The sequence below is a fragment of the Mustela putorius genome, unplaced genomic scaffold (genome assembly GCF_011764305.1).
Source record: "Mustela putorius furo isolate JIRA1106 unplaced genomic scaffold, ASM1176430v1.1 tig00000281_pilon_pilon_pilon, whole genome shotgun sequence".
Lineage (NCBI taxonomy): Eukaryota > Metazoa > Chordata > Mammalia > Carnivora > Mustelidae > Mustela > Mustela putorius.
Genome location: NW_025421343.1, coordinates 15116065 through 15243404, shown reverse-complemented (window position 1 = coordinate 15243404; position 127340 = coordinate 15116065). Strand labels below are relative to the sequence as shown.

Here is a 127340-nt window from a genome sequence, read left to right as displayed (position 1 = left end):
TTTAACATTTCTTTGGTAGCAGGGTGACTTGATAAGTAGTCCTGTGTACTTTTATCAGGTGGTATATTATATCTGGATGTTTATCTATTGTGATGTCATTGCCTTGGCTCTAGGCTCTATACCCATTAATTGATCACAGGTACAAAATGTTGCAGTTTGAATTCTACCATTACTTCCTCATTAGCAGACTACTTCTATAAAGAGAAGCCTCCCTCATCATGTTTGTACTGAAATGGTATAGTTTACTGAAATGCTTGACTCACTCTCTCACTTTTTGCAGTTTTAAAGTAAGGTTCTCTAAAATCCTCCAACAGTGACACATTTTTGGAATATCTTTCGCAATTATGGGTTTAAATACGTTTGATTATTTTATTTTATTTTATTTTAAAGATTTTACTTATTTATTTGACAGGGAGAGATCACAAGTAGGCAGAGAGGCAGGCAGAGAGAGAGGAGGAAGCAGGCTTCCTGCTGAGCAGAGAGCCCGATGTGGGACTCGATCCCAGGACCCTGAGATGACCTGAGCGGAAGGCAGTGGCTTAACCCACTGAGCCACCCAGGCTCCCACGTTTGATGACTTTAATCCTGTTGATGTTCTTCTTGTACCATCTTTTCCCAGCGGTAACCTCTGTGGCCTCGACCGGTCTTTGAGAGCTATCTTATTTTCTTATAAAACAAATTATTTTAAAATCATCTTGCACATATCTTACCCAAATCTGGAATGAGTTGTTTCTTCAAGAATGCCTGATTCCTTTAAGTGAAAATTGATATTTAAAGATGTAGGTGCCAGGAAACCAAAATATTATTTTTCTTTGAAAAAAGTTTTTAATTTATTTGACATAGTGAGACAAGGCAAGAGACAGATCACAAGCAGAGGAGTGGGAGAGGGAGAAGGGCTCCCACTGAGCAGGGAGCCTGATGCAGGGCTCGATCCCAGGGCTCTGGGATCTTGACCTGAGCAGAAGGAAGACTCTTAATGACTGAGCCACCCAGGCATCCTATCAAAATATTCTTAAATTTAAAATAAAGATGCAGGGGCACCTGGGTGACTTAATCCATTAAGCGTCTGATTCTTGGGTCATGATCTCGGAGGGTCCTGGATAAAGCCCCACATCCAGCTCCATGCTTTGTGGGGAGTCTGCTTGAAGATTCTCTCCCTGCCCCTTTACCTCCCCCCCCCAACTTGCTCTCTCTCCCTTTCTCTAGAAAATGAATAAATAAATCTTTTTTTAAAAATTGCAGGGGTGCCTGAATGGCTCAGTTGGTTAAGTGTCTGCCTTCAGCTCAGGTCATGATCCCAAGGTCCTAAGATCAAGCCCTGCAGCAGGCTCCCTAAACAGCAAGAAGTCGGCTTCTCCCTCTCCCTCCACTCCCGCCCATGCTCACTCTCTCTAAAATAAATAAAATCTTTTTTTTTAAGGTGCAAAATAAAGAGACCATGGTATTTTTTAAAAGCAGGGAAAATAATAAACACTTGCATTAGCTGACTTTTCATAACCAAGTTCAGAAGAATTCATAAGGAACTAATAAAAGTGGTACCTTTGAGGCATTAAAGGAGGGGGTAATGGGCAATTTTTTAAAAATCACACTTGAAACCCTTTAAATACCCCAAAGAAGAGAATACAGATGTATAAACTCTAATAAGTCAGACATAGTCAACACTGGAATAGGTTAATTTTTCCTCTGGAAAACACCAGCTGAAATTATAGGCTTGAATTGGGGGAGGCCATTTTGAGTGACAAATACATGTCTTTAAATACTAAATCACACTCAACACACCATGAAGTCCCAGCTAAGAGCAGTAATTAGAAATCAAGACCAACCCCAGAGATTCTCAATGCTAGCTGCACAGTAAAATCACTTGAGGAAGTAGTAAAATGATCTCTGTTTGCAGATGATATGATCTTATAAGGAGAAAACCTTTAAGATTATACACACACATACACACACAAATCTGTTAGAACTACATAAATTAAAGTAGCAAAATATAAGGTCAACACACAAAAATCTGTCACATTTCTATAGACTCACAATAAACAATCTGAAAAGAAAATTCAAAAAAAAGTTCCATTTATGGGGCACCTGGGTGGCTCAGTTGGTTGAGCACCTAACTTTGGCTCAGGTCATGATTCCTGGGTCCTGAGACATACAGCCCAATGTCCGGCTTCCTACTCAGCAGGGAGTCTGCCTATCCCTCTCCTTCTGCCTGCCACTCCCCTGCTTGTGCTCTCTCCCTTTCTCCCAAATAAGTTAAAAAAAAAAAAAAGTTCCACTTACAATAGCATAAAAAGAATACAATATTTAGGAATTGAGTAAAAACTTGTATAAAAAACTATAAAACATTACAGAAAGAAAGAAGACAGAAACACACCTGTGTTCATGGGTTGAAAGACTTAAAATTAAGAAGACATCAATACTACCGAAAGTGACCCACAAATTCAATGTAATCTCTAACAAAATTCCAGTGACATTTTGTGCAGGAAAAAAAACCATCCTCAAATTCATATGGAATCTCAAGCAACAATGAAGAGTCAGAAGGGTCTTGAGAAAGAAGTCCAAAGCTGGATTACTCACTCTTCTTGATTTCAAAATTTACTACAAAGCTACAGTAATCAAAAACAATGTGGTACTAGAATAAAGACAGACATATAGACCAATGGAATAGAAAAGGCAACCCAGAAATAAACTCTCACATATATGGTTAAATGGTTTCTGGCAAGGGTGCCAGGACCATTCAGCAGGGAAAGGACAATCTTTTCAGCAAATGGTGCTGGGAAAACTGGATATCTGCATGCAAAAGAATGAAGTTGGACCCTTACCTAACACCACCTACAACATTTAACTCACAATGGATCAAAGACCTAGACATAAGACCTAAAACAATAGAACTCTTAAGAGAAAGCATAAGGCAGACGCTTCATGATGTTCAACTTAGCAATGATTTCTTAAATAGGACCTCAAAGGTGCAGGCAACAAAAGAAAAGATAGACAAATTGGACTTCATGAAAAAAATTTTAAATTTATGCATCAAAACATACCAACAACAGAATAAAAAGATAACCAACAGGGTGGGAGAAACTATGGGTAAATCCCGTATCTGATAAAGGGTTAATATCCAGAATATATTGAGATGTTCTAAGACTCAAGGGCCAAAAAATAAACAACCTGATTCAAAATGAATAAAGGACTTGAATAGATATTTTTCCTAAAACAATACATTAATGCCCAATAAGCACATCAAAAGATGCTTGACATGACTATCATTAGAAATGCAAACCAAAACTGTAACAGGATATTACCTCATGCCCATTAGTATGGCTACTACCAAAAACCCAGAAAATGACACGTGTCAATAAGGATGGAGAGAAATTAGAACCCTTATGCACTGTTAGTGGAAAAATACATTGGTGCAGTCATTATGGAAAGCAGTTTGGAATTCCTCCAAAAATTAAAATAGAATTACCATATGATCCAGCAATTCCACTTCTGGCTATCTTCATGGAAGAACTGAAATCAGGATCTCAAAGAGATATTTGTGTACCCATGTTCATAGAAGTGTTATTCACAATGGCTAAAATATGAAAGCAACCCAAGTGTCCAATGACAGATGAATGGATAAGCAAAATATGTTATATATATACAATGGAGCATTATTCAGACTTAAGAAGAAAGAGGATTCTGACACATGCTAATGACATGGATGAACCATGAGGATATTATGGTAATTGAAATAATCCAGACCAAAAAGTCAAGTACTGCATGATTCTACTTATATGATGTAGTTGGAAAAAAAAATAATAGAGACAGAAAGTAAGATAATGGCTTCCTGGGGCTGGGGTGAGAGGTGGGAGTTGTTATTTCATGGGTATAGAGTTTGGGTTTTATAGATGAAAAGAGTTCTGGAGATGGATGGTTGTCATGGTTGTACAGCATTATGAATATATTTACTATCACTGAACTTAAAATGGTTAAGATGATAAATTTTATGTCATATGTATTTTACCGCAATTTTTTAAGTTGGGAAAAAAATCACTGTGGAGCTCTTAAGCCTGAAGCTGTGAAGCTCTGAAGCCCAGGCTGTGCCTCTGACTAATTAATTACATCAGGCATCTATATATGTTTTTTTAAGCTCCCCTGGTAATCCAAGGGGTCGAGCTAAATCCCTGCTCACTAAACGTAAAATAGATGTCACTTCTCCCTTCTCAAGCTCCTCAGGAACAACACTATGTGAAATGTTCTGTAGGACCACCTATACATTAAAAAAATTAAAAACCTGTATTATTGGGACACTTGGGTGGTTCAGTGGGTTAAGTGTCCAACTCTTGATTTTTGGCTCAGGTCATGATCTCTAGGGTCCTGGGATCAGGCCTCATGTTGGGCTCTGTGCTTAGTGGGGAATCAGCTTTAGTATTTCTCTCCCTCTCCCTCTACTCCCCCCACTCCCCTGCACTCACTCTCTCTCAAATAAATAAATAAATCTTTTTTAAAAACCTGTATTATTTAAATGATTATTTCTCTTGTATCTTTTTCTTCCCACCCTCCCCCATTTTGTACTTTCCCTCTTCCTCCCTTCCTTTCTGCCAAGTATACCTGATTGAATCTATGCAAGTTCAGTATTTGTTTGATGCTCCGCTTGTCCTCCATAAGTTTGTCTTCCAAAGCAGAGATTCACGCCTTCCTGGCCTTTCCAGCTCCAAATCTGTATCCTGTCTCAAGATCTAGTTCCAGGGGCATCTGGCTGGCTCAGTCCTCAAGCCAGGTTTGCCTTTGGCTCAGGTCATGATCCTGGAATCCCAGGATTGAGCCCCACATAGAGCCTGCTTTTCCTTCTTCCTCTCCCATTGCTTGTGTTCCCTCTCTTGCTGTGTCTCTGTCAAATACATAAAATCTTTAAAAAAAAAAATCAAGATCTAGTCCTAGTCCATAACTCACCATCCCCTTTCCTTTCTTTACCTTTCATTCCATTAGGTATGAACATAAGAATGGATATAGCGCTCACCTAAATCACATGCCTGAGTTGCTGCCTTTAACTTCTAGCATTCCTGAGATAGTGTGCCCATCAAGTCTGTCTGGAATCCTCATTTTCTCCTATTCATTGCACATTGTTGGGTACTCAGGGCTTAGTAAGACATGTTAGCCAATTGAAGAGGAGAAGTCTTTGGGCTCTTTGAGATTAGGTGTGGGGTTGTTGATTGAGTTGGGTGTGAAAAGCAGGACACTTAGGGGAGGTAGAAATATGAAAGCTTTTGTGCACCGGTCTCCATGCAAAACCCCAGAGATCCAGTTATGAAAGGCACAGCATCTGCCCTGAGGAAATCACTGTCTAAAGGGGACCTAGGTGATTAAACAGGTGATTAAAATACCTTATAGTAAATGCTGCACTAGAGGTGAGTATAGGCTCCATGGAAACTAAAGGAACCAAAACTACCATGGGAAGGTGAAGGAGGAGTCAAGGAAGGATTCTTGTAGGAGACCTTAAGTTCTAACTTATCTTTAACTTAAAAAATACACAGGTAGGGGCCTCTGGGTGGCCCAGTTGGTTAAGTGTCCGATTCTTGATTTCGACTCAGGTCATGATCTCAGGGTTATGAGATCAAGCCCCAAGTTGGGCCCTGTGCTGGGAGTGGAGTCTATGTGAGATTCTCCCTCTCTCTCCCTTTCCCTCTGCCCCCCACCCAACCTCTCTCTCTCTAGAAAAACAAAAAACAAAAACAAACATACAACAACAGCAACAAAAACCCATAGGTAACATAGATTCACTATAGCAAATTAGAGTGAAGTAAGAAAGAACATTGAAGATGAACATAAACACCTTTTTGAAAACTCTCTGACTTGTGCCAAGTTGGAGGGAGTTAAGAGACCAAATGTATGACCACTCGTTGCACATGGTGCTATCCATGCTTGGTGACAAGTACCTGAAAATGCTGACAGAGTGCTATCTGAAATCAATGCTCTGTGAGAGGTAGGTCCCTGGAGATGCAAGAGAGGGTAAACATGGAACCCAGAGAGCTTCCGTCCATTCTCTGATTGCTGGAACAAAAGTTATCCAACCACTCTTTTCATTAAAACATTGAAGGGTCCTTCCATTTGGGGTATTCCTTGCACTCTATTTTATTTTTTCATTGCATGGATCCCATAAGCACCAAATGTGTGTCCCCAACTACTGAGGGCTGCAAAATGCAAAAGGGGATACATATAGTTGGAGTTCCTCCAACTCCATAGGGATACCAATTTTCCTAGGAACATATAAAATGAACACTGTATGCTTCTGAGGACAAGATTATTTTCTGAGTATGCAGTCTCAGTGCTTATGGGGCTGGTGACAGCCTAAGAATTTAAATTACGTGGGGTGCCTGGGTGGCTCAGTGGGTTAAAGCCTCTGCCTTCGGCTCAGGTCGTGATCCCAGGGTCCTGGGATCGAGCTCTGCTTAGTTTGACACCCAGACTCCCTGGTCTTTTATGACTGTAAATGGTGGCAAACATATCCCAGTGTGCACAGGACTTCCTGTTTTAAAACAAAAGTTCCAGAAAATCTCCCAGTCTCAGAACTATTAAATCATCCTAATAGATTGATAGCCTTTATTTCTTTTTTTCTCCCCAGGAAATGGTAAGTTTTATTTTATCTTTTCTAGACAGAAGTTTGATTTGCTCTTGAATGTTCCAGGGTGGTGAGAGACTAGGAGGAAGCACAGGATGTAGAGACCTATTCCATGTAACCTTCTCACTCATTTCTATCTCCACTATCAACTGAGAGAGCGGCATGCCTGCTTGCAGACCTGGACTTGGAACTGACCTTGGAGGCCATATTTTCTTCAGATTCTTCGTCTCAGGTTCAGATTGGAGGACTTGACCTCTTTTGCCATATTTCCTATGTGACTCTTTCCAGTGGTCCTTCTTCCCTCATATCCTGAACCACAGCTGGAGTTCCCACTTTGACCTTTTGTATATTCATCCCACATACTTAATTTTCATTTTTCCATGCTGGTCCTTTCTCAGATGGTTGAGCAGGAACTACCTCACCCTTGCAGGGGGTTGCTGCTCTGTGTCTGAGCTCTGAGATCCAACGGATGACTATAACTTCACTGTACCCAAGTATTCTACTTTGGTGGAGGGGCTGGCATTACCTTTAGAGGCTGTTTGGGTTTGGGAGATTTAAAAGTTGGAGAGTGACAGTCTTCTTCTTAATTGAGTGTTTGCTTTTTAGAGACATCTCACACTGTCTCCTTGGTGCACTTCTGCCAGCTGGGGCTGAGGTCCCAGCCTCTGATGATTCACTTCCTGTCCTCAACCATTCCCTTACTTGAGTTTCTTTACCTTGCCAGCTTGGAATCTCTCCTGAGGCTGACATTCTAGCTTTGCTTCATCCAGCTGACACCCCCCTGTCCCTTCTGTAGCTACTCTTCTACTTCTCCTTCTCTAGCACCTGTGTCAAATAGCTTTGCCTCTCCATAGACAGGCTACTTGAATGGGTTGTGAGGTGCTAGCAGAAGAACCATCCTCCTTGGAAGTACTCCAAGGCTTTAGACTCAGTTTGTTGGGGGCACCTTTATCATCATGCCTATAATCATCTTGAGAATATCATCTCTAGAGTTCCATGACCTATCATTTCTTCTGTCATATCTGTTTTCATCTGTTTTACTCTATAGACATTATCCTTACGGTACCTGCTACCAAATGCTCTCTGTCACTGCATATCCTGGAATCATAGCCTCTGTGGTAGTCTCCACTGCTTCAGTCATCACAGTGATCCCAGCTCCCATACCAATCCATATTCTGGTGTGGGCCATCATGGTACCACATCTCAGTGCCCATCAGGATATTGGCCAGAATCACAATCTTGAACATGTCTCCAAAGCTATCATTGCCTCTTCTAGGAAGGCAGTCATCAAAGCTGTCTGTAGCAGGATGGGCCCTCCAGTGTGTATCTGTTTTGTCAGAATCCTGATTTCTATCTCCACCAGAAGAATGATCATTCCTGCTTTCAGCCTCTGTCTGAGGAGCAAGATCCACTCAGATTCTCCTGTTACCTAGAGACTCTTCATTTGAGGCTCAGGGCACTTAGCAAGGAAATCCAACTCAGGTCCTCAAACTTAGCATAACCCAAATCTTTCAGCCTCTCTGGGTTGCTGGGTTCACATGGCAAATGTATTGCACTGATATATAACCTTCCAAAGAATTCCTTAACAGAGTCTTCTGTCACAGCACAAGGCACATTTCCTAGAAAAGCAGTGAGGGTGGATATTTGGGAAGATAGGTGTGCTTGACAATGGGTTCCTGAGCAGCCCATGGAACAGTGGGCAGGATAGAATGGTCAATTGGAAGAATCCTACACCCATGGTCATTGGTACTGTGCCAAGTGGCTGAAATATCTCCGTCCAGGTTATATGTTTCATCAACCCAGTCTACTGGTTTAGAGACCTAGGTTCTTCCTCCACCAGTTCCGCATTCTCAACCAGAAAGTCTGTTAGGTAGACAGTCTTCCCATTCTTATTCTTGTTTTTCACTGGGGCTGCCATGTTGGGAGAGAGAGAGTGCACTTTGATCTATGTATGATTATAAAATGTCCCCCTGTATTTCTAGAAATCTTTCTTACCTTAAAGTTGACTTTACCACAGACTGGGAGAAAATAGTTGCAAAAGACATATCTGATAAAGGACTGTTATCCAAAATATACAAAGAAGTTTTAAAACTCAACAATTAAAATAAAGAACAACTTAATAAAAAAATAAAAAACAGGCAAAAGACCTGAACAAACACCCATTTGCTATATATAGAAAGCAAACAAGCAAAGAAAAACATGCTCAAATTATGTGTCCTTAGGCAAATTATGTCCTAATGCAAATTAAAATGAGATACCATTACACATCTATTACAGCAGCTAAAGTCCAAAGCACTGACAATACCAAAGTCTGGTAAGGATGTGGAACAGCAGAAACTCTGGGTCATTGCTGGTGGGAATGCAAAATGATACAGCCTCTTAGGAAGACAGTTTGCTGGTTTCTTGCAAAACTAAATAAACTCTTACCTTTTCCCCAATGGAGTTCAAAACCTGTGTCTACTCAAGAACTTGCACATGGGTATTAATAGCAGCTGTATTCATGATTGCCAAAACCAGGAAGCAACCAAGATGTCCTGCAGTGGTTGAATGGCTAAACAAACTGGGGTCCATCCAGACATTTGGAATATTAGCCAGTGCTAAAAAAGAAATGAACTATTTACAACCACAAAATTACATGGAAGAAGCCAAGCACTTAGGATATTAATTATTTTATAGCCTGTGTCTGATATCATCAATATCTCAGTTTCCTGTGGATCTGATCTATTTCTGTGTTTTTCTTCTGAATATCTGTCACTTGGTTCTATTTACTGACATAACTTGTAGATTTTTGTTCAAATGCTAAACACTGTGTACGACTAATTGTAGCAGCTCTATATAATGTTTTCTTTCTCCAGAGATAATTACACTTTCTTCTGGCAGAAGAGTAGGGGCAGATCACCCTCATCCAATTAGGGAATACAGTATTTGAAGGCTGGTTTTTTTAAGGCAAATTTATTTCTACTTTGTCCTCATTTCCCTTCATAGTGTGTCTAGAGACTCACCTGGAAATGTTTTTCAGAGCTCCAACTCCCTGCTGGGTCTTGACTTCTACTTTTTGACTCTCCAGCCCAATGAGATTGTTTCATTTATCAGCCTGTTATCTGCTTTTTTCTGCTTGGACTCCTGATCTCTTCCCTGCATGGTGCACGGCTAAGGAATCAGCAAATTCCTTGGTGGGGAAAGGAGTTGGAACATCAGCTCACTTTTCAATATTTCTCTTTTCTCCGGGATGGGAACATTTCCAATCCTGGCTCTCTTGCTAGCCTTGAACTCCACATTTTGTTCTGGTAGCCCAGAGACTCCTCAAAGCTCCCTGAGAAGCACCTCTCTGCTTGGGTTTTAGGCCCTGCACTTTTTGCTTATAATTCAGCAAATGTCTCAGGCAGGGAATGATAGAGAATGTTATCCCGATCTCATTACATTTTCTTTCTTTCCTATTCTTAGCCCTTTGGATCCTAAATGCCTTGGTTGCTTTCCGATACCTTCAAAGTTGTTTTTTTTTTTTAATCGAATTTACCATCATTCTCAGTGAGATATTTGGTCTAAAAGCAGCTCTTACATCAGAGCTGGAAGCAGTTACTCAAATATTGTCAGCTAAGATACAGTTTTCAGTCTGGTTGCCTCATAAAATTATGTGTAGTGTGAGGATCTGACTCTCCCACCACTTTTCTTTATTTGAGCCATGTAGAACACTTGTTCTCAGAGGAACCATGGCTTTTGTTTTTTGATATGAATGAATCTTTCATATATAAAATGCAGCTTATTTTTTTTTCTGTTGCTTATGAGAATTAAAATTCATGCTAATTCAATAAACACAGATGCAAACTTGGGCCTGAAATGTCAAAGAGGTTTAGCCAGATGAGGCAATAATTATATTTAATTTTTATTTAAAAAATTATCATCCAGGGGCACGTGGGTGACACGGTCGGTTAAACATCCAGCTCTTGGTTTCAGCTCAGGTTATGATCTCCCGGTCTTGAGATTGCCTGTCTCCATCTGTCCTTCCCCACACCCCAAAATAAATAAAATAAATCTTTAAAAAAAATTATCACTCAAATAGAAACACAAAATTTAAAATATTTTATTCTGTACTTGCTGACCATTAAGAATATATTGATGGGCCCATGAGAGAAATAATTTTAGCTATGACTAGGGATATAAAGAGATACTTGCATTTGTCTTTACTTATTGTTACCCGGTTGTTTAGATATTTTTAAAGATTTCTTTATTTGAGAGAGAGAGAGAGAGAATAAGCAGGGGGAGCAGGAGAGGAAGAAGACACCCCACTTAGCAAGGAGCCCAATGTGGGGCTAGGTCCCAGGATCCCGGGATCATGACCTGAGCCGAAGGCAGATATTTAACGACTGAGCCACTCGGGCGTCCCTATATATATATATTTTCCATGTAATGTTATATAAATATTCTCTATAGAAAAAAGAGGCATAACATCATAGGAAAATGAAACCAAGTGACCAAAGAGAGTCCCTGGTATAAGGGACCAAAGAAAGCCCCTGGGGCAATTAACAGAAGAGCGTCTGGGACAAATGACCGCAGAAGACACTGAGATTCGGGAAGAAGCAGATTGTCCCAGAGAACACAGCAAGTTACTTGGCATTCCAAAATTAGTGCTGATTAATGTCTCTATTTTGTCTTAAATTGAAAGAATTACATACAACTGGGAGACTAAAACTACCTTCTTCCTTTCCTTCAGATAGAAAATAAAGGCAATGAAGCCCTTGAGTAAGAATGTTCCAGTGCAGCGGTCTTCATGCATTTAAGGAAATGCTGGCTGCTTTCCTGTTCTTGCAGACCCACCGGGATTTGATCATGAAAAGGTAAGACTGAAGAAAAGGCACTGATATTACTCAGCATAATGTAAAATCTTAATATCATCATGAAATAGGATTCTTTGCAATTTATGGAACAGTTAGGAAAAAATCCATTTTCTACTTAAGAGTTTAGCCTCTGAAAATCTCTGAGATTCAGCTTCTTTTGAAGGAAAGCCACATATAACTGGACATGTACACACACACACGTAGCACATGTGTGGGTATATATGTAGGGATTTGTTCCTACATTTATGCATACACGCCTGTAGATCCCACTTTTAGAGAGATCTCCAGGGGCACCAGAAAGGATTATCTATATCCATCCAAGACTAGACCCAACTGTGTAAATTCACCATCCTGGTGAAGCCTTAAGGCACTTCTGTAGACTCAGTCACCCAGAAAAGGGAACAAGTAACGCATCATAGGTGTGGTCGACTGAAGTCTGGTCTTCTCTCTCCTGTGGTAGTAATACCCATGCCCACTATAGCCGTGGTCTCTTACTGTGATGGCTCTGCTTCCTGCCCTTCCACTTTGGACGTGGTTGTGTGGCATACTTTGGCTACAGGGATATTATCAGACATATGAAAGCAGGGGTTTGAAATATGCATGTGTGATGCTCTTCTTTATTGCTAAGTAGTGTTCCATCACAAGGCTGTCCATCCATTTGCTTCTCCATTCACTAGTTGACATCAGTGTTTCCAGTCTGGGCAATTACGGGGAAAGCTGTTATACACATTCTCATATAGGTCTTTGTGGGAACATATGCTTTCCTTTCTCTTGGGTAAAAACCTAGGAATGGGGCTGTGAGGTCATATGGTAAGTGTATGTCTAATTGTGTAAAAAGCAGCCAAAGTGTTTCCAAAACAATTTTATCATTTTACATCCAGGCCAGCAATGTATGAGAGTTCCAACTGCTCTATGTCCTCACCAGCCCTTGCTCCTTTCTTCTCCAAGAGCTGTTCTAAAAGCCATGGAGTGATCCCATTGTATATACTGCTTTGAAGTGAATTATTCATGCTAGGCTCAGGCACAGATATAATTGATTACTCTCATAGCACTTGGGCTAGATTGAAATTTTGCTCTCTGAAATCCTATACCCATGACCTTTGTCATGTGATTTTGCACTTTCTCTCACTAGTGGCAAGACATATTTTCCTGCTTCGTTGATATTGGGCCTGGTCATATGCTCACCTTGGAATCTGAGCCCATGGAATCTGAGCAGAAGTGGCAATACTGCAGTTCGGACTCCAGTTTTCAGAGGCCCTATAAACTTCCAATCATCTTTCTTGTGTTTCTGCCATTGCCATATGAAAGATGTGTTCTGTGGGTCTGGGTAGCTCAGGTGGTTAAGTGTCCAATTCTTGGTTTTGGCTCAGGTCATCTCAGGGTCATGGGATTGAGCCCCCAGTCAGGCTCTGCTCTGAGTGTAGAGCCTGCTTGAGACTCTCTCTCCCTCTTTTCCTGGCCCCTCCTCTGCTTGCTCTCTAAATAATAATGAAATAAAATCTTAAAAAAAAATTCTTTCTCTCTCCCTTTGCCCGCCGCCCATGCTCTCTCTCTCTCTCTCTTAAAAAAAAAGACGTGTTCTGGCTAGACCGACCCCCACCCCCCAGGTGAAGGGTATGAGTTCCATATAAGTATAAATGTTACACAAGCACATCAAAGGAAGGTCAAAATCATTAGTCATCACGGAAATACAAACCAAAACCACAGTGAAATACCTCCACATACTTACTAGAAAAGCAAAAATTAAAAGACTAACAATATTAAATTTGCGTTGAGGATATGAAACAACTTGAACTTTCAGACACCACTGGCAGGGGTATGAAATGAAATCACTTTAGAACACAGTTTGCCTTATTGGAGAGTTACATCTCTTTTTTAGGTATGATTGCAATTCAAAGCTTTTACAAAGGAAAGAATTTATATGGGTAGGCACCCAACAGTTTGGCACACAGTGAAACATACCACTGTATGACAATTGACTATTGTCTTAATAATGCTGTGTAAGAAAGCATCCCCAGGGCGCTTGGGTGGCTCAGTGGGTTAAGCCTCTGCCTTCGGCTCAGGTCATGTCTCATGGTCCTGGGATCGAGCCCTGGGCTCTCTGCTTAGCAGGGAGCCTGCTCCTCGCCCCACCCCCAGGCCCACCTGCCTCTCTGCCTACTTGTGAACTCTCTCTCTCTGTCAAATAAGTAAATAAAATCTTTTTAAAAAAAGAAAGAAAGAAAGAAAGAAAGAAAGAAAGAAAGAAAGAAAGAAAGAAAGAAAGAAAGAAACCATCCCCAAATGCAAGGCTTAAAACAACAGAAATTTATACTCTCACACTCTTCATGTGGGGATTGATTGATCTAGGCAGAGCACAAATACTGCTTGACGGATTCAGATAAAGTTAACATACATCAACCAAATGAGCCAATAATTCCACTTTACTCAAAAGAAATAAAAACCTATACCTACATAGAGACTTGAATATGCAGGTTCATAGAAGCTTTACCCTCGACAGTCCCAAATTGGAAATATCCCAATGTATACCAACCGGCAATGGAATACAATTCAGCAATAAAAATGAAGAAAGTGTTGATACATATAAGAACATGAACGATTTTTAAAACATTATATGAAGTGAAAGAAACCAGACACAGTGTCTAACTGTACAATTACATTAAAAATTCTAGAAAATCTATTATGACAAAAGACAGATCAGTGACTACCCAGGGCCTGGAGTGGAAGAAGGACCTGTGAGGAGATACAAGGAAGCTCTCAAGCATGGTGGGAATGTTCCGTTACCTTGTCTGATATGTACCTCTGCTGAAACTTATTCAGGCAGGCACTTTCTACAAGTACATGTATTAAACTGCAATAGTGTGGATTACAAATTCTTTCCCTCATCCTCACCAGCAGAGCCCTAGTTTTGTTCAGAGTGGCAGTATGCCTCCTTTTTAGCTCCAGATGACTATTTGACATGGTCTTGGCCTGTGAAAGTTAAGCAGAAGTCCCTTACTGGGGCTTTGAGGAAAACTCTTGACAGAGAGCAAATTCAGACAGCACCAGGTATAGACTTTCTCTGCTAATAGACTGTCTTGTGATTTGAAATCACTGACCTCTTTTGCTTACTTCCGGACCATGCTCAGTTTTAGAATCTCAATTCTAACCATGGCAACACTGGCTCAGATACCTAAGCACCAATTTCTTTTCCCGGCTCAGGCTCATTGATCAGCTATCTTACCTGGTTCCAACTACTCCTAAATTTCCCTGAGGAACTCACACTCATAGTCCATGGCTCCCATGCAGCCACCATGACTCTCCGTGTTGTCCCCAAACTGGCAGGTTCTCTCTTCCCCCCTTCAAGTTATTTTTCCTAGTCAGCTGACCATGACTCATGATTATGACTCTTCTTTTTCCAAAATGGAAATATTCGCATGTTTTTTTCAGAGTATAAACCTTGATTGTCCTTACTGGCATTTTCCACCACCGAACTCTTCTGCCTGTGCCTTTTCCTCATGGCATTTATTTTGTTTTCAAAATATAAATATATATGTAATTATTAAAACAGTGTCAGTCTCCTTAACTAGAGAAAATGTTAAGCTCCAGAAAGGCAGGGACCATGCCTCTTTTGTTAACATCCTTATTCATATGGTACTTGCTAAGTGGTAATGAATAAATAAATGAACACAACTTTGACATCGATTGCAGGTGACAAGCAGACTCCTAACTCATTAGCTCAGATTACTGTTCATGCCATGATCATTTTTTTAAAAAAGTTAAAAAAACATGAAGACTACGTTCACTAACATATATACACTAGCTAATTTCAAATGGATCATTACAAATAGTCAATAATCGTTTTTCAGCTCCTGTTAATTTTTTTGACACCTTTCTTATATTATCCATTAAATATCACTTTGGCAGGAAATCTTGTTTTCTGTTTTATTGAGTAAATCATGATCAGCTAGTTTGAACTCTCTCACCTATATTTTCTTTCAAAGTAAGTTGTTCTTGGGACGCCTGGGTGGCTCAGTTGGCTGGGCATTTGCCTTCGGGTCCTGGAGTCCCCCATCTGGCTCGTCGCTCAGCGGGGAGCCTGCTTCTCCCTCTGCTTGCCTCTCCCTCTGCCTGTTGCTCCCCTCTACTTGTGCTCTTTCTCTCCCTGACAAATAAGTAAATAAAATCTTTAAAAAAAAAAAAAGGTAAGCTATTCTGTAGGGGTACTTCTTCAACTTTCAACATGAAAGACATGCCTCTGTTTCCCCTGATACTCTGGAATCTTGCTTCCTTAGTCATCTCCTTCGATCTACAGCAACTGCAATCTTCCCTTCCATTTGTCTCTTTCCCCTCTGTCCTGTTGAATGAACTAAGAAGTGACATGTAGGACATGTTTCAGTTTTAAAAAGGGTAGTCAGGGGGCACCTGGGTGGCTCAGTGGGTTAAAGCCTTTGTCTTCGGCTCAGGTCATGATCTCAGGGTCCTGGGATCAAGCCCCACATCCCGCTCTCTGCTCAGCAGAGAGCTTCCCCTTCTCTCTCTGCCTGCCTCTCTACCTACTTGTGATCTCTGTCAAATAAGTAAAATCTTAAAAAAAAAAAAAGGTAGTCAGGAGAGGCTTCACTGGGAATGTAACAGAACCTTGACAGAAGTGAAGATATCTGGTTGTTAGAGGCGGAACTGAGTACCCTCCCCCATTTCCAAATTCCTATGAAGTCCTTAACCGCCCCCCCCCCAGTACCTCTGGATGTAACTGTATTTGTAGATAACCTTTAAGGTAATTCAGTTAAAATGATGCCTAAGGAAGGTTATGACCTGGCCCATGGGGCAGGAAAACCAGGGAAATATATTTTCGCAGGGAAGACTGAGTTACTGGGGTAAATATAGCTGAAAAGATGACAACAGAATTGTCTTTTCAGCAATGGTGGCCTCAGTGAGAGCAGTTTTGGTGGAATTGTGAACTTGAAAGCCCGACTGTAGTGTGCTCGAGAGGGAGAGATGAGGAATCGACGACAGTGACACTAGAACACCGGAGAGTTTTGCTGTTCTGACGAGAAGGGAGATGTGGTAGGATGTGCAGGAGGAAGTGGGGCTTTTGTTTGTTTTGCTTTCGGAGGAGGAGATCAGAGCCTGTTTGTACGTCAGTGACTTCTAAAAAAAAATCTCCAGTTTTGATGAGGCAATGCTCTCCCAGCTAGCTTCCTCATCTTTGGTGTTATTCTTCTGAACGCATTGCCGAAGGACGCATTTTGCTGTTTCATTCATCTCAAAAATTTTCAGGGTCTCTAACTGCTGTATGAAGAGTCCCAATGCCTTAGTTGAACATTCAAATTTTCTGCAGTTTGGCCTTTTGCAGTTTGATCTCGCCTTCGTCAGAGCCCTATGGTGAGGCGCAAAGCCAGACCAGGGTCGGAAGGCTTGGATCAAGTCGGGGAGCCAGGAGCACGAGGCGTGTGACTTCGGACAAGGGAGGGCAAGGCACTGGGCCCGGGCTCCTTCCCCTTGGTAACGAGGAAGGGGGCGTGTCAGGTACAGGCATCCTCCGTGGGTCCCCGACATCTCCAGCAGGCTGCAATTTCAGCCCCAGCGTGGCCACACGCACGATACTCTCCTGGGCCCGCCCTGTCTCTTCCACTTCTGGGGACCACACCTCCCGGACCGTCACTTATGTTTCCTGCTTCGCTTTTGCCTTTCCAAACAGAGCTGGCTTTAGAAGAACCACAGTGGCAGCTCCTTTAAGGTCGGCCGCCTCCCGGCCACCAGGGACTCGCCTCCTACTCCCGCTTTCATCTGGGATCATCCACTTCCACAGTCAGATTCGGCCACGTATTAAGTGCCGCTTCCAACCAATCAAGAAGAAGTTACCTCAGACCTTTGGAGGGGCATCCACTTCTACCAATGATCTTCGAGTCTTCTCTAGCGCCTCATTTTTTAGGGGCGAGGCCAACCGCAGCGATGACCAGTCTGCTCCAGGGAAATGTAATTCGGGCAGCGGAGCCTACCAATCAGGAGAGGGGATTGAGGGGAGGGGCGATTCTCATTGGTAAGCGCGTCCGGAAGAGGGCCGAGCCTCGGGAGACGGCAATACGATTTGATTGGCAGGCGTGATGTTGACATCCGGGGAAAGCCCACCTTCTCCAAGAGGACTAGCCTAGGAATCCAGAGTGACGGTGGCCGCGGCCAATCACGGGGGAGACGCGCGGAAAGTTTGTTCAATGGGAGATGACTGAGGGAGGCTGTCACTCAGGTGGCGGTGGCGGAGGCCGGGCTAAGACGTGGCCGGTGGAGCTCCGCTAAGCTGTCCAGGCCGTCGGGGCGGCGGCAGGGTGCCCAGCGCGTCCTCGTCCTGGTCAGGCGCTTCCAGCAGCGAGAGGGGCAGGCGCGGGCGGCTGCACCTCCATGCTCACACGCGGGGCGGGACGCTGATGGAGCGCGCCACCCGCCCGGGGACGCTCGCGCGGGCGCTGTTGCTGTGCTGCTGCTGCTGCTGGGACTGGCTGCGGGCGCCGTGGCCGCGGGGCGCGCCTCCGACCTACCCGCGACGAAGGCAGAGACGGCGTTCGGCCTGGGGGCAGCGGCCGCTCCCACTTCTGCAGCGCGGGTGCCGGCGGCCGGGGCCGTGACTACGGCCGAAGTGACGGTGGAGGACGCGGAAGCTGTGCCGGCGGCCGCGGTGGAGCAGGAGCCGCGGGACCCCGAACCCGACGACGAGGCCGAGCTACGACCGCGCGGCAGGTGAGCCACTTGTTTACGGCACGTGTGCCGCGGAGGACCTGGGGTTCGGGGTCCTCCCCCTCTGCTGTGGTCTCTCTCAGAGGATGGACAGCTGGTGACCCGGGAGCAAGCGCGGGGCCGCGTTCCCATCCCCCGGGCCAGCGATGGGCCTTTTCTCCGGTCCTTGCTCGCAGGCAAAAGCAGCATATTCAAATGTGTCCGGAGGGTGGATGCTCAGAGAATGGAGCGCAAAGGCGGGAAAGAAACGTCACTTTCCCTCTTTTTTTGGTTTTCGAACTTTATTCGTGTTGCAAGGACTCCCTCCCGTTTTCCTTCTTCCATGAGTCATTCGTATCTCTGCTGGGTTGACATCAGTTTGGGAAAGGGACTTTACTGTGACATTTCTACATTTCCATTTCAACCTTTCAACCCTGTAGTGGCCCCTGGACCGGGGGTGAGGTCAGTATTTCTCGAACGGAGATCTGCAGAACATCTCCATCAGAATCGCCTTGGGGTGCTGGTTAACTGTACAGTGTTTTAGGCCCCACCCCAGTGGTACTGAATTAGACTTTCTTGGGGCAAGAACCTGAAATCTGCAAGTTTAACAAGCACCCCAGGCAGTTCTTGAACGCACTGAAGTTTAAGAGCTGCTAGTAGGTCTTGAATTTTGGCAGTTCTTTGATATTTAGAGGGCTTAAGGTACCTAGACATTTAAAATAGGGTTGTCTTGGTTAGTTTGCTTAGCCTCCTTAAAATGTTACTGCAAGGTACGTGTTTTTAAACACTTTTCAAAATCTGGACACAAATGTAAGGTATTTTTAATGCTAAAGTATTTTGCAGGCAGTTAATCTCAGCACAACTGGAGAGAAAGTGATGTCCCATCTAACAAATGGGGGGATAGAAGGAGCATTCGGTAAATTAAACCAGAGTGGGCTAGAATCTGGATTAGAACGTATTGTAAATTTATAATGTAGCAATTGCTAGATCCCAACAAGTTAGATTTGATTTTCAGTTAAATATCAGAACCTTGATCTATATACCTGGTGACTACTAAAATTGGACAAGTACCAAAATTTTCTAGGCACTGTATGAATGCTTATGTGTAGATTTTTTTTTCGCTTTAAGTAGCACATATTTGACAATATTTTCATAGATTTTGCTAAGGGATTAACATTCCTGGAAGAGTGTTTTTGTTTATCTTAAGTGTCTGAAGCCCCTGCTGGAAGTATGTTACATGAAGTAAAGTGAGATGTTTCATTTTTCTTGGAGTACAGACCCACCCGCCACAGGAACTTACTGGCACAGACAACCCACAAGATGCCCCAGGGTTAACAAAGGTTAGGCAGACGTCCCTGCCTTCCAGGAGGAGGGTGTTCCCTAGCAGTGAGGATTGACTGAAGAGACCCATAAGGACAGGACAGAGCAGAAGTAATGCAAATGAAGTGCCCTGACTGTCCCAAGGTTTTTGTGGTGTTCCATGGGTGGGGTCTGCGGTAAAGTAGGTAAAAAAGGGAAGAGAAGGCTGTGGCAGAGCGAGTTGGTTTGTGAAATGTGAGTAGGATCATAATGAGCAGACACTGGATTTGAAGAAACAGCAAGAGAGGCACAGAAGCTAGAAAGTATGTTTAGGGAACATTTTTGTTTGTATTCCTCTGTGTGAGTGTGCATGTGTGTGCATGTGTGTGCTCTGTGTATGTGAGGGAGATACAGACATGCACATGTGTGTTGGGCAGGGAGTTGTGGAAGATGAAACTAGAACAATAGGTTAGGACCAGATCGTATGTGTCGAGTCTTCACACCAGTAGCATCGTCATCACCTGGGACGTGTTAGAAATCAGAAGCCAGCGAGCCCCAGACCCACTGAAGGAGTATATGCATTTTGACAGGATTACCAGATGATTCCCAGGCACGTGACAGTTTGAGAGTTATTGTTTGAGAAGTGTTGTGTAGGGTATTTTGAATGCAAGGTGCAAGGTCTGATTACAGTTTGTTGTTAAGTGGGTCTAGAACAGACAGGAGAGATTTGAAAGATTTGAGGCAGAATCTTGGTTCTTAGCAAATGAACTGATTCCTCCTCAGTGACGCCCCCATCCACAGATTGAGCTGGGATGGTCAGAAGATGGGAGCACACATGGGAAAGCGGGGAGATTGAGGAGAGCAGGAAAGAAAAGGTCATGGGCTCCTTGTTGGACACGTGACTTGAAGGTACAGGCAGGCCATCCAGAGGGAGAAATTTGGGAGGCAGGTAGAAGAGACCGACTGTAGTTGGAGGGGGGTCAGGGTAAGGAGGTGAACGTGTGAGAAAGAGAAGGCTCATGATGAGACCTTAATGAATGCCTTAAATTTTAGAGAAGATGAGCCAGCAGAGGAGACAGAAATCCAGCTGGCGGGATTGGAGGTGTTGGGTGAGGGCTGAGAAGAACGAGGAGGGATTTGGAGGTGAGCATACGTAAGAATTCAAGTCAAGCAGCAGAGAGCCCTCAGATTGTAAGATGGTAAGGATTCTTCCTTCTAAAGCCCCACTTCCTCCTTCGGCCCTATTCAGCCTGACAGCAGACAGGTGTATACATTCAGAGGAAGGAGCCTGCATAGACACGTTGAAAAAGAAAGGAATGGAGGAGGGAGTGGAGGTAGTTGAAGAGGATCTCCTTGGCAAGCAAGAGGACTACTTCCTCTTCAGAAATGAGAGTGAAAATAGAAGAGTTGGGCCTGGCAGAGCGTAAATGATCTTCTGCTAACAGAATTCTCTAAGAAGAGATAGGCCCGTGTTTAGGGGTGTGCCTGGTAGCTTGAGATAGTGTGGAAAGTTTGAGAAGCCTTGGATAAGTAAATTGATAGTATCAACAAAAGATCAATATGCAAAGTTTATAAAACTTCTTCCTAAGTGCTCTTTAAAAAAGTGAAAAACCAGAAACTGTCAGTGTTCCATAATAACAGACCAGTATCCTGTTTGTTTAAAGGAAGAGGATTAGGGGAACAGACATGAATTAACCAAGCATTTCTCACAAACAGCTGTGAAGAACTATGGTACTTGCAAAACTGTTTTAAAAAGAGGGAGGTGGGGAATTAAGGTCGCTCTTTTTGCATGTTGTCTTTTGATGCCCAGGAAGCAATATAGACTTTCTGATTCATTTTTCTTCCCTTGATGGAGTTTTCATTGGTTTTATCCTAACTTCTTTTCTCTACATATCAAGAGCATGGGAATGAGTGAATAAACATTTTTTTCTTTAAAAAGTAGCTAAAATAAACTTGTTTTTTCTGATAGCGGCCTTGTCAGTGCTTCTGTTGAACTTTACATTTAGTTGAAATTTAAATGGGATGCTCCCTAAGGAAAGCTGGGAAGAAAGTTGCAATCTCGCCTCACTGCTAGATTTGTGCACATTGGCATAGTTAAGAATTCCCTGTTTCCTGACTCCAACGCAGACTGGCAAATTGCTAAGTGTTACTTGGGGTTATGGGGTGGGCATCTTCATAGTGACTGCCTCTGATGACCTCAGGAGTAGTAAAGAACTAATTTTATCTTAACTGTCACACTAATTTGTAACCTATTTCTACCTCCCCCTGCCCTCCTTCTAATTTCCCTCTAACAACAGTGTTACTAAATTTAATGTTAATCTGTGCTGTTTCTTTAATTTGTCATCTGTGAACTGAATTCTTTGTATTTAATGAGATAACATGAAAATGTTTTGCAAATGTAAGATGATTTCATTTATTTCTCTCTCCTGTCTATCCTTTCACAAACTGATTGGCTGTGAGTCGTGGTATGGAATCTGGTCACCCTCAGATTCTCAGATTCGTAATTAGGCTTTTTTTGTTTGTTTGTTTAAGCTAATATACCCATTGAATAATAGAATTTCAGCATACAGTGTTGAAAGAGAACTCAGTCATCTGGTCCCAGTACTGCTCACTTTTCTGACCCCGACTTTTAAAGTTAACTAGAAATCACATTTAAAGAAGAATCAGGGGGCTCCTGGGTGACTCGGTGGGTTAAGCTTCTGCCTTTGGCTCAGGTCATGATCAGGGTCCTGGGATCAAGCCCCACATCAGCATCATTGGGCTCTCTGCTCAGCAGGGAGCTTGCTTCCCCCACCCACCCCCACCCCACCTGCCTCTCTGCCTACTTGTGATCTCTGTCAAATAAATAAGTAAAATCTTTCAAAAAATTAATTTAAAAAAAAGAAGAACTTATGGATAACTTTCAAGGCAATTTGTAAGCCAAAATAAACCTTGAGGCAAGTAATGAATTATCCTTCCTGTCTACAGTTGTCTTTTTAGCTTTATTGACACCTGGGCTCTAGATATGATATGTGAGAGGACTGAGGAGACTCCTTTCTTTATTCCAACTCTGAAGCCTTTACACACCTAGGCATTTTGCAGAAAGGGACTTGGTCTTCATCAGCTGCTGTGAGCTGTAGCTCCAACACACCTCTTCACTTCTTAAATACTGCCTGAGAACTTTCATCTGATTTTTTCCTCTTTTTGTGAGAGAAAAGCTACTGAACATTTTTGCAACAAATTATTTTAAAATACAGGGAGGAGAACTTGTAAGTTACAGAACTAAATGTGTGTGTGGGGGGTTAACTTTGTTTTTTATTTTTTCACACTGTTCTGTTTGCAAATGACCATTTTGATTAAAAATCTTTCCTAGAACAAAGTTGAAAATGTGTGTCCAAAATTGTTTTAATCTGATAGAGAAAGAATATATGTTGCTCAGGTTGTCTATAACATTGAAAACTTAAATGGTATTTCTTTAAGGTATAGCTGATATGTCAAAGTTACACAGTCTATTTGGTAGTATTTGACATGTTTGTTTTGATTTGGGGCAGGGCTAGTCTTGTGATATGTTTAAATAAAGGAAGTTTGATTTGAAGATTTACTTAGTAGGTGAGGACTGAGAAGTACAGTCCAATTAGTACTAGTTGGTTTTTGAACAAGAACATATGCTTTCTTGACTAACAGCATGTGTTTAGATGGAGGATTCTTGGCTACATCAATCAAAAAGCGGGTTTAACTAAATCACATTTTTAATTTTCTAGAGCTTTTTTCCCTCTCCACCTCTCTCCAAAGAACGAAAATGAGAAATTTAAAAATAAGCAGTTATTAATGTAGAAACTATTCACTCACTGTAATGTTCTCCTGTCACCTGCTTCTCTTTCACATGGGAAATTTTTACAAGTAGTAAGCCTCCTTTAGAATTATTGTATCAAAGAATTCAGCATCTACTTCTCAGACTCTTGATAAACTTAATTGTAAATAAGCAGGTATTCTGGGTGACTTAAGTCAGAGTGAACAATTTTTTAAAAATAGGATCTTCATTGGCATAAGGTCATTTCTGTTCGGTTGAGGGTAAATCAGAGCAGTAACAGGATAAATGGCTTCTTGATGAGAATGAACAAAAGCTGCACATTATAGTAATATAGTAGTCACTACTTAACTTACTGTTAACAGAATGATAGAGGTTTAAAAACCTAAATTCATGCTTCTGTCTAAAACCTCTTATTTGGTGCATGACTTGAGCAAGTCACATCTTTTCACATCTTTCTCAGCTTCTGTTTTGTTTTTGTTTTATATGTATCATAGTGTCTGCCCTACTAAGATGTTTCATTTTCATTCAACAAACATTTATTGCACTTCGTTTAGGGACTAGGCACTGTTTGGTGCCTTAAGTAGATAAATGGGCCGCTGAGCTAGCCCTTGAGCCCTAAGTCTGACAGGGAGATCATTGTGTTAAAGAATTAACTACACGAGAATGGGTAGTGAGTGACATAGGAGTAGTTTGAGAGTAAAGACAATGGAAGTATCAAGTGAGTGAGTCCTTAAATGTCAAGTGTCAAGGCCAGTCTAGGCAGCAGAGCCCAGAGCAGTGATTTCTAAGCCAGGGCTCCTGGACATCTGTGGATCTGCAAAGGTACAATTGGGGATCCATGAGATTGTTAGTATTTTTAAATAACTGAACGAATTGGATATCCAGTGAGGAGAAGGCTAATAAAACAGTCAAGTTTCTTGGCTTTGAACTAGAATTATATCGAACTTAATATAGTAATCTTAGCTATGTCTTCTCAGAAATCTTCAGTATTTTGATTGGTACATAAATATTTTCTCTAGAAATGGGGGAGTTCATTAGAAATAATGTTTATTGGTCAAAATGAAATTGTTTAAGATGTGAGATAAAGGATAAATTAAAAAGGAACTTTGTTGAAAATTTAAGAAATGTGTGTGTGTGTGTGTGTGTGTGTGTGTGTGTATGTATGGCAGTAGGGTAGGGGATTTTGCCTGATTATGAAAGGCTCTATGTGGTATACCAAGCAGTGTGGCCTTTATTCTGTGAGCACAGGAAGCTTCAGAAGTTTATAGAATTTCTGTTATAGAAACAAAACTGTTGGACTTGCAGAGGGGACAGAGACCTGAGGCAGGAAAAGATGCCAGAAAGGCTTTTGAAGGTATTCTGATGAGAAGTGAGAATCAATTCTAGGGCAAAGGCAGTAGTAATGAAGAAGGACAAGATTCAAAAGCCTCAGAAATAGAATCAATAGTAGCTGACTGTTGTTTAAATGTAGAGTGTGAGGGAGAAGGTAGACTTGTTGTCTGATGTAAATGTTAAGTGACAGAGTACATGGAGAACTATGTAGGAGAGGAGATTTATCTGAACACATTGTCGGGTAACAAGCATGCCCTGCTGAAAATGCAGAACTAGAGCGGGGAGAGAGTCAGTGGACTGTAAACACCATATAGGTTTGGGAGCTGCCATGTTACAGGTGAAGCTGTGGGCAATGGCTAAAGCCAGAATTCCATGGCCTGCTTCCTGGAGTTTGAGAGCGCTAGGAATGATGGGATGAAGGGAAATGGCCTTGTAGAAGCTGGAGTAAGGAGAAGGTCTAGAATAAGGAGCCCAGCACTTTTTCAGCTGCTGCTGCAGACAGATTTGATGAGGAGAATGGATCTGGCAGGAGGAGTTTGTTGAAAACCTTGAGAATAGCTTTGAAGAATTGGGTCATGCGTAAGAGAACAGTGCTTACTGTTGAATCATCCAAACAAATGCCTTTGTAAAGTAGAGCAAGGTGTAAGGAAGAGATAGAAGTTTCTAAAGAGTTTATTGGCAGAGTTGGCCAATAGGCCTTCTTCATCCAGGTAATAGATTATTCTTTTACTCAAGGAAACAGTCCTTTGAGGTAAGTCAGTATCGGCCAGCCTGGTCTTATTGCAAGACAGCTTGGATACTTGTCAAGCTCTGGCTCCCAAGCCCCATCTGGGGATGGGACCCAGGAATGTTTACTGGCTTTTAACAAGCACCCCAGATAATTTTTATGATCAGGCCAGTTTGAGTTCTACTGACCCAGGGAAGTAGTCAGATCTTACCTGTGAGAAAGCAGGTGGAATGAAGCGGTGAGCAGAACAAGTGCATAGTCATGGGGATGTGAGCGCTGGTAGGATTTCAGAGCTATAGTTCTCTCCACAGGAAATGCTGCCTCTGCAGTCCCGCCAATTCTTGAATATGTTAAGGGTTTTTATCTTGTTCATAGAAACCTGAAAATGGAGCAAATGGATTGTGGGGATATAAAATGGCCTTATAGTCTCCCTATTTGGGGAGGGGGGTTCATTTTTCTTCTCTGATTGATGTTTGTTTTGAACATCCACTGCTATCCTCTGTTTATCCCTGCATTCAGCATTGTCTGTCTACTTGATGCTTTTCTCAGTTGGTAGTATGTCCGTGAGCATCTCTCTCTTAGAATGTGATTAGATGTAATAGTCTAAATCGTAGCATCTTTTACGCCCTGTCATGCTGCTCAATTTCAGCCACAGCAGAAGGGGTACTTCCTTCCAGAGACATGCTTGGGAAGGTGCCCACAGTGAATATTATGGCTAGCTTGTAGCAGACGAGAAAGTGAAGGGGTTTTTGTTTGTTTGTTTGTTTGTTTTAATGCCTGATGGAGTTGTAGGGTATTTACTCTTATTCCCATTAAGAGAGTTAAAAGAATTAAGGGTACCCCATTCAAATCTAAGAACCAGATTACATTAAGTATCAAAAGCAGTTAAGAGAATAATATACTTAATTGTTCCTGCCCCTATGTTTGTATTTCGTTTGTTACTCAAATTTACACTTATTCTCTAGATATAGTACAAAATCTAAAACTATCTTGTTTAAAAAAACAGAACTCTTGACTCAAATGCAGTAAGTTGTCCGTGAAAGAATCGTTAGATGTTAAACTCCAAGTGACTTATTAAAATGTAGTTTTTATATACACAGACACATATGCGTATTTTATTGTTGGATTTTTCTTTCTTTTGAAGATGAGACCTAGAATTTTACCATTCTCTGCTCAGAAAAATTACATACTCAGAAAAATTACAGGGTTTTGTTTTTCTTGTTGTTGTTGTTATAAGTAGAATGGCTAGGGTGATAAACAATGTTCATTCTGAATTTAAAACAAAAAATAGTATCTGAAGTGTTGCAGTGATCTAAATTTTTCATGGGTTAACACTGCTTATACTAAGTTTTATTTCAATTAAAGTGGTTTTCATTAAGCCATTTATTTGTGGTTAATGGTTACTGAACAGAATAATTAGACATTTCTACAGTGGTACTAGGAAAGAGTTAACTTGGCTCGGAATCTTGGATCATTAACTTAATTAGATTCTGTTGCATTTATTTGTAAATTGGCACATCTAAGGTATGAATTTTTTATGCTCTTCATTATAAAATAATTTTCTTCCTCATAGTATCCATCTTCCCGCCTAGTTCCTGCTCTCTCTCTTTAGAAAGCAGGGTAATGTGTGGGGAGGGTAGTTGAGTTGTTCCTTTTATTTTGGTTAGTTATCTAAAATTACTAGAATTTGTAATGTGTCAAAAATCTTTATTTTCACAAATTAGACTTAGAGTTACCATTTGAAAAATTCAGAATGAGAATTAGTCTATAGTTGGGGAAGTAAATTAACAATTTTATTTATTTACTTGATAAATTTATTCATTTAATAAACAAGTTCTTTGAAAGGTTTCAAATGAGTTTATTGAACTGTTTTGTCTTGGTCAACTTATAGCTTCACTTTGAATTTGTTTACATTGTATTTCAAGTGAAATAGAAAAGATGAAAGTTGTATTTTTAATCTTAAAGTGAAACATAAATGTGTGTATTTGGAATTTGCACAGCCTTTGAAGCAGACAAATATACCTAACAAATGCCTAGAACAACTGTATAATACATTCTTTCATTCAACAGATATTTTGGGTGGGCCTGTTATATATCTAGGAGAATATGTTCCAGACAGAAGGAATTGTACCTGCAAAGGCCTTGAGGGAAAATCACAATGTGTTTGAGGAATTAGAGAAGTCATTCTGGAGAAGCCATTCTACCCTATAAGTCTGGTAGGCAGTTAGGTATGTAAGTCCAGAGTTAGGGAGAGATACAAATTTGAGAGTTGCCAGCATATAGATGGTATTTTAAGCTATGAGACTGGATGAGGCCATCAAAAAAAGTACATGTGGGTAGAGAACACTTTGAGAGACAGAAGCAGTGAGGAAGAACCAGAAAATAAAACTGACAAAGAGTAGCCTACAACTAAGAAACAAAAATCAGGATAGTACAGTGTCCTGGAAGCCACACAAAGAGTATGTCACATGAAAGGCAGGAGATGTTGCTGGTCAGGTGCTGCTAAAACAGGTTAAGTGAACTGAGACCTTACCTTGGGATTTTTCAAGATGAAGGTCATCTCAATGACCCCAACAAGAACCTTTCAAGTGAAGTGGCAGAAGCAAAATCTTGATTAGAAATAGTTCAAGACAGAAGAAGGGGAGAGGATTTGGAGACAGAAAGTCTATGAACTCTTTTAAGGAGTTTTGTTCCAGAGGCGAAATGGAGTGGTTTGGAAGCTTAGAGGGGGTTTTTAGGTTGGGGAAAATAATAGCAGGTGTGAACATTGAGAGGAATGCTCTGGTAGAGGGGAAATAATTGATATAAGAGCACGAGGAGAGATGTGAAGACTGGCAAATAGGGATCTGCTGTCTGGGCAGAAAAGTGTGGGTAGTACATGGGACCATGAACAAGTCACCCGCAGTAATTGGAGGAAAGGTAGAATGCATGGGTCCAGGTAGTATAAAGAAAGACTTGGAAGTGACGTTCTTTTGATTATTGCTGAGATGAATGAGCTTGGAAGAGCTAGTGTTGGAAATTCAGGAGAAAGGAGAAATAACATAGTTTAACCTAGGCCTTTGGTTGAGTAGATAGACCAAGGTAGTATGCTGTGATGGTGGGGCAGCATTAATAGCCCTTTTCACATTGGTGGCCATGATTAAAGTGAGTCCAGTCAGCATGTTTGTGTTTTCCTTTGGCCACATTCAACTGCACGGAAGCAAGAGTGAGAAAATGCAGATCATTGAATTTAACCAGGGTTGGAGTTCTGCTAAGTGTGATGAGTGAGGGGCCAGGAAGTGGTCAAAATGAAGGACTGTGGGATTTAAACTCAGTAAAAAAAAGAAGTGAGGGCCTAATGATGGTGCATCTTAGGGTGAAAGTGTCAGATTGATGGCTTGTATGCTCTGGGGCGGTCAGAGATTAGTGGGAAGCAGAGGAAATGAGCTGGAAAGGCATTGGTGGCAGGGGCTGGAATGCTTGAAATTTCAGTGGGGCAGGGGAGTTGTGGCAATTGGTAATGCCAAGGGCTAGGACCTTGCCATGGCAGTGGATGAGGCAGGGTTAACAGATAATGAAAACTCAAAGGCTGTGTTAATAGTTACAGTTAAAACTGGGAGTTGAAATCCTCAAGGAGTGAGGCTAGTGACCCAAGGATCAGTAGACAGTTACTGGGAGGGGTAGTGGCTGGAGCAATCTGATCCTGAGGATTTGTAGAGAGGAGAGAAAGAAGGTGGTCTGAAAAGTGGTCTCTTTGCTTTGGAAGTGACGTTCTCAGGAAGATCCAGGTTTCTACTCAAGCAAGAAGGCAAGTGAATGGTTTCTGGTTTCAGGGATTGGGGAAAGGAAGAAGAGGACAGCACTGGGAATATTGAATTCCATGTGGGAATTACAGTATGAGAACGGGTGGTGACGCAGGAGTCTGGGGCTTTTTATAAGTGACATAAACAGATAAAGTCCGTATTACAGTGGTCTTGGTGGGCTTTAGACCAACAGCGATAGCAAGACTGCAAGTGTTGTGAGGAGGTGGCGCTTCTCCTCCAGCAGCCAGAGGTCTGAGGACGGCCTGGTTTTCTTTCCAGTGTATACTGTAAGTGCTTGATACCATTAATACCTTTTAAACTTTGTCTTATTGATTTTTAAATTTATAGATCATTAGTGATTATCAGCACTTTAGATGGGCGAATTGCTGCCTTGGATCCTGAGAATCATGGTAAAAAACAGTGGGATTTGGACGTGGGATCCGGTTCCTTGGTTTCATCCAGCCTCAGCAAACCAGAGGTAAGAATTTTCTATTAAACTTTGGTTCAAAAACCTACAATGAGCAGTTGCTCATACTCGTAGTATGTATTTGCTGGTACAGCTGGGGCTCAGGGCCTGATGGCCTAAGTGTGAGGCCAGTCTGCCTTTTATGAACTTGATCACCTTCTGGCAACTACTTAACTTTTCTGTTCCTCAGTTCCCTTCTTTAAAATGAGCGGCTGATATCATCTACTTCTTAGGATGGTTTTGAATATTAAATGAGTTAATCATATACATGAGTGACTGAGAATGCTACCTGTTATATCAATCAGTTTGGCTCATTATCTGAGCTGTAATTTGATCATCATTTCTTCCCCCTTATTATCACAAGGTGCCTAGGAATAACAAAACAAATATAAGTAAATATAAGTAACTTATTAACTGCATCTTAATAGTTAGAAATACATACTGCAAAATCTCATAAATTATTCCCTGCTTTTTGCCTTAAGCATACATCCTAATTGTAAGCATGAAATTTTCTAAGAATGTTATTTTAGATGAATTTGATTATTTGCAAAAACAAAAGGAGAGCTGGTGCATCTAAAAACTCAACTGACACATGACTTCAAGACTTGGGCAGCAACTTAGCTCCTCAGAACTTTAGTGTCCTCATCAGTAAGTAAGGACACTGCCTACTCTGTTGAGGTTCAGGGTGGGTTAAATGAGTGTTTATTTTTCTCACCTTTTATCTGGACTCTGATAGATGAAGTTTCTATCCTCTTCTAGAGCCTTATTCTCTAGTTTAAATCATTAAACTAAGTAAGTCCCTCTTTTGGGTTATAACTGCTAACATAGAAGCTGTCACCTCTGTTTTCCAGAATACCCTCAGCCTTCTATCTAACCAGTCTGTTCCTCTGGGACACTCTCTCTGGGTGTTGTTGTTGTTGTTGTTTTTCTCTCATCATCAGTTGTTCCCTTTCAGAAAGCTTTCTAGGGGCCCCTGGGTGGCTTAGTCAGAGAAGCATCCAACTCTTTATCTCAGCTCAGGTCTTGATCTCAGGGTCATGAGTTCAAGCCCTGCATTGGGCTCCATGCTGGGTATGGAGCCTACTTACTTAAAAACAAAACAAAACTAAAAGCTTTCCAGCTGGTATCAACTTTGAAAAAGACAAAACCTAACATGAGGGACTTAAGAATGACCTGATTAGTGGTGATGGAATTTTCTGATGGGAATACTGCTACCAGTACCCCATCTGCTCTTCTGTAAACTCAGCCGGGATGCTTTCCTTGAGCACCCAAGCAGGTTCTTAGGGAAACAGCACTGCCCACCTCTGTGTATGCTAAGCCCTGACAAGGCTTTCAGAGTACTTACTATTTATCAAACCATACAGTTTGCTGAAAATATCTGTGAAGAATACTGAACTTCTGTTGTATTGTGAATTATTAATATAAATTAATATAAATAGCAATTTTATTATAAATTACATTATTAAATTTGAATCAGGTATAATATTCAGATGAATTGCCATTTAAGCTAAACATTCATTGATTTGTGTTCTGCTGGGATTATGCTTGGGTATGCATGTTTTGCTTTATTTTTTAAACTAGATAAAGATGATCAACAAAATCAGAAGATTATAAGCTGTTTACATCTGAGGTAATATTATGGTGTGTCTTAGTGGTACAAAGCATGTGTGTGTTTGCAAAGTAAAATAGACACATGGACAAAAGATAAATTGCATGGTTTGACAAAGTAGATGCAAATAGTTGTAATATCTTGAGTGCTATTGAGTGTGTTTAAAATATGTTAGCCATTTTATTAAGTACAGTTCAACTTTCTCATTGTTCCTAGTCCATACCATTTTCTGTGGTTTATTAGGGCTCTCTTGTTTTAAGTGCCCTCCTTTCCACCCACTGCAAACCCCAGAGCCTTTGGCTAGAACACTTGTGAAATGTTGAATCTCAAGCATATTTGTGAAGTTTCATTGTGTCACTCTTACACAATAAATGAAAAGCTCACTGGCCGCCTTCCATGCAGGAGAAGAATCCTGAGGCCTCTTTGCATTATCCAGATTTTCATTTTCTATTTTATGGGAAAAAAACAGAAAATCTAAAGATACTGACCCTCTGGGGTAACTTGACAGGTTTACTAGACTTTATTGCTACGCCAGGTTCTTAAGACCATTTCTTGAAACAACACTGTTTTCGGAGTTGTAATATATACCTTATGTACTTTACACACAGTATAATCCTCATAAAGATCCTCCTGAGGTTGATGTGTTAGTATCATTTTGTAGAAGAGGAAACGGAAGCTCAGAGAAGTTATCTGCTTGAAATTGCAGACTGGCTGGATGATAAAGCTGCAGTTGAACCCGGGCTTGCCTGACTGTGCTCCATTCTGCCTGCTCTGGGGCCATCTCCCCGTTGTGGGTACACCTCCGCATCACAAACTCAGACTGCTCATCTAGTAGAGCAGGGCTCCGACTGTTATGTCCCAGGACCCTTAACATTCTTAAAAATTGTGGAGAGTTCCAAAGAGCTTTTTCCATAGGTTATGTCTATCTAGACTTAAATCATGTTGGAGATTAAAAAAGAAATTTTAAAGACTTGTTATTAAATCATTTAAAAAAATGAACCCATTGATGATAGCATAAAAACATATTTTTATGAAGAATTGTTTCTTGTTTAAAAATATTTTAGTGAGAAGAGTGGTGGCATTGTTTTATACTTTTATAAAGCTCTTTAGTTTCTAGTTTAATAGAAGAAAACGGTTTTCATATCTGCTTCAGCACATTCAATGCATTGTGTTGTTGTTTTGGTTGAACTATATGAAGAAGAAAATCCAGGCACATGCATATATGTAGTTAGAGAAGGAAGATGTATTTTAGAAGCCTTTTTAGAATAATTGGATCATTCTTTTTTGATACTATACCAAAACAAGTGGAAATTTCTTAAAGGTTAGTTGCACTGTTGGATCTGAAACCATATCAATGAACATTCTGTACTGGGTTACATCAACATCCATATGTCTGTCTTGCCTTTTACTCATGCATGATGTTCTAACATCTTTGATAAATGTTGATTCAACAAGTTATACAGATCTTCCAGATGTTGACCTATTTCTTGGTAGATAGAATATTTTAAAAATCAAATTTGTTATTATTACCACTAATCTCATCAGAAAAGTCTCTAAGTCCTGGAAAACTGTTGAGCTCATGCTGGTAGGGAGAGGTTTTCCCAAATTCTAATTTTCACTTGAAAACTTGAATTTTATCACAAATATAATCTGTTATTTTCCTTCAAGTGAGAGGGTGACTTTGTATATTTTTGAAAAAAATACCGGACAGATACCCAAGTCTCATGAACATCTTTTTCCCCTCAGTTTTTTAAGTAGAAACAGAGCTCTGTGAACAGACAGTTCACAACTCGACCACACAAGATGTGTTTCATTCGGTATGTGGCAGGGTGCTCTTGCGTACTTCCTCTGGGGGCATGCCAGAAGAGTAAAAAGATGTGTGCTCAGGTCCTGAAAGAATGAAATTAATACTTTCTATTGCTTCATCAGAACATTCTTAAGGGAAACTTTTCTCTTTCCCTTTTTTTTTTTTTTTTTTTTTCTTCTTGCTCTGAGTATATACCAGTGAAAAGTACAATGACTGCTAGTTTGGTGCTTGATTCTCTTGATTTTCGTGCTAGGGCACCAGCAGTTTTAGTCACCATTGCTTTTTCTTTTTCTTTCCTCTTCTTTTTTTTTTTTTTTTAAGGACGGCATGGAGCCCAGCATTGGGGCTTTAACTCATGACCCTGAGATCAAGACCTGAGCTGAGATCAGGAGTCAGACACTTAACCGCCTGAGCCACCCAGGCGCCCCTAGTCACCATTGCTTTTATATCCTCAGTGCAAATATCACTGCAGTAAGGAAGCAAATAACACCTGAGTAGCAAAGCTTCTTAACTCTGTGCACCTCTAAAAGCATATGCAGACCACAGTTTGAGAATTGCTGATCTAGTATGGGATAGAAATATTATAAGAATATTTGTGTAAGATGAATAGGAAAGTATTGTGAGCTTGAGTCATCTGTTCCTCAGCAAGGTATGCGTTGCTCAGCATCTACAAGTTGTGTTCAGAAGTTGGACAAAATACCGCAAAAAGGACGCGTGGGTGGCTCAGTCGGTTATGTGTCTGCCTTCAGCTCAGGTCACGATCCCAGGGTCCCGGGATGGAGCACCAAGTTGGGCTCCCTGCTCAGCAGGGAGTTTGTTTCTCCCTTTCCCTCTGCCCCTCCTCCCCACTCATTCTCTCACTCACTTTCTCTCACTCTCTCAAATAAATAAATAAAATCTTAAAATACCACAGAAAGAAGATAAAAAATTGCTATTTGAAATGCCTTGAATATGATGCATAGAGCTATGTTACCTTTTTAAATGCACCTGATCCGGTATTTTATGAAGGGCCCTAAATTTTTGTGAGAAATAGTTAATTTTAATTTTCTCTGTCTGAAGCCCAGTGTTTGGTACAGAGATAAAGGCAAAACCATCCAGATGACAGGAGGTAGATCCATGGCTCCACGTGGGGACCTCTGTATTAGAATGTTGTTCTTTCCATGCTTTCATCAAGAATGCTATGAAGAGGAAACAGATAAAACCTAGAAGATCAGGGAAGATATATTCCCTGTGGAGCAATTAGTAAAGCCACTTATTAATCTAATGAAAAGGATTTGATAGACTGTGTAATAATTTTTTAAACTTTTATTTATTGAGCAATCTCCACCACCCCCATGGGGTTTGAATCACAACCCCAAGATCAAGAGTTGCATGCTCTTCCAACTGATCCAGCCAGGTGCCCCAACTGTATAAAAATTTTTAAGTTACTGGGGCACTTGGGTTGCTCAGTTAATTGGGCATCTGCCTTTGGCTTAGGTCATGATCCCAGGGTCCTGGGGTCCAGTCCTGGTTTAGGCTCCCTGCTCAGTGGGGAGCCTGCTTTTCCCTCTCCCTTTCCCCTGCCCCTGCTCATGCTTTCTCTTGCTATCTTTCTTTTTCTCTCAAATAAATAAATAAATTTTAAAAAAATTTAAGTTATTAATGATAGAGCAATTGCTGATGAATCACATGTACTTTTGCTGAAATAATAAAATAAAGCCACACAGGAACTTCTTACACTGTGTAGGATTATGGAGGAGGAGCTTGGATTCAGGATCTTGAGTTCTGGAATGTCAGGGTTCTTCAATTAACTGACTAGATGGCCCAGCTAAATCCTTCAGTTCAACAGAGCTTTAATTTCCTTCTCTGTAAAATTATGGGATTGTACTAACTCTTAAAGATTGCTGCAGCTTCAGGGATCAAGTACCATCAGAGACATGATACATGTAAGTAAATTATCTAGAGGGAATTTTCAACTCCCCGCCCCTTTTTTTTAAAAAAATATTTTATTTATTTATTTGACAGACAGAGATCACAAGTAGTCAGAGAGGCAGGCAGAGAGAGAGGAGGAAGCAGGCTCTCTGCCTAGCAGAGAGCCCAATGTGGGGTTCTGTCCCAGGACCCTGGGATCATGACCTGAGCCGAAGCAGAGGCATTAACCCGCCCCTTCCTTTTTTTTTAAACTACATTTAAGGATTCTTTTAAAAAATAAATCACTTGGGGCGCCTGAGTGGCTCAGTGGATTAAAGCCTCTGCCTGGGAGCAAGCCCCACATCAGGCTCTCTGCTCGGCAGGGAGCCTGCTTCCCCCCTCTCTGACTGCCTCTCTGCCTACTTGTGATCTCTCCCTATGTGTCAAGTAAATAAGTAAAATCTTTAAAATAAATAAATAAATAAAGCACTCAATTCATTCATTAGAAATTACCATTAGGTGCATATGTTATTGCCTCCTGGCCTGTTCTGATATGATCTTTAACCTTCTCTGATCCAAAAGGCATATAAAATAGTGTATTATGTTGCTTTAGTGGGGTTTTGATTATGTCAGTGAAAAAATAAATTCCTAGAGGATAAGAGAGATTGATGGTTTCATTAAACAAGCATTTTACATTATATTTAGAACAGTCTGATGTTGGAAGGTTGAGGTGTCTTGGGACACAGATCTGATTTGCCACTCTTTCCTCTTGATTAGGTATTTACAAACTTCCTCAAAAGAATAATGATAATAAACCAAGCTAAAACTGTGTGTGTGTGTGTGTGTGTGTGTGTGTGTATATAAGTTTACTCCATTAGCTATAACAGATGTGCCCTAGGTTTTAAGCCTAATACTTACATAATAGTAGCTGAGTATTTTGTTTTTAATTTTTGAGAAGACCACCTGAGGTGAAATCTGATTTGCTTTCCTCTGGTAATTTATATGCAAATTAAACCTAGAAAAAGCAACGAGGAGGTTTGGCTGTGGTTCTTAATTGGTTGTCTTATTTTCTTTTTTTTAAAGGTTTTGTTTATTTATTTGAGAGAGAGGGAGAGAGAGATTTTACTTATTTATTTGCTGGAAAGAGAGAGAGCGAGTCTGTGTGTGTGTTTGTACCAGCAGGGGGAGGGGCAGAGGGAGAAGCAGACTCCCCTTTGAGCAGGAAGCCTGGTGTGGGGCTTGAGGCCAGGACCCCAGAATTGCAACCTGAGACAAAGGCAGACACTTAACCAACTGAGCTACCCTGGTGCCTCTCCTTGGTTGTCTTAAAATTTTGTTCTGTAAATTATTGGCATAGTTTTTCTTTGGGGTCTGTGGGTGACACTTGGATCACACTTCAAATCTAAGTAGATATAATATTCTTGAACTATCCACTTTCTGTGTTTGGAGCACATTCATAAAAACACTGAGACCTTCCTTATCTTTATTTAGAATGCATGTTATAATTATATACATGTGAATAGTTTGTCCTTAGATAATACCTATACCTTTAGAGATACCATATTTGTTCTTTTGTTTCAGTTTTCTGTTAAAATGCCTTTTTCTTCCCCCTCTTAAAAAGAACAAACAACTCTATTATAAGTCTATAGTTAGAATTTGGGGTTTTGTTTTATTTTCGGCATGTTTCTCCCCTAGGGACACCGCCTTTCTGTTTCAGACAGGTGCAGAAACAGACAACTATGATGCTAGAGCTTTCCAGCTTCTTCCTCACCCCTCATCAGACTGCATTCATTGAAAAGGGCCTTCATAGGTGGGGGTGAGGAGAGCCTTTGAAAAGGGTATACTCTTAATGGTTAACTTGATTTGCTCACAAAGAATTCATTAGTTGACGGTGAGGATAGTGCTTTTATTAAGAGAAGATCCGTAATCTGTTTTAAAGATTCTCCAATTTACACTGAAAGGTGTCTGGTCATTTTAGTTTTTTCATTTGTGCATAAACCAGCACATTTTGGGCTTGGATCTATCCTTGAAGATTGCAATATATTTGGAAAAGTCACTTTCAATTCAGTCATGTAGCAATGCAATATGTAAATAATTGCTTAGGTTAATTGCTTTTCTTTTAATTATAGAAATGAAACAGTGCTTTGATTTAATTTTGTTTTATTAATCCCTTAGCATGGGTGAAAGCATTGCTGTGAACTAAACCAGTTTACTCTAGCATGCATGTTGCTAAATGAGAAATTGATTTGACCTTATTTTTTAGGAAATTGACTTCGCATGCATATTACCTACTTCATGAATGTATAATGATCTAAATGAAGGGAGAGGAAGTTACTAAAATCGGTGTTTTTCATCGTGAATGTGAAAAGTATGTCTAAAACTAACTTTTACCTCAGTACTTTTTGAGGTATTTTGTTCTATAGGTTGAATGTAGTTTGAGGAAAGAAAGAATGAAATAGGGGCACCTGGGTGGCTCAGGGGTGCCTGGGTGGCTCAGTCGTTAATCATCTGCCCATGGGCTCAGGTCATGATCCCAGGGTCCTGGGATCGGGCTCCCTACTCTGCAGGAAGCCTGCTTCTGTCTCTCCCACTCCCCCTGCTCGCTCTCTCTCTCTCTCAAATAAATAAATAAATAAGATCTTTGATTAAAAAAAAAAAAAAAAAGAATGAATGAAATAGTCATTATCTCCTTGGCATCTCACTGCTCTGGGTGTTAATTCACAATCTTTGATGACAAGAAATAACCAAAAGGCTTCAGGATTTGTTTTTTCTTCAGCATTTCCTTTTTAAGAAAAAAAAAGTCTACATTTCCTCTTAAGCACATCACGTGGGATGCCTTCTCTAATACCCAGATCTACCTAAGGACCTCATAATCCCTCACGTTAGATCATCTAGTAGTTGATAACCGTGCCCTCTTCCTTAGTTTGTGAAGTATGATTCCCAGGAACACTTTACTTTCAGCAGAAAAGCTTTCTTTATTCTCCCTATCATGATAATTTCAAGGTTTTCTGGGAAATAAAAAAAGTATTTCCTTAGTACAGTGCTAGAACATTTTTTTTTCTTTGAAAGTCACAGAAGTCGGGTGCCTGGGTGGCTCAGTGGGTTAAGCCGCTGCCTTCGGCTCAGGTCATGATCCCGGGGTCCTGGGATCGAGTCCCGCATCGGGCTCTCTGCTCAGCAGGGAGCCTGCTTCCCTCTCTCTCTCTCTGCCTGCCTCTCTGTCTACGTGTAATCTCTGTCTGTCAAATAAACAAATAAAATCTTTAAAAAAAAAAAGAAAGTCACAGAAGTCAATTCTGGCATCTAGTCATCTAGTTACTTACTGGTTTTTGTTTATTAAAAGTTAACCATTTTATGTTGAATACACAGTGTATCATTTTTAAGGAAACAACATATACAAAAATATGCCTGTTAACTTTAATATTGTTCATCTTTGTGATAAATAAAGTAGTTTACAATCCTTTAGAACTTCTACGTGATAAAGGAGCATTTTAGGATTGATAGAGATTTCTGGTAAATCAAGACTGGTACAGTTTGGTGTATTTAATCCTTACATTGAATTCCTCTTTATTTACCTTTGAGGCTTTGTTTTTTTTTAAAAGGGGTGTTGTAAATCCAGGGTTGGGAAAGAAATAATTGATATGGCATAGTTAAGCTTTCTGCTTTCTCCTTGAGTTTACTTTTGGAGAAGCTATTTAAATGCTAAAAGCTTTTTTGCAATTTTTGAAATTTGGTGATCATGAACCATAGTTACTTTCTGAAGTTACCTTGTAGAGAATAAAGGAAGGTTCATGATGAATTCATAACTACTCAAATGAAGAGTTTATATTTTGTTTCAAACATTTTTTTCTTTAATAAGTATACATATATATGCATATACACATGAATTATGTTAGAGATTCAGAGTAACATTACATATACATAACAACTTTTTTTATTATTATTTTATAGTGTATAAAGTGATACCAAAGCCATTCTTATTTAATCTTTACATAACCTTGTAAAATATTCTTTTTAAATGTTATTTTAGAGAGAGCGTGCATGTGAAGGGGGGTTGCGGATCCTAAGCAAGCTTCACGCCCTGCGTGGAGCCCAACTCAGTGCTTAATCTCAAGACTCAGATCATGACCTGAGTTGAAATCAAAAGTCAGTCACTTAATCTACTGAGCCACCCAGGTGCCCCATAAAATAAATATTCTTATTAGCTCCTGTTTTTCAGATGATAAAATTAGAGCTCAAAATGGGTCAGAGATCTGTCCAATATGATAAAGCCAAGACTCAAACCTAGATCTTTGGACAAGTCCCTGTCCTCTTTCTGATGCTTCATGCTTTTTTTTTTTTGCATAGTCTTAAAAAATCTCCCATCATTCAAATATTTATTCTTTACAAGGGAAAAAAAGGAATTGTACAGTGGGGAAACCCAGCAGATACCAGACATCTCCTTAACGAAGTGATGAAGGTTAACATCAACGAAAAGAAGACTTACCATCCTTAGGAGCCTCCTAATGCAGTGAGAAGGAGCCTCCTAATGCAGTGAGAAGGGTACAACATCACTCCTATAGTTTTCTTGCCAAAAATGCATAACTTCAATCTAATCACGAAAAACCATTGGGCAAAATCACATTTAGAGACATTCTACAAAACACCTGACTGGTGCTCTTCAAAAGCCTTAAGGTCTAAGGCTTTGAACAACAGCAGGACTAAGGAACTGTTACAGATTGTAGGAAACAGAAAAATATGAAAATACAGTATGTAACCCTAGACTGGATCCTGGACCAGAAAAAGGACATTAGTGAAAATACTCGTGAAATTTAAATACAGTCTATAATTTATTAATGACATTCTTCCAATTTCTAAGTTTCAAGATGGTAACATTAGGGGAAGCTAGATGAAAGGTTTATAGAAACTCTTTGTACTAATTTGCAACTTTTCTCTCAATCTAAAATTATTTCAAATTACAATTAAAAAGAAATCCATACATTGGGGGGAAATTCCCAGGAGTTCCTTTTCTGGCAGTCTTTCCTAAAGAAGAACCTGGAATATAAAAGATGTTCATCATAGAGTATTCATAATTTTAAAATTTAGAAACAACTTGTATGTTCCTTAAAATGTTGTTGGTTGTAGGTTGTTTCTAAATTTTAAAATCATGAATAACACTATTTTATGAACATTTTTTGTATTTCAAAAGGATACTGGTTAATAAATTATGATCTCTGGGCTCTTGGAATTAAACAGAACCTGTGTGCTGTTGATACCCCAGATACATCTCTGCTGATAGAGCTGATGGCTGACTTTACATCTCTATGTAGAGGAAGGTTTAAAAGTCACATCAAATCAGTATTTGCAACCTCAACCTCAGTCTTCCCTGTGGCTTAGGTGAAACCTACAAGTCATCCTTGAGTTCCTTTCATTTCATTGTCTTCCAGACTTGCTCCATTAACAAGTCCCTTTGCTCTCCCTCCAAAACATTCCATTGACCCATTTACTCTCTTCAGCACCATGGCTCCTCATGATGCAAGCCCCCACCACCTCCCTTGGACCACTGCACAGGCCTCCCAATTGCTCCCCTGTTTCCTCTGTTGTCTGCTCTCAGCAGTCTCCATGCTGCCATCTGAATGCCGTTAAAAGACTACATCAACCTGTTTCTCCTCTGCCTGAAGCCTCCCTATTACATTTAAAATAAGGTTCAACTTGCTTACCATTCCCTGCTGGGTCCTTCTGGAGCTGGCCAGACTTTGAGCTTTGGGCCTGTCCCTTGTCCTCTATTCTCCTCTCTTATGTGTTCTGCCCAGAGTGGCTTCATTCAGTATCTTGAACAACAGTGCTTCATGCTTTTTGAAATACTTCAGTACTTACGTATTTGCATTTTCTATAATAATAGTTATAATTCTTAATGTGCTTTACCCAGATTTGCTGAAAGACATCATGTATATAGCAGACTTCGCATGCTGCTTAGCATATCATGAGCACTTAATGCCTCTTAGACATCCCTAGTGGGATGTCCCAAACGGAACCCCTTTTTAGTGGGGTGGGAGTCTGGCAGGACTGTGCACTGTACAGCAGCGCCCAGGACACATGGCGATCCTTGCCCTCGTGGAACTTATGAAGCATCATGTGGAGCCAGCTGGAATAATTACAGTGTGAATAATGTAGTTGTGGAAACGGCCACATGCGTGGGTGGATTGAAGAGACTTAGCAAGGAGGCCTGGCCTATGTAGATAGGAGGCCAGAGAAGCCTTCTCAGAAGAGACAGTGTTTACAACCAAGATCCCATGAGGAGAAGGAGCTGCCCAGGCAAGAGGTGGGCAGAGCAGCAGGGAAAGACTGCTCCAGGAGAGGAAATGGCCTGCGTGGAAGCCTTGGCGGTGAGAATTACCGGAGGATGGCAACAAGCGTGCAGGCTGGGGGGTTGTAGGAGAGATGAGCCTGTTGAGGGAGGCCAGGGCCAGCTAATAACAGGGCCTAGGAAGCTGTGTTGAGTATTTGGGATTTTATCCTGAGCCATTGGAAACCAATGAAAGATTTTAAGTGGGAAAGATTCCTCCACATTCAAAATGGAAAGGGTTTCTTGACATTCTTTACTGCTTTGAGACTTTCCATGAGACTGTGATGAAGCAGATGGTTTCCTTGTGAGGCATTTGTATTACAAGCCAGTTATCTCTAACTATGGAAGTATTTATATTTATAAATCTTTGCAAAGTATTCACACCAACTAGCAGTTGGGGCAACCTGGAAGAAAATAGGAAAGTTCCTAAAATTCTGCTAAAACCGATCACTTGAAGCACTTTTTTCTCTGACTCATTGTTCTGCCAGAATTTTTAAATTTTAGAATTCTAGAAGTTTGGGTATAGGTCACCTTCTCACCCTATTCTCTTTCAAGGAGATTGTGTCTCTGTTCCTATGACAGCAGCAATTCTTATTTTTCTCTCCAGCCCAGACCTTTCCTCTTAGCTGCAGACCTGTGCAGGCAAATGCCTCCTTAACGTCTCTGCCTGGAGAGCTCTCTCAGGCACTCAGAACTCACCTTATGTAAACATACTCCTGTTCTTCCTTTCTGTACCTGTTCTTAAGTCACTCCTAAATCCTCCTTTGGTCTTAATTTAATTCCAGAGAATGTCAAAATCCCTTTCTGTTCTGACCTTGGAGGAATTGGGACAACAGGGATAGGAGTGGAGAAAAGCAGGAGGCCTGTGGATCCCCAGAGAGGAAGAAACATCAGCTGTCTGGGGACCAAAAGACACACCTTTGAAAATAGCCATGGAGGGGCAGCTGGATGGCTTAGTCCCCTAAGTGTCTGACTTTGGGTCAGGTCCTGATCTCAAGGTCCTGGGATTGAGCCCCGTGTCAGGCTCCATGCTTAGCAGGGAGTCGGCTTCTCCCTCTCCCTCTGCCCCTTCCCTCCCCTTGTGCTCGCTCGCTCTCTCTGTTTCAAATAAATAAATAAAATCTTTAAAAAAATAGCCACGGAGACTGAATTTGAGGATCAAGTACAGTAAGTTAATGTGGGGAGGTTTTTTATTTTTAAGATTTTATTTATTTACTTGACAGAGATCACAAGTAGGCAGAGATACAGGCAGAGAGAGAGAATGGAGGAAGCAAGCTTCCTGCTGAGCAGAGAGCCTGATGCGGGGCTCAATCCCAGGGTCCTGGGATCACGACCTGAGCCGAAGGCAGAGGCTTTAACCCACTGAGCCACCCAGGCGCCCCAGTGTGGGGAGTTTTATAAAATAGTGTAGTGTTGGTTTTGTCCAAGGTCACACAGCAAGTGACATGTAGAGTCAGGGACCCAGAAATGAAGCTGGGTGAGGTGCACTCATTACCGTGTGCACACAGCTCCATTTCATTTGTTGGATGCCTGCTGTAGCCCCATGTTAGCAAAACAGCTAGCATGGCCAGCAAAGTAATTGTTCAGAGAAAAGGGGATTTCCATCTAATAAAAGTCAACAATTTAACACTTCCAGTGGAATGCTTTTCTTGTACTTGACATCTTCCCAGTCTTCGTGAATTTTATCTTTTTATTCCTTGAGATCATCATTGGAAGCATCAACTCTTGTGTTATTCTAGAGATGCTTAGAGTTCTTGAGGTGGGACAAGTTCTTGAGATGTGCCCCTTTAGTGAATATTCCAGAATAGCTTTTTCCTGTCCTTTCTCATAGCCTTTGTTCCTTCTTCCTTATCTGTACTCTTGACAGGTCTGAGTCTTACCATATGCTGTTTATGACCCCTTTTGTTCACCTTCTCTTCCCTTTTAACTTTATTGCTTTTTAGCTTGTACTTGGGACTTGGCTTTTGTATCTCTCAGGACCAGCGTACTCTTTTTCCCTCTCTCCTGGTCAGGGAACACTGGATGCAACTCTTTAGATTTGAAAGGATTTAACGTCTGAATCACCCCTTGAGAAAATAATAGTGTATGTAAATCTAGCTTCCAAGGCTACAGGAGAGAAACTTCTTATATATAGAAAAACTCTCATTAATAAATGCAGGAAGATACAGGATTAGATGTCATGATTTTGTTCCTTTACTGAAATAGTAGGTCATCAATTGATAGTCAGATGGCGAAAAGGTGATGGAACACTTTAAAATGGAGAGATCAGGCTGACTTCCCCAAATCTACTGATTAATAGTAACAAATATGACATAGCACAGGGGTTGGCAAATTTTTTCTATAAAGGGCTAGACAGTGAGTATCTTGGGCTTTGTGGGCCTGATGGTCTATGTAGTTGTGGGGGAAAGCAGTCAGATAATACATAAATAAATGGGTATGACCGTGACCCTATAAGGCTTTACTTACAAAAACGGGCAGTGGGTCAGGTTTGGAGTCTAAGCTGTAGCTTGCTGGCCTTTGATGTAACAGAAGGTGTATAGTGCTACCTATGAAGTAGTCTTTTTTTGGGGGGGGGGTGGTCAGAGAGAGAGCACAAGCAGGGGGAATGGCAGGCAGAGCAGGCAGAGGGAGAAGCAGCCTCCTGGCTGAGCAAGGAGCTTGATGTGGGACTCAATCCCAGTACCCTGGGATCATGACCTGAGCTGAAGGCAGACGCTCAACTGACTGAACCACCCAGGTGTCCCACCTATGCAGTAATCTTATAAGAAAACCAAACCTGCATCAGACCAAAGTTCCAGGTTTAAAAACACACTTTCAAGAAAATACAGAGGATAAAGGAACAAGTTAAATGACATGCAAAAGCCAAACTCTGGGACAGTCTGCAGATAAATAATATTCTGGTTTCTCAAGCAAATCAGTGCGTAAAAGAGGGAGTTAGAGGGGCTCCTACAAGGGCAGAAAAGAATCAAATTTAATACATAGAGTTTGAATTCCTTGTTGGAGAAAACCAATTGTATATGTTTGAGACAATCAGGGAAATATAAATATTAGATGATTTTAAGGAATTACTCTCGGTTCTTTTAGATGTGATATTGACATGGTAGTTACTTCTCAGCAATGAATCCCTGAAGTATTTATAGGTGAAACGGCATGATGTCTGGGATTTACTTTAAAACATTCTAGTAAACAAATATATGTCCTGGGTGGATGGAGAACAGATGAAACAATTGGCAAAATTTGCTACTTGTTGAAACTGAGTGATAGATGCGTGAGGGATTGTCTCTTTATACTTTGTATGTTTGAGAATGTCCAGAATAAGTTAAAATAAAGTTGGATATACCCCCAAAAGTATATGTGCCCATGATGAGGGGTGAGGGTACATAGAAAAAGAAGGAAGAACCAAATTTTAAAAATGTATTTTATACAGTTACAAGAATTTGTGTATTTATTGCTGATTATATTCATTTTAGTAGTAGCACATCCTACATTTTTCTCAGTTGAAGTTCCTTCTGTCACTTAGCAATAGGATTTTTATTTTCACACTCTAATTTCAAATAGTGCTCCCTGATTACATGTGCCACTGGTATTCATTATGCTATTTAGGTTTTGTTCAGAAATAGAAATTGAATTATTTTACCAGACTGCTTTGCGATTGCAGAGATAAAGATCTTGATTGGCTCTTTGGCATGAGTTTGCCAACGAATGCGATAACCTTTTATTTTAAAATTATGAACAGGAAAAAACAAATGGAAGAGGGGGAAAAAAAAGCCCATAAAATAACAAGAATTTATATTTTTAAAAAATGACTGCTAGAGGAAGCAAGTCATGCAATTAGCCTGAGAGGCAGAGCAGTGAATCTGAGCAAACAGCTGCTCACGGAGACGAATCAGTGGAATGTGAAAATGCATCACTTCACCGTAACCTACATTTTTTTCTACCAAGAGATTTGCAGCTGACTCTGAGTGACTCATTCCTGTGCTGGGAGGGTGAGGTAATGCTCTGGTGAGGGCTGATGTCATCTCACTACCTGAACGGAGTGCATATAGCATTTCTTGAGGCTGTCAAGGAAAAGCGCCATCTGCTTTCACATATGCAGCCTGAAAGACTTCACCAGGATTGGTGCAAAGGTTAGCAGCCCTGGGGATGACTCATCAGCAGCCAGTTAGCAAAGAGCAGCAATTTCAAAGTGAGCTTTTAAAATCATCCTCCAGAAATATGACATGATAATTAAGTATTAAATCAGAAGGCTTTTTTATTGCTTTGGGTTTTGCACTTTTCTCACCGAGTTGATGCTGCTGAAGGTTTCACTTTTATAAACAAGGCAGCTTTTCTCAGTATGGTCCATCATGTCAAATCTTCTTGCTTGTTTAAACCACGTATCTGTATGTATGTATGTACGTATGTGTCTAATTTTTTTTTTTAGTATATGTGTGGCCAAAGTGAGCACTAAACCCTACTTTTAACTGTGCAAAAGTTTGTTTTCTTTTACATTTGGAGGCATGTAAATCCATCTTATAGCAGAGATGAATTGTAGTCCATATTAGTTTGACAGCTTTTTGTTTGTTTTTTAGTTTTGGGGGTTTTTGCAGCACTTAATTATGTTTCTTAAGGATCTGTTTGTTACTGCTTTAGGAGAAAAGAGGTGGTTAATGGAAGAGGAAACAAGTAAAAATAAATGTTATCTGTTTCCTACAGACCCTCTGACTCCTCTTCCTCTTTCTTTTAGTGATGCACACCTGCTTTTCTTGTTTGTACTTAACTAGAACTATTGTTGATATGACCAGATGACTGAAATACCTATTTTTTAACTTTATCATAATTTGAATTTACTGTTCTAGTGAATAAAATAAAGAATACCTAACATAAGATGAAGGGTAGGAAGCAGTAAATACTTGATTTTCTCACTGATAGGTAACTCAAAATGGGAGATCATATTAGCTACATACTGTTTTCATAGGGTATGTATACTAATGACCTAACTCGGTTCTTAATGACAGCTTCAAGATGGACGTTCTACAAAAGATTAAAAGAAAAGTTTTAATTTTTAAAAAACAAAATAAGAAAGCAAAGAATAAGATAGTAATGTGAAAACTGTATGAGGCAGTATATTGATCCCATTTAGAGTTTATTAAAAATTTTTAAAGATTTTTATTTTATTTAATTGACAGACAGAGATCACAAGTAGGCAGAAAGGCAGGCAGAGAGAGAGGAAGGGAAGCAGGCTCCCTGCCAAGCAGAGAGCCTGATGTGGGGCTCGATCCTAGGACCCTGGGATCATGAACTGAGCCAAAGGCAGAGGCTTTAACTCACTGAGCCACCCAGATGCCCCCGATGTTTTTTTCAGTAAAGAGCAATAGTGATCTTCAAATACCCAGAATTATGATGAACGTTTGTTTTCATAATATAGCCTTCTGAGTTTAATTACAGAGCTCTTGTATGGCTCTTGAGTACCATCCTTTTCTTTTCAACCTTTTATTTGGAAATAATTTCAAACTACAAAAAGTTACACAAGTAAAAATGATACCCCCCCCAAAAAAGGGATCAATCATTTTATACTGAGGTTTACCTACCCCAAACCTTGTTTGCTTTATCTTTTGAGTTGTCTCTCTTTCTTACTTTTTCTTTCCCATAGCCTCTCCTACGCAATTTTTTCCCCTAAAACATTTGGAGATAAATCAGCTATCCATCCATTGGGGTCCTTTACTCTCAAATACTTCAGTATCTATTCCTAACAGAGATATTCTCTTAACATAATCACAGCATAGTTGTCAACTTCATAAATTTATATTGGTACTTTAATCTGCCATCCATTTTGCATTTTGTGAGTTTATCTCGTACAAGATATATTTTGCAGATACTGCATTTTTACAGATTGAGGGTTTGTGACAACCCTGCATCAAGCAAGTCTGTCAGCACCATTTTTCCAACAGCATTTGCTCACTTCACGTCTGTGTGTCACCACCAGTAATTCTCACAGTATTTCAGACTTTTTCATTATATTTGTTATGGTGATCTGTGATCAGTGATTGTGACTAACTGAAAGCTCAGATGATGGTTGGCATTTTTTTTAACAAAAAAGTATTTTTTAATTTACATGATTTGTTAGACAGAATTTGGTAGACAGAATGCTAGCACACGTTTAATAGACTAAAAAAAGTATTTTTTAATTCAGCTGTGTACATGATTTGGTAGACAGAATTTGGTAGACAGAATGCTAGCACACATTTAATAGACTACAGTATAGCATAAACATAACTTTTACAGGCACTGAGAAACCAAAAATTCATTTGACTCATTTTATTGAGGTGGAACCAAACCCACAATATCCCTAAAGGACACCGTAATATCTTTTGTAGTGTCCTTAACGTCCAGTACACCTTCTGGTCTGGAGTCAGGTAGTATATTTATTTGTCTTGTTAGACTCTTTTAATCTAGATTTACCCACAGACTTTTTCTTTCATGATATTGACATTCTGAAGAATACAGTCTCTCTACTCTTTTGTTAAAAAGAAAAGGAAATTTCTTCATTTCGGTGACTCAGTAGATTAAATGTCCAACTCTTGCTTTCAGCTCAGGTTGTGATCTCAGAGTCGTGAATTCAAGCCCCATGATAGGCTCAGAGCTGGGCATGGAGTCTACTGAAGATTCTCTCCCTTTCCCTCTGCCCACGGCCCCCCGCCACCCCCCCCACATGTATGCATGCACATTCCCACATGCACTCCCTCTCACAAAAAAAAAAAGAAAAAGGAAAAAGAAATTTCATTGTGTGCTTATCCAGTGTTCCCTGGTGATTAGATCTAGATTGTTAATTCTTAGCATAGAATCCTACACAGGGGAAGTACCCTCTGTCAGGGTATCACATCTGTCACTCTTTGATGATGTTGATTTTGAGCATCTGGTCAGGGTATTATCTAAATTCTCCACTGTATAATTACTAGGTTTTTTTGTTGTTTGTTTCTGTTTTTAGTTTCGTCTAACTAATAAGCAGTCCATGGGCAGATGCTTTAAGACCGTGTAGTTATCCTACTCCTCATCAAATTTTCCACCTTCCTAGATTTAACACCATTGCTGATTTTTGCTTGCAGTGTTTACTACAATGTTTGCAAATTTTTGATTTTTCCAACTTCGTCCCTCCCTTCATATTTAAAGGCATTTAATTGCAGTTAAGAGCCCTCCCTTCTCCGCCATGTTTTGTTTATCAATTTATTATAAGTAGGCCCTTAGTACTTTATAATTCAGTAATTTATTATTTTGGTACTTAAGTTGTTCCAGATTTGGTCAGTGGTGCACTTCTATCTTTTTTTTTTTTTTTGTAAGATTTTATATTTTCTTTTCCTTTTTCCTTTTTTTTTATTTTTTATTTTTTAAAGATTTTATTTATTTATTTGACAGAGAGAACTCACAAGTAGGCAGAGAGTCCGGCAGAGAGAAAGGGGGAAGCATGCTCCCTGCTGAGCAGAAAGCCTGATGTTGGCTCAATCCCAGAACTGAGATCATGACCTGAGCCAAAGGCAGAGGCTTAACCCACTGAGCCACCCAGTCGCCCCTATTTATTTATTTTTCAGAGAGAGCACAAGCTGGGGTAGTGGCAGGCAGAGGATGAAGCAGTCTCTCTGCTGAGCAAGGAACCTGATGTGGGACTCTGTCCCAGGATCCTGAGATCCTGACCTGAGCTAAAGACTGACATTTAACCAACTGAGCCACCCAGGTGTCCCTTTGCTTCTTTATTGTGCACATCCTTAATCTCTAGAATAATAAGATGTTGAAGTCTCATCTTTTCCCTCTCATGCCCCAGCCCTGGAATCAGACATTTCTGTGAGGAGCCTTGTTTCCTTCAGTGGGCAGTGGAATTGGAAAACAAAATGTGGGCACTAAGTTTGGGTGCATTGCTTTTATAGCCATGGTATAAAAACTGTAGAAAGGCACTGTAGAGGCACAGTAAACAATTTTTGAGAACGTAATGCTATCTCAGTTTATAGTTACAGCAGTAAGTACAGTGTTAAGGAACTGGAAGATCTTTGTCAGCAACCTTATGCTGCTAAAAATTTTCTTAGACTTGAAAGCAAAAGTGTAAGTGAGGCTAACTTGAAGGCCAGCTGGGATTTCAGTGGGCAGTGTTGGTACCAGAGGGTGTTCCAGGGAGAAGAGGTGACATTGACAATGACATCAATGAACAATAATAGTAATATTATATTAAATATCACGCCTAAGAGGTGAGACCTGATTTCTGCCCATTTGGGGAAAAGTGGAAGACAAGGAAGAAAAGGTTGTTTGAGGTCATGTTTAGAGGACTTTGAAAATATCAGACTTGGGATTTGGGGTCTTTAATAAGAAGATAATGGAGAACTGTTGAAGTCTTTTGAATAATGTCATAACAAGCTTAACTCTGACTCAGAGATTAATCTAGAAGATACCGTAGAGTTTAGATTGAGGAAACTGCCAGTTTAGAACTGTAAAGAGGCTATTATAATATTTCAGGCAGGAGGTACAGGGATTTGAACTAGAAGATGAAAGAAGTGGATGAGAGGAGTGGTTTTTTGCCAGCCAGTGAGAATCCCGAGGTGTGGGGCCAAGCTAGAGGGAAGGGAGGATGTGTAAGCACTTGTAGTGACTATATGGGCATTTTCAGGTAAGTATCCCTTTGAAGATAGGATTCTACTTGAGAAACAAAGAAGTACATAGAGAAATTTTACTGTAAAAAAGTTAAGATCATTTTTGGACTTTTTCTTTTTAACATTTATTTATTTTGAGGGGGGCAGAAAGTGAGGGAGAGAACCTCAAGCAGACTCCCTGCTGAGCCCAGAGCTGGACATAGGGCTCAATCTCACAACCCTGACATCATGACCTGAGCCAAAATCAAGAGTCAGACATTTAACTGACTGAGCACCCAGGTGCCCCTTGTTTTGGGGGGGTTTTTTGTTTGTTTGTTTGTTTATTAAACTCATACTTCTTTATATTTCTTTTTTCCAAAGTTCTGAGCCTGGTCAGGGAAATAGTTGTGTCATTAGCTGAAGTAAATCAAGATGTATGTATTTTTAAATGCCAAAAGGTCAATGTTACAAAGCCATGTACTAATAACTCTTTCTCAAGAAACAAGATGTTCAGGGCCAAAAACTTTTTAGAGTTTTCCTGAACTCTGTGCTTTTGCTTATACTATACAGGGACTCCTCCATGAAATCCTGTTGGCTTTGCCTTCCTGTTATATCCCAAATCTGACTGCCTGCAACAGCTATTGCCTGAATTGGAGCAATCATCATCTCTTGCTCTCCATGCCTCCACCCTTGCCCCATAGCCTTGTTCCCTCTCCTTGTGCTTCCTCCAATGTGAAGAACTGTCTTGCACCTTAAAGTCTTCACAGAGGCTCTTTCCCAGATATGGTTAACTCCCCCAAGTTAAGGGTTTGCTCAGATGTTACTTTCTCCGCAGGACCTAACCAACTGAGCCACTCAGGTGCCCCATACGTTAGCATCTTAACTGCTACAAGAACTCCTGTAATAACCCCTTCTTGAACTCACTTGATCACAAAACTTCCTTTTGGCAGCTCGCTTACCATTATGGGACACCCATAGCAAGCAGAGTTTGAGAATACTAGAGTATTCTAGTATTCTAGTAGGTCCCAGGAGAGACTGGCTATTGTTTCAAATTGTATTTTAGTTGATGAACCACCCCAACTCCCATACTGTTGAAGGAGACCAGAGAAAGTCAGGCTCAAAGTTATTATGCCTTTAAAAGTTAGATTTTGTTTTAGGTATTTGGGAATAAGATGATCATTCCTTCTCTGGATGGAGACCTCTTCCAATGGGACCGGGACCGTGAGAGCATGGAAACAGTTCCTTTTACAGTTGAATCACTTCTTGAATCTTCTTATAAATTTGGAGATGATGTTGTTTTGGTTGGAGGAAAGTCTCTCACGACATATGGACTCAGCGCATACAGTGGAAAGGTGAGTGAAAATGTTGAATTATTTGAGGAGAAATCAGATAAATAGGGATAGAAGAAATAATGTATTAAGCTATACTATTACTGGTTGAGGTTAATAATTATTTGTTCCCCAAGGATATCATTTGTTTTAATAAAAACACTGCAAAGTAGAAAGAGCAAAATATTATTAAGGAAGCTAAATGTATCCAAGACAACAGAATGAACAGGAATAGCAGGAGGAAGAGAATTAATAAATAATGTCTAGTGTGTGTCAGTTGCATTTTACATACATTATTTTGAAATCTTTACAATATTCTTAAAGGTCATACATTTTTGTCTCCATTTGGACAGATGAGGACTCCTCCAAATATTAATGATCCTGATAAGAATAATAGCTACCAATTTATCTAGTTTGATCTTCTAATCCAAGAGGAAAGTTGTACTCATTTTACAGATGAGAAAACTGAGACTAAAAAGTTCAGAAATGTCTGAGGTTAAATTTGACTTAGGTCTGTCTGATGATAAAGTTATACTATCAAGACCTAGATTTTCTCTAACGTTAGTTTTTAGGATACAATCATAATCTGCTTCTAAGATTGGGTCTTATACTATAGATCTCTTATTAGGAATAACTAAAAACATCCTTTGAAGAAAAGTAAAAATCTTTTTTAATCCCTTAACTTTGATATGTGAATATTTTATATATAGACAAGACTAAAGCAGGGAAGAGTAGAAAAATGACTTTTGACCCTTGAGTTTTTCGAACATTAGTGATTCCTTATCTAAGTGTTAGGCCCATAGCCCCTCCTTGCTCTTGCTGACACTTTTCTGCCTTCCCCACTCCCCACATCAGCGTTGTACTGAGGAGGCCTTGGGATCCTCTGTTGCCTTCAGTATTCTCATTTGTAAAACAGTGGGATTGAACCCAATCATCTGGTTCTCTGATTTGATGTGCTGCTACAAATTTCTGGTAGTCTAGCAGGTGTGCTGTTTTCTGGGAGGATTTTAGTTCAGATCATGTGAAGATTCCTTTTTCTCTCTAATGAAGATTTGAAGTAGGCACTTTTAAATACAATATCTGTTTGGTAAAGTTTAAGTCTTTAAACAACCTAATACTTCCATCAAATGAAAACTCTGAGGCTGATTTTTTTTAACTCACCTGGAGTTTTATTAATGATATTATTGCTAGGAGATCACAACTGGTTCTGTTCTTTTCATGTATTCCATAGAAATGCCCCAAATAAAACTAAAATTATCTAAATCCTTAAAGTCATTCTCTGAACTAAATATTTCTTGTTTCCTTTATGGTTCTAAGTAACTCATTTTAGGAGTTGGTAGTCTAACTGATGCTTCTTAATACTTGGGTATTTCTTAGAGATTCTTGATTCTTTTAATGTCTCTGATCTCCTGTAACTTATATTTTTCACAAAATTTATTTCTGTCTTTTTCAGGTGAGGTACATCTGTTCAGCTTTGGGTTGTCGCCAATGGGATAATGATGATATGGAACAAGAAGACATCCTTCTTCTGCAACGCTCCCAGAAAACTGTCAGAGCTGTCGGACCTCGCAGTGGCAATGAGAAGTATGTGTTCAGAGAACGTTCCTGTTGATAATTACAAGTTAAGCAAGCCCCAGATTTATCCGATTTTTCTTTATGGAGATTTCCTGAACTCTGTTCATGTCCTTAAAACATACTCTTTTAAGAGAAATGTAGGCCTTAAATTAAAAATGGTCTCATGATTATTAACATATTCCGAGTTGAAACTCTCACTCTAAGCTCTGGAGGCAGTAACCAGGTGAGGCCCATACAGTGACAGCTTCACTGATCAAAGTTCTTTGAATGCAGAGCACTCTTAAGACAAAGTTAATGTGCTTTATTTCAACGTGGGTCTCTAACTCTGTAGTTCCGTCTAGTAAGTAGTTTCACAGTGTGTTTGACAACCCCATTTTTAGAACGCATTTCAGTTTGGTCAAGTACCTTTTTGTTTCCCTTTTCAAATAATGAATTCTTTATGTAATTTTTACATTTAAATATGTGATTAAAAAGCAATATGATTAGATAACAAGTGCTGGTCGTAAATCACATGCTGGATTTTTTTTTTAACTTTTTTAAATTTTAACTTGCTGTAGTAAAAATCATTTGAGATCTCATCTTTCTATCTTTTGAAAGTGAACCAAACTTTCAGATTTTTGTCTAGTCTGATGCAATATAATTCAGTTTCCTTTCCTGTTTTCTCAAACTCAGTTAAGAAAATATTTCTATGTTCACTGGACTGTGAATAGGGCTTTGCATCTGCTGGCAACCTGACCTTCTTTATCCTGATTGGGTTTTGTTTCCTTAAGTATTTGAGTGCCTGCTAGGTGTCCAGCCACCAATAGAAACACATGTCCAGCTTAACAGAATTTTGAATCACCAGAATGGGAAGAGTCTAGGGTCTAAGATCAGTGTTCCTTAAGTATATTTTTTAAATAGATGTCAGGATTATTAAGCCATTTTATATCTAAATGACAGGTTATTATATTGTCATTGGTTAAGAGATTTTTCTGTATATTGATTATAGTGGAAACCTTATTACTGCCACTTTATGAATGAGGACACTGAAACACAAGAAAGGTTCGATGACTTGCCAGATCTCAGGAGAGATCTCAGATTGAAACTGAGGTGGTATGACCTTCAGGCTTGGTGCACTGGGTAATATTGCCTTTCAGGGCTATGTTTTCATATAAATACAAAATCGATGCATTCAACTTGCTGTGTATTTGGTTTATTGGAATGTATTAATTTCTTTGCACTTGAATGAAATGTGCACAACTTTAGTAAAGAAAGCAGACTGCTGGGCGCCTGGGTGGCTCAGTGGGTTGGGCCGCTGCCTTCGGCTCAGGTCATGATCTCAGGGTCCTGGGATCGAGTCCCGCATCGGGCTCTCTGCTCAGCAGGGAGCCTGCTCCCTCCTCTCTCTCTCTCTCTCTGCCTGCCTCTCTGCCTGCTTGTGATCTCTGTCTGTCAAATAAATAAATAAAATCTTTAAAAAAAAAAAAAAAAAAAAAAGAAAGCAGACTGCTGCTACCCTCATTTTAAGGTGACTTTGGTGTGTCTGGAAAAAATCATTCTGATTTGGAAATGTGATTTGTTAATTTTTGAGGTGTCCCACAGCCATTTTTGGTTTGTAACTTAGAAACATTGTTTCTAAAGGATCAGAACGAAGTGATGCCCTCTTGTGGCAAAAACCAGCAGAACAATTCAGAAAATGCTGTTGAGTTTTTCTTTTTCTCATGGCAACGTTTTAGTGTTCGCTTCTTGAATGTAGAACTGTTCTGTATTATTTGGTCCATTTACTTAAGTGTAAATTTCTAAAATAAACTTTTGTAAATTTAAGGTGGAATTTCAGTGTTGGCCACTTTGAACTTCGGTATATTCCAGACATGGAAACTAGAGCCGGATTTATTGAAAGTACCCTAAAGCCCAGTGGGAACAAAGAAGGGTCTAAAATTATTTCAGATGTGGAAGACCAGGAAGCCGCCATGATGGACACAGTGATAAAGGTCTCAGTTGCTGACTGGAAGGTTATGGCATTTAACAAGAAGGGAGGACATCTGGAATGGGAATACCAGGTACTAGAGACCACTGAACATCTGTAAATACATTTTTTCCTTTCCCAATTTGACCAGACTTTTTGGGTAGAGGTGGGTAGAGGGAAAAAACTGTCATTTTGGATTCTTAGCCCATTCTCTATGCTTTAAGAAGCACTTTAAAGAAGTCACATGTATTAGAATGACTCTTCTGAAAAAGACCACAGAAGACAAGTGCTGGTGAGGATGTTTGTATCTCTGTGCCCTGCTGTTGGGGGTGTGAAGTGGTGCAGCCACTGGGGTGAAGAGTGCTTTCAAAAAATTGAAAAGAGAGCTACCCTATGATCCAGCCATCCTGTTTCTGGGAAGATAGTCAAAGGGAGTCAGATCGGTATCTTAAGGAGATATCTGTACTGCCATGTTCAGTGCTTTGCTGTTCACAGTAGCCAAGATATAGAAGGAGCCCAGGTGTCCATCAGTAAATGAATGGATAAAGAAAATGGGGTGTGTATATGTACACAGTAGAATATTATCCAGCCTGGAAGAGGGAAATGCTGTCATTTGCAAAACATGGATGAACCTGGAGGATGTTATGCTAAGTGAAAATAAGCCAGGCATAGAAGGATAAATAGTGCATGATCTTACTTACTCATGGAATTTTAAAAAGTTGAACTCACAGAACAGAGAGTAGAATGGTAGTTGCCAAGGGCTGGAGGGGGTGGTGATAGGAGAAATGGAGAGATATTGGTCAAAGGGTACAAGATTTCAGTTATGCATGATGAATAAGTTCTGGAGATGTAATGTACAGTGTGGTGACTATAGTTAATAATACTATATTATATATTTGAAATTTGCTTAGAGTAGATCTCAATGCAGGGCTTGAACTCACGATTCCAATATCAGGACCTAAGCTGAGATCAAGAGTTGGACAGACACTTAGACCAGCTGAGGTGTATAGATGAGAATTTGATATGCATATACATTGTGAAATGAAGAGGGTAGATTTGTTTTTTAAGATTTTATTTGACAGAGAGAGAGAGAGAGAGAGCACAAGTAGAGAGAGAGAGAGAGCACAAGTAGGCAGAGAGGCAGGCAGAGGGAGAGGGAGAAGCAGGCTCCCTGCTGAGCAAGAAGCCCAGTGCAAGGCTCGATCCCAGGGCCCTGGGATTATGATGTGAGCCAAAGGCAGATACTTAACTGACTGAGCCACCTAGGTGCTTGATTGTGCTAATCATTTCATAATGTATACATATGTCAAAATGTGGCATTGTATACTGTAAATATATACATTTTTATTTATTAGTTATACATGGGAAATCTGGAAAAAATTTTAAAATTTGTGGTTTTTAAATGCCATTTTAGGAGTTGAACTACATAAATACTGCTTGAAATAATGTAAAATTTCTTTTCTATTTTTGTTTAGTTTTGTACTCCCATTGCATCTGCTTGGTTGGTTAAGGATGGAAAAGTCATTCCCATCAGTCTTTTTGATGATACAAGTTATGCATCTAACAATGAAGTTTTAGAAGATGAAGAAGACATTGTAGAAGCTGCTCGAGGAGCCACAGAAAACAGCGTTTACCTGGGTGAGTAGATGTCTCTTATGTAGTGATAGGACTTAATGACACTTAATTTTACTCCTGCGTTGTTCTTTTCTACCTCAAGTATGCCTATAGCAGTTTAAATTCCTAAATACATTCCCTGGCTTAGATTGCCCTTAAGATTTATACTTTGATTTCCATACCTACTGGGTTTTTTCCATTTATCCAATTCTGAAACTTTGAATTACTCTGGTATATTCTTTTCCTCTAAGACCCTATTAGAAAGTCTTAGAAATGTTTCCATGATACAACATGCTGTGAATTACTCATATATCCTCAGATTCTAAAACTTTCTACGTTTGTATTTGCATCTACATCAATTTGCCCCCGCTTAAAGATTATGGGGTTTTTTTTCCTGTGTGTCTTTACAACTTATCTGAAAAATAGTAACAAACTTCTTGTGTGCTTGGGCAATTGGAGGCCTTTACAAAATAAAATTTGCAAAACTTTTGAGTCTCATTATTTGCACTAGTGTTGGTGGTCAGATACTCATAAAATTCTTTTAAGCTCTGTCAGTGTGCTACCCACTCCTCAATCTCAATGAAATGCAAGCATTTGGAAGAATAACATGTCACACATGTATCGTGATAGTATTTAACTGATGTGTTAGCAGTACCTCTGGAATTACAGGTGTTTTGGTTTCCTTAAAAAGAAAGTTACTTCATCTAAGCTGTTAGTTTTATAAGTGTCCAATGATTTATTTGAACTTCCTTACTGGAAGTTCCAGTAACTATTGACAATTACTATTTAGTGAGAAACATTGTAACTTATGTATAACTTTCCTTTCCTATTTTTGTTAAATAACCTTTGAGTTGCATTCGAGTATTTGAGCCTTGATTCTTCTTTGAAAAGTCTTATGAAGCACATGAAGAAATAATGAATGAATCTAACTGTACTAAATGAAAATGAACCTTTTTGAAAAAAATTGGTGCTTGATTCTAAATATAATTGACAATGTTCTCATTGATTCAGGAATGTTCCGAGGTCAGTTGTATCTGCAGTCATCAGTCAGAATTTCAGAAAAGTTTCCTACAAGTCCCAAGGCCTTGGAATCTGTCAATAATGAGTATGCAATTATGCCTTTGCCAACAATCAAGTGGAAACCCTTAATTCGTAAGTGAATTATGAACTTTTGTAGTATTATTGACTGTCTTTGTCCTAGTATTGAATACCACAGAGATTACAACTTCTCTATACTCTTTATTTTCTGACACACTAGGTAGGTATTTCAGATGTTGGAGAATTTGAATGATCTTTTACAGATTGATTTCATTAAAACAGCAGCTGCTTCTAAAGAAATCAGTGTTAATAAAGTATTTCTCTAGACAACATAGAAACACTCTTAGCCATTCGCTGACTATGACTATGTATCATTTAGCTCTTAACATATTAAGAATTTATGGGTCTCAGGGTCCTGGGATCAATCCCTGCATAGGGTTCTCTGCTCAGCAGGGAGCCTGCTTCCTCCTCTCTCTCTCTCTCTGCCTGCCTCTCTGCCTACTTATGAGCTCTCTCTCTCTGTCAAATAAATAAATAAAATCTTTAAAAAAATATATTTATGAAACAGGGGTACCTGTTTCATGTTTATGAAACAAAGGCACTAGGGGCTCAGTTGGTTGAGTTTCCAACTCTTGATTTTGGCTTGGGTCATGATCTCAGAGTTCTGGGATTGAGCCCACTTTGGGCTCTGTGCTGGGCATGGAGCCTGCCTGAGATTCTCTCACTCCCTCTCCCTCTCCCCACCCCCTGTACTCGCTCACATGCTCTCTCTCTTTGTTATTCAATAAAAAAAATTTTAAGAATATTTATGAAACATTATCTGGTTATTACATCATATGCTTTGAGACATTTAAATGAGTTGAAGTAAACAGTAAGCTACCATTTCCTTCAGTTATCTTTCCATAGCTTGCATATGGTTTTGATCGCATATGTCACATCCTATTTTAATTACTTATTTAAATGACTCATCTTCTCTAAAAGACTGCCTTTTTTTTTTTTTTTAAAAGATTTTATTTATTTATTTATTTGACAGACAGAGATCACAAGTAGGCAGAGAGACAGGCAGAGAGAGAGGAGGAAGCAGGCTCTCTGCTCAGCAGGGAGCCTGATGCAGGGCTCCAATCCAGAACCCTGGGATCATGACCTGAGCCAAAGGCAGAGGCTTTAACCCACTAAAAGATTGCTTTTCAAGGGGAAGGAACCTTGAGCCATTTACTTAACATATTTGAACAGAACTGTGATTGAAAACCTGTTTTTTTGAATGAATTATAAGTACCTACATTTTCACTGAAGTTTTAACAGTTAAGATTTTACCATTTTCTTTTAGATTCTCCTTCCAGAACTCCTGTCTTGGTAGGGTCTGATGAATTTGACAAATGTCTTAGTAACGATAAGTTTTCTCATGAAGAGTACAGTAATGGCGCACTTTCAATCTTGCAGTACCCATATGGTAAGTGTGATGAAGCTTGCATTGAAAATGCTGAGTTTCATTTTTCCTCTTAGTTTATTTATTAATTTGAAATTAATTAGTAGAATTCAAATGAACGGTAGTCATTTGGAAGGTCGAAAATATCCTCGGAGGAATGGTATGAATGGTGGCCAAAGGTATAAGTTCCAGAGTTAGAGTGCCAGGGTTCAAGTCCCAGTTTTGCCACATACTAGGTTGGGCACACTAACTTACTGCCTCGTGGTTCCTTCATCTGTAAAGCAAGGATAGTAATCCTGATATTTACTTATTCGATTGCTATAACTTCTAAATGAGATAATGTACGTATAATCTGTGTCTGGCAAATAGTAAGTGTTCAGTAAGCATTAATTCTTGTGATTAGCTTTCATTTAGTTATCAGCCTGTCTTATGTAATCTGTATAATATCAGCCTGAGTAATGAAGAAAATAGGTGTTTCCTATAATGCTAAATGAAAACACTATAAAATGAGGGGGTTTTAATTTTGTCCTCCAACAAGAGAAATTAGTGCAAAAGTCAAGAGTAGGTGAAATTTGACCGGAAATACATTCCAGGGTATTTAAGGTTAGGATGCATTCAGCCATGGAAGGACTTTGAATAGTTAGATATAAAAAAAAATTATCAGTCTGCATTAGACAAAAAGAGACTCCTTAAGAGTTCACGTTAGATGCCAGTAATGGGAAGTTATTGTAAAATTTTTAAATTGACAGAAACACAGGATTCTGACCTAGAAGCAACAGTCTTTATCTGATGCTGATCCAAATACACGACAAGAGAGAATTATGTAGTCTGTCCAGGTACTACAAAATAGAAGCCAAACAGTCAGGCTGCTTTCTAGGACAGCCTCCTTTTGACAGCTTAAAATGAGCCAAGGAGACTGTTAGAGCAGTTTTCTTCTGAGTTTGCAAAGAATAATTTATGGTAAAATTTGTATATCATTAATGCCTAATGAGAGTAAAGCTTAAAAACCTTGAAGAAAGATTGAGTACTAATTCTTTCTTGCATTTAAAGAACTGGATTATTAATGAGGTAACAAATAAGGTGGCCCTTAAGGTTTTTTGCTAGTCTTATTAATTAGTACAAAAAAAAATTTATGATGCTATGGGATAAAGGAAAATATGTTTGTGTAGGAAAAAAGAAAAAGTAGGGTAATGAGGCTATTGAAAAGTGCTAAGGAAGAGATGAAACTTTAATAAAAGGAATTAGTAATAGAAGTGACGGGAAAACAGATAATTTTTAACAACCAAAGGAGACTGTGTATTGGTTTATCTTTTTTAAAAAATAATCTTTTATGTTTTTGTGTTTGTTTTTTGTTTTTATATGTATTTTTATGTTTGTTTTTGAAGATAATGGTTATTATCTACCATATTACAAGAGGGAGAGGAGCAAACGGAGCACACAGATCACAGTCCGATTCCTCGATAACCCAAATTACAGCAAGAACATTCGCAAAAAGGATCCTGTCCTCCTCTTACACTGGTGGAAAGAAATAGTTGGAACTATTCTGTTTTGTATCATAGCAACAACTTTTATTGTGCGTAGACTTTTCCATCCTCATCCTCACAGAGTAAGACATTTTTCAGAATCTAATGTATTTCAGAGTGTTGGGAGAATAGTGTGTGTGGTGGGGGCTAAGGGGACGTTTACTTAAGTTTCACCATGAAGTCAGTGTTACCCATCCTCTCATCTCTCCCGACTTACCACCCTCTCTTCTCAACCTCTTCCCGTCTGGCCTTTACCCTCCCATTTCACTTCTCACTGACAAGGGAAATGCTGTATTCTGTGTGCTTATAATACTTTTCTTTTTGTCCCTGTTATTTATTTTTTAAATGTTATTTTATAGCTTAAGATTGTTAGCTAACTGCAGTTCAGTTTTGATAGTGATTTTTTTTCCCCCACCTTGTTAGCAAAGGAAGGAATCTGAAACTCAGTGCCAAACTGAAAGTAAATATGATTCTGTCAATGGAGAAGCTAAGGACAGTAGCTGGAATGACATAAAAAATTCTGGATATGTATCACGGTAAGAGTCTTGTCATATATAAAGTATGTACGTGTTTGCTACAGCTTCGGGTGACAGCTGCTTGAATCAAGGAAGAAATGACCTCTTGATCATCAAGATCTTGTTTAACTTTTCCTTTAATGTGTCAATATCCAGGGAAGTAAAACAAAGACTTAGCCCTGAAGTAACTTAAATTTATTCACAGTGATATGTATCCTAAGAGGTATAAAAATAGTGTTATAGAAGTTCAAAATTAAGTTCTTATTCAGATAACTTTATTATCAAAAGTGTATTGTGTACTGGGCTTGGTATGAACAGAACCAAATTATTATTGTGTTATTAGAGTGTGATTAAATCTCTATATGTTACTTAATCTTCAATTATTTATTTAGTCTTTATTCTGTCTAGATAAGAAGTAGAAAAATGGGGGGAAATACACCAGTAGGTCATTTTTAAATTAGAAGAGGGAGGTGAGTCACATAAAAAGTAGGCAATTCAAATAATTTGAAGGTAAAATAAAAGTAGAGAATCTATTAGCATTGGTCAGGTTTTCATGCTTTGTGGTACAGGAAGTGGAGCTGTGTTTCCCTTTTCATATTACATGGTTTACTCCTACATTTTCCCTTTGTTTTTATATATTTTCCCTTTGTTTTGATATCATACTTAGTCCTTGGTGATATGGGGACAAGGAAGAGATACAGAACCTTACTGCTTAATATCTAGGGTAATGGTTTTATGACAGAAAAGATTGAAAATTACAGTGAAAAAATGTGTGATACTTAGATGATGTGTAGACATAATTTATCTAAGCTGCATTCATACTGTATTATCACAAGCTGAGAATTGACTGTAATCCATTTGTTTTGGCTACAAGTTTCCCAGAGCAGAATTTACCAGGTGACTAAGAAATGGCAAAGGATTTAGTACCCTTTCTGATAAAGATGCTGTGACTAATTATTATGTCAGTGGCCGGCAACAGCAGCAGGCAGAGAGAGGGAGAAACTAGGGACCTGACAGCTCTCACGCGGTAATCCGCCACGGAAGCCATTCACGGGTCATTCAGCATTTTATTCAGCATTTACTCTGAACATCCGAGTGCAGCACTTTCATTTCTGGCTTTGGGAGAAATAAAAAGACTGGGCCTGTGCCAGAGGGGCTTAAAGTCTATGAGGGAAGATAATACTGGACTAAACAAACAGCTAAAAAAAGCGGCAAACTAAGTGACTTAGGCACTGGTTGTAATGATTCAAGAGGGCATCGTACGTGAGGTCACATTTTCATTGAACCTTAAATTGTGAGTTAAGGAAGAGTTAGGGAAAGACAGGGAGGAGTAGGTGGAGTGAATAAACTTACATCTGTAAGGCTCTTGTGAGGAGAACTGGAATAATGTACTCTGCAATTGAATTCAATTTAGTTTTCCTTTCACTTTATTCAGTGTGGCGAGTACAGCTGATTGTTTTTCAAATCCAGGTGGCTCTATGCTAATGCCTAATGTTTATTGAATGCCTGCTATATGGTGGGCATCATAAAGAACCTGAGCTCTGGGTTCAGTCATGAATTCAAGTCTGAACTTGGTCATTGTGAGTTGGGACCTTCGACAAGATGATACTTCATTTTATAGAGTCTATAATCATATATAAGATATCTCTCTTTTTAGAAGACGTATTCATTTTCTTTAATATAGGACAATAATGCAATTGGCCCTGCAGGAGTAGGATGTGAATTTCATGAGCTATGTAGTTGGGGAGATGGATCTGTACCGAAGTGCCTTGACTAGCTATTTTTAGGGACGCAGATTATCGTTCTTCATTCTCTGTGAAGGTAATTGGCCCACAGAGGATTGGGATCGATTGCCTCTCCTCAGCTCTGTGCTGTAACCAGCTGAGCCAACTACTAAATGAATGAGTGTGCAAATCCTAAAGTAATAAACTTAGCCTTTTGAGAGACAATAAAGATAATCGAATTCAACTCTCCCCCATATGGCTGGAAGAACAACTTCTAGAGCATGCATGCGTTCATTTATTTTTTCATATATTATCTGACTGAGATTTGTTAGACCTTCCACTTGACAGGTAAGGCCAAGTTCTGGAAGTACAAAAAGAAGTATGAATGCCTTCCTGCACTCAAGGCCCCCACAATACAGAGGCAGCAGGGAGAGCGAGCTTTCCACAAATAGCTGTAAGCTATTGAGATTATGTTTAAATAGTTCAAAAAACTATGTGCAAAGTGCTATGAGAACATTGAGACAGGTCTAGGAAGGTTCCAGAATAAAGGGAAAACAGAGGTTCATTAAGTACTAAGAAATAGGCCATCTCAGTAGAGCATCTCAGAAGCAAAAGCCCCAAAGCTGGGAGAGAGCCTGGTACAATCGGCTGGAATCTGGAGCGCCGAGTGAAGAAGTCAGGTGCGGAAGGGAGATGCGGCTACAATGTGTGTGTCAGCCTGTAAGTCACAGATGCGGAGTTAGCTTCTGTCTGAATTCCTCTGGTGGTGAGCACACTGACTCTTGAAGCCACCCAGCTGATTCCACACAGCTTTGGTTACTAGAAAGATTTCTGGCTAAAAGAAAAAAACAATACTTAATAGGATTGATTACATTTTTTTAATAGAATTTATAGAGACTGACATAAAATTAAACTGTGCTTTTTCTTTTTTTTTTTTTTAAGATTTATTTATTTATTTGAGAAAGAGTGTGCACGCAACAGAAGGCAGTGAGGAGTGGGGGGACAGACAGAGGGAGAGAAAGAGAGAGAGAGAGTCCTCAAGCAGATTCCCCACTGAATGCAAAGCCTGACATGAGCTTGATCCCAGGACCCTGAGATCAGCACCTGAGCCAAAGCCAGGAGCAGGATGCTTAACTGACTGAGCCATCCAGATGCCCCTAAGCTGTGTTTTTCTAATTGAGTGCAGAATGCGACAGAAGGCAGAAGTTTAGAGAAGGAAGGGTAGAATATTTTGGTAGGTGATGGAAAGTGCTGGACAGGTTAGAACAGTAGTACAGTTGCTGTAAAAACAAGTGATTAATAAGCAATTCCCAATAAACAGTAGCTTTTTTATTTTTTATAAATTTCCTAGAAAGAAGTTAGAATAGGTTTGCTTCATTTATTTAAACAGAAGAGCAAAGAATGCTAGTAGTCGAATTTAAACTACAATCTATTAAAATAAGCTTTATGAGACTTACTGAGTCTATGTACTCTTTATATAGCTATCATAAAGTAAGATTGAACTATTACCTTATGAAATTTCCTTTTTTTTTTTTTTTTAAGCTATCTAACAGATTTTGAACCAGTTCAGTGCTTGGGTCGTGGTGGATTTGGAGTCGTCTTTGAAGCCAGAAACAAAGTAGATGACTGCAATTATGCTATCAAGAGAATCCGCCTCCCCAACAGGTAAGGGAGGGTGTTGTCAGTGGACTTGCAACTTGCGCCATATTGCTCATCTCATAGGCAATATGTCCTTCTTGCTATAGTCTGTACATATAGAAAACATTGTTTCTGACCTTCTGAACCTTAGCTTCTAAGCGCCACCAAGTAACCAGCCGTCGAAAAGGGGTGATGTATTTAGATTGCTTTGCCTTGACTTAAAAAAATATGCCCTTGTTTTTGATTCTTAAACACTCAGGACTTTTCCAAAGTGGATTATGATGACTCTCATATTTACTATGTAGCACCATTTAAAAATAACCCATGTATTGTGGAAAATAGGGAAAAATATTAAAAATCTTCTGTGTCTTCTCTTCCTAGTAATGCTCACTATTACCATTTTTGGGTATTTCCTTTTATTTTTTTCTGATCATAAATTTACCTAGTTAGTAGCATAGTTAACAATACAGTACAGCTTAATCTGTTGCTTCCTTTATTGTATCCTTGGCAATTTCCATGCCAGCAATAGGCTAAGAGTATACATGCTGAAATAAACTGAAAGTATTTTATGGCTGGATAATAGTACAGTTGATATATGGGAAATATTTTGTTTAGCTGTTTCTTATTGTTAAATATTTGTGTTTCAAATTTGTTGCAGTTAAAAACAACTTTGTAGTGTCCATCTTTTATATAAATTTTTGACCACATCTGTTTTCATAGGATAGATTCCTAGAAGTAGCATTTCTAACTCAGAACTGTTTCATGCTTAAGATGATGGGCTTTGAGTAATCCATTCTCCATCTATTTTAGAAAGCTCCTGTTGATTTTTTTAAAAGATTTTTTATTTATTTATTTGAGAGAGAGGGAGGGAGAGAGAACAAGAGCAGGGGGAAGGGGCAGAGGGAGAGGTAGAAGCATACTCCCCACTAAGCAGGGAACCTGATATGGGGCTCAGTCTCAGGACCCTGATCATGACCTGAGCCGAAGGCAAACACTTAACTGACTGAGCCACCCAGGCGCCCGTAAGTTCCTATTGATTCTTGATTAAATGTGCACTGATTGCTTTGTTGTCTTTGTAACTGGTAATCAGTCTGTCCAACAGGGACACAAGCCTGGGAGGATTTTATGTACTAATTCTCCTTGGGACTAATTCTTTTCCTTGGTATATAATTTTTGAGTACTTTAAGTATCCATATATGCAGGCACCACGTAGGATATGAAATTAAGCAAAGTTTTTGCCTCCAAGAACGAATGACTCTTTGAGGCTTTTGAATATATATGCAAACAACTGCAGTGCAACAATGGTTGTGACCTGGGGGCTTAGGATAGTAAATAGCTTCTCTTGAAAAAGTGCAGATGTAACTGAAATTGAAGGAGGCACGCTTTTTGGAGGTAATGACATTTGTGCTGGGTATTGAAGAGTAGGCTGTCACTCACACGACAGAGTGTAGCAGAGGGATGGCACTACACAAAATGACCTAACAAAGGCTCAAGGAAAAGCACTTGAAGGTGATATAGAGAAGAGTTAGTGGGATCCCTAGAAATGTGAGATTAGATCTACCAGAAAAATTATCAAAGCAGAAAATCAAATCTGGGTGCTTTTCTAACTAGACTTCATTGCCTGTGATATTCAGTATTTGAGGCTTGCTTTGAACAAATAAACATGCTAGTACAGGTTTTTTGGATGGCAATATGCACCAGTTACATATGTACCAAGTAGGGTTATTCTCCATCCTCCTGAGCTGTCCTCCTGAGCTCTCTTTTCTGAATAGTTCACTTATACCTATTCATCCCCCTATTGAATTGACAAACATTAAGAAGTGGTCTTTATATCTTTAATGGTCTGTAGTCATTCATTTTTAGTCATCCAGGAAAGTTTTTTTGAATGAAGCAATGTGTTCATAGCACTTATATCTATAAAAAGAAAAAAAAATCCTAAAATACATGTTTTTAAAACTTAACTGTATGGCTTTTTAGAATTGTGCCACTAGGGCTAAGTCATCTGTTTCTAGTTTTAGATTCAAGAGAGAATTTTATTTTCTTATCTCTCACCAAAAATATGATTACTTTTTCCAGTAAGAGTGACCTTCGGTGTTGTCTTTTTCTCTGTATTTCAGGGAGTTGGCTCGGGAAAAGGTAATGCGGGAAGTTAAAGCCTTAGCCAAGCTTGACCATCCAGGGATTGTTAGGTATTTCAATGCTTGGTTGGAAGCCCCACCAGAAAAGTGGCAAGAAAAAATGGATGAAATTTGGCTGAAAGATGAAAGGTAACTTGGTTAGACATAGACTTAAAATCTAGTACTTTTTTTGAAGCTAGTTTTTTTGCTTATGTGAACAAAATTCATCTCTATAACTAGAGAAGAGTTTAGCTTATTTGTTTTAAGAAAAAAATGCTGTTCTCTGTCATGTTTTGGAACATTCTAGAGGCACTTGTTAATTGAAAAGTTTACTTAAAATGAAGAAAAGTTTATATTTTAGACTATGAATTTTAAAAATTATTTGTAGATAGGGCTGTATGAATTGTAATTTGCTAAGGGATTTACAGTGGCTTTTCTCTTTAAGAGGTTCTGTCTGCTTTTGTCACCATTTTTTTATTTTCGATTTTCAGTTTCTCAGTAGTTAACAGTGTACAACTCCTTTAAAACTATTAAACTAATTTAAAGCAAACAGTCTTGAAACACTGCATCAAAAACTAATGATATATTTTATGGTGACTACCTTGACACAATTAAAAAAAAAAAAACTAGTTTAAAGCTATTTGCAGTTAAAAATACTTAAAGATAATGCCCATATTAAGTATGCTCTGCTATAGGAAGGAAGGCTCTTTTAAAAATGAGTAAATGAGAACAGAGAGGAAGCAGGCTGCATATAGGCTGTTTACCAAATAATTGGCAGTAAAATTCCTGCCTAAAATACGGAACACAGCCCTAGACCCACATGTAGTAACTTGTCCAGATGAAATTTACAGACTCAGTCAGTAACCAAACCATGGAAGATCCAAGTGAGGTGGCCCAATGGCTGAGGGCCCTGGTCACTACTGCCCTAATTCAGACAAGGGCTTCGGAACTGTGGCCCCTGAGGAGTCCTTTCCTTGGCTGTCTCTCAGGGCTTTGTGTTTTGCATAAATGCTCTGGCTGCTCTGGCATGACAGTCCCACGTAACTGTTTCAAGTCTAAAATTAAGCTTTCCAGTTGAAATTTTTTAGAAGCAATGAAAGGCATATAATGTTCTTTGTCTCCCATAGTATGTTTTTTATTTCTTCTGTGTGTTGTATGTCATTTGGTACTGGCTTTCATATAGATAAAGCTTTTGGAATAAAGATTGTGGTTCAGATCATTTAATCAGCACATATGTCCTCTCTTCCCTTTGTGTCTGTCCCACCTTCAGCACAGACTGGCCACTCAGCTCTCCTAGTCCAATGGATGCCCCATCAGTTAAGATACGCCGAATGGATCCTTTCTCTACAAAGGAACATATTGAAATCATAGCTCCTTCTTCACAAAGGAGGTCTTTTTCAGTAGGGATTTCCTGTGGCCAGACGAGTTCTTCCGAGAGCCAGTTCTCTCCGCTGGAATTTTTAGGAACGGACCACGGGGACAGCAGTGAGTCCGCGGATGCCGCGTGCAACCTCCGGGACAGCTGCCTTACGGACTGCGACGCGGGAGATGGTACTCTGGATGGCCATGACGAGGGTCACTCCTTCGAACTGTGTCCTTCTGGAACTTCTCCTTATGAAAGGTCAGGGGAAAGAACATCCTCTTCTATAGTATTTGAAGATTCTGGCTGTGATAACGCGTCCAGTAAAGAAGAACTCAGAACGAAGCGACTGCATCTGAGCAACCACTGCACTAATAAACTAACTGCCCTCCAGCCTTCCAGTAGCCAGTCTTCTTCTGAACCTGCGTTCTCTGTTTCTCCTCCCAGACCCACCACTTTAAGTTTAGATCTCACTAAAAACACCGCAGAAAAACTCCAGCCCAGTTCCCCGAAGGTGTATCTTTACATTCAGATGCAGCTCTGCAGAAAGGAAAACCTCAAAGACTGGCTGAACAGCCGGTGCACCCTAGAGGAGAGGGAAAGAAGCGTGTGTCTGCTCATCTTCCTGCAGATCGCGGAGGCGGTGGAGTTTCTGCACAGTAAAGGGCTCATGCACAGGGACCTCAAGGTCTGTACTCGTGGAACATCACCCAAGGGGTTCGCTCTGACCCTCTGTGATTGAGAGCAGTACTTTCGGTAGTTGTCAGATTTTAACCGAAGGGCCCTGAAGAGCAGAGGAGAGGAAGGGTATCAGAGAGGGGAGCAGAGGCCCCGGGGAACCTGCTGCAGAAGGAAGTCTTGTGGTTTGAAACCTTCAGGCAGAGCATGTCTTCTCTCCTGTGATGGGTTCCCCGTCCTCCAGCTAAAAAAGACAAAGCCACCATGAACAGCAGATAGACTGTTTTTCCTAAGACTTTGGGTAACCCTGACTTAAGTTCCCGAGGGCGCCAAGGTAGCGTGGTGAAGGGGACCCAAGTGGAAGGAGACACATAGTTTCCTTCAATAGCCAGCTCTGAACTGGAGCAAATCGCCAGGCTTTTTGCCCCTATTCTTGAACTATTTAGGCCCTGGGGAAGGGCATGCGAAGCTGGATGGAGAAAGAAAGCAAATAGCCAGGTTACTGTTTGCAGCTCTAAAGCCTTTTATTCTATTTTCAGTATATACAATATTGAATATTGTGGCAATGTGATATGCTAAATTATATAAGATTCTTACTAAAATACTCAGTATTTCCTGGGTATGTGTTTCTGAAACAATTATATGGAACTCTGACTTGACTAATTTCTGCCGTATTTCATATGCTCATAGTGATCATCAGTAAATGTACAGTGAATATATAAGTACTTTTCCGATGGAAGCAGCTTAAATTATTGAAGTATTTTCAATTTTGTTTCATGTAACCAAAAACTTTGTTTCAGGCACCAAAGTAGCTACTTGGACATTGATTTCTCATATCAGCTGTACATCTTCTAACCCTTGAGTTTGGAATAAGGGGGACAAGAATTAGAATTAGTTCCTATTTTCCAGAGTAACTGTTATTGAATTATTATATAATTACTGTGCTTCTGTGATTTTGATGTGGACCTAAACTGACTGACAGGTATTATTCTGCACTGAAGGAAAGGTTCAGAGATGATTTCTTTTGGTTGGAAAAGAGAACACAACTGACTTCCAGAAAGCCAGATACTAACATGAGAGGGTGCTAGCTATATGACTATAGTAAACATTTATCATTTGGTGAGAAACTATTAACTGATTTACACATTCATTTTGCGCTTAGCCCTTACTATACATACAAAATGCCAAGTTGAAAGACAATGGAATTATGTTTTCACTGATAATGAGTATCCTTCTGCTGATTTTATAAAGTTAATGAGCTATTAGTGAATATTTGTCAAATGCTACAACATTGTCTTTACAGATTTTTTTCTGTGTTTGTCTCTGCACCAAAAAAATTCTAGGAAGAAAATTAATTTTCCCCTAGTTTTTCTAGGAACCAAAAAGTCTGATTTTTTTTAAAGATACATTATTTTTAACAATTTCTGGGGTACCAGAAAAATTACCTCCAAGATTTCTGTTCCCAGTTTGAATAGCTCTGCATTCTGTTCACTCTGACCCAAGTCTCCGAGCTCCATGTAAAACCTTCTGGCCCTCCCCCGTTTTGTACCTTGTTGATCGTTGTCATTGGCACTTTCCCGCCTCTGATTCTCCAGGTCCTTCCAGTCTCTTCCCTTCACTCTAGCTGGGCTTCACGCTGGGCTTTTCACAGTTCCTTAAGTACGTTGAGTCCTCATAGAGCCTGGTATTTCTTATTTAAATTCTCATCACACTTGTATTATTTATCCTTCAGTTCTGTGTTTCTGTGTTTATTTTGTTCCCCTGTTACATTCCTGTCAAAATGCCTGACATAGTCTATATACTCATATCATTTTATTTGAATAAAATGCAGCCCAAAGGAAATTTATTGGTCCATATAACTCAGCTGTCCAGGATCCTTTATCTAGGATCAGGTGATGAAGCCGGAAGCTGTCCCCTGTCCCATCACTGTCTCTTGTTTCCATTTTCAGGCATGCTCTCCCTTCACTGGCCTAGGATAGCTGCCAGCATTCTCAGGACTACACATTACAAGTTTCTAGAGGTGGTTGGGTAGATAGGTATGGAGAGAAAAGGGAATGGGAAAAAAGTATCTCTCTCCCCCAGTATCAATCAGAAGTCCTGGGTTTCCTTCTAATTGCTAAGCCAAGGATACATACCCACCTCTAAATCAGTCTCCTGGCCAGGGGATGGAATCGTGCTGATTGACTTCTCTAACCTCTGGATGTAACCTCGGGATAACGTCCAGCTGAAGCATGAGGTTGCTGCACAGTTGGGGAAAAGGGAGTTCTCAAAGTCAAGTCAGGGTATTTCTGGTGGAAGCACAGGGGGTAGATGCTGGAGAACCTCCCCACACCCAAAAATATCTATTACGGTGTTTAGTAACTAACAACTGACACCAGAAGGTAGGGGAGAGGAGGGAATGTGAAATTTAAGGCATCACAGTCTGTGTTTTCTCTCACATAAGATCATCTGTGGGAGAGCAGGAGGTTATTACTATAGATTTTGGTTATATGCAATAACTTAATTGCTTCAAAGCCAGCACTATAGAATTGTATTTTGGAGTTCGGGAATAAAATGGTTTTTGTCTGGCAGTATTTGAAGCCAGATGAAATTCAGTTTCATGAGCTGAATGGCTCTCGTTTTTCTTTATTTTAAGAGCTCTGAATGGTGTTTATGTTAGCCACAGTTAGAGTAGGTGCTGAAGGAAAGATGATCTATTTCACGCAGGGAGGTTTGAGGGCCCATGAGAAATCTGGCTGGATATGTCATATAAACAGTTACATATGAGAGTGTAGAACTCTGGACAGGTCTGGGAGTGTAGGTAAGCATACGGGTATAAAAGAGGCAGCACAAGATTGTAGTGAGGAGCTCTTATTCCCCTTGGTAGCCTACTTCCCACCCTCAGACACAAACAAAAGGCCAGTTTGTTTCATTCATTCATCAAATAGAAGTGATGGCTACCGTAGGGCAAGGACTTCACTGAATGCTCGTTCTGTGGCAGTGAACCAGAAGTCTTTTTCTTCTGGAGCCAGACCACTTGGGTTCGAATCCTGCTCTACCACTTGCTAGGTGGATACCCTTGGACACTTTAACTTCTCTGGGCCTCAGTTTTCACAGCTGTAAAATGAGGGTCTAAGAGACTAATAGGGTTGTAAGTATTACATGAATTAAACTAGTAAACTGCTTAAAACAGCTCATGGCACATTACAAGTGCTCTGTATGCATTTACTATTATTACTACTATTATATCATGGTTTCGGTTATAGACATAAAGAGCTTGCCAAAGGAGAGTGTAAAGAATACTGAGATTGATGACTGGGCCCCAGAGAATGTGAATCTGTAAGAGTTTAAATAGATGTTCAATAAATGTGCATTTCCTCTGCTACCCTTCCCTTTTCCTTACTCTAACAATACTTACTCAGCATTGAAGGATTGCTTTTATTTTCTAATTAGTCTGTTTAATGCTTGAGAACATCTGGTTTCTTGTTTTTCTCTTCTGTAGTTATTTCAGTTCTCTTTTTACTTTCTCTCCTTCTCCATGCACACCTATCATGCTTTTGTCTGTCTTATTTTTTTCCAGCCTTCCAATATATTCTTTACAGTGGACAATGTGGTCAAGGTTGGAGACTTTGGATTAGTGACCGAAATGGACCAGGACGAGGAAGAGCAGATGGTTCTGACCCCGATGCCAGCATATGCCAGACACACAGGACAAGTGGGGACCAAGCTGTATATGAGCCCAGAGCAGGCAAGTTTTTTTCTTTTCCTTCTGAATTAACAATGGATCTTTGGTAAGCATGGCTCCAAGCTAGATGTGCCCCATAAATCTCCATCCACATTCTTCTTAAAATACCCAGTAAGATAAAATCTGAAAATTATGAAAATTGGTAGTAGGGTTCATAGGTAGCACAGCTAGGGTGCAATTTCTAGAGCCTGAACTGGGGATGGATTAAGAAAAACACAGTGCATAAAACATGCACTCACCCCTGAACCAGAACCTGACAGCAACCCGAATTCCGAAAAAGACTTTGAATGCCTCTCTCCCAAATTTAACACCAATTCTTCTTGTAAACTATGTAGAAAAGAGCCAGCTAAAGCCAGAGGTCCTATACTGAGCTGCTCATTCCAATAATCACAAGCAACTTCTAGAATGTACCATGGCAGGAAATAGAGGTAGATGAGTTGGGATATGTTGCCTTGTGGGGACGCTTAGTCTCCAAAGGAAAAGTGCTGTGAACAGGACAGAGCCTGGAAGAGTGGTGGGAGCAGGGCATCCTGGGAGCATCAGAGAAGCATGCCCAGCCAGCTAATGATGTTCACAAGCTTATATATGTTTCTATGTTAGCGGTTCTCAAAACTTTTTGGTCTCCATACCTGTTTATACTTGTAAACATGATTGGGAATCCAAGAGTTTTTCATATGGGATTTCATCTATTGATATTTGCTTTAGGGGCACCTGGGTGACTCTGTGGGTTAAAGCCTCTGCCTTCGGCTCAGGTCATTATCCCAGGGTCCTGGGATCGAACCCTACATTGGGCTCTCTGCTCAGTGGGGAGCCTGCTTCCTCCTCTCTCTCTGCCTGTCTCTCCACCTACTTATGATCTCTATCTGTCAAACAAATAAATAAAATCTTTTTTTAAAAAAATTTGCTGTATTAGAGGATAAAATTGAGAATTTCATAAAAATTTTATTTATTAAAAATAATATTAAACCTATCACATCTTAAAGGTATTTTTATGAAAAATATTCTACAATATAAAAACAAATTAGCAAGAAGAGTGACATTTGTTTACGTTTTTTTAAAAAGATTTTATTTATTTATTTGACAGAGAGAGAGATCACAAGCAGGCAGAGAGACAGGCAGAGAGAGAGAAGGGGAAGCAGGCTCCCTGCCAAGCAGAGAGCCTGATCCGGGACTTGATCCCAGGACCCTGAGATCATGACCTGAGCCGAAGGCAGTGGCTTAACCCACTGAGCCACACAGGTGCCCACATTTGTTTACATTTTTATAAATCTCTTTAATCTCTCACTTAAAAGAGCTAATTCTCTGGGAGCCTAGGTGGTTCAGTCGGTTAAGCATCTACCTCTCATCTCAGCTCTGGTGTTGATCTCAGGGTCGAGTTCAAGCACCTCATTGGGCTCCACACTGGGCATGGACCCTACTTACAACAAGAACAGCAAAAAGAGCTAGATTCTCATATCGGCTTTTACATTTAATCTGTTGGTGTGTTATATTGGCTAAAGTAAATGAAGAAAAGCTGACCTCACACAGATAGATAGTTGGAAAGGGAGGAATATTTAATAGCATGTTCAGGTAATTTGGGTTGTCTTTGATAGTGCATCAAGACTCAGTAAGTGATAGTTTCTTAAAAGTTATTTGCCCAGGGAGCCTGGGTCGCTCAGTCAGTTAAGCATCTGCCTGCCTTCAGCTCAGGTCATGATCCCAGGGTCTTGGGATCAAGCCCCACATCTGGCTCCCTGCTTAGCAAGGAGTCTTCTTTTCCCTCTGCCTGCCACCGCCCCCTCACTTCTGCTCTCTTTCTCCATCAAATAAATAAATAAATAAATAAATAAATAAATAAAAGCTTCAAAAAAAAAAAAGTGATTTGCCGTGTGGAATCCAAAACACTATCACTATATTCTGTTACTTTAACATCCTTTGGTCTTTTTTGCATTGTGAATGGATCTCTCACCCTTGCACAATTTTGTAACATCGTGCATCGGTAACTTGAGAACTCTTGGTTCCCTAAGTTATGCAACTTTTCCAAAAATTGTCACAATTCATTATACAGTATTTAAAAAAAAAAGTCACTTTGATTAATATCACCACCAATCTCACCAGAAAGGCTTTAGGTATTAAGAAGCGGTCCGGTTCCCCATGACTTTTCCAAAATTCTGATTTCATGTCAAAGCTCAATTTTTATCATTGGCTACAAATACCGTTCAGTTTTCCTTGAAATACCATTCTCACTTTGTTCATCTTTAAGAAAATGTCTGCAGAGTATCCAAGTCAGAATAACCATAGTTCATCACCAATTGTTGCTTCAAGTCAAAATGGTGAACGAATGAGAAAAGTGACTGATTTAAATTGTAATTCCAACAATTGCACAGTTGCTTTGTTTTGAGACAAGCACTATGCTTGGATATGGAGCAGAAGAAATGCTTTATGAACACCTGCCATTTTGTCATGCAGAATATTATAAAGATGTATATCTAAGGGTCGAGATGTAATCAGATTAAGGATTTTTACTGCTTCAGCAAAGACATTTTGATTGAAACTGTCTTTTTTGTTGTTAACTGTCAGTATATAGCGTTGAAGCACCCTTACTAGTACTACAGTTTGGTGTTGCTGCCTTGCTTCCCGCTAAGGTTCCAGCAGCACCCATGTTAGCACACAGAAAGGATAAATCCTGCCTTGTATTATTATGAAATAGCCTTGACCCTGCAGACCTCCCGAAAAGATGTTAGGATTTTCAGGAATCTGTAGACCAAACTTTGAGAATCTATGGGTTAGATTATCTTTGGAAGGTTCTATCACAGACCAGTCATAGGAATTGCCTTTGAAAAGAAGGATTTTATTTTACTGTTATGCAATATCCTTTTTTACTCTTTGAGTTTTTACATTATCCAAGTGTTTATTCTTTCTGTTTAATGTTTTTTTAATTAAAAAAATTTTAGATGCACTTACCAGATTTGTGAGACTCAAAACATGATGTTTGTGGGAGCACATTTTCAAAATGAAAGTTCTGTTTACAAATGTGTTCTTTGAGAAATAGGGTTTGTAGTGGAAATTTCAAAATTAATAATAAATGGATATTGTTCATATGTCAAGAGTCTTTACATACAAAATGAGGTTCTTTTGTGATAGATTTACTATTAAAATACAAAAACAAAAAGAATATAAAGAGCCCCATAGTTAGACATCTTGAATTGCAAAGCTAAAAGACAAATGATATAAGTATTGAGGTAGGAAAAGAAGGTTTTTTAGCTTTTTCCTATAGCACTCAGCGCTAGAAGACAATAAAGCAACATGTGTAATTTTGAAGAAAAAAATTCCTGCATGAATCTGGCCACAAAGCTACTCACGTCTGAAGAAATCAAGCATTATTAAATAGATAAGAGTTAAAAAGAATCTTTTAAGTAAAAAAAGCAGGTTCAGGAATAATGTGCATAGTATGCAACCTTTTGTGTAAAAGAGGAAAAGATAAATGTGTATTTTGCTTATGTTTATATAAAGGAACTCTGGGAGGATGTGCAAGTAACATGGTTTTGTGCAGAGGGGAAGTATCTGGTGGGGGTGGGAACTGGGCATTTGAGGCACAGGTGGGAGGGAAAAATACATGCTGCTTTGTGAACCAGGTGAATGTGTTACCTATTGAAAGTGAGTATAAGGGGCAGTTGGGTGGCTCAGTCAGTTGGGCATCTGCCTTCGGCTCAGGTCATGATCCCAGGGTCCTGGGATTGAGCCCCTCATCGGGCTCCCTGCTCAATGGAGAGCCTGGTTCTCCCTCTCCCTCTGCCTGCTTCTTTGCCTACCTGTGCTCTCTCTGTCTATCTCTCTGTCAAATAAATAAAATCTTTTTAAAAAGAAAGAACTGATACCAGTGGAATGATAAAGCCACATGATGGTAGATTTTAAGTGTCCTAAGTCAAAAAAGATACCCTCTGTAGCAAATCTACTTAAAGGGAAAAACCACAAGTAAATTTAGAAGTTAGCAAGGATACATGTAGCAGAGATTTCAATTTATGAGACTGTTATTAAACATAGTTGATCATTCACAACCAAAGGTATCCAGACTGGCTTAAGGAGGAAGAGAAAGCTGTTGGCCCCATAACTGAATCATCCCGGTCAAATGGTGTGACCAGGACTTGGTGAAAGGAGAAATTAAAACTGTATGAAATGTGAAAATACTATAAATATATGTTTCTGTGCATAGGAAGAAAAGATCAGAATGAAGAGCCAGAAAATGTCAGCAGCCACTGCTTCTGTGTAGGAGGCTTTGAAAGATATTTTGGACTTGTCTGTATTTTCCAATTTTTCTACATAGGCACAGATCAGAATTAACACTAATATGCTTTTAATAGTATGATTTTATTTTTTCCTAATTATTCAAGAGGCTGGAAGTACACCTTTACACTCTTAAGTATTATGAAAATGGGAATGACTAAATAAAAGGCCTCTTGAGTGCCTGGGTGGCTCAGTGGGTTAGGCCGCTGCCTTCGGCTCGGGTCATGATCTGAGGGTCCTGGGATGGAGTCCTCATTGCATCATCGGGCTCTCTGCTCAGCGGGGAGCCTGCTCCCCCCATCTCCTCTCTGCCTCCCTCTCTGCCTACTTGTGATCTCTCTCTGTCAAATAAATAAATAAAATTTTATAAAATAAAATACTTCTCATTATGTATAATCTATTCTCTATGTAAGAAATATAGAAATGTGTAAAGAAAAAAATAAAAATCCCTTACTTAAAAACATCTCTAAAACATTACCAGTCATCATTAGTTCTTTCTAGTATACGTATACACATCTTACAACATGTGTTTACACATACCTTATTTTGGAAAACAAAATTGGGATTCTAGTCCAGAAAACTTTGGATATTAAAATCAAGCCTTTCCTATCATGTTTTTAGAGAATAGTTTTTGGTGTGCAGTATTCTCTCTTTTGAGGAATGTATTCAACATTTGATTTGGACATTTTTAGTTACTTACAAACTTTGCCCTTAAGAGCGTCACCTAAATAACTCTCCCTATGTACTAATCTCTCTCCACTTTTCCACTACCTTTGGGCAGACGAGATTAAATAGGACTATTAAATGGAAGTCAGCGTTTATTGCCAAGTTGCTTTTCAGGAAGGTGTGTTAGTTTAGATTTTCCAAATACTGTATGAGGGTGTGCTTCTCACCATACCTCTGTAAGCTCTGTCTTTGAGCATATTTTTTAGAGGGGAAGGTCATGCCATTGATGTGCTCATTGAAACTTTGGATCTGATACTCTGTGCACACAGAGGTGGGCTGGCCGGCAGAAGGAGCCAGGGAGACAGGTGTCAACTACCCTTTAGACAGGAGGTGGCAGAGGTAGGAGGTGGAGGAGGGCTTGGAGTCCCCCCATTAAGAAATGCCTCTTTGGAGTGGTTTCAAAGTGATGCCCTTCTCTAACGTTTGCCAAATATGAAGTTCTGTGCCTAGGGTAATTTTCACAAATAAAAGAGTTCTTCTAAGTCCCAGGAGGTCACTTTTAATTTGAATGAGGCTTTGTTTAATAGAGTAGTTGGGCTGTAATTCTTCTGTTCATTTTAACAAGTAAGTTTTTATTGAGGTCTTTCTCTATACTTAGCCCAGTGCAGGATGATGGGAACACAAAAGAGGCAGTTCCTTCCCTCCAGGACTTTATAATCTGGTTGTGAACAATAAGAAATAGACACATGTAAAATACAACTAAGAATGCAAAGTAGTCCATAATTAAGTGCGTTAATGAGGGCTAACCACAGTTGATGAGTGGTTTGGAGTAATGAAGATTTTCTCATAAAAATGGGTGAGGTCTAAGATGATTAGAAATGAGAGATCTGCTTTAGATAGTGTTGGCTTTGAAAATCTTCACCTCGGGGGCAGTGGAGCAGCTTTTACTGGCTCCCACAAACTTTTTTTAGCATTGCAAGGCTCCAGGTTTCTGCGGGGCCTATTTTACTGATGCATATCTCTGAGCAGTACCTGGGCTTTCCTTCTGTAATGCTGAGTAGTTTAATTACTCTTGCTGTAGTGAGTTAAAGAAAAGAGGCTGCAGAGATCATTAACTCTTTGCTAACGTTTTTTTTACCTGAACAGTTACATCTAAACCCAGGAAGTAACTAGGTCAAACTTTGGGTTTCACTAATGCAGTGTTACCAATTTGTATGATCTGTCTTAATTTTTTTCTAATATTTCTTCTTTATGTGGTATTTCAGATTCATGGAAACAACTACTCTCATAAAGTGGACATCTTTTCTTTAGGCCTCATTCTGTTTGAATTGCTGTACCCATTCGGCACTCAGATGGAGAGAGTCAGGGTAAGTTCCGTCCCCCCATTCAAAACAGGTAGAAAAAGAAAATATTCTTAAATTTACAAAAGAAAGCGTTTTAAAAGAAGAGTTAGTCATTCTTAATACCAGCAGAGTAGTTCACTGCAAGTGGAAGAGTTCATGTGAGCATTATAGGGAGGGTTTGTAGACTGTTTGCTTCCATTTCAAGCTCAGTCTTCAAAAATCACTTGTTTGTTCCTTGTTGTCACTTCATACAAAATCCTGCACTCGGTAAATTTGTAATAAGTGCAAAGCGAGGGGAACCTCAGGGTAATGGGGCTGGAGAGGAAGTGACATGGTAGTCATTGGTCAGAAAAGAATTTTCTAGAAGGCAAGTGACCATACACTCATACACTTAAAAACTGACAAAATAAACATAATTAGTTGGGTTTTTTTTTTCTCTCAAAATAAACCATGACCATGGCTTTTGAGGAAGACTCCTGAAAGTCTTTTAAAAGGAGGCCAGTCACATTTACCCCATTGTTCACAGGTCACTCTCAACAGTTCTAACCTTTGTCCCAGGTATATATCTCCAATATTTTCAAAGTTTATGCGCTTATCACCCTTTCTGTATCAATTTTACTTCTTATTTGACTCCTGTCCATAGCAGAAGAGGATGTAGTTTTCATATAGAACTGAAGGGCTCATATGTTCTAACCAAAGGGATCTACCAGGTGCTCCATCCAATAAATGGGGAAAAAAAGAAGAAAATTTAAAAACCAGAATGACTAAATATCAAAACATTCTAAAAGCTTCTAGAAGGATATGAAATGGGCCCAATATATGTAAAATATCAGAATCATACAGCATCAAAATTTATGTAGTTATAAGTGCATCAAAGAACCCTATCAAGAAAATAAAAATACAACATACAGAATGGGAAAAACATTCATGAACCACATATCTGATAAAGCCTAGTAACCCAGAACATAAAAAGAACTATTATGACTCAACAAAAAGACAAACAACCCAATTAAAAAATGATCAAAGGACTTAACTAGACATTTCTCCCAAGAAGATACACAAATGGCCAGTAAGCACATCATTATTCATTAGGGAAATACAAATCAAAACCACAATGAGATGCTACTTCACAGCGTTTAGGACAGCTGTAACGAAACAAAACCCGAAAAGAAGTAGTGTTGGCAAGGACGCAGAAAATTGGAAGCCCCATATATTGCCGGTACGAATGTAAAATGGTACAGCTGCTATGGAAGCAGTTCGACTGTTACTTAGAAAATCAAACATGGAGGGCCCCTGGGTGGCTCAGTCAGTTAAGCGTCTGCCTTCAACTCACGCCATGATCTCAGGGCCCTGGGATCGAGCTCCGCATTGGGTTCCCTGCCCAGCGGGGGAGTCTGATTCTCCCTCTGCCTCTGCCCCTCCCCAAAACTCATGCTGTTGAAGAGCTGGTGCCTCATTCTTTGACATGAGATCTTTGGAACTGTTTTGTTTTCCCTTCTGGAAGCTCTTAAGCTCTTAGGGCTCTCCCTTTATCAGCGCTGTTATGACATTTAGTCCTTTCATTGGTCTCCCCCTCCCCATTTATTGTACTTAAACAGGTAGGTCCCTTCAGTTAGAAGATGTGACTCTCCGCTTTTAATAAATTTCTTGTGTTAGTTTTTGATAAATTCTTCTCCACTTTTTCTGTTTTATTTTTCTGGAACCCTGACTTAATCCTATAAATGCCTAATCTTTTTTTCTCCTACTTCCCATTTGTTTGTCTCTCTATGTACTGTTCTTTGCAAGAGTTCCTTAATTTATTCCAATTTCCTAATTTTGTATTTTAACAATCCAGTTTTAATGTCCAAGATTGTTCCTTTTTATAACATTTCATTCTTTTTACATGGATTCAGTATTTTCTCTGAGAATCTCAGTTATGTGTATTTATATGCTTTAAGTATTGTCTCTTTCTTCTGGAACATAAAGAGAATGATAATATGTATGAAGATTTCCTAATGAACTTTCAAAAGCTTAGTTTTATACTCAGTAATTAGCACAATTGATTTGAGGTGTGTGTCTGTGTCTGTGTCTATGTCTGTGTCTATGTGTGTGTGTGTTTAACTCAAAAAAGAAGAAGAAGAAGAAAAAGAGGGGTACCTGGCTGGTTCAGTTAGAAGAACATGTGAGTCTTGATCTTAGGATCATGAGTTTGAGTTCCATGTTGGGGAGAGAGATTATTTAAAAAAGAGAGAGAGAGAGAAAGAGGAAGAAAGCATATACTCTTTCATATACAATACAAAGAGGCTAGATACTAATAGAAAAAATTACTCACTTAAGGGCACAAATTGTATACTCATGAATAAGTTTTTTTTTTTTTACACAAATCAGTCCATTCTCAGTTAAAATCCAGGCATCAGTATAATATGTACAATTCAAGCATAATTATATATGAAGTGTTTTCTGGATTTTGATGATTTGGTGGCATGTAGATCTGTGCTCAGGATTATGAGGTCAGGAAAAGCTGTTGGTAAGTTTTCCATCTGTTTAATATTCAACCTTTCTTCTTCATCATTCCATTAGAGTATCAAAAAATAATTTTAAATAAATGGATCTACATACCAAAACATTTAAAAGTTAACACTTTTCTTTCTTTGTAGATCTTAACTGATGTAAGAAATCTCAAATTTCCACCACTGTTTACTCAGAAATATCCTCGTGAGGTTTGTATGATTCTAATCTTTCATTTTCTTGAGAATCAAATTTAGAACTTCAAGGATTCTTAGCAGTTAATTCATCAGTTTCCCATTTTACAAATGAGGAAGCCGGAGGCGTAGGGAGGAGAAGGACCTGATCCCAAGAGCACGCAACTTGCTAAAATCACAGATGGGAACCCGGGCCCAGGGTCCTCGGCGGAGTCCTTGTCCTGGTGCTCTGTGGTCCCCGCTGGGTGATGTGTAGATTGTAGTATCCTTTTGCTTCAGTAAGGTTGAACTCCTAGCACATTCAGGGGAATTGAGCCGCTGCTGTGGCTATGCCACTGATTTCTCTATTTTAGTGAATTTGGGAAGGATCTTAAAAACAGGCTTCTTTCTTTACAAAGGAGGGGTTTTCACTACTGTCCATTGACTGGAGTTAAAGCGCTTGGAACAACGCAGTAAAATGGCTCAGAAGAGTAAATTAAACTGGTCTTGATGGCAAAAATTGTGTATAATGAGCCTTTGAAGTTTGTTTTTGTTACTTTTGTCATTTTTATTCTATAATATATTTGGTCCACAAACACATCATTTTAAAATTTACACATAGATCCATCCTGAATTTTTGTAAATAATTAAACTGAAGCAAGTTAGACTGCCTGTTAATTATCAAGTTGGGAACAGTCTAAATTTATCTTTCAGGATTATAAGTATAATAAAGGATTGCATTAGAAAAATGAACTTTATAGGGGCTCTCGGTTGGCTCAGTCAGTAGAGTGAGCGACTCTTGATCTCAGGGTTGTGAGTTTAAGTCCTCACTGGGTGTTGAGCCTACTTAAAAGAAAATAAAATATTTTTTAAGAAGTACTTTATAATACAGAGGTATACTAAGCTAAGATGAAATATATTTTATTAAAAATTACTTTGTTACATATTTTGCAAAACTGATGACTCAGTTTCCAAGGAGGCTTATAAGAATATATGTTACATTAAGAAGGGCTCAAAAAAAAAAACCCCCAAAAAATCAAGGAAAGAGGTTAAGTACTGATCTCTGTCTGGCATGATTATTTTTTTTTTTTTTTTTTTTAAAGATTTTATTTATTTATTTGACAGAGAGAAATTACCCACAAAAAATCAAGGAAAGAGGTTAAGTACTGATCTCTGTCTGGCATGATTATTTTTAATTAAAATTTTTATTGAGATAATTGTACATTCACATGATTATAGATTTGTTGTAAGTTATATAACACAGTTATAAGATAGAATTATTTTTAAAATCAGATTATGTCTGTGTTAAAAGGATATGATTTAAAACCGTTATATGTTAGAAAAAACAACCAATTACCACAAAATGGTCTATGTTTATTTGGAGCGGGGGTTGACAAACTATGTCCCACAGGCCAAATGCAGCCTGTTGTCTAATTTTATAAAGTTTCATTGGGACACAGCCGTACCCATTTGTTTACTTATTTTCTATGGCTGCTTTTGTACTTTAATGGCAAAGTTGAGAAGCTGCATCAGAAACTGGCCTGCAACTTAACACATTTAGAGAAAAACTGTTCTGACTCCTAATTTAGCAGACTATTTCATGGTCTAAACCTGGCCCTTCATTTCAAAACGCTTATTATATTTCAGTATGTGATGGTTCAAGACATGCTCTCTCCATCCCCCATGGAACGGCCAGAAGCTACCACCATCATTGAAAATGCTGTATTTGAAGACTTGGAGCTTCCAGGAAAAACAGTACTCAGACAGAGGTCTCGCTCCATGAGTTCATCAGGAACAAAACATTCAAGACAGTCCAGCAGCTCCTAGAGCCCTTTGCCCAGCAATTAGCCTTAACTTACGCTCGCACCCCTAGCAGGTGACACAGAATACTGTCCGGGGAATGTGGCTCTCCAAAATTGTGAACTTGAAAATTTTGTTCTTTGCTCAATTTTATTTTGGACTACTTTTTCTAAGTCATATTTAAACTGGATTTGGGGGCATGACCTAATTTGAGCCAACTCTGAACTGCTGAACTCCAAGGGAGGGCTATCCATAAATCATATGTGGTCCTTTTTCTTCAGTGGTCTCTTGAAACTGGCTGGCCAAGCTTGATAGCCCTGACCTTTGCCTGGGGAGATAGAAACAATCCCTGAAACAAAAAAAGAGAATTAAAAGGGAAATATTTTTATAGCACAGAAGAAAGTTCCTACATGTGGTAACTACATTGTTCTAGAAATACGCTTTCTAGAGGCAAGATGATGATTTTGAAATCATCTTTTTGAAATTATGATTTTGGAACTAATTTCCAAAAAAGCTGACTCCATGTTTGTCCTGGTATGTAAAGGAAGAAAGAATCTGCACTATTTTGGAGGACGAGAAACAAATTGTATAATGGTTTATGTCCATAGCTAGTTTTATAGTGATATTTGCAGCATTAAATAACTTTATTCCTTAGATGGTTCTAGGGAGAATTGAAGACCTTTTTTGTACTTTTACCTCCAATAAAGGGAAAATGAAGCTTTTTGTGTAAATTGGCCAAAAGTTTGGTTTGGGGAAGTAAAAAGCCGTAGTAAGACATGAATCATATATTACAACTAACTTCTTCAATTATGAACTTTTTAAACCTAATGAAATCTTAAATGTTTATGTGTAATCCTGTAGGTACTTTCCCAAAACTGATCATAGATAACAGTTTCATCCTCTAACTTGCTAACATGTTTTTATTTTTCACTGTAAATATGTTTATTTTTTATTTATAAAAATTCTGAACTCAATCCATTTGGGTTGGTGGTGTACAGAGCACACATAAGTGCATTAAGTATTGTGACTTCTTTCAAGTCTAAATGATTTAATAAAACTTTAAAAAAATATTTATAGTTGATGCTTATTTTGGGGGAATTAGCCCCAAGTGGTAGTTTTTCAAATTTACAAAACGGGATCACGGGTCTCGGAAGGGTCATAACCCTACTTTCAAGAAAACTTTTCCTCACCTATTCCAAGCAGATGTGCCTTCTCTGTTCTTTCCCCAAGACTTAACAAAACCCAGTCTTTTTCAAAAGTCACTGGATTCATAACCAGGAGATGTTTGCTTGGTGCCTGTTCTATGCCCCGAACTGGGGACAGAAAGAGGACCCCGCCCCGAAGGGAGACCTTGCAGAAACCAAGGCTGGGACAATGCCAGCTGTGCTGACGTCACAGCATGTCTGGCACATCCCCCGTGGAGGCATGTGGCCTAATGGGCCGGCGAGGCACTCACCAGCCCGACACAACTTTTCGAGACGAAAATGCACGATGACTACCATTTTACACACAAGTCACGCCTGCCCTGCAACAGTCATGAGCAGTGTGTAAGCTGGAAAAATACGTCACAGGTGTCTGTGCCTTCTACTCAGAACCTGCTTTGCAGGTACAGATTGGACGTGGTCTTCCCGCCGGTGTTCCACTTGGCTCCTGGCCAGCCCATCTCCCTCTCTCTTCATCTCATGGTCAGCCTCAGGTCCCATTACCCCTTTCCTCTTGACTCTGGGAAGGGACCAATCACTCTCTTCCCAGCCTGCCCCTCTCGGTCCCAGCTGCAGGCTCTCTCAGTCACAACCCTGAAGCTGGCTGTGGCAGGTGTCATTATTACCCTTCTGGTGAAACTCGGGTCCCAGAAAGGATGCTACGATGCGCCCAGGACCACAAAGCCAGAGCAGAACTGGGACCCAAACACAGATATTCCAGTTTCCAGTCAGGGTTTTGCCTACTCTCTTGCACCAAGCTATCTAAGGATTTGCAAATTTCTTCTATGACAAAATCTGCCTCCCCCTTTTTTAAGATTTATTTATTTTATTTTCTAGAGAATGTGAGCAGGGGGAGGGGCAGAGGGAGAAGGAGAGAGAGAATGTCAAGCCAACCCCCGCTGAGCCTGAAGCCCAAGGCAGGACGCCATTTCACGACCTGAGCCAAAACCTACTAAAGTCAGCCGCTTCACCTCAACTTGACAGAGCCACCCAGGCATCCCAGGCCTACTTTCATTTTAATTCTGTGTGCACCTTTGCTGGCTACCAGCAGGAAAGCAGGCATGGGAAATGGAGGGGCTGGGCCAACGGGCCCTAGCAGGTCCTCAGCGTAGCTAGGACAGAGTCCCCTGCATTCTCCCCCAGAACCCTGTCTCCTGACTCCACACCTTTCGGGTTGTTGCTTTTTAGGTACTTTTCCGAGCCCCCTTGCCTCCACATTTGCCTCTTCTTCTAGCACATTGTGCTTAATAACACTTACCATCAGTCGGCTGCAGATGAGCCTGTCCTCTGGTGCAGATCAGCCTTCTTACTAGCAAAGGCCCTGGAGGGTAGGGGCGCACCTTCTGTCACCCCGACATGTAGCCTAAAGCTTCGTTGCCTGATGATAAAGCCCAGGGGGTGAATTCAGAGAACATCTAGCTGCAGCCCTCGGAAAGTGATCAGATGAGGAAGGAAAGAAATGTACCAGTTACTGCAATAAAAATTTGGCAAAAATGCGGGAAAAGAGAGTTGAACAATCCTAATGCTAAAAACACAAGTCTCACACCCTGGAAGTCTCCTAAAGGAATGAAGCCTTAGGCTTTAATTTAAATGAGAGGAACAATAATAGCCTGGGACACTTGGCACAATGGGGCTCTGCCTGATAGGGGGCCCCCTTTGGCTCCTTCCTCAGCTGTCACTGTGGGGCTTGGCATCCAGCACCTCCAGCCAGGTCCACAGGGGGTGGAATGCGGTGGGAGAGCCCCGCAGGCCTACTGACAGGCTGCCAGGAGAAAGCACCCGCACAGCTTCCAGCTTCCAGGCTCCACCTTCGTGGAAGGAGACAGTACTGAAGAGAGTGCTGGTCCCAAGGTCGGGAGGACCGTGAGAACTTTGAAAGTCAGCTACCCACTCTGCCCTCTGCCTCCCAGAGGTAGGCTGAGAAGCAGACATTAATGATACTGGGGGTGGTTTTCTTTTTTCATATTGTTTCTCACACGTAACTTTTCTCTGGATGCGTTTGCACCAAAAGTAATTCTATTTCTATAAGAACGTGGACATGGAACAAGTTTCCAATCTAACCACGAGCCATAGAGGGACTTGGTCCTTCTCCTGGAAAAGTCAAGGACTAAGCAGAAAATGCTGGATATTTTCTGGTCCATCTCTGAGGACAGTTTGCTCCTTCCATAGCTAAATTTATGAGGCACTGCTTAAGGACACTTCCTTATCCAGATTCTACTCATGCAACTAAGGTAGCTGCCCCCAGGGGGCTCCTCTTCTCACACACACACACACACACACACACACCCCAAATAGGTGAGGTCTGAGATAAAACAAACATTCTCTCACCTGTAAAGGCATTCCCCTCCTCCAAACAGACAACACATTATGAAAACAACACAACGTGGATCCACAGGTGACTGACAAAAACCTACCAAATACGATAAAATTCAACCACATTATGTCTCATGATGCTTTTGCCATAAGCGGGTTTTAAATTCAAGTGACAAGCGACTTAAAACAATAAACATGGGGCAATATGTGCCCGACTGCTTCCAACAAGTCTTGGCATCCCTAAGCCCTCCCTGAGCACCCCCCCTTTTGGGGAGCCGCAGAGGCTCACTAAGAAAAGATGGAGGAAGGCAGCAGGAACAGCCCAGAGGAAAAGGCTTGTGAGGAAGGGGAGGAAGAAGAGAGCTCTCTGTGGTGGGAGTGGAGAGAATAGATGATTTTGAGGATCATTTTTGAGACAGAAAAGCCAAGACCCTGGCAGTAACTGAACACAGGTCAAGGAGAAGCTGGCTCCCCGATTTAGGGTGCAAGACCTTGGATAGAATCCAGAAGAACGAGGGTGGGCACAGAGGTGCACTTTGAAATATGACGAGTTTCCCAGGACTCCGCGGTAAAAACCTGGGGCTTTATTCTGGAGGAAACCAGAAGTCATCGCAAGTTGCTGAGCTGAAAAAGGACATCATGATATCAGAAGATTGCCAGAATTACTGTGGCAATGAGGAAGCGGATTGACTGGAGGGAGAATTAGCTGGAGTCGGTGAACCAGCGAGATAAGAGGCCCCGGAGCCAGGTCAGTGGGAGCGGAGAGATGTCCTTTGTCCAGCCATACCGGTGGCGCTGGCCCCCAACAGCCCAGAGGAGGATCCTTTGCCACTGCTCTGAAATATTGCATCCTGAAGGATTTCTCCAAAGGGGGTGCTTCAGGGCATGGCTCGCCATCTGCCTCCATCTGAAAGGACATGTGCTTTTAAAGAGCACCCAGAGAACATTGTCAGGTTGGCAGCAACTTTGGGATTGGTTCCTGTCCTGCTAGGAGCAAGAATGCGGGCGGGAAGAGGAGAAAGAACAGTGTCATTTGCTGGCACAGGGCTCAGGGGCCCCCAGGAGGACTCTGGGAAAATGTTCACTATCCAGAAAGGTCACACATCTGCCCAGAGGCAGGAAGAGCGTTTGATACTGAGAAGGAATGAAGCGGAAAAGATGTTCTCTGTCTCCATTTAAAGAAATACTCAGGATCATGGCCACATAAGTAAGGATACGATACATTCATACTATGGATATATACAGACGAGTCAGCAGCGTAAGTGGAATTATGAACATTCTATTAAGCAGATGAATGACAAATCTGCAGGTGGCAGAGAGGTGGGAGTGGCAGGAGTGCTACCAAATCTAACAGCCTCTGTATCAGAGTAAAGGAAGTATTTCCATAGGCATAAACTTTAGAAGTATGCGCACCTTCCGCAATGCCACCCTGGTTAACTTCAGGGCGTGGGGGTTGGAGGAGGGGGGAGGGGAGATTATTCACTTCAATTAACTTTATAACAGTATTGTTTTTCTTCCAACAGATGCACTACTTTCAGGTTTAATGATATCAAATGAACAAGACAAGAAAAAGGAAACCAATAGGCAGCATTTACAGTATGTTCATTGATCTCATCGTTGTACCCGCTCTATAATCTACAAGGATTTAACATGGTCTCACTTAATTCTGCTAGGACCTCTGCAACTCAGATCTTTATGTTGCTGTTTTGCAGGTGAGGAAGGAACACAATTATCAAAATAACTAGAGTAACAGCGGGGAGCACGTAATAAGGCACTCATCATCCCACCACCTTCTTAGCATAACAATTCCACCTCCCCGGGTTCCCTTCAATCCAGAGCGCATTTGGAGGAGTGACAGGTGACAAGACCTCACCCGGTTTTGGCATCGCTGATGGCCACATGCCTATTTACTTGTTTACAATTTTCCTTGCACTGTTTCACAGCAAATAACAAGTGGTGAAGATTCTGGTAAGAGATATAATAAGGTTTAGCACAGAACCTGGGAAGTAGTAAGCACTCAGTTAGTAGATAAATCACGACCTCCGTGTCCTGAACTCCAAAATGGGCATAATTGGGCAAGACTTACGGTGAGGACCGGATCACGCAGATACGTGCCTATATGCAATTCGATGATTTTAAGACCCGAGGGAAAGATACAGAGAGAAACGGCGGCTAATTACTGTTGGGTACTCAGGGAGCAGAAAGGAAGGAAACAGGAGGTCAAGAAAGAAAGATAAACCGTTGCACAGAAATGCAGATACTGAATATGCTGGAACAAGGACTAGAGAGGCTGGCATTTGATCACGTGGGGATACCGTGTCATGCAGATGTGAAAGTCTGGTTATTACTAAAGCAACCAAGGAGCGTCCTTTGTTATCCTGAGGAGTTCGGGGCTGCCTGTGGAGCCGGGCGAGGGGCTAGGGTTTGCTAATTCCTGCCTTCTTCAGGACTTTGACCCCAAGGAGCGGATCAACCGGGCAGCCTGCGAGTCTACCCTCGATTGCCTCCGCGGGGAGCCGGGGCGTAGTGTGGCCAGAGGGTCTGGAGATCAAAGACATGTGGACGCGCCCGGGATTCTCCGGGCTGGGCCCGGGACGTCTGGCTCGCGCGCAGCCGGGAGCGGCGCCAGGAAATGTCGGGCGGAACGGGCCCCGGGAGGAAGAGGCGCTCATACTGGCCACGCGGGGGCGACAAGACACCGAGGGAAGGCTGGGGCTCCCGGTTCCCCCGCGAGGGCTCGGGGTTTGGGGTCCCTTCGTGCGGCCGCGGCCGGAGCGCGGACTGGGCAGCGAGCGCGGTGGGGAGGCGGCGTGCGGCGGGGGAAGGGGCCGCGCGGGAGCCCGAGGAGGTGGCGGGAGCCGCGGGTCTCCCGATCGGGGACCTCTGCCCGCCGCCGCCCCCCAGCGGAGCAGCTGCGCCCCGGGACTGCGGCCGCCGGCGCGGCGGGAGCACCGGTCCCTGATGGCTTTCCAAGGCACGCGGTTCTGGGCCGCCTGCCGCATACCCAGTTCTGTAGCGGGCACTGCGCATTCATGAAATCGCACCTAAGCCTCACAGCGACCTTGGGAGATGTGACCGCCCCTGTTTTATACGGGAGGAAATTGGGAGTTAGTCTAAGGAGTTACCCCCGTTGAGGTTAATCAGGCAAATCAGAGGTGAGTCGGAAATAGGTTTGAATAAATGAATGAATGAATGAAAAGAATTCAACCTCGCTACTCATCAGCGAAATACAAATGAAAACCACAACGGGATCTCGTTTTCTCCAACACTAGATGGAAAAAAGATTTACCTGAGATGCATTTCAATGACTTTTTTGGTCGGTGTCTACCTTCATCTGAGAGCTGGTTCTTCTTCATGCAGCAATTTTACTTCTGGGATCTGTTTACAGAAATAATCACACCGATCTGTTAACCTTAGGGGGAAAGGCAACTAAGGGGATTATTACTTTAAATGTGATTTACTCCTTGTTGCCCTGCGGCAGTAGGAGCCTGGGGTCCAATGGGGCGCTTGCTAATTTTGAGAATCAGCACCCCCACACCTTTTCTTGGGAATCACTGCCATCAGGCATCTTCATGGGTGGGGGGGGGAGCGGGGAGCAGGGGAAGGGGGTGGGTGCTGGGAGCTTCCAAGTGTAAGTATCATTCACCTGCCAGGGGTATCTCCAGGAGCCCTTACCCTAAAATCTACATTTTTAAAAAGCTCCCTAGGTGATTCTAAAGCACCTCTTCTCTATCTTGATAGCAATTTTAAAAAACTGGATCCTCTTTAAAAAATGCCAACAGCCAGGTTACACTCCAGCCCTAGAACTCAACCACTGGGTGAGGGGCCCAGGTACTGGGAGTTGTTAAAGCTCCCAGGTGGCTCCCCGGTGTAGTCAAGGCCGAGAAGAGCAGGCCTTGTGTGGTACTGGGCTGGGAGCATCAGCAGAAATGCAGAGTCTCAGGTTCCGCCCCAGACCTGCTGGGTCAGAATCCACATTCCAGAATCCAGGAGCCCCAAGTCGTCCATATGCATATTAATATGTGCAAATCTCATATTTGCAATAGAGATTTGCGTGGTTTTAGATATAGTTCAACTTTCTTCCTGTAGCCTACAGCTCAAGCCTGACTGCTGAGAGAACATGATGGAACTCTGGGCTGTACCAACAGGACAAAATGCAGTAGGGCCATTCTGCTAGTATCTCTAGAGCAACTCCTGAGGGAAATGGGCTATTCTAGAGGAAACTATAACCCTCCTCCAGATCCCTAAAATCTGGGCCAGTGCAGGTTGGGGGAGAACCAAGCTGGAAACAGTATAAGGGCATTCACTCAGAACTCTAGGATGATGAAAGCTTAAAGTAAATTGACAATGTGAGGCCTCTGGCAAAACTTCAGACTCAAGTAGGCTGCATTCTCCCTTCACTATATATCTCCTTTCACTGGACCTCAGAACTGCTCCCACCTCCAATTTTCACACTGATGGGACAGAATGTTTTATAGCACAAATCTGGCCATGCGATTTATTTCCTGCTTACTCTCCTCTGAAGGTTCCTGGTCATCCCTAGTTTAAAATTGGAATTCATGAGCTTGGCATACAAGGCCCTCCACCAGCTGACCAGCCAAGCCTCAACCCTGAATAACCACCCTGTGATCACCCTGCTCGGGAATAATGTTGGGTCCCCTCGCCTTCCCTCAAGCTGCCCAGCTCCCCAGCTTCTCTGATCATCACCTCTTCTCTCCTCCCTCTGTGCACACGAAACTTCCCCTCTTCCAAAACTCCAGCTTCCTAGATTAGATCTCAGGATTACCGTCTCTGACTCTCCTCCTGATCAGCCCTCAGCCCAGTGAAGGGTGAACAAGATGACTTTAGGGGGAGGCGTGTCACCTGACGTCAGATTTCAAGACCATCCAGCAAAAGCAATGTGACTGTCCCCTGGGCACAGGTTTGGTTTTTTTTTTTTTAAAGATTTATTTATTTATTTATTTATTTATTTGACAAAGAGAGAGAGCGCGAAAGATCACAAGTAGGCAGAGAGGCAGGCAGAGAGAGACGAAGCAGGCTCCCCGCTGAGCAGGCAGCCCGATGCAGGGCTCTATTCCAGGACCCTGAGACCGTGAACTGAGCCCAAGGCAGAGGCTTAACTCACTGAGCCACCCAGGTGTCCCTGGGCACAGCTGTTTAAGAGCCCAAACCCATCCAAGAGGCACCTGGGTGGCTCAGTCATTGAGTGTCGGCTTTCGGCTCACGTCATGATCCCAGGGTCCTGGGGTCAAGCCCCACATCGGGCTCCCTGCTCAGCAGGAAGCCTGCTTCTCTCTCCCATTCCCCCAGCTTGTGCTCCCTCTCTTGCTGTCTCTCTTCTTTGGCAAATAAATAAAATCTTAAAAAAAAAAAAAAAAAAAAAAAAGCCCAAACCCATCTGAGCTGGGACTAGTTCAGATACAGGTTTAGGTGTTATAAACCATCGGTTCTGAACCGTGGCTGGGAACTTTTAAAAATATCTAATGCTCAAGCCATACTTCAGGCTGATTAAATCAGGAGTTGAGGAAGAGGGAACAGGCAATATTTTTTTAAAGCTCCCCTAGGTGAGTCTAATGTTCAGTCAGGGTTGACTGGTGGTTTGTTTTTCTCCCATGAGACCTTCCAGAGCTGATGGAGCTGCCGTGTACCACAGGCATCCAAACTCCTTCTCTCTTGTCTTCCCACCCACAAGGTTCATCTGGCTCGAGATCTGCCTAAGCTCCAGGATAGAGGAGGGGAGGATGCACACATCACTTCTGCTTAGGGCCCCTTGGCTGAAACTTAGGTGGCTTCATTTCCCAGTGGGGAAACCAGCCCCCAGAGAAGCCACGGAAGCTGGGAAATGCAGTCTTTAGCCCAGGTGGCCATGGCCCCGCTGAAAAGACTTAGGGGTTCTCTTAATACAGAAGAGAAAATGGCTGTTGGGGGAAATCAGCGAAGCTCAGCCCAAGGAAGAATTTCCTAAAGAACAGCACTGCCACCTCAAGAGTGCTCATACCAGGAGAGGAATGCTGCTTTAAGGTGATCAGATGTTCCCTCAGTCTGTCCTTCTCGCTGGGCCCTGGCCTGTTTCTGTCCCGTGAGCGCACCCAGCCATCTTCTCCATCAGACAGCCTAGTGTTTGCCACTGAGTCTCTCAAGCCGCAGAGCTTCTCCTGTCTATCAGGTCGTGGGGAGGTCTGCGTCAACCACCATGCCAGACATGCTCTTCCACGCTGGCTGAATCCTTTTCTTTTTTCTTTTCATCATGTTTATAACCTTGAGAGCTAGACTGTTGGGTTCCAAATCCGAGCTTAGCCATTCACTTGCTTGTGACTTTTCTGTGCCTCTGTTTTCTCATCTGTAAAACGGGGATAGGAATAGTGCCTGCCCTCCTAGGGTTGTTAAGGGCTTTAGTTATCTTCTGTAAGATAGTTCGTGCAAGCTGTTACATTGTTTTGTCAAGGGTCTCTTCTTATTGATAGGGATGCTTCCCAGGATCCTCTTGCCTGACTATTCCCAGTGGGGAAACCAGCCCCCAGAGCAGCGGTTGACCCTTGTAGGCCCTCGATTTCTCTGGGGAACTGTACACGGCAGTGAGCACAGTGCCCACAGCATGCCTGTGTTTCAGAATGGCCTCAGGAGCTATTTTCCATGTCACCAGACGGGGCCACGATATGCGACTCCGCACATCTCCTCTGCATCTTCACAGCGCTGAGGTGATTCTGATGCCAGCTGACCATGGACTTGGGCTGTGGGAACCACTGGGTTAGGTCACCTGAAAGTCCCCTCTGATTCTGCACGATATGACCTCAATGTAGAAGTTTTTATTTTAAAGTGAATTCTTTTTTTAAAATATTTTATTTATTTATTTGACGGGGAGAGAGATCACAAGTAGGCAGAGAGGCAGGCAGAGAGAGAGGAGGAACCAGTCTCCCCGCTGAGCAAAGAGCCTGATGCGAGGTTCCATCCCAGGACCCTGGGATCATGACCTGAGCCAAAGGCAGAGGCTTTAACCCACTGAGCCACCCAGGCTCCCCCATAAATACATTTTTGCCAACCAGTAAGGCTGTGCCAATTTCAAGTCCTAAAACAGGGGATGATGGTTGGCTTCTCTGCCCTTCCAACAATATAGTATCAACTTTTAACTTCCCCTAATCTAGTAAGTATAAAGTATAGTAAGTATAAAGTATAAAATGACATCTCTCTGGTTATTTGATTATGAAGTACAGCATCCTTCTATGTGCTTAGAAGCCACATGTATTTCTTTGTCTTTGAACTTTCCATGTCTTTGCCCATTTTTCTTCTCCCCTCCCCCCACCACCCTTTACCGCAAGGCTTTTCAACAGTTCTCTATACTCAGTTCTTCCATTTCTTCTGTCTCATTCTCTCTTGCCAGCCTTCTTCCCTCACCCAGGGTCCTTGCCAGTTCATCCATACCCTCACAGCATCCAGCAGGAATCCTCGGAGGTCTTGCCTCCTGGCCTTGGGGCAGCAGCTGACCCCATGGATCCTATGATGTCTCCCTCCCTCCCTGACACGTCTCTTCACTTGGTTTCCAGAACACCACATTGCTCTGGACTTCCTCCCTCCTCGAAGCTCTTCCCCACCCCCCTGACTTCTCCATCCTGACCTGCTCCAGACCTTGGTCCTTGGACTACGTCCACACCTTGGCAATGATGTCAGGTCTCCTGGTTTTCAATACCACCCATAAGCTCTTAACTGCCAAGTTTCTATCTCCAGCTGGTCCTGACCTCTTCCATGTAGCAAACTGCCTCCTCAAATCTACACTTGGATGTCCTAGAGGCATTTCTAACTTAATGTGGCGGAATCCAAACTGATCTTACCCCAAAACTCATTTCAACTATTATCATCTCCAGTTCAAAGAAAAGCAGCTCACCTTTCCACTTTGCCCAAGTCCAAAACACAGAGTCCTCTTGAGGCTTCTCTTTCTTTCATGTCCCCCCCACCCAATCTGTTAATAAATTCCGTTGGCTGTCCCTTCAAAGGCATCCCAAAACCAACCACTTATTACCTCCACAGCTGATGCTCTGGTCCCAATGACCAGCACCTCCTGCCTCAATTACCCTAATCCATTTCTCTGCCTCTGCCTTTGTCTCTCTCAGTCTTTCAGTAATCCAGTGGCCAAAGTCTCTCTTTAAACCTAAAAACTGGGGGGCAGGGGGAGGAGGCTGGGTGGGTCAGTTGGTTAAGTGCCTTTGGCTCAGGTCTTGATCTCGGGGTCCTGATGGGAGCCCCACGAGGGGACTCCCTGCTAAGCGGGGAGTCTGTGTCTTCCCTCTTTCTCTGAATCTCTCCCCAACTCCCCCTTCTCAAATTTGGAAAAAAAAAACGACAATGACTAAAAATGGGGTTATGTCATCCCTTTCCTCATTACCTCCTCGTGGCTCCCATCCCACGTGAGAGAAGAGACTCAGAGCCTTTGCACCCACTCCCCCATCTGCAGACAATTGTGCGGGAGCCTTTGACTTCCCAGACCTCATTCTGCTGCCCTGACGGCCTCCCAGGTCTGACCCTTCGGGGTCTTTCCTGGTCATTTGGCCCCACTCATCACCGTGAGAAGATTCCTCTCCCCCTCGGGGCTTTGCTCAAATATCACCTTCACAGTGAGACCCGCTCTGACGGGCCACTTAACTTATGCCCTACGGCACAGCTCTCTTGCCCTCCACGCCCCGCCTGCTCTCCTTTTCTCTGTATCACTCATTCTTTTCCAACATATTACATACTTTCCTGGGTTAGTTGATTGTCATTTCCCCCAACTGGTATTGAATCTCCTCATCTTAATATTATGTATGTATGTTTGTTTGTTTGTTGCTACATTCCCATCACTTAGAATTGTGTAGGGCGCATATGTGTTAAACAAATATTTACTGAAAGAGCAAATGATTGAATTAAAAAGTATTTTTTTTTTCTTCTGCATGGTTGGTCTTTTTCTTCTTGGTAGACAAGGAATTCAGATGCTTTTGTCATTTGTATTGCAAATATTTCCCCAGTTTGTTCTTTGCCTTTTGATTTTGTGTATGATAATTTTTCCATGCAGAAATTCTGATTATTATGTAGGCAATGCATTGATTTCTTTAAGTTTATAGTTTCCAGGTTTGGGGTCATACTTAGAGAAGCTCCCTTTTGTACATGTATATATATTTATTGTGATAAATTATACACATAACATAAAATTGACCACTTCACCCATTTTTTAAAGATTTTTATTTATTTATTGGACAGAAAGCGAGAACACAAGCAGGGGTTGGCAGAGAGAGGGAGAGGGAGAAGCAGGTTCCCCACTGAGCAGGGAGCCCAATGGCAGGACTCGATCTCAGGACCCTGGGATCAGGACCTGAGCCACCTATGTGTCCCTGTTCCACCCATCTTTTAAAAGATTTTATTTATTTATTTGACAGACAGAGAGATAACAAGTAAGCGGAGAGGTAGACAGAGAGAGAGAGAGAGAAGGAAGCGGGCTCCTAGCCAGCAGGGAGCCTGATTCGAGGCTAGATCCCAGGACCCTGGGATCATGACGTGAGCCAAAGGCAGAGGCTTTAACCCACTGAGCCATCCAGACGCCCCTCTTTCACCCATTTTTAAGTGTATAATCCAGTAGCAGTAAGTACATTCACTTTGTTGTGCCTCCCACTCCCTCTCCAGCCGTGGGCACCCTTCTACTCTCTGTCTCTGTTTTGAGTACTTGAGGTACTTCACATAAGTAGAATATATATTTATATATTTTAATGTTTGGAAATTAATAAACACATTCTGGCATGGTACTTGGCCCAGACATTCTGGAGATATTTTAACCTGCGCACCTGCTCTGATCTACCCTGGCCCCACACACCCACCCCTCCCACACCCACTCCTAGTTCTGTTGATCGCCTGCAGCAATTTACTGGTGTCTGCCCGAAGACTCGCAAGAATTCCACATCCTCTTCTGCCGCTTCTCAAAGTGTGATCCACGGAGCACCAGCGACCCAACCTCCACGTGAACTGGGTAAAAATACAGATTCTTGGATTTTGCGCCAGACCCTGTGAGCCCCCAACCCCGGCCCCATCCAAACCTGGCGGAGACAAGGAATCAGCATTTTGCCAAGGCGCTCGGATGCAAGGCAGTCTTTCAAAGCTAGTGATCCGTGGTGCATGGCTGCCTGATCTAGAAAAGGCACCGTGCAGTGCGAGCCTGGGGTCCGCCTCCCCACTCAGCCTTAGCTACTTGTCCCCTCTGCGAAATGGGGGTAAGATTTCCTGTGTCACGAGATGAAATGAGATTGCTGGGAGATACCATCTATGGCTGTGTTTTGTCAACTCTGAAGAATATACACATGTGAGGGCTGCCAGCATTATCTTGGAGCCTCCCAATCCTGTTTCTGCAGCCTCAGAATCAGGAATCAGGGCTCCTCCCCAGGCCAAGGAATGACAAAAACATCCCTTCAGGTTGACTTCAGGCTGGGGTGGGGCACGGTGCTGGGGGTGGGGGGGGGGGTGGGGGCAAATCCACTAGCAAGTGCTGCAAAACAGGTGTCAACTCCTTGTCTTTTATGTGAATAATTAAAAGGTGCACTTTGTTAACCTTAAAGCAATTTTTTTTAATCTACTCATGCACATTCTAGTTTGTACTGTGTGAGATGATCATAATTACCCTGTTTTTACAGATGATAAAATGCAAGGTCTTTATGGAAGTGAGATTTCATGAATGGAAGAAGCCTAGCTCCAAATCCTATGACATTCAGGAGAATCACCTGAGCCCTCATTCTCTTCAGCTATAAAATGGGGTCAACAGCTGTGTTAACTCCATGTTTGTGGTAGGTTTTTAGTAAGAAAAGGTCTGTGCTGAGCCGGACGCAGGTTGGGACGCCCCATGGGACCAGGAGTCCACACCACAGCCCTTGCTCCAAAGTCTGTGCTTTCTCCCTCATGTTGAGATGTTTCAGGTACCCTAAGAAATGCAAGAGGAGGGGCGCCCGGGTGGCTCAGTTGGTTAAGCAACTACCTTCGACTCAGGTCATGATCCCAGGATCCTGGGATCAAGCCCCACATTGGGTTCCCTGCTCAGTGGGGAGCCTGCTTCTCCCTCTCCCTCCGCTGCTCTGCCTAGTTGTGTCTCTTGTTCTTTCTGCCAAATAAATAAAATCTTTTTAAAAAATTGCAAGAGGAGTGAAGATAGATGGCGTGGCTCCTGGCATGCAGCCATGTTCTGCCCCAGGAATAAACTGGACAAGGAGCTAGGAATCTTCTTCTGAGACTATTACAATGTCCACTGACCAAAGCAGGCTTCTCCTGAATCCACTGATTAAACACAGTTATTGGGGGCACCTGGGTGGCTTAGTCGGTTAAGCAACTACCTTCAACTCAGATTCTGATCCCAGGGTTCTGGGATCGAGTCCCATATGGGGCTCCCTTAGCCTGCTTTTCCCTCTACCTGCCTCTCCCCCTGCTTGTGTTCCCTTGCACGCGCTCTCTCTCTCTCCCTCTTTCTCTCAAATAAATAAATAAAATATCTTAAAAATCTATTTAAATAAATAAATTTAAATTAAATAAATAAACACAGTTATTGCACTAGGCCAGAGTTGGACTGGGAACATACAGGGGGTGGCCCAAACCCAATTTGGAGTTTCCACAGACCGGCAGTCTTCCCAAAGGTGACTCCATCTGGTTAAGAGAAGAATTCAATGGGCAAAGCTGTGGGCCACCTTCAGGAATGTCACTGAGGTAACTTTACCTGACATCACTGGGTACTGAGAGCTTCCCCAGGCGGGCACACACCCTGCAGGGAGCCGGAAGCTGCCTTGGGTAAGAGTGAGGAGAGCTGCTACAGAAAATGCCAGGAGGTCAAGCCTGGGGCCTCCTGATTGCTGGGCTTCCCCTTGGAAAGCCCTTCCTCTGGTACCCCCTTCATTTCTTCAACATTTATTGAGCCTCTACTGTATGCCAGGTTCCAGCAGCAACAAAGATAACTAAGACACACTCTGAGAGAAATAAAACCGGATTCATTTTAAAGACAATAAAAGTGAAAATGAAAACCTTCTAGCAAGAATTGAGCTTCTCTGCCAGGCCGGAGGTGGAGGGTCCGGTAACCCCTACAGCACCCCTCTGAGAGATGTAGGAATGACAGGACCTGGGACTGCCGGGAATGGCAAATTGAGGGACAGGCTGAAAGTCCGGACAGGCTTTGCCAAGGAAACAGGAATTCTGCTGGGAGAAAGCCGAAGAAAGAGTTTTCTAGCGGACAGGAAGAACCAGCAGGTGCACAGGGGCAGACGCGGGCGATGAGTGTGCGCGGGTAGCCGGCTAGGAAGGCCCCGGCCAGCCTGGAAGGGCCCCAGAGCCCGGTTACGCAGGCCATGAGGAATGATGAATCACGTGCTCTCCAATTCCTCTGGGGAGGCGGGACGGGGCAGATATGGGGAGAACCTGCGGGGGGCGCTCCTGGATGCCAACAGAGGAGGCCAGCTGTGGCAGGGACTGGTGGAGGGCACGGCCCGAGAGAGATTTCGGAGGCGGGCTCTCTGGACCTCAGTGGCTCTAGTCCAGACACAGCTCAGGGTCACCTTGAGCCTTTCTGTGGACAGGGTGGACAGCGTCTGGAGGGCGGCGTGTCGGGGTCTCCACTCATTCTCGTGGCTGGAGCCAGTCCTTCCCTGTGCTCTGTCCCAAGAGGCCCAGATCCCAGCTAGCCTTCCTGCTGCATCCCTTGGCTCCCATGGAGCCATGGGACCTGTGTGCCCCATTTCAGATCTTAACCCAGGCCGGTCGCAACCCTTGTAAGTCTGTGATGGGGTCTGTGACCTCCTGAACACCTCGGATTCAGAATCTAGAGGGAGCTCTGAATCTGCGCATATTCTAGTTTGGGCTATTGTCCCCCCCCCCCCCCGCCTCCCCCCAAAGGCATGGTTAATCCAGGAAACTTGGACAGGAGGGAGCAAGCCACCTATCATATGAAAGGGCTGTCCATGATTTATGTAGAACAAAAATGGCATGCAACATTCTAAAAATGACTGAGCCATTGGGGCTAGGATCAGATAAATCTAGAATTCACATTCTGGCTTTGCCATGTGTGGCTTTGGGAGGGTACTTAACTTCCCTGACCCTCTGTTTCTTCATCAGTGTGTGAGGACAAAACGATGTGTGTGATGTATGCCGCAGAGCCCGGCCTCGGGTGAGTGCTCTATAAAGAGTGGGTATTGTTAGGAATGTTTTCACCTCAACTAAATCATTTTGTGGAAATAACTATGATCCACATGACCCAGCACTGCAAAAAAAAAAAAAAAAGCCATTTGTCAACAAACATTTGAAAAGTAATGAACTTTCACTCACGGACACTCTTGCAGACATCGGGGAAGACATTATGGATCGGTTGGAACAGGTTAAGGGAGAAGGGACTGCACACTAGTAAGAAAGCACTTTACAAGCGATGGAGAGATAAGGATCCTTTGTGAAATTATTCAGACTCGTCAGGGACCAGAGACTAGACGACTAGACGACGCAACGAACAGACTTTCTTTTTCTCCCTGTGTCCCTCCCTGCCCCCCTTCCCTCCTCCCCCCTTCTTCCTTCCTCTTTCCTTCCTTCCTTCTTTTTCTTTCTCACCGAGAGTAGCAAGGATGACGAGGATAGTATAAATTAAGCATCTTATAAATGGCTAGCCTTTCTCCAAAGGGGTGCATCTCTCTTTTTTCCTCTTTTCTTTCCTGCTTTAATGTCTATGATGGGAAATTTCAAACATATGCCAAAGTGGAGTGAGTAGAATAATGGACTTCTTTGCACCCATCATCAGCTACAGCTTTTATTGTGTCGCTGATCTTATTTTATTTATTCCCTTGTTCTAATAACACTGTTTTTGCTACATCATTTTATTTATTTAGTAGAAATTTTATTTATGTGACAGAGAGAGCACAAGCCGGAGGAGCTGCAGGCAGAGGGAGGAGGAGAAGCAGGCTCCCCCCCTGAGCAGGGAGCCTGGTGTAGGACTCGCTCCCAGGACTCTGGGATCATGACCTGAGCCAAAGAGAGATGCTTAACTGACTGAGCCACCCAGGCGCCCCCTGCTACAGCATTTTAAAGTAAATTTCAAACATTATCTCTCCTGTAAATATTTCAAAATGAAGTCTCTCTGACATAACCAAAATGCCATCATAACACCTAAGAAATGATTCCTTAGGGCACCTGGGTGGCTCAGTGGGTTAAAGCCTCTGCCTTTGGCTCAGATCATGATCTCAGGGTCCTGGGATTGAGCCCCGCATCCGGCTCTCTGCTCGGTGGGGAGCCTGCTTCCTCTTCTCTCTGCCTGCCTCTCTGCACACTTGTGATCTCTGTCTGTCAAATAAATAAATAAAATCTTTAAAAAAAAAAAAAAAAGAAAGTGAGTTGGTAATACTCATTGAGACTATACCCATACACCTGGACGCAGTAACCTTGCTTTTTTTTCCACCTAATTACAGAAAAAAAGTTTATTCTGTAGCCTAATTTGTAAGAGAAAAATACATAATTGGCAACAACCTGAATGTCTAACAACAGTAATTATGGTACGTTTGTGCAAGGATATTTATAAAGTTCTGAGGTTGAGTGGCAATGTTTACAGTTAGTGCCACAAAGACCAAGCAGGATTTGAAATTACATATTCAGTACGAGATGTGTAACAATGCCTACGAAAGGTCTCCCTGAACACTGACTGTATCTCAGATGCTGTGCGAACAGGGTCCGCTCAAAAGGGAGGACTGTTACTAGTGCTTCTGCTGAGGAGGACATGGTTGATCAGAGACATGAAATAACTTTCTAGAATACCCCTCAGCTGCTGAGATGTAAACTCGGGCATGGGTGGAATCCCACCTTTGTCTGGCTCAGCAGCCCAAAGATCTGACTGTTACCTGGCACCCTGGGCATCAAAAGGTTAACAGTGGCTGTCACTGAATGGGTTTAGGGGTGATTTCTTTCTCATCTTCACACCTTTCTTTCTTTTTTATTTTTTTTTTAAGATTTTTCTTTATTTATTTTACAGACAGAGATCACGAGTAGGCAGAGAGGCAGGCAGAGAGAGAGGGGGGAAGCAGGCTCCCTGCTGAGCAGAGAGCCCCAATGTAGGCTCTATCCCAGGACCCTGGGATAATGACTGGAGCCCAAGGCAGAGGCTTAACCCACTGAGCCACCCAGGCGCCCCTCTTCACACCTTTCTTCACTATGCATCATTTGCTACTGAAAGTATTAATTTTATGTTAGGAAAAAAAAAGTTCAAATTACATATTTTAAATCATGTATTTAAAAGTTAAGACAGAACATGTTTGGAACACGTGCTAGATAAAGAGCTAACAGGGCCATATGAAAAAAATTCCTATAAATTGGTAAGACAAAAGAGAATTCAGGGCCAAAAATGTGACTCAAAAACCCAGTGGCTAATTAGATCAAATAGATCCTGTATCTCACTAGTGGCCAAGTAATCGCAGATCGAAGCCGTGATGAGGTACCATTTCCCATTTATGAAATTGGCAAAAACCGAAAAGATTGTTAATATCCATGCGCTGGTGAGGAGATGGGGAGGAGGAAGAGGGCTGTTCTGGTGTTATCTATGAGCACCAAGCATCTACCCCATTTGACCCAGCACTTGGAAGACTCTGACTTACAGAAATAAAAGCATCGCTTGTAAGGGTATATGCTCATGAATTGTTATTGCTGCATAATTTGCAGGAAAGAAATTGGAAAAGCATAACTGCCTCCTCCCAGTAAGGAAATAGTTTCATAAATCAAGATCCATCAGTTCAATGGAAAAGACCAACTGACTCAGAACCTGCATTTTAACAAGATCTCCTAGGGGAGCCTCGGAGTGTAGGGTGATTCCCACGGAAAAAGCCTTTTCATGTGTTGTGGCAAAAAGGGAGAGTCTTCCATCCGAATAATCCTCTCCTTCTATTCTACAAACTTCTCATTTGTTGCTGTGCCCATGGCTTAAAGGTGAGTTTCCCAGCCTTCCTTGCAGTTTGTTGGGACCAGGTGCTGCGCTCTAGCCAAGAGGACAGGACTGAAAGTGACGAATATCATGTCTGTCTTGCACCCCTAAAAGGGAATCCACCTGTATTCATCTGGGTGTTTCTTGCTTTCTGCTCACAGGAAAATGTTGATAACTGAATGGGTCACTATCTTAGCTTGGACCACCATAACAAAACATCACAGGCCAGTGGGCTTCAACAACTGGAATTTATTTTCTCACAGTTCTGGAGGCTGGAAGTCCACGATCAAGGTCTGGCTGAGGCTGGTCTCTGGTGAGGCTTCTCTTCCTGGCTTGCAGATGGCTGCCTTCCCTGCTGTGTCCTCATTTGGCTGTTCGTGTGTGTGTGTGTGTGTGTGTGTGTGTGTGTGTCCACCAATCCTATCAGAACAGAGTCCCACCCTTATGACCTCATTGAACCTTAATTGCCTCCTAAAAGCTCTATCTCCAGATACAGTCACATTGGGGGTCAAGGCTTCAACCTATGAATTTTGGGGAGGGGGGACACAATTTATCTTATGGTAGCTGCCAGGGACACAGAGATGGGAGCCACAGCAGTGGTGCCCCACCCCCCTCGGCTGCCTACCTCCGAACTGGTAGACGGGGAAGAAACTAGGGTGTGGTTCAAGACACTGCACCCAGGTTCCTTGCTTCCGCAGCTCCAGCGGCTCCCTAACTCACGCATGTGTGGATATGTTGATCAAAGCTCCGCTGAGCAAGAAGGAAAGTATAAAAGGATGCTCTCGAGACGGTTCCTGCTGATTGCTACAGGGTGGGTGTGGTGAGCCAACGAAACACACGAGGGAAGCTCCCCAACAGCATTCGCACAACTTGAGACAACTGTAGGAAACCGCATTGTCCCATTTTGTAAGTAAATGCCTAAAGCAACAAGAATCTTTCCAGCAGGACTCTTCGTTGTCATGAGATATCCCACAAATTCCAGCCTCCCTACACACCAGTGTTCCTCCCTCCCCACTTCCACAACCCCCATCCGCCCCTCCCTTCCGCAGGTGGTGGGAGGGGGTGGATGCTGTCCCAGCGCAGGCCAGGGAACCAGGTAGAACAAGCACACGCAGTGCTGTCTTTCCAGGGTTTTATTTTCAGCCCTCCTGTCTATTCTCCAAGTGCCGTGCAGGAATTGCCTTGTGAGAGGGAGGATGTCCCTAGGGCCCCTGAGGGCGCTCTCCCCCTTCCTACTGGTAAAATGGCATCAAGGGCCCCCATCTGTTCAAGATAGGGAACTTGACTTTATGGTGATAGGGACATAGGCAGCCAGGCAGTAGAAAGTAGCCTTTGCCCTCCTCAGGTGCAGGCTGGAGCTCGGGCTCCAGGAGGCACGGAAAGCCGGCACTCTGGCGGACCCGGTTAGGGGTACCCCGGGCCAGGTACAGGGCGTGGGAAACGGGGTACACAGAATGGCAGATACTGGTGAACCTGCACTCATCCTCCTCTGTGGCCACTCGGTCCTGGTCCTGCAGGGGGAAGAAGCCGGGCTGTCCCAGGTCTTTGGCGGTCATGTGGGGTCTTCTGAAGGCGGGGTATCCATCCTCTAGCTTGGGTGTAGAGCTGGGGATGGCCCTATAAAATTCTTTCTCCCGGAGTTGGGCATCCAGCTTTGCTTGCTGTGGAAATAAATCACACAGGAATGGATGGCTGAGACAGGGGAAAGGCGAAGATTCCTTGGCCTCATCCAGGACAGAGCACACTTCTCTTTAGTTAAAAAAGTTTAAACTGGTTTTTGAATGGTGGTATGTATGACCCGGGGAAATACTGAAGTGATAGAAGAGGGTTTCTCGTGAAAAGTCTGTCTCTTTCCTGCTTCTCCTTTTCCCTTGGTTCCCATCTCCAGACATATTCACTGAGGTAAGAGCTTTTTCCTATCTTTCTAGACACAGTTTATGTTCGTATAAACATATAATGGAGGGGCACCTGGGTGGCTCAAAAGCCTCTGCCTTTGGCTCAGGTCATGATCTCAGGGTCCTGAGATGGAGCCCTGCATCGGGCTCTCTGCTCAGCGGGGAGTCTGCTTCCCCTTCTCTCTCTCCGCCTGCCTCTCTGCCTACTTGTGATCTCTCTCTCTTTCTGTCAAATAAATAAATAAAATCTTTAAAAAAAAAACATATAATGGAGTTTTATACCCCCTGGCTTGTCCTCAATGAATGCATATTATGACCCCACTCTGCATTTTACTTCCACTAAATACTATATCCCAGAAATTGTTCCTTGTTTGTACAGATTTTCTTTTTATTTTTAGTGGAGCTACCTGGAGACGGGAAAGGATTTCTTGAACAAGCCTTTAAAAGGGCAAACGATAAAGGGAAAGACAGCTAATCCGACTATATTAAAGTAAAAGTTTCTATTCGCTGAAAGGGAGGGAAAAGACGAACCACAGCCCGTGACGGGTGTTACCATTTCTATAACTGACAAATGAAACACGTCTAGAATATCTACAGAACTCCTACAAATTAAGAAGAAAAAAGACAAGCATCCCACTAACAACAGGGACCAAAGACATGACGGACATCTCCCAGAATAATGAATATCCATAAACATATGAAAAGATGCTAAACCAGAGCACAAGAAGATATTATTTCAAACCCACCAAATAAGCCAAACCCACAATAAGCCACCAAATAAGTCTTTCAACACCAAGTTGATGGCAAATTTGGAGAGCCAAAGAAGGAACGGTCCCCCACTCCAGTGACACAGCCACTTTGGCAAGTAACGATATTCCCTGGGACAAGCAATTCCCCTCCTGGGGCGGCAGACTCCTGAACCTTAGGCTGTGGAATCCTCATCGCAACACAGGGCAGTGAGATCACCAGCCCAGTAAAAACCCAGATGTCCAACAGAAGAGGGGACAAGTATATGGTGGCACGTTCATGCAATGTAATAAGACACAGCAGAAAATGAATAGCATACTATAAGTAACATATTACTCAGCAAAAAGCAAAAGCCACAGAAGAGTACAAATAGAACGATCCAGTGTGTAACAGAGCTCAAAAAGGCAAACCTCAACAGTTTATAGGGATATATACCTATAGAGCACAACTGTTTTTAAAAGACACCAAGGAAATGATTAACCTCAAATTCAGAATAGTACCTACCTCTTAAGGGGGAAGAAGGGGGGTGCCCTAGGGTACTTCTAATGTGCTATGTTTTCATTCTGGGGGCTGATAATGGGCACACTGGTGTTTGTTTTGTCAATGCTATTTAAACCGTGAATGTGTATCATTTATACTCTCGTGTTCATGACTTAGGGTTGATGTACTTTTTTTTTTAAGATTTTATTTATTTGACAGAAAGAGACACAGCAAGAGAGAGAACACAAGCAGGGGAGTGGGAGAGGGAGAAACAGCCTTCCCGCCGAGCAGGACCCTGGGATCATGACAGATACTGAAGGCAGATGCTTAAAGACTGAGCCACCCAGGCACCCCAGGTTGATGTACATTTTAAAAAACATACACACAATGCACGCACATAAAAGATTTCCTCAGCTCTCCCGGTATCAGATACTGTTCTAAAGAAGTGCCCCCAATATCCACACATAATAAAGATAGAATAAAGGTGATTTCCACGGGCCATGGACAGAAGACAAGAGAGTCAGTTCTTACCTCTTGTGGTGTGACTCTGGAGTACTTGTGCTTCCCGTAGGGTTGGTAGTCAACCATGTAGGAGCTCTTGTATGTGTCTAAATCCACAGGGGCCTGGAGGGCAAGGGAGATTCCAAAACAAGAGATCCCATCTTGCCATTCTTCCACCTAAAGGCATTCGACAGCTTCTCATTGCCCATAGGACCCAGACCAACTTTAGAGCCCGGCATTCAGAGCCCCTCATGATCTGGTTTCTACCGACCCTTGCCAGCTCACCCCGCTTGACATCCCTCCATGCCCTCTGCAGCAAACTCCTACACATCCTCTAAAACCCAGCTGAATTTCTTCCCCCCAACAGCTATCCCATCCTTTTATTCCTCAAGTTTGTATTCCTCCAAATTACACGCTTACTCCTCTGCTTTCATAACACATTTTGCCTCCCTTGTTACAGCACTTAGCAGGGGGACTGTAATTGATTGAATGAAGTATACTAGATCAGGACCTAACCTTTGGCATCTCTACAGCCTTGAAGCCCAACACAGGGCTGAGGGTGCCTTATAAATGCATGAATGAAATAAATAAATAATAAATAGTAATAAATAATGAATAATGAACTCCCAGAAAATTGTATATCCTTGCTTTCCTCTTTGCCTATTAACCACCCCCCCACACACACCCCATTCCAGAATGAGGACCAGAGGGACCCCCACAGCACCTGGGCCTGTTTGCTAAAGCTGCTCGACCTTGAGGTGGTCACAAAGGACAGACACCCACAACACTCACCTGTCTGGGGTACACCACACCTGCCATAGCAGACAACCTAGACACAGACAAGCTGGTTAGACCTGCTTCCTCTGACCAGGCCAGGGGAAGCAGCCGTTGTCCCCAAAGCCATGTCAAGCAAGCAAACTGCCCCAGTCCTCTTAGCGCCCCCTGCACGTTACTCAGTCACCCAGGGCTTGAAGGCAGCCGCACGGATCAATGGGCACGTGTGCAGGGATTCTGGGACCAAGGGGCAGGAGCGGGTCCCAGAAGGAATCAGAACTGAGGAGAACAGCAGATTCACCTCTCAAACAAGGTGGGTAGTGTGCTAATAAATCTTTAACAACAGCCTTTTTGAGGCAAATAATCCACAGTGGTTGGTAGCATCTATTGAGCAGACTTGAACTCTCAGGTGCCCCAAACCAGGGATCTGAGCTGCCCTGAGGAAGCAGGCAGCAGGCCTAGGACTTAGTGGCACCCTGGGTCAGAAGCACAAACCGTGTTTTCTAATGGGGTTGGGGTATCCAGGGTGGAAAATTTTATAAGGCTCTGCGTTCCCAGTTAAGCAACAGCAGCAGATACATCCAACCCTGTCCCTCACTCCCTAACCCTGAAGTGCTAGTGGGGAGCCTTACAGTTGGCCCCTGGGGAGCAATCTGAGCTCCCAGTTCTGGGCTGGTCCTCCACTTCATTCCCACGGACCACTGCCCTGAACCTCACTCCATGCCATGTGCTGTGGCCCAGCATGGTGGCTGCCAAACCTCAAATTGTCCCTGTGTCCCCTCCGTTTTGTGCATGGACAGCTCCCCTCCTGGGGCTGGGGGCCGGCTTCAGTGAAAAACAGCACCTACCCCTCTTGCTACCAAGAGGATGACGATGGTCCAGCCCTTCCCACTCCAGGTGCCGCCACTGCATGAAGAGGCGGCTGCTGTGTCCCATTGCCATACCTGTCCTGGAGATGAGCCCTCACCTACGTGACCCAGGCTGCTTTGGTCACAGTCCCTGGTCATTGTGATGGGGTGACTGGCTCACCTCCTGTGTGGCAGTCCCCCGGTCCCTGGCTCACCTTCTCATGGCAAGTGGCTGGCGTTCCAGAACATCTGAGCCAACATGAACTCGGGTAGCGGCATTGGAAGGTTTTAGGGAAGTGGGCGCTAGCCAATACTCTACAGAATCAGTTGTTTCCAGGAGAGGGAGGGCAACAGAACCCCACATGGATTTTTTTTTTAAGATTTATTTATTTGACAGACAGAGATCACAAGTAGGCAGAGAGGCAGGCAGAGAGAGAGAGGAGGAAGCAGGCTCCCCACTGAACAGAGAGCCCCATGTGGAGCTCGATCCCAGGACTCTGGGATCATGACCTAAGCCAAAGGCAGAGGCTTTAAACCACAGAGCCACAGGCGCTCCTCCCCAACATGGATTTTGACATCAGACAGTGGGTGACTCGATTCACTGCACGCCACAACCAGCCCCCCGCCCCTCCCCCACCGTCGCGGGGGTCTTTGTTGCCTGAACGGCTGGCTTGTCCCTCCTCTGTCAGAATTTCACCCTCTTCCACACCGTTGAGGCTAGCTGTGATCCAAAAAATGAAAAATAAAATAAGTGCTGATGAGGATATGGAGAAATTGGAGCCCTCCTGTGCTGCTGATGGGAATGTAAATTGGTGCAGCCACCGTGGAAAACAGTATGGTGGTTGCTCAGAAAATTAAACGTCAACATAGAATTGCCATAGGCTCCTGCAATTCCTCCTTTGAGTGGATGCCCCAGAGAAGTGAAAGCAGGGGTTCGAACACGCGCCTGTGCGACCATGTTCAGAGCAGCAGCATTCACAGTGGCCAAGGGATAGAAACAACCTCAATATTTGTCAGCTGGTGAGTGGATAAACAAAATGTGGTGTTTACATATAATGAAATACTATTCTGTTTTGTGTTTTAAGACTTTATGTATTTGACATAGAGAAAGAGACAGCGAGAGAGGGAACACAAGCAGGGAGAGTGGGAGAGGGAGAAGCAGGCTCCCTGCTGAGCAGGAAGCCCGATACGGGGCTCAATTCCAGGACCCCGGGATCATGACCTGGCCCAAGGCAGACACTTAACCAACTGAGTCACCCAGGTGCCCATTATTCTGTTTTTAAAATAGTTTAAAAGATGTCTAATTCCAGTATGGTTGACATGTGGTGCTAGATTAGTCTCAGGTGGACAATCTACATTTCTCAGCGCTCCTCACTGGCAAGTGCCCTCCTTAATCCCCATCACCTAGGTCCCCCACCCCCCACCTGCCGCCCCTCTGATAATCAGCTGTTTGTTCCCTATTGTTAAAAGTCTGTTTTTTTGGTTTGTCTTTTTTTCTCCTTTGTTCAAATATTATTCAGTTTTAAAAGAAATTTAGCACATGCTACAACATGAAGAAAACTTGCAAACATGGTAAGTAAAATAAACAAGACCCTATATTCCACTTATATGAGGTGCCTAAGTTCATAGAGACAGGAGTAGAGCTGTGGTTGCCAGGGGACTGGGAGGAAAGGGTAGAGTTTTAAGAAGATAAAACACTTTTGGGAAAAGATTAGGGGTGATGATGATTGTACAACATTGTTAATGAATTTAAAGCACTAATTTGTTATGCTTTGATAAAATGGATAAAATGGTAAATTTTAATGTTATATATATTTACCACAATAAAAATCATTCACGTACTTTAAGGGCCCCCTCTTCCATGAAGCTCTCCTTGGTTTCTCACTGAGTGCCACCACAGATGCCTTTCATTTATGCAACTAATATTTATTGAGCACTGTTTCGTGTTGGGCGCTGGTCTTAATGTTGCAGATTCAACAAGTGAACCAGGTAGATGGGAATCCCCCTGACTGCAGAGTTTACATTCTGATGAGAGCAAAACACAGAGTAAGCAAGTAATAATTGCTCAACTGCTCTATTAGATCCAGCAAATAAACAAAGTGAAGTCTGAGGGAATGACTGAGTGGCACTTTAGGAGAGTGTGAGAAGGCCTCTCAGAAAGGGTGGCATTACAGCGGAGGTCTGAAGTGTCAGAAGCAGTCATGGAATGATCTGGAAGATAGGGCTTCTCAGCATATGTCAGCAAGTGCAAAGCCTGTAAGACAGGAACAAGGGGGAGTGAGGGGAGCCCAGGAAAGGAGTGGGAAAGGGCAAGAGGCCAAGAACAAGGGGGTTGTGAATCTCTGATGTTCGCCTTTCTGTGGTGGCACGCCAGTTTCCCTTTGGAGAACTATTTCTCTCCCCTGTGGGGATGATGTGATTTGTGTGGTACTGACCCTACTCCAGCTCTAAACGGATGTGTTGTCTTTAGAATAGTCTGTCCCCCAGGCCACCGGATTGATGCAAGGAGAGGCTCATGACTGGAGGTGGGCTGATAAGTGTCACCTTCAGCTCCTGGCACAGTCTCTCTCTTTCTAAGATAGTAGTCACTAAGAACTGTGGGAGCCTGGAGCTATATGAAGCCTGGCCATGAATAAAATCAGCAAAAAAAAGAAGACCCTGGAGGTGAAGACAGAGAGTGACTGCATCTTGAGGATACTAATTAAGCCCCTGGATACAACCATGCCCTGAAGCTTAACTACATCCGGACCTCATGGCTTATGTGTGCCAATACATTCCTTTTCCTGCTGAAGCTGGTTTTAGTTGAGTTTATGTAAGTTAGTAGCTGAAGTAGTTCCAACAAATTCAAGGTTGGAGAGCTAAAGTAGTTCCTTCTCCTAACCAACTGTGGTATCCTTCAGGTAAAGAACTTGGTCTTAGTCACCTTTCTATCCCAGTGCACTGTCACTTACATGTAAGGATTTAAGAAGTGCTTTTGAATATAATAATCCTGGAAATGACAAAGAACGGGTAAAGAACAGAATGGCCGCAGAGATGAAAGTAGAGGGACAGCTGGGCCATAACAAGTGATGTTTTTTGTGCCTCAAGAATATATTTTCAGGAAAACATTACCAAGTAGCTTTTGGAGTCCTGACTTTAAATCCTGATATTTGCTATCCTCTTGCCCTTGGATAAACCATGCAAGTTCAATACAAGTCAGTGTGATCACCTGCTGTAAAATGGGTACGTGATATCCACGGGAAGTGGATGCAGAAAGTCAAACAGATGTGTCTATGATTGTCCCTGGTGTTCTTCAGGCCAGGGTTCACTAGCATTGTCTGGCTTTCTGCTCCTTGCCAGACATGGTACAGGGCCCTGTAATCAGGGTAGCGAAGAAATCCCGGAGTGGCCTCTGCCTTTATGAAGTTACAGGGTGATGACAGGTAAATATCTTGCACAAGTGAGTCTTTAATTGCAGCTGTGACAATGTCATGGAAGAGAAATGGGGTGTGAGAACCTGATCTGATCTGGAGGGAAGACTTGCATCAAGTAGTGACATCGTACCTCAGTTCTGGGGAGGCAGGAGGATGCTCTGGCCTGTGTGATGGCTGTAGGGCCAAAGGGAGCCTGGTCTCGTGTGGAAGACAGAGGCTGTTCTGTTAGTGCAGAACAAGAGGGAAACATGTGGCTCCAGGTGAGTCTGGGAGTGGGGGTGGGGGTACTTCGTCCAGCGGCGTACAGGAGGATTGGTGGGTTTTATCCTGGAAATAATGGGAAATACCAGGGAGTTTAGCAGGATAAAGCAACATATCAGAGATCACTGGTGGGGCGCCTGGGTGGCTCAGTCAGTTAACTGTCTGCCAGATCACTGGTGGACAATGGCCTGGGGGGAGGAGGAAGCAGGATCCCAGGAGTCCCGCCACTGGCTGATGATGGTGGCTGGCACAGGCTGGAGGAGAGGGTAGCGACATGGAGGGAGAAGCCTGGGTGGATTCAAGAGGTGTTTTGGAAGTAAACTCTACCGACTTTAATCATTATCAGGAATCAGCAGGGGCAAGGGAGAGACAGAGGCATGACAGAGAGAGGTATCAAGGATGAATCCCAGATTTTTGGAATGAGCGGCTGGGGATTGGTCGCCCTTTGGTGAGGTAGGAAATGGAGGCGGAGGAGCCAGCTAGAGGAGTAAGACCACCATACTGAACTTTGTGCAGCCTGGCTTCCAGGTGGAGAAGCCGGGGGTACACACCTGGGTAGGAGGATCTACAGCCCCCGGGGAAAGAAAGCTCTGGACACTCTGGAATTGCTGGTGATATAGGCGGTATTTGAAGCTAACAGAGAGAGTCTGCCGTATTCGGGGAGCATAGCCTTCCTCCAACACGGCCACGCAGTGCGAGGCTGTCCTGAAGAACAGGACAGGACTCTGCTGCCTCCCTAAAAGGGTGTTCAACGGCAGCAAATCAGGTCACAGGAGGGAAAGAGTGAAGGGGTCTACCTACGCTGCCTTCTTTCTGGTTTCCGGTGCTTGTCGATTTCACCGCGGTCACGTTTCTGCACCATCTCAGAGTGAATGCAGCGGCGTCCACGCAGCAACCTGCAGGAGCCGGGCAGGGCCTCCGATGGGCCACCTGTGGCCACACATCGTGGGCCGGTCCGCTGCGCGAGCCTCAGGGCCCTCGTTTCCTCCCGAGAAATGGAACGTGGAGACTTCCTCCAGCCGCACTAAAGCACCGTTAGGAACTTTTTTTTTTTTTTTTTAAAAATACTCTTTAATGTTCCTAGGATATATATTTTTTTAAATTAACATTTATGTATTATTTGTTTCAGGGGTACAGGTCTGTGATTCATCAGTCTTGTTAGGAAATTTTGTAAGCTCACCCCAGAACATGGCAAAACCCCCATGTACCAACGTTTACCTTTTCGTGCTGTGATCCATGTTCTTTTTCTGAAGCAACACAGCTACGTTTCTCATGGTTCTCGCAGTCTCCTTTAGCAGCATGCAAGGGGAATCTTTCCAACATTTGTCAGGGATGAAAAATAAACCAGAAAGCAAATCCCGTTTGTTTCATTTTAAGCCTAAATACAAGCATTGGGTTCAAATTGTGTAGGGAAAGACAAACTAAATTCATTGCATAATAAAAACTGGTAGGAGTGTATTTCTAAAAGCATTGTTAGGGGGAAGTATATGTTTAAAAGCACACACAGAAAAAACATCGTGTGGACAGAGATCCATGAACGGTATATACAAAGCACAGGGCACACCAACGGCTCTCACTGAGATCCTTGTCCCCTTCCCCTGGTGAGAATAATCACTTCTCTAACTTCATTTCCTTAGTGACAAAATACATGTGGACAGGGTTGGAGGACAAAACTAAAGGAGAAAAATATGCGCAATGCCTTGGCATCGGGTCTGGTATGCTGTAGGAGCTTAATTATTGCAACATTCATTCATCTGAGAGAGAATCCACTTGTCTCTTTCTGGAGGGAAAGCTGGGCCCCAAGTTTCTGTCTATGCAAATTCAGCATGTTAATATTGTTAAATCACAGGAGGAAATTCTTTTCCCAAACCAGAAGCCTTCGAGTTCCTCCAGGCTTATATTAAAGGGATTACAATCCATTTCCTTCCTAATACGGCTAATGCGCTATGGGAAGCCCTCAGGCCAGGGATTAAAGCATTTACGCCTTTAATTAGGAGCAAACCTTCCCTTAGAGCCTGAAACACAAACAGCAAGTCGACACTACAAAGGCCTCCTCCCAGAGCAATGGGGATACCAATCCCTCTCCAGGAGCCAGGAGCCTCCAAAGGGCTTAGCAAACGCTGCCTTTCCCAAACAGGGTGCCTTAGCTGGGAGGGCCCTGCGAAGAAGAGAAGAAACGGACACCCCTTCACATGGAGAACAAACAAACAAACAAAAACAGATCCGTGGACTTAATCAGAATCAGCCCCTGCCCTACAGCTCAGGGGGGCAAGAGGGCGGAGCGGAAGGACCACATCTTGGAGACGGATGCTGGATGCTAGATTGTCCTGCAGGTTCCTCTTCTAGATTTCCCCTGGGGACTCACAAAACCAGGTTGTTAGCTTTCAAGTGGACGACTCTGAAAATTAAGACCTGTTTGTGTTTTGGAGGGGTCTGTCCTCACACAGTTGCCTTCATTGGCCCCAAACACGAGGCCTATCAACTTCTTCCATTCTAGCTTCATAGCCATAGCTGAGTCACCTTGTGCAGCCCAGGGAGCACCTGCTTCAGAGTCCCCCGGATACATATGAAAACCTAGATTTCTGGGGCATCTGGGTGGGTCAGCCGTTAAGTGTCTGCCTTCGGCTCAGGTCATGATCCTGGGGTCCTGGGATGGAGGCCCATGTCGGGCTCCCTGTTCTGTGGGAAGCTTGCTTCTCCCCCTCCTGCTCCCCTGGCTTGTGTTTCCACTCTCGCTGTATCTCTCTCTCTGCCAAATAAATAAATAAAATCTTTAAAAATAAAATAAAATAAAACCTAAATTTCTGCCGCCTACCTTCTGTGTCAGAAGCTCTGGGAGAAGGAGCCAAGCCCAGAATCTGCCTTTAGACAAGCTTCCCTGGAGATTCTCATGATTCTTACACTTGCCTACAAGAAAACTATAGCCGGGCCATCCGTAGCTCTTTATAGAGGAGGGAGGTGAGGACCAGAGCCTTCCAGGGACTTGTACCAGCACAGAGAGCCAATCAGGCCCCGGCATGGGGCATACGGGGTGGTAGATGTGCTCAGTATGCGAGAACTGATACCAAAAAAGCTTGTGAAATTGTGAACGTGGGATAAGAATGTAGGGTCTTCTTCTGCTTCATTTGTTCAACAGGCAACTGTCAGTGGACTTAGGTCAGCAAGGTGTGGCGTTCGGTGCTGCATGTGTCTCTGGGTACAGAGGGAAGAAGGGGACATTGTCAGGGTGATAATACAAGATGGAAAACGCGGGGTTCCTGCCATTTAGAACTTAGCAGACTGGTGAGGCGGGAGAGGGGAGGAAGCACCCAAAGAGAGAGTGAGCAAGCACAGGTAGGGGTTCCAGAAGTGAGGGCCATGGGGCATAAGAGGGGACTAGACACGTGGCAGAGATGATATGATGAAATCAAGTCTTAAATGAGGAGCCTCCTTTTGCCCAAATCTGGCCCATCTCTGAAAGTTCAGGCAACCCTCAACCTCTGGTGGGAACCACTTCCTGCCTGCTCGTGGTCACCCACATCCCTTCTCTCTGAATATTTATGACACTCCCACAGAGCTCTGTTTCTTAATTGATCCCATTTCCACGTCTTTCTTTAAGTATGCGTTTTCTTTACTTCTCCGAAAGACTTGAACTGCCTTTGGCCTCTCCTGAGCCTACCAGACTAGGCTGATAAATGTTATACCCTCCAATCGTGTTGTTGGCTTGTTTGGGGGCTTTGTAAAGGTCCAGCCGGGGCCGCACACCGAACTCTTCCCATGCGGGGCTAAGAAGTATGGACGCTCAGAGGGCAGGCCGAGTATAGACCCCAAAGACTTTGAGAGTCTGATGAGTTTGCACTTGAACCCAGCTCTGCCACTTACCAACCAGGTGTCCTTGTGCAAGTTCCTTATATTATCTCCTCAGTTTCCTTCTCAAGTGGTAAAATGGGGATTTAAAAACACCTGCTTGGCAGGAGAATGGACTACAATCCTGTAAATGCCGGTCTCAGCCTGGCCCCTGGCCCCTAGCCCACCATCAATAAATAAGAATGAGTGTGGAGACTGTCTCCCCACAGGATGTAATGAAAGGGACTTTTTTTTAAAAGAAGGCCAGTGTGGGGGAAGGGCACAGCACAGCACAGGGAGGAGGAGGGCACAAAAGAAATGACAGCCGCTGGAGGCTCCTACCCCCGGCCAGGCACTGGAGAACTGACTGGACGTTTGGTGGTAGTGTTAACGACTGGACACATCCTCTGTCCTGGGGTCTGTCCCGACAGCTTCACCAAAACCCTACCCTATAGATCCTTCCTACGCTCTTCATCTGGTAAAGGAGGCACAGAAAAGATTAGCAACTTGCTTACGGTTCCACACAGGTATTAAGTGACAGAGGCAGGATTTCAGCCCCAGCTGCCTGCGGCCGGAGTTCATGTTTTCAATCACTGGGCCATATGGCTTGGAACCCCTGGAGAGAAATAGGATGGGTTTCTAAAGAAGGCAACTTATATGCCGGAATGGAAAGTGGCTGCTGAACCGGAGGCTCGCTCTCACACTGAGGGCATGGTGCTCTCTGGTCAAAATAAACCCTTTCACACAATGCCATGTTGGATAAGACCACGGTGATCACGATGGGTCATGTGAAAAACAAGACAGCTGGGTAATTATATTTGAACACACACAAACCATGGGGCATTGTCCTAGACCCCAAAATGACCAAACACTGCCCTACGCGAGCTAAAGAGCCTCCACTTCTTCTGAGGCCAGAACACATTCCTCCTGCCTGAGAGACAGGAATTCTTAAGATAGCCCATTACAGAGTCATCTGCTTCCTGAAAATGTGCAATCTAGAAGAAACCCCCGCTTCCTTGAGCCCACCCCCAGATCCCCTAATACAGACCCAAATCCTATAATAATTTTTTGAAAGCATATGGGAAAGATGGCGGTGTAGTAGGGGAACCCTAGGCTGGTCTTATCCCTTGAACACAACTAGATAACAACAAATCATGCTAAATACCCTAGAAATAAAGACTTTTTGGATACCTTATTCTTCTAACAGCTTCCTGTTAGAAGTTCCCTCTTTGCAACTAGACAGAACCCCAACTTGTTCAAGTCCCTGCAGATTCCTGATGGTCTTTGAATGGAAGTCATTGACGTCTCTCTGGAAATCCCAGTGTTTTAGCATGCAAGCCATTTCCCAGACTACCTCTCCCAGTCAGAAGCCAAAAATTTGTCAGGCCAGGGAAAGGGTCACTGTCCTCATCTTTGGCTGCTTCGTTTTTGTTTCGTTAATCTCTCCCATAGAAAGGGGCATGAATTCTCTACTGAAGTAAGGATGAGAATCTTACCAACATGGAAAAATTGTTAGGAAGAGTCAATGCTGGGCACCTGGGTGGCTCAGTGGGTTAAAGCCGCTGCCTTCGGCTCGGGTCATGGTCTCAGGGTCCTGGGATCGAGTCCCACATCGGGCTCTCTGCTCAGCAGGGAGCCTGCTTCTCTCTCTCTCTCTCTCTGCCTGCCTCTCCATCTACTTGTGATCTCTCTCTGTCAAATAAATAAATAAAATCTTTAAAAAAAAAAAAAAAAGAAGAGTCAATGCTAAGATAGGCCACATCCACAAGGCCACGTCCAGCCTGGTGACCGGTGGAGAGAGCTCAAATTACAATTCTTCTTCTTCCTCTTTTTTTTTTTTTTTTTTTAAAGATTTGTATTTATTTATTTGACAGACAGAGATCACAAGTAGGCAGAGGCAGGCAGAGAGAGAGGAAAGGAAGCAGGCTTCCTGCTGAGCAGAAAGCCCGATGCGGGACTTGATCCCAGGACCCTGGGATCATGACCTGAGCCAAAGGCAGAGGCTTTAACCCACTGAGCCACCCAGGCGCCCCGCAAACTACAATTCTTAATTTGTTTTATTTTATTGTTATTTCAGTCATGCTCAAAAATATTTTAAAAAAAAATCCATCCAGATTATCAGCTTCTCTCTATTTTATTAAAATAAGACTCAAAATATGTGATGTAAGAGAGGGATGAGGTGCTTAGCGGCCACATAGTCTCAAAATAATTGTTTAATAATTTAAAAATTTTTCATGTTTAGTAGAAGAGCAGGCATTTCTCTGAATTGAAGTACACAAACGACCCATAAACACATCATCGGAATCAAATCAAAAGGAATGCAAACAAACATATGCAATTTTCCATCTACCAGAGTGTCAGAAAAAAGCTTTCAATATAATTTCCAGTCCTGGTGTGAGGAAAACTGGCACTTCCTCATACCCTCTTGTTATGGGTATAAGTAGCCATAATCTTTCTGAAGGCTATCAGAGGTATCTGCCAAAAATTTAGAAATGGCTGTACTTTTTGACCTTTGGCAATTATGTTTTTATTTTTTTTTTAAAGACTTTATTTATTTATTTGACAGAGAGATCACAAGCAGGCAGAGAGAGGGGGAAATGGGCTCCCTGCTGAGCAGCTGGATGCAGGGCTGGATCCGAGGACTCTGAGATTAGAACCTGAGCTAAAGGCAGAGGCTTAACCCACTGAGCAACCCAGGTGTCCCGGCAATTGTGTGTTTAGATGTTGCCCTTACATCAGTGATGGCTCACATTTGCAAAGACAGGCACGACACATTCACCATGGCGTTGCTTCGAGTAACAAATACAGGCAACAAGCCAACTCTATTATCAGCAGGAACTGATTAAATAGATACGGGTCTACCCACACTGTGAAATACTAGTAGGTATTTAAAGAAAAATAGATACATCTTCAGATGAACTGAAATGGAAGGCTGAGAAACCATTTCTGTGACAATACTGAAGAATGATTTGTTACCCTAGGAGACAGCTGGATAAAATGCTTTTGCCCAAGGGCCTGGAAATGGAATGGAAATAATGGAAATTTATAACCTCCAGGGTCTCTTGCCCATCATAAATCAAAGATGCCTTCTCTGGGTGCTCAGTAACTATTGATTGTTGTGATTGTTGATGATGATGATGAAGATGAAGATGGTAATGGGAAAGATTCTCTGCCCGAGAGAATTAGGAGAAGATTGTTCCTTAGAGACCTTACTCTGCCGACAGTTACCGACACTTATTATCAGCCCTTATTTTATCTTCTTGGACCTCTGTCAACTTTTCTAAGTTCTTTCAAATGCCTTTTGGGCCGTGAGTCTGGGGTCAGTGGGGGGTCGGGCCATTTAGATGTTGAAAGGGCAAGGTGACCAGTAAGTCACACCTCTGTCCCTCACTGCCTGACCTGGCACCGGCCGTGTAATCTGCGAGGGGATCTCCCTTCATGCCATCACGTTGGAATGAAGTGCCGAGAGGAACATCTTTCCTAGGAATCACGCTGACAGATGGGCCAGTCAATCCGAGGTCAGCCCCTTCACACCTCATAACGCAACCTGGCAGTGGGAGGTTGAGAAAGACTCTTCTGGTTACAAACACTTTCTAGATGACTTAGTGGATCTTAAAGTGTGGTCCTTGGACCTCCTGAAGTGATTGCTAAGAAAAAGACCTCACCGCATATCTTCCAAATCAGAATTTGTTGGGGGAATGGGGTCAGACGTGGGGATCAGCATGTGAAACTCACTCTCAGGGAATTCTTTTGTGCCCTGAAGTTTGGGGACAACTGAGGAAGACCTTAGTGATATTTTGCGCATAGGCAAAATATTTCAGGATCCCATTATGACCGATTATATCTTTTTGTGAAGCATTTTTGCAAGCAGTCAAGCAGTCAAGTGACCCTATATCCATTCCATTCCCCTGGTGTAGAGAATAATTAAAAAACAGATGAACCTTGATTTAAGTGGGCACCTCTGTTATATTCCAGATATCACCAGAAACAACATTTAGGACAAGAAATAAGAAGACTTCAAGGCATTTTGTGTAGAATACATGCCATTTACTGATTCACTTAATTAGCAAACACGAAACAGTGAAACAGCTCAGAGCTATATACAAGAATTTGTTTTTAAAAAAAGTTTTAAAACTTAATGGAAAAAAAATAACTTATCTTCAGTTCCCAGAAAATTTCTGTTTGCATTCATTTGTAACATGTAGTACATAACAGGTAGAATTTTGTTTTTCCTACTCTTTCTACCAGAACCTTGAATGTGACTGCTTCACTGGTCTTAACCGATTAACTACCTGTGTGTAACAACACCCAGAACCTTCACCATTTCCTCTCTCCTTATCTTCATTCTTTCCTTTCTACAAATATTTATTGAGCACCTGATATATGCCTGGCATTGGGCATGTATTAGTAAACAAAGGACACGCCTTACCCTTTCTACTTTCTGGGATGGGTTTTATAGATATAATCACGTAAGTATAACTACAGAAATGATTTGCAATAACTCATGAACACAGTGGACCCAGAGTAGGCCCTGGTGATGGCTGTGGTTTGGGGAAGCAGCATGACTCCCTGCATGGAATGCAGATTTAGGATCAACTCAGCTTCCTACCCTGTCTGTGTGTGATTCCCAGGCAGGCTCTTGAGCACTGCAACCTCTTGCAGATAAGAATGTCTGCCTCAACTGGTGCAGCCACTCTGGAAAGCAGCATGGAGGCTTCTCAGAAAGTTAAAAGAGCTACCTTATGACCCAGAAATTACACTACTACTATTATTACTCCTATCTGTAGAAATAGATATATTTCTAATGCATTCAGTTACTCTTAAGGCAGGCATTCTTTTAAAAAATTCTTTATTAAAATTTAATTTAATTAACACGTAGTATATTAGTAGTTTCAGAGGTAGAATGTAGTGATTCATCAGTTGTATAGAACACCCGGTGCTCATTACATCACATGCCTTCCTTAATGCCCACCGCCCAGTTCTCCCATCCCCCACCCACCTCCCCTCCAGCAACTGTGTTTGTTTCCCAGTTAAGAGTCTCTTAGGGTTTGGGATATATATATATATATCTGTAGATATATATTTTTATCTGTATGTATAAATATAAATATAAATATAAATAAATATATATATATATATATATTTCTATCTGGTACACAGTAAAAGCACAACAACTGATAGTCATCCCCCCCAAAAAAACTCCAACCCTATTTTTTTTTTAAACTATATTGGGGGCTCCTGGGTGTTTCAATGGGTTAAAGCCTCTGCCTTCAGCTCAGGTCATGATCCCAGGGTCCTGGGATCAAGCCTCTGTTTCTCAGGCTTCTCTGCTCAGCAGGGAGCCTGCTTCCCCCTCCTCCTCTGCCTGCCTCTCTGCCTACGTGTAATCTTTGTCTGTCAAATAGATAAATAAAAATCTTAAAAAACAAAACAAAACTATATATTTTGGGGGTGCCTGAGCTATTAAGGGTCTGCCTTTGGCACAGGTCAAGATCTCAGGGTCCTGGGATTGAGCCCCTGCTCAGTGGGAAGCCTGCTTCTCCCTCTCCCTCTCCCTTTCTGCTTGTGTTCCCTCTCTTGCTGTATCTCTCTCTCTGTCAAATAAATAAATAAAATATTTTTTTAAATAAAAATAATTTTAAAAAATAAATATATTTTTTTAAAAACTACATATTTTTGAGGGAGGCAAGATGATGGAAGTGTAGGAGACCTTATTTCATCTGGTCCCTTGAGTCTAGCTAAATAACTATCAAATCATTCTGAAGACCTATGAATTCAACCTAACATGTAAGAAAAGAATTGTTGGAATTCTACAAATAGACAAGCCACCACTTTCTGCCAGGTAGGAGTTGCAGAGACTTGAATCTGAGGGGAGGGGATATATGGGAAGATAAATAGGAGAGTAGGGCTGGGAGCCTCCACAAGCCGGATACCAGAAAGTGATCTATCCTGGAGTGCAAAATTGGGATGTCTAGAAGTCTGCTCTAGGGAGATACATCCCTGCCTGAAAGGTGCTCAGGTGGTGAAGTGGGGGCAGAATCCTGGATGGAACAGTGTGGTCTCAGGATCCCTAGGGTCACAGAAAGAATGGGGGTGCCTGAGCTGCCCGAGTTCCCAGACATCAGACAGTGAAACTGGCTACGGTTAGTGAGCCCCCGAGTGGGCTTTCAGCTCAGTTTGCCATAAACCACAAACTAGCACAATCAGGTGTTCCCACTCCTTGTGGGTGTCCTGCAAAGGGCAGAAACTCAGCGACTCTCCACTTTCCCCTGGGGGGAATCAGTGCAGGCGTGCACTGCAAGAGTCTGCAGAGTTTGGCACACACACAAGTGAAGACTGTTCTTCTCTGAGGGTTTACCAAAAGAGAGGGGGGCTGTGATCTTTCAGCTCCAGAGCTGGAGACTGGGGTGCAGCCATTTTTGCTTTCCTCCTCTAAAGTGGCATGGAAAGCTTTCAGGGAACAAAAGCAACCAGAACAACCAGAAGAAACTTGCACTGAGCCGGGCTCCCTAGCAAAGGGCAGTGCAATTCCACCCAAGCAAAGACACCTGAGAATCAGGGTAACAGGCCCTTCCTCTAGAAAACCAGCTGGACCATCAAGGGAATACCAACTTTACAGAGCACATAGAAATGCAAAACTCCAGCGCTAGAGGAAATTAGTTTATAAAATTCAAGGTTTTTTTTCTCATGACTCTTTTATCTTTTGTTTTAAATTTTCCTTTTTTTTTTTCTTTTTCATCCTTTTCAACTGGTTTCTTATTTTATTAGCTCTTTGTTTTTAAACTTTCATTTTTACATTTACATTTTATAGATTATATTGTATTCTTCACTGTTGGCTTCCTTTCACTGTAATCAATTTTATTTTTGTATATATATAAGTTTTGCTTCCTTTACAATTTTGGGATTTAGTATCTTCTAACAAACAGACTAAAATACACCCAGGACCAAGGGGATCACCCTGTTTTGTCCACCTGGGAGGTTATATTCTCTCTTTTCCCCCCTTTTCCTTTCTTTTTCTTTTCTGTTTTGGTATCTGACCTCTTTGGATTTGTCTAGTGCATATTTTACTTGGGTCATGGTTGATATTTTTTAGTTTGCTCTCTCATTAATCCATTCTTCCCTGGCCAGAATGACTAGAAGGAAGAATTCACAACAAAGGAAAGAACCAGAGGTAATACTCTGCCACAGATCGAATCAATATGGACATAAGTAAAATATCAGAGTTGTACTGGCTGGTCTTGAAAAAAGTATAAAAGACAGTAGAGAATCTCTTAATGCAGAAATAAAATCTAATCATATTGAGATTAAAAATGCCTTAACTGAGATGTAGCCTAAGTTGGATGCTCTAACAGTGTAAATGAGGCAGAAGAGAGAGTCAGTGACATAGAAGACAAGATGATGGAAAGGAAGAAAGCTCACAAAAAGAGAGAAAAACAACAAATGGCCATGAAGGGAAGCTTTGAGGAATCAGTGATGCCATAAAGTGAAACAGTATTAGAATTATTGGGATCCCAGAGGAAGAAGAAAGAGAGAGGGAAAGAAGCTATATTTCAGTAAATCATAACTGAGAACTTCCCTAATCTGGGGAAGGAGACAGATATTCAAGTGAAAGAGGTAGAGAGAACACCCCCTCAAAATCAGTAAAAGTAGATCAGTACCCCAACATATAATAGTGAAGCTTGCAAATTTTAGAGACAAAGAGAAAATCCTGAAAGCAGGATGTGATGAGCACTGGGTGTTATATGTAACTGATGAACTATTGAACCCTACATTTGAAACTAATGATGTACTTACTATATGTTGGCTAATTGAATTTTTAAAAATCTACATATTTTGCTTTTGTTTCCCTTGCCAGAGGAGACATATCTAGAAAAATATTTCTATGGCAATATCAAAGAAATTCCTGGCTATATTTTCTTCTAGGACTTTTACGATTTCGTGCCTCACATTTAGGTCTTTAATCCATTTGAGTTTATTTTTGTGTATGGTGTAAGAAAGTGGTATAGTCTCATTCTTTTGCATGTTGCTGTCCAGTTTTCCCAGCAGCATTTTTTGAAGAGATTTTCCCCACTGCATATTCTTGCCTGCGTTGTAGAAGGCTGATTGACCATATAATCTGGGTTCATTTCTGGGTTATTTATTCTGTTCCATTGATCTATATGTCTACTTTTGTGCCAGTACCAGCTTTGTAGTATACCTTGAAATCTGGGATTGTGATACCTGCAGCTTTGTTCTTTTTCAAGATTGCTTTGGCTATTTAGGGCCTCCTGGGGTTCCATTCGAACATTAAGATTACTTGTTCTGGTTCTGTAAAAAAAAAAAATGCTGTTGGTATTTTGATAGAGATTGCATTAAATCTGTAGATTGCTTTGGGTAGTATGGACATTCTAACAGCATTGATTTTTCTAATCCATGAGCATAGAATATCTTTCCATTTGTTTGTTTCATCTTCAACTTTTTTCACCACAAATATCTGCAAATGAATATATGAAACAGGATTAATATATAAAATATATAAAGACAAATAATCTGATTAAAAATGGACAGAAGACCTCAACAGCCATTTTCCCAAAGAAGACATCCAGATGGTCAAAAGACTCATGAAAAAATGTTCAGCATCACTCACCACCAGGGAGATGCAAATAAAATCACGATGAGATATCACTTTACACCTGTCAGAATGGCTAAAATCAAAATCATGATAAAGAGAAAGTGTTGGCAAGGATGTGGAGAAAAAGGAACCCTCCTATACTGTTGATAGGAATGCGACTCAGCACAGTCACTGTGGAAAAGTGTGTACATCCCTCAAAAAATTAAAAATAAAATCACCATATGATCGAGTAATTCCACTACTGGGTATTTATCCCCCAAAAATAAAAACACTAGGGGCGCCTGGGTGGCTCAGTGGATTAAGCCTTCGGCTCAGGTCATGATCTCAGGGTCCTGAGATCGAGCCCTACATCGGGCTCTCTGCTCAGCAGGAAGCCTGCTTCCTCCTCTCTCTCTGCCTGCCTCTCTGCCTACTTGTGATCTCTCTCTGTCAAATAAATAAATTTTTAAAAAAAATCTTAAAAAGTAATAAATAAATAAAAACACTAATTCAAAAAGGTATATGTTCCCCAAGGTTTATTGCAGCATTATTTACAATAGCCAAGGTAGCCAAAATAGGACCAAGGGTCCATCCATAGATGAGTGGACAAAGAAGAGATGGTATATTTGTACAATGGAACATTATACAGTCATAAAAGGAATGAAATCTTGCCATCTGCAACAACATGGAAAGCTCTAGATGCTCCAAAGCTCTAAATATCGATGCTCTAAAGCTCTAAATACTAAGTGAAATAAGTCAGTCAGAGAAAGACAAAGACAAATGATTTCATTCATGTGTGGAATTTAAAAACAAAACAAAACAAATGAGCAAAGGAAAAAGAGACAAAAAACCTAGCTCTTAAATGTACAGAACAAACTGGGTGTTGCCAGAGAGGGGTGGGTGGGGGATGGGTGAAACAGATGAAGAGGATGAAGACTACACTTACATTGGTGAGCACTGAGAAATGTAGAGAATTGCTGAATCATTATATTGTGCACCTGGAACTAATATAACACTGTATGTTAATTATACTGAATAATAATAATAATAATAAAAACCCTACATATACAATTCATTGAAATTCTTAGTAAATCTATCGGGTCAAAAACTGAGCTTCACTCCCCCAAAACTTTCTCATCTTTAGGAAGAAGGTCACACATTAGCCCAAGCCAAGCAATCAACAGCCACCCAGTTAATCACCAAGTCTTCAAGTTTTTCTCCATATCTTTTTTCCAGCCACCATCATTTTTATAGAGATGGACCCCTGCCTGCAAGGGTTTTGAATTAGCTTTTCTGCTTTTGCTCAATTCTCTACCTTGCAAATGAGATCTTTTTAAAGACCTTGTCCCAAGTATTCATCCCTTGGGGTTAGAACTCCCTGTGTTCCCTACTATCCATAGGATAAAACTGAACCTCTTCATTTGGTCCCCAGGGTCCTTCTAGGTGTAGCCTCTGCCCACCTCTCTGTCACCCCTCCTTGCCTCCCACCTCCAGCATCACATGGAAGCCGGTCCCTCGGGCATGGCAAGCCATCTCTGGTCTCCAGGCTCTGCACACTCTTCCTCCTCCTCTTTACCTAGCTAGCAAGCTCCTCTCCAGCTTGTCACTTCTTTCAGGAAGCCCTCTGTGACAACCCCCCCGCCCCCATTAGAACATGTCAGGTGCCTCCCCTGTGCTCCTAACACACCTGAACTTCCTGGGTTGCAATATTTGTCATGTTTCGTGGCCGATGGAGATTTATTAGCACACAGTCCGAAACCCCAGCCCTGATATTTTGCTATGAAGCCTTAAATAGTTCTACTTACCTGAACGGGACCTCAGTTTCCTCAGCTGTAACAGATAATGATAGTACCTACCTTGCAGGGTCGTGGTGAGGATCAAATGAGATTGTGCACATACAGGACTATAATAAATATTCAGTAAAAGCTGGCTACCATGGTAGTTGTAACCACTAAAGGTAAGGCCACTGGGGTTGCCGCCCCATGACTCTTCTGTCCTTTTGCCACTACATAATGGATAATGCAGTCTGGGTAGGATAGCCTCCACCCCCAGCTCCGCAGATGTGATCTGATACTTCCGAGCACCGTTCTTGAAACTCTGTGTGCGTCACAATTACCTAGAGGGCTTGTGAAGTGTAGACTGCTGGACCACCCCCAATTACGGATACACACAGCACCACGAATCCATCTCCAGGGTGTTACATGGAGTGAAAAAGAAAAAGCCAATGTCAAAGGTGACATACCGCATGATTCCATGTGTATGACATTCTCAAAAAGACAGAATTTGAGAGATGGAGAAGAATTGTGGTTGCCACAGCTTAGGCACAAGGTGGAGGGGCCGAAGCCTGGCAGGGACTGTAGGCGAAAGCATGGGGAAGATGTCTGTGGTGGCAGGTCAGTTCTGCGTCTTGACTGCGGTGTGGTTACACGGTTACATGAATCTATACTCGTAATACAGTTACATAGAGACCCACCAGCCCACTCACACACGCACACTCCACACACAGATGAGAGCAAGTAAGACTGGTAAAATCCAGGGATGCCTGGGTGGCTCAGTTGATTAAGTGTCTGCCTTGGCTCACGTCATCATCCTGGGGTTCTGGGATCGAGTCCCACATGGGGGCTCCATGCTTGGCACAGAGCCTGCTTCTCCCTCTGCCTGCTGTTCCCCCTTCTTGTGTTCTCTCGCTCTCTCTGTCAAATAAATAGAATCTTTAAAAAAAAGAAAAAAGGTTTTATTTGTTTTTTTGACAGAGAAAGAGACTGCGAGAGAGGGAACACAAGCAGGGGGAGTGGGAGAGGGAGAAGCAGGCTTCCCACTGAGCAAGGAGCCTGTCGCAGGGGTTGAACCCAGGACCCTGAGATCATGACCCGAGCTAAAGGCAGACACTTAACGATTGAGCCACCCAGGCACCCCCAAACAAATAAAATCTTAAAAGAATAAAAAAACAGGTAAAATCCAAACAAGCCCCGTGGATTATACCCATATCACCTTCCGGGTGTTGACGGTACAATGTAGTTAGAGAAGACATTAACACTGGGGACAACCGGAGACCCGTGAGACCTCTCTCCACTATGTTTACAACTTCCTATGAATCTATAATCATTTTAAATGGAAGGTATTTTTAGAAGTTCAATGTCTGTATGGGAAGGAAGAGTGGATGAGAAGATCCAGCTATTCACACAAGACTTGGCGGAGTTGGACAGGGTGGGAGCGGGGGATGTGCTGAGGCCGGGAGCTAGGACAGAGAACTTTCTGGGCTGCTGATGGGATGGACGGAGGTATCAAAGGAAAGGCAAGGAAACAGAGTCAAAAATAATGTTCAGGCCTTAGGTCTTCAACAGCGCTGCCAAGGATTACTGAAATGGTAGAGAATGGAGGGAGGCTTAGGCTCACGTGGGTAGTATCTTCCTTTTTTGGTCCTTGTAAAAAAAGTCCACATAAAGAAAAATGCTTAAGAGATACACATACCGGGGCGCCTGGGTGACTCAGTGGGTTAAGCCTCTGCTTTCTGCTCATGTCATGATCTCAGGGTCCTGGGATCAAGTGCCCCATTGGACTTTCTGCTCAGCGGGGAGCTGGCTTCCCCCCCTCTCTCTGCCTGCCTCTCTGCCTACTTGTGAGATCTCTTTCTCAGTGTCCAATGAATAAATAAAATCTTTAAAAAAGAGAGAGAGAGATACACATACCATTTAATGAATTATTTTAACACATTGTATGGCTATAACCTCTACCCAGGTCAAGAAATAGAACCCTGCAAATCACTCAGTCTTCCAAGTTTCTTCCTAATCACAAATATCCCTCCCCACCCAGGTAGCTGATCCCCTTATTTTATTTTACTATTTTATTTTATACCTGATTTTAGCATATTGCCTCCTTGAATTT

At 42.0% G+C, this 127340-nt stretch overlaps 2 protein-coding genes and 1 pseudogene across 3 annotated transcripts; 1 reads left to right on the top strand and 2 right to left on the bottom strand.

Annotated features, from left to right (window-relative positions):
- Positions 1–6721: 6721 nt before the first annotated feature.
- On the bottom strand, positions 6722–8516 carry LOC101671581 (annotated as a pseudogene).
- Positions 8517–17645: 9129 nt separating this feature from the next.
- Positions 17646–83748, top strand: EIF2AK3 (eukaryotic translation initiation factor 2 alpha kinase 3). 2 transcript variants are annotated; one of them, XM_004742382.3, is made up of 17 exons: positions 17646–18147; positions 29402–29531; positions 50899–51093; positions 52523–52653; positions 54449–54683; positions 56065–56227; positions 57215–57355; positions 58569–58691; positions 60053–60273; positions 60614–60726; positions 63972–64094; positions 66185–66334; positions 67455–68232; positions 71782–71949; positions 78141–78242; positions 80855–80917; positions 82526–83748. In XM_004742382.3, exons 3-17 carry the CDS (start codon positions 50914–50916, stop codon positions 82703–82705), a joined length of 2871 nt encoding a protein of 956 aa, XP_004742439.2. In that variant the 5' UTR covers positions 17646–18147; positions 29402–29531; positions 50899–50913; the 3' UTR covers positions 82706–83748. The 2 variants fall into 2 exon arrangements, with proteins under 2 accessions (XP_004742439.2, XP_044935060.1); XM_045079125.1 differs by lacking the exons at positions 17646–18147; positions 29402–29531; positions 50899–51093 and adding an exon at positions 53633–53763 and having other exon boundaries at positions 52547–52653.
- Positions 83749–103244: 19496 nt separating this feature from the next.
- Positions 103245–107473, bottom strand: TEX37 (testis expressed 37). The gene is made up of 4 exons (XM_004742381.3): positions 107367–107473; positions 106537–106573; positions 105775–105867; positions 103245–103782 (listed from the first exon to the last, which is right to left on the bottom strand). Exons 2-4 carry the CDS (start codon positions 106561–106563, stop codon positions 103354–103356), a joined length of 549 nt encoding a protein of 182 aa, XP_004742438.1. The 5' UTR covers positions 106564–106573; positions 107367–107473; the 3' UTR covers positions 103245–103353.
- Positions 107474–127340: the final 19867 nt, after the last annotated feature.

What these genes read in the sequence shown, in the direction of transcription:
- TEX37 (XM_004742381.3), bottom strand. Translation starts at nt 106,563, where the DNA reads ATGGCAGGTGTGGTGTACCCCAGACAG. An exon ending in GTGTGGTGTACCCCAGACAG is followed by an intron (nt 105,868 to 106,536) that starts GTGAGTGTTGTG and finishes CTTGCCCTCCAG; the next exon opens with GCCCCTGTGGATTTAGACAC. An exon ending in CCAGAGTCACACCACAAGAG is followed by an intron (nt 103,783 to 105,774) that starts GTAAGAACTGAC and finishes TTATTTCCACAG; the next exon opens with CAAGCAAAGCTGGATGCCCA.
- EIF2AK3 (XM_004742382.3), top strand. Translation starts at nt 50,914, where the DNA reads ATGATCATTCCTTCTCTGGATGGAGACCTCTTCCAATGGGACCGGGAC. An exon ending in CCTCGCAGTGGCAATGAGAA is followed by an intron (nt 52,654 to 54,448) that starts GTATGTGTTCAG and finishes TGTAAATTTAAG; the next exon opens with GTGGAATTTCAGTGTTGGCC. An exon ending in ATTTGGCTGAAAGATGAAAG is followed by an intron (nt 66,335 to 67,454) that starts GTAACTTGGTTA and finishes TCCCACCTTCAG; the next exon opens with CACAGACTGGCCACTCAGCT.